General features: G+C 38.9%; 4 protein-coding genes and 1 long non-coding RNA gene across 11 annotated transcripts in view; 3 read left to right on the forward strand and 2 right to left on the reverse strand.

Annotated features, from left to right (window-relative positions):
- PKN2 (protein kinase N2) overlaps positions 1–28,824 on the forward strand; it is a 54,778-nt gene extending 25,954 nt beyond the window's left edge. For both annotated transcript variants that reach the window (XM_032696880.1, XM_032696881.1), the window contains exons 3-22: positions 6,187–6,338; positions 10,616–10,733; positions 12,256–12,401; positions 12,499–12,712; positions 15,488–15,673; positions 15,956–16,065; positions 17,828–17,971; positions 18,109–18,184; positions 18,508–18,682; positions 18,933–19,062; positions 19,483–19,619; positions 19,714–19,789; positions 19,872–19,963; positions 20,995–21,171; positions 21,759–21,821; positions 21,925–22,001; positions 23,407–23,549; positions 24,621–24,728; positions 26,277–26,357; positions 26,438–28,824. In XM_032696880.1, coding sequence (XP_032552771.1) covers positions 6,187–6,338; positions 10,616–10,733; positions 12,256–12,401; positions 12,499–12,712; positions 15,488–15,673; positions 15,956–16,065; positions 17,828–17,971; positions 18,109–18,184; positions 18,508–18,682; positions 18,933–19,062; positions 19,483–19,619; positions 19,714–19,789; positions 19,872–19,963; positions 20,995–21,171; positions 21,759–21,821; positions 21,925–22,001; positions 23,407–23,549; positions 24,621–24,728; positions 26,277–26,357; positions 26,438–26,641 — 2,609 coding nt within the window. In that variant the 3' untranslated portion in view covers positions 26,642–28,824. The remainder of the gene's footprint in view (positions 1–6,186; positions 6,339–10,615; positions 10,734–12,255; positions 12,402–12,498; positions 12,713–15,487; positions 15,674–15,955; positions 16,066–17,827; positions 17,972–18,108; positions 18,185–18,507; positions 18,683–18,932; positions 19,063–19,482; positions 19,620–19,713; positions 19,790–19,871; positions 19,964–20,994; positions 21,172–21,758; positions 21,822–21,924; positions 22,002–23,406; positions 23,550–24,620; positions 24,729–26,276; positions 26,358–26,437) is intronic.
- Positions 28,825–31,633: 2,809 nt separating this feature from the next.
- GTF2B (general transcription factor IIB) lies at positions 31,634–52,189 on the reverse strand. Its single transcript, XM_032696188.1, has 7 exons — positions 52,057–52,189; positions 50,300–50,406; positions 41,016–41,149; positions 34,548–34,694; positions 34,282–34,411; positions 33,437–33,718; positions 31,634–31,860 (listed from the first exon to the last, which is right to left on the reverse strand). Exons 1-7 carry the CDS (start codon positions 52,071–52,073, stop codon positions 31,727–31,729), a joined length of 951 nt encoding a protein of 316 aa, XP_032552079.1. The 5' UTR covers positions 52,074–52,189; the 3' UTR covers positions 31,634–31,726.
- A 16-nt stretch (positions 52,190–52,205) lies between these two features.
- Positions 52,206–60,406, forward strand: LOC116790811. The gene is made up of 3 exons (XR_004358506.1): positions 52,206–52,546; positions 60,041–60,119; positions 60,211–60,406. It is a non-coding gene; the product is annotated as an uncharacterized LOC116790811 (long non-coding RNA).
- Positions 56,293–77,538, reverse strand: KYAT3 (kynurenine aminotransferase 3). Of its 5 annotated transcripts, none has more exons than XM_032696183.1 (14): positions 77,475–77,538; positions 73,135–73,235; positions 71,553–71,611; positions 70,201–70,345; positions 67,681–67,830; positions 66,494–66,580; positions 64,966–65,088; positions 64,755–64,875; positions 60,794–60,870; positions 60,269–60,358; positions 59,555–59,741; positions 58,481–58,554; positions 57,966–58,052; positions 56,293–56,578 (listed from the first exon to the last, which is right to left on the reverse strand). In XM_032696183.1, exons 2-14 carry the CDS (start codon positions 73,231–73,233, stop codon positions 56,516–56,518), a joined length of 1,362 nt encoding a protein of 453 aa, XP_032552074.1. In that variant the 5' UTR covers positions 73,234–73,235; positions 77,475–77,538; the 3' UTR covers positions 56,293–56,515. The 5 variants fall into 5 exon arrangements, with proteins under 5 accessions (XP_032552074.1, XP_032552076.1, XP_032552075.1 ...); XM_032696185.1 differs by lacking the exon at positions 77,475–77,538 and adding an exon at positions 77,173–77,271; XM_032696184.1 differs by lacking the exon at positions 77,475–77,538 and adding an exon at positions 77,046–77,148.
- Positions 77,539–88,263: 10,725 nt separating this feature from the next.
- Positions 88,264–106,193, forward strand: LRRC8B (leucine rich repeat containing 8 VRAC subunit B). 2 transcript variants are annotated; one of them, XM_032695993.1, is made up of 5 exons: positions 88,264–88,399; positions 98,334–98,388; positions 99,222–99,321; positions 99,970–102,145; positions 102,184–103,095. In XM_032695993.1, the coding sequence occupies exons 4-5, from the start codon at positions 99,996–99,998 to the stop codon at positions 102,185–102,187; spliced, it is 2,154 nt and encodes a 717-aa protein (XP_032551884.1). In that variant the 5' UTR covers positions 88,264–88,399; positions 98,334–98,388; positions 99,222–99,321; positions 99,970–99,995; the 3' UTR covers positions 102,188–103,095. The 2 variants fall into 2 exon arrangements, with proteins under 2 accessions (XP_032551884.1, XP_032551883.1); XM_032695992.1 differs by lacking the exon at positions 102,184–103,095 and adding an exon at positions 103,119–106,193 and having other exon boundaries at positions 88,266–88,399; positions 99,970–102,128.
- Positions 106,194–111,321: the final 5,128 nt, after the last annotated feature.

Consider the following 111,321-nt stretch of genomic DNA (forward strand, 5'->3'; position numbering starts at 1 on the left):
ATCTTCTTGAGGAAAAAAAAAGTAGTCTTTAGTTCTATTAATATCTGGTTTTAGATCAAAGATTTACAAGCATCCACCCTCCAAAACTGAAATGCTTGAGTTTTTTATACTGTTTGCCTTGTAACTTGATTGCTTGTCTTCTTCCTCATTCATAATCAGTAGATCATGGAGGAGGAACACTATCAGTAAATGTTCTGTGTGTCCTGAGACCAATGGGTGCGAGTCATCTGGGTGGTAATCTGATTTTTAATACTGAAGTCTTAGGTTTGACTTAAGGTATTAGTGAGCTTGGCCTTTGCAAAATAGGGTTGTTAATATAGAAGCTATGACATGCAAACTGTGCCTGTGCCTGTGTGTGTGTATATGTGTACGTACACACACTCATTATTCAGGAAGTACATAGACACATAACCCTAAAGGTCACTGCCATCTGACATAAGATACCTCTGTGGAGAGGTCACAGGTATCTCAGTTTAAGAATTCTTGCTTTTGCTGGAATCAGCAGTGAATTTAATAACCATTTACTGATGAATATGGGAGCTCCCCGAATAAGTGCATTGTTTCCAGGAGTTATCTTTATTTCATGTTACTGCTTTTCACTTTAGCTCATGTTTGACCTTCTTCTGGTCAGTTAGTAACAAGTTATTTAAAAGAGAGAAGGAAATATATGGGAAATTTTTAGGCTGTGCAGATCACAAATGCTGAAAATAAGTTAAAGAAGGGTTTGAGAACTGTGGGAGTCAAGGTCTGTGTTCTCTTCATGTACTTCAGTATTTTTCAGGGGCGGCCCTGGTTTTCATTCTGTCTTACAGAATATATTGGTTAGGTTTTTGCAGGTTCTAAGTAGCAAAGTCAGGATTGAGTTGCATTGAGGTGATGATCCCTTTGACTCATCAGGCCTGAACTCTGAAATTTTTTCTTCTGTTGACTGGTTGAAAGGTCGTTATGGTAGCTTAAAGCAGTCATTTAATCTTGCCTTGTTCCTATATCTGAAAAGTGGGTGTGAACATACATTTGTAAAGTGCTCCCAAGTTGGAACTGAAAAGTGCCATGAAGCTGTTGTGACTCTTACTGTTGTTTATGGTATCAAGCAATAACTTCTATTGCTTTTTAAACAAACCACTAATTTTTAGTGTAACTGCTTTGTCATCAGCATAGTGTAATCAATACATGTTCAAACCATTAAATATAGTGTTAACGAATCTACTGTAGAAGAAGGTGTTTTTGTAACATTCCATTTCAAGTAAGATGTTTTTATGGTAGTTTACCTAGAGCTGAAAGCTTTCCAAGTCTTAATGCTATAGGAAATTATTTTCACAATTATTTGAAGAATTGGTACTAATCTTTAACCAAAAAGTATGGTTTGCCAAAAAACTGTGTTACTGAGTGTGAGGGTGGATTTGGCATGTGATTCAGAAACAAATTTTTAGCATAACATAGGTGTACTTTACCTTATGGGTTGCTGATGAGTCTAAGTTCATTTTAGAAGTGGGACTTTGTACCCAAGTCTGCCCTTGTCGTGCAGCGTATTAGTCATACAAGGATGTGGAATTTTAAAATTTGTAGGTGAGCACTTAAAAGTAAGCAGAATCCAGCAATAAGAGTAGGACAAGCCTAATGACCATTACTGCTGAAAGTCTGAGAGATGTAATATGTAACATGGAGATGATTACTTCTGTTTTGGAGATGAAGAAATTTTGTGTCTTGAAAACATACGTCACAGTAGGACAGATTAAATTGGTATTTTTCTTATGTGTGTAAAAAGTAGCAGTGCAGATTGTGGTTTTTAATATGATTCAGTGGAGGTGCAAGACTGAAATAGCTTTCCTACAGCAAATCACCAATTTAATTAGGCATAGAGTTAATACATAGAAAATCTATACATTGGGAAATTAATTTGTCTCATAGAGCTGAAGTTAAGGTGTACAGAAAGGTGTGATGGTAAAAAAACGTTGAGGGATCTGAGGAAACTGGATAAAACATGAAGAACATGAACTCAAAAAGACAAGTTCATGCCTGTTCTTCCATTCTCCTAACTAACTTGTAAGCTATCGTCTTCACATCAAATTTGGCTGTAGGCATCACAAAGAAAATAAATTATTTTTTTTAAGAATGTGATTAGCTGACAGGGGAGTGAGGGAGATTTTTTTTGTCCCTACAAATGACTAGGTTAATCTGTCAGACACCAGAGTGTCCGTATAACACCAATTACTGCAAATTGGTAGAGGCAGCAACAAAACTGACATAGGTAGTGACTTCTTAAACAGCAGACTCACCTACAAGACCCATATGCACAGGAATTTCATGGTAACTCTCGGGAACCTTAGTGTAGAATACCAGTATCAAAGCAATTTGAAACAATCTCCTGTCACTTTTTTATTAGTTAAAATTGGCTGTTACCTAATGGAAATTCAGTTGAACTCCAAAAGTTTCCAGGAGATCAATGCTGGATGTTTCCTGAACGCAGAATATCCACTTGGACCTGCTGCCTTGGACCTTCTGATGGCTTAGTTCAAGTGCTGATCCAACCATCTGACTCCCTGAGAAAAGCCTGATGATGCCTCTTTCTTCCTCCCTTCAGCAATGCCTAAACATGCATTGCAAGTATTTCTGTTGGGTATGACACTGAGGCTAACTGCAATTAAATATCCTCAAATAAGATTAACTATTTACCAAAGGGCACTTGGTACTAATTGAGTAGCTTAACAGTATGCTGCACTCCCAGCTGGGAACCCAAATTCAGAAAGTTACTTGGGATCCTGAATTTCACACTGAGCTCACTGAAGAAATAGTGTATGTAAGCATCTGGGGAGGAATCTCCAAAGGAAGGAGCAGTCTCAGTAGAGTTGTGTAACTAATCTTAATAAATATAATTTAGATGGGAGTGATGGTAAAAGGCCATTTAGAAGAAAGAAATTTTTGCTGTTGAGCACTGTACTAAGACTGAAACTGAAAAGGTTTTCAGAAGAGCAAAGATCACAGTTCAGATAAACGTTTCAGACTGAAAACTGCCATTGTCCTCATGTAATCCAAATATTAAAAACCAATCTATTAAACCATCCCTATTAACCTGTTCTAAGTCTGATGAGTAAATTTTTATGAAAACAGGATGTTGCAGGTGCTGGGAAAGCAGCACTGCAGCTCTTCCAGCAACCTGGATGTGTGCTAACAAGCCACACAAAACTCAATAGTGTTGAGCAACAACATTTGTAGTTTTTCAGGAAAATAACATGCCTGTTTTACTTCAAGTTAAGTTCACTTGAAATGCATCTGTTACTTTACTTGATATTCACTGTCAAGAAGAATATTTGGGCCTAGGAGCCCAAACCTGTACCGAGCAAAGCTCTTGCTGTCCTATGCAAAGTTGTATTTGAATGCATCCAAAATGGCAACTCTTGTACTGCCTGTGTTGACCAACAGACAGGGCAAACTGAAGAATCTCATCTGTTCCCCACTCCCTACTTACCTACTTTGAGTGAAATATCAGTTTGGTATGAGTAGTTAACCCTTGTTTAACTTCAAGCATATACATAAATCCCATTGATTGCAATTATCTGGATGAATTTATTACTTATTTGTACTATGAAGATGACTAAATGCCTTCAGAGGAGATTTGAGCCCCTCTGTGTAGTGCTTTACACAAATAGATCTGAGATAACTAGCCATCCAAAGTCATTACAACCTTATGTTACAAAGAGAAAGGGAAACAGCTAATACAGTTGTAGCTTGTGGTGTTGCTGCTAAGATTGCCAACGCTTTCCATAATAGAACCGGTTTATCAGGCTGATTTAAAAATTTAATCTGAATTCTATAAGAAGCTGCCTCGGGCTGCTTACTGGGTTGTATTGGTAGGGGGCTGTCAGCAGGAGTAGAAGGAGTCACTTAGAAACCATCTCTGAAAAGCCATTGATAAACTTTTTTATTTTCTTTAAAAAGATAGTATCTTCGTTAAGAAACCATATTGTTCCATCTTTGGGAGTTTAGTGAGCAGCTACTGTGCCTGAAGGCAAAAATTTACTTCTTCCTACCAATTAGTCAATACTGCAGAAAAGTTTCCTTTGCTGTTGGTTACTAACAGAGCATACAGTGCAACAATTCAAACTAAATAGTAGAGTGTAGGTTAGGCCCACAAGTACAGACCAATTCTTGAGATGACCCAGGTAAGTGATGTGGTTACACCTTCTCAGTGGAGACATGCAAAGGGAGATAATAACAGCTGCCTGGGCAACCTGAACCGAGCTATCTCTAATTAGTCCTTAACTTGCAACTTGAGTGTTGTTTTAATGCAAAGGGAGACTGGTTGTGTGCATCTTTGAAAGCTGTGAAAACAGACTTCAAGAGCCCCACAGTCTTCACAGGGATCATCAGAGGGCTGGGATCTGTAAGTGGTAGAGGCTTGCATCTTAAATCTAAAGTTGGTAAATATTCATTTATATGATGAATCTACTTTACAAGGAGACTTGACACTGTGACTTTCAAGTTTCATGTTTGTTCTCATTTTGAATAGATTATTAGGTGAGAATTAGTTAAAAGTGAAGACTTAAGTGAGAGGAAAGCATGTTGTTAATTTTTGTTTTATTAATAACAGATTTAAGGTAAAACTGTTCAAGTGCAGTTTCACAGAGAAACAAAGGCAAAACATTAAGGAGAGGATCAACGACAAAACAGACAGATGAGGAATAATGCAGATTTTTTTTCTTTTTTAACATGGTATTTTCTGTCCTACCTTTAAGTAGTGAGGATGCAGTAAGAGACTTGAAGTGGCTTTGAAGTGAAGAGTGAATTAGCAGCAGAGGAAATTAAACTTCTCCTTTCATGAAATCTGTATGTAGACTCGGCAAAGATTACAATTTAGGAGGAAATTACCCAGCAAACTTGGAAGTAAAATGTATTAAATCTCCAAAAGTAGTTATCAGAAGCTTTTACAGAAGAAATATGAAATGGCAGATAAGAAATCTCCCTATGACATCTCTTAAATAACAGTTTGTAAGTTACTAGTCCACTGTGTTTTCTGATAACTGAGGATTTCAGGAACTTGATTCTTCACACTAGTTTTAATTCAAGAAAAATTATTACAATTGGAAAAAAGATTGTACTGTTCGTATTGGGTAAATACTGTCTTCCAGGAGACCAACTAATGTCATTTGTCCATAAAGAAGGTATTCTCTCAGTTGTTAGGGTAGAGGGAATAAAAATTTTTTAAAAAATTATTAAAGTGGAAATTAATTTATTGACTTCTACCAAAAGGTTGGAAGAGAAGCCATTGGGACTGTAGGGAAGATACCTAAAAGGACAGTTGTGGTGGAAATAGTTGAGTGCTAGGAAATAGTCCAGTGACCACTTATTTTCAGCTTGCTAACAGTTCCTTTTGCAGAAGCTGACATATGAACCAGTGATTAATAGACTGGTTAAGAAAAGTTAAGGACTTTGACTGTAATTTAATTGATAAAACTAACTTTCATTTCATTAAATGAATCCAACAAGATGGAGATCCAAACACAGTAATATTGTCAAACAAAAAAGCTTTATCCTTCTCATAGGTCACAGCTGTTCGATAACCTATCTGCCTATATATCCAGTTATCCCTAAATTCTGGTAATGTTTCCAGAGCAAAAATCATTCAGCTTTATGACTAAGAAAAAAGCTTATTTTGTCTGTTCTTAATTTTGACATAAATAGTGTCTTTAGTGTTCACACTAGAATAGATGAGAATCTACTCAATAGCTGTATCCAGACAATGCTCATTAGTACTGAATATTATTATCCAAGTTTGTTTTTAAAACACTTAGATTTAAAAGGAGGAACATAAAAAAGCTCAGTGTAAAACTGCATTTTTTTTATTGACTCAAGACATTCCAGAAGAAATAAATCTCCCTTGAAATAAAAATAGACCTGGCTGCAAACCTGCCTGTTTGACCACTCCCGGAAGTGATTCATGTGAATTAGGACATGAGTAGGAGTCACTGGGCTTTCGGGAGGCTTTTCATGTTAAGGCGCATTTGCAGTGCTTGTTGCAAAGTAGCTCTGGACAGGAGGGTCGGTCTTAATTCTTAAGTACGATGTTCCAGTTCTGTTTAGTGTATAACTTAACAGAAGAGAGTGTAAGGTGGGTTGGGGGGGAGTGGTTTGGGTTTTTTCTTCCTGTTTTTTTTTCTGCACACGTTACATCTCACCTTTGATTCGCAGATTGTCCCAGCACTCCTGATACTCCAAATAGCGATCCTCGGTTTTCTACTAACAACAGATTGATGGCCTTAAAGAAGCAATTGGATATAGAACTGAAGGTAAAACAGGGAGCAGAAAATATGATACAGATGTACTCAAATGGCTCTTCAAAGGTAAGAATTTGGAATGCTTGAAGAACATGAAATAACTGGATTTTCGTACTGCTGTAGTGTGACTGTACAATGTATAAACATTATGCAAATTCAGTATTTTTAGATTGGAGTACATTTCTGTTAAATAGTTACATCAGAGCTGCTACAAATTACCATTTTCTGTTGTGGTTTGATACCCACTGAAGTGATTGTTTTATCAGTTTGTGCACATGCAGTTCAACCTAAATAACAAATCCGGCTTACTAAATTTAGTACATCTAGTAATCTTTGGCCATGTGTGATTCCCTTAGCAGCAAAGCTTGGTATAACACTGGCTGGAGTCTGATGCTTTTCCTACCTCCGCTCAAAAAAACCCCTCAGTTAGTTTAAAATTGTAACGTGCACAATAATTACAAAAAAGATAGCATTGCAAAGTATGCTTCTGAAATGGTCATCTAGTTGTAGTTAGCACTAAAAAGATTTTTTTAATGGAAGTGTGGTAATCTAGAGGTAGCATCTGATAGTGAAATTAAAAATAAATCCACACTTATTCCTATATCTGAATTTTAAATCCTTGCGCTCGCTCTCTTGATAGCACCAGAATTTTTCCAAGGAGGTGGAGGGAAAGTGTCTGCTAACCTCTAAATGAGTTTGACATATTACATATTCCTTACTATGTAATAAAATTCATCATACCCTAAGAATCCCCTAACTCTAGTGAAAGACAAGCCAAACCTTTTAAATGAAAGAAAACAAACCAAAACAAAAACATTGACAAAAAAAGCCGCAGAAACCAACAAAAAAGGGGCTGCAACACATGTTTTATTAGGGAGTCACAGTTCTCAAATGAGAAAAAAGGGAGAGGAAGATCCTCTACTTATCTGCCCCTTCACCTTTCATTTGTTACTCATTAGCTGTTCTTTTCATTTACTAAGTCATTAAGGAGATGAATTCCCAAACTAAGGCGAAACACAAGAATAAATCTCACAAGTAGTATGTAGTGGCTTGGTTATATGTTTTTGTGTCCAGACAGTAGTAAGTAAAATAGAAATGTTTTAAGATTTTAACTGAGGCAGCACCTAACTAGATCAGTGAACTTACTAAAAAGAAGTGTTTGGCTTGAAGAGTAGGCATCTGTGAATTATGTTATAACCGATTCTAATCCGAGTGTTGGAAAGGAATTTCACTTTTCTGAGTGAATTTGTGCTAAGGGTTGGTGGAGAGGCAGATCACTTTGTATCTGCCTACTGTATGACTTCCTTATACCTTGAAAAAATGGCAGTGAATGCTGCTTTCTCCCAGAAAATGAGTTTAGATTAGATGGACCATAGGTGCCATCAAGTTCCTTCTGTCCCAGGTAGCCTTATCTGAAAATGACCTGTAACATACTAGCTTGGGGCAAATGGAAGAAATACCTGGAGTGCACATTATGACTAAGGGCCTGGGAATGCTGTCCATGCACCACAGTCCCTCAACTCCTGGAAAACCTTGGAGTCTACATCCTCTCAGGCCATATACTTAACATCAGGTACACTTAAAACTAATGATCCGCTGACCCAAATGGATCAAAAGACATACATGAATTAAGTTTCTAATAAACCCTCGGTAAGTAACCTTATAACAGGCTGGAAAAACTTAACTAAACACTTGGGCTGTAACATTAGACATTGTTAGCAGGCTTGGATCAGACTAGGTAGAGAGGATAAATTCTACCTTGCTTTATGATTGAGGCATGTAATTAAAATTTATGATTGAATCTTGAATTTGCAATTGGTAAATGCTTAAGTCAGCCTACCAAATTGGGGTTATATAGTATTTGGGCTGGAGAGAGCAAGCTGGAAAGCACAAAAGCATTGCCAGCCACTTCAGCAAACAGGATGGAAATGGTGCGTATTCATTCTCTCATTTTTGTAATGCTCAGTAGTGAGTTAGTGTGGCAGGTTTGAACCGTAGACTTGAGCATGCTGATAATGTTTTAAAAAGCAGAGCTTGAAAAGAACCCAGTGTCTGGATGAGGTGGGCAAAGGGGGTAGAAAATTACAAGTTTGAATACAACCCCAGTAATCCAGCAGTTCTTTAAAAAGTAGTTGCAGGACCCTCTTTAAACATATTAAACTCATTTGTGACCTTTTATTCAAGTGTACAATATGATCTAATTTCAAATCTGTTGTATTATTTTCAGACCTAAATTTAATGGAGGGAGGTCATAATTTATTTTCTAAAAATGAAAAAGCAGTCTGTTAATAAACCCGTCATCTCATGGGAAGCTTTTCCCTTTGTACTTACTCTACTTGCTTCAGTAACATTCAGCTCAACCTATTTGTACTTAAACATTTCTGAGATAGGTCATCTTTTCTTGGATATATGTGGGTTCCCTGAGATCCCCTGACAGCTTTGCAGATCAGCTTCACGGGCACTGCCAGTTCTGTACTCAGAAGATGCATTGAAATACTTTGTATTCAGCCTCCAACACTAAAAGAGCTGCTCAGTGTTACACATACATTTTGATTCTGAAGATGAGATCTTCTGTCTCTTGAAAACATAAGGATATCTCTATAATCCTGAATTGCCTCCGTTCTACACGTTGAAGGGTCATTGTGGCCCCTGAGCAAGCAAATCCATTGCAGTAAGAGGCTATGAGGGATAATCAAGAGCAGCAAGATGAAAAATGAGATAAAAGTAAAGATACAGACAAAGAAACACTGAGTATTTATACATCAGAATGATGTGTGGATAAGGTTTAATACAGGATTCCAGACTTGCTTGTAATCTGTTGCTTAAATCCTATGCTCTTCTAAAGAGTGGTTCTTTTAAAAATTCACATTTGTACTTGAGAAGGCACCGATTTAGGAAATTCCGTGTTATCATTAGCTCATTGGATAGCTAACATGGAATCTTAAAATATGAAAACTAGTGGTATCTCTCTGAAATGTTGATCTGTATTAAAATTTAAAAGCAAGAGTTCTGAGCTTATGGTGTGCAGAGGGGGCACAATTTCTTCCCGTACAACCAAAGTCTTTTTATGTGTAGATCTTGGTCTATCTACCCTGCAGAACATAGGGCAGCATTAAAATATCTGAGTGAGTAATATGTTAGGTGCAAGGTCACAGAGGAGCTCTATGAAGGTAAATTTCTCAGCATACAAATTTTTCTCACCGTATGCTTCATGGTGCCAGTATTTCTAGCTCTGGATATGTGCTTCACTGCAGTTCTTTGTCTTGGTTGTGGCAAGGGGAAGAATTTAATTTCTTTAACTTCTTAAATAATTGATAACTTCATTATAAAATTAAAAATACAAGTATATACCATGTCCATGGGAAAGTAACTTATTAATGAGGTTATTGAGTGACTACAAAATGAGTTAACCAAAATACCCTTTGGGCTATAACAAGGGTGATACTCATCTGCACTGACTGCTATTAATTACTGTGATTGATTGGTACTGCACGGACAGGACAAATAGAGTGCCTTAAATTTTCTTACTTTTTTTTTTTCTTTTTCTTACTGCAAGTCAGATCACCTTTAAGTTATCTGGTAATTTCCAGAGTGTACAGGGAGAGCCACATGGCAGCCCATAGGAGTTCATGCAAGTTCATTTTCAGGAATGTTCTCTTCTAAACGGCTTCTTGTGATACTGCTTTTGAAAACAAAAATTGGTTATCTTAGTTTATTTAGATAAAAAAGTACTGTACTCAAGCTACTGATGAAATAGCTAATGAAGTAGCCATGGTTTGTTATGTATTTACTAATGCAAAAAATCTTCAGCTCTGATTTGTTCAGGAAAATGTACTGCAGACTTATTTGTAATGTGCTACGTAAGCAACTTCATCTTTCTAGTTTCAATATGGAAGATCAGCTCAGATTAACTAGTACAATTACTTTTATATGGGCTTAGTCTAGCAAATTTGTCTATTACAAGAGTTCTTAGCATACTTGGAAGATTTGAGTCATTCTACATAATGTTGGGGGTATTTTACACTTAATATCTTGTCCTTTCTTTAGTATCAGCTTACAAAACATTAATTTACACATGTAATGTTTCTAGATCGTGTCTCCTTAATTCAGCTTGAAACACATACAGTTTCCATGGGAGTGGCTTACAGTCTTTAATCAACCAGTGCCTCTGTCCTGACTTGATTTCCATTAATATCCTTATGTGCTTAGGTGAATTGGTCTGCTATACCAAATGAAATACATAGATTTAGTTCTTGTTCCTAAGTATGTATGTTTTGAAATTTTCAATGTGTTTTATTCCATGAAGGAGTTTATGATTTAAACTTGTCTGTTTGTTCTAATAGGATCGAAAACTTCTTGCCACAGCTCAGCAGATGCTTCAGGACAGCAAGACAAAAATAGAAGTTATAAGGATGCAGATTCTTCAGGCAGTCCAGACCAATGAATTGGCTTTTGATAATGGTGATGGTGTAGAAAGGAAATATGAATCAATTATGTCAGAATGTCTTGTAGATATGTACCCATATGCACACAGAGATACCATAAATTTCTAGTAGGAATGTTTGACAAAGCTTGGATGAACCAAAAATAATCAGAGACTAGGCAAAACTTTGTGTTGGGGTGCCAAATACATCTGACTTGAAGGAAAATACCTTCAACTTAATCTCTTTTCATCATCCTTTTTATGCCTTCTGCAGTCCATTTTTGCTTTGTGGTTTCCTTCCCTCCTCATTCATGCTTTATTTTGTCGTAACAGTAATTTTCTTTAAAGCATATTATCTTTTCACAATCCTAAATAAAAAATCTGATGCAGGTACAAAGCCTGCTTGTCATACTTAAATAGGTTGACCTTATTATTACTAATGGGTGCACAGATGGAGGAGAATTTTTCTTGTCTTGATGGGTATTTAGGATAGATCTGAGTGCTAAACAACTACTTTTAAAGCAACAAAAAAGTGTTTTTAAAGCAACCTGATTGAAATACTCATGCTGCATTTCAGAAATAGTTTTAAACTTACATTTCCTTGGAAGTCTTCAAAGAATAAAAAACATTTACCTCTGAGTTCTAATAACTTGATTGTACTAGACACTTGTGGGCATATCGGTACATCTCTAAGTCTTGAAATTTATTCATGTGCATTTCTGAAGCTGTATGACAATGTCAGGGCCTGCATGTATCCTAGATAATGAAAAATGTGTGTGTTTGTGTTTGTTGGTGTGTGAGGTGTTTGATTTTTCTGTGTTTGTTTTTACACACCCAATTTCAACACCTCATTTTAGTACATGGATTATGTATATAATTTGTTTAAAAGAAAAAGGTATTCAAGCTAGAAAGGGCTTTTAAATGCCTTTTTGTGTTTCTACTGCTCTTAGAGCTTTAAACAGAAAGAAATATATCCAGGAAATTTTCTTTTTGGGAAATCTAAAGACTGTAAGATGTGGACATTAGAATGGTTTACCCAAAGCATTTGGGGAAGGCAGTGTGCAGGATCTCTTACATTCTCTGTGCTGACAGAAGCCAGAATCCCAGAGGCAGGGGGATTATCAGAAGCTGAGCAGGGATCTACTTGGCTACAGAGTAGTTTAAAAAATAAGCCCTCACGGTGTAATTCGGAAGTGTTGAAGTCTCAAAACCTCCTTGCCAATTGAATATTTGGGAGATTTGGTTCTTGTCCCTTAACTTCCCTGAAGACATGTTCTTTCTCGTGTGTCCTCTAGCAATTATAGCTCTTCAAGCAGTAGGATCTGTTTATTGAATTGAGGCCCTGATCAGTTATTTCTTCATTCAAATGCAGATGCTTAAAATGTTACTGTTGCTTTTATGACATACTTGGGGCTTCTCTTTGGACTGCCAAATATGCATCTCTCTCTTTTATTTCTTTTTCTTCTCCCCTCTGTTTACGTGGGGGGGGGTGTTAATATTCAGGAAATTAAACCTGAGTGTTGTCTTCACTGAAGTTTGTTTGTTTGTATCTCTTTGCAGCAAAACCTGTGATAAGCCCTCTTGAACTGCGAATGGAAGAATTACGGCACCATTTTAGGATAGAGTATGCTGTAGCAGAAGGTGCAAAAAATGTGATGAAATTGCTTGGATCTGGGAAAGTTACTGACAGAAAGGCACTTTCAGAAGTAATTTATGTCATTACAATTTCTGATAGTTTGCTTTAAAGGTTCTTTCAAGAAAAAAAAATTGAAATATTTCAAATTTTTGTCTTATTTTAAAAAGGCACAAGCAAGGTTTAATGAATCAAGCCAGAAGCTGGACCTCTTGAAGTATTCACTGGAACAGAGATTGAATGAACTTCCTAAAAACCATCCCAAAAGCAGTATTATTATAGAGGAGCTTTCATTAGTCTCTTCACCCACATTAAGTCCTCGTCAGAGTGTGATATCTACTCAAAACCAGTACAGTACACTGTCCAAACCAGCAGCTTTAACAGGTATGATTTATGGAGCTTTTTTCTTTTTTTAATCTTAATTAATGGTTTAAAACAAGTCTTTAATGCCAACTGTATTTCTTTCTGGACATACTTAATTGTTGTTCTTTTCCTAGACAAAGGCATTTAGAATTTCCAAGTGTCTGTGCACTGCAAAAAAATGCAGATAAGTTTCTATGATTTATTTGTTGACCTTTTTATAATCCTGTTGAAAAAGTGAAGTTCTGGCCTTAAATTAGCTCACTGTGGAATGATATTGCTCGCATTTACCTAATGCCTTTTGTCTTTAGATTATCAAGCACTTTAAAAGGTGCATAAGTATCATTATCCCCATTTTACAGATGGGGAAACTAAGTTGCAGAAGGGTTAAGTGAATTGCCCTGGTCATACAACAAGTAGGTGGCAGAGCTGGAAATAGGCATCCAGCTTTTCTAACACAGTTCCTGTTTTACCCCCTGAACTTCACTGGATTTCTGGAAGGTGAGATTTATGCAACCAAAACATGCATTTTATTTGTATTCCAAAGAAAGAGATCCTAACAAACATGCATGGAACCCTTGAACACTCTGTTGGTGTTGTTTGTTCTCCTGTTGAATAAACATGGAGGCAATTTTTTTTTAAGAGACTTAGCCTACCTACTGTAAAGGACCAGTAAATTTATTTATAAGACTTAGGAACTTCTCATAGTTTGGGTTCACCTGGTTGTCCTTCATTGGAAGTAAACTTTCAAGAGATGAACCGTACTTGAACAAAGGTCTTGAGCATTTGCCTCACAGTGTTGTTAAAGAAAAACATGCTTTTGACTACTTGGGATATGTTGCTTTATTAAATTTATTTAGTGAGTGGTCATAGAAGAATTGCTAGAACAGATAGGTTTGATTTCATGGTTTTTGTCCTCACACATTTTACATGTAACTATTAAGCCTACTATTAACAAAGTAAGTTTATTACAAAAAAAATCTGTAATTCAAAGGTTACTCTGGTTAGACTTCTATAACTGAAACCAGAATTTAGTTTTGAAGTACCGTGGGGTTATATTTTAAAACAAAAAGAGGAACTCTTCTGCTGAGCTGCAGTGATAATAATAAAATGGAGCAGGTCTGCTTGTCTTCCACTGTGGTTCATCAGGACTTCAGCCGAGAGTCCTTGTAAAGTTGTGTGGTAGGGGCAGCGTTTTTCATCAAATGAAATCTCAAATGATCAGTGACCATGGGCAGGAAGTATCATGCCTTGGGATTAAAACAGCTTTTTTTTTTCCTTTTCCTGTAATACCATAATCAAGAGTCAGATTCAATAGAGTGACAATTTCTCTTTAAATGTGATTTACTGGTACATATGAACAGGTTTTAATAGAAATTGTCAAAACAGAGCTACATGCTTTTGAAGTTCTTAATAGTTTCACTTTCATATTGACTACACAAAGAGCTTTTGTATTGAGCTGGATTTAAATGAACAGTGTCTTTGTGTTTTGCCTCTAATGCTTTGTGAAAAATAGAGCAGTGCTACTGTCATACTTCTTAACGTGCATCAACATAACTTTCTGATATAAAGCCATTCCTTATACAAGCTTATAGCTTTTCTGCTTATTAATTTCTTTTTTTTTTCTAAACAGAGTTTGGGAATGAAGTATTCTTTTACCTTTTAACCTGTTTCGGAAGCCAATAGCATCTCTTTGTCTTCATAGCCTAATGCTTAGCTGTCACTTACGGCTGTTAGTTTCCTACAGGTTGGGATTTCTTCTTGGACTGGTTTCTTGGTGTCTGTTCTGTGGGCTATGATGTTGCCAGATCATTTTTAGGTCAAGTCTCACTTAAGTTTCTGTTGCAAAGGAGTACTTTTAAGTTTCATGGTTAAGTACATTTGCTATTAAAAGAAGACTGCATTTCAGCAGTGCATTTCTCACTGACACTGTGATTATGAACTGGCTAATTTCACCACTTCTAGTAGTTAATTTTGTCAGTGTCAGTGGTGTCACAGTTTTACAGATGTTATCTTCTACAGGATGGAGTCAACCTACGGTTCTTTTAACCATCTGTGGTATTTAGATGTTTCTGTGCTGCTGGAGGAAACTCTTTTCAATTCGAACCGCAGCTTCTATACCTCATTTGGTTAAAGATGTAGAAGACCTGGAAGAGTACCTTCTTGAAGAGTAGCTTCTTGTCTCAGCTTTTATAAATCTAAATTCAGTAAAGTTGGAACAATTCAATGATTTTCAATTACGTACTAACTCAAATTTGACTTTAGCATGTAGCAGGCAAATGTGATTTCTGAGTGTATCTTAAACAACTTTGTAGTCTCAAAGTCAGTATGTTATTTTTATCCAATATTAATTAGTTATATAAAACTCATGAAAAATTGTTATTGTTCCATCCACAAGATCTATTGTTTTAATAAGAAATTCAAAATTTGTCAATCTTAAAAAGTGACATTGATTACAACTTAAACCCTAGCCAGTTAGGTTCTCAAGTGAAGAAAACAAAGATACCAGTTAGGTTCTCAAGTGAAGAAAACAAAGATACTAGAACAAAAACTTATCTTGTGTTAATTTGGTAAACGGTTGCTCTTTCTAGAAGGTTGAGTCCCACATATTTGACTTTTGATGCATTTATTTTCAGTATATATGTCTGTCTTGGATTTGTCTTTTGATTTCATCTGATATTTCTGTTATACCCTGTGGGGGTCAGAATGTGAGCTATTGCCATCAATCAATCATTAGTCATTCACTTGGTTTACTTAATAGCAGAAATCTTTGATAAATTGTTGTCTGTCATCTTCTAGGTACCCTGGAAGTTAGGCTAATGGGCTGCCAAGATATTTTGGAAAACGTCCCTGGTCGATCAAAAGCCACATCAATTACGTTACCTGGTTGGAGTCCAAATGAAGCCAGATCATCTTTCATAAGCAGACCCAGTAAAAGTAAAAGTGGAAGTAGTAGAAACCTTCTGAAAACTGATGACTTGTCCAGTTCAGTATACTCTTACTTCTCTTATTTTTATGGATACCTTTTATTTACATTTTCATGTGCATGATGTGTTCTGTAATTTAAAATATTAAATTGCTTCAAAGCTTTAAACTTACCTGTTTCTTCACCTGTCAAGCTGTTAATAAAAGCACAACCACACTATTATGCCCATAAGAATCAATTAAATATGAGATTACATTTTTAAGGGAAACTTACTAGAGATTTTTTTGTTTGTGGAAAATCCTCTTAAAGACTTAAGCTGAGTTTGTGTACTTTACTTTCAGATGAAGTCTGTGCTGTACTGAAGCTGGATAACACTGTGGTTGGTCAAACTAGCTGGAAACCAATTTCCAATCAGTCATGGGATCAGAAATTTACACTGGAACTAGACAGGGTAAAAATGTAGCCTGATTTCATTGACGTCTGTAGTTGATTTTTTTGATTAATTTGATGTTGCCTTTTTTTTTTTTTCCCCTGTTGCTGTCATTTTGTTCAAATTTCATACGTGCAAGTATTCCCATCCTTACCAGAATGAGCTACCTGGGGTTAAACCATTGTGCTGGGCCAGCATTCTAGAAATTGTACCTTTTCTGGCTTACAAGTTGATGTAATGTTTTTACCAAGATCAAACAATTAGCAGTTTTTTAGCCCATGGTAGATGGTTCTTACATTTTAATTTGGATTACCAGATTTTAGTTATTTATCAGTTAACTGTAAAAGCAGATAGGTACAGTTTGGTATTTTGGTAAAGCTTTGTCATAGAGTTTTTACAGTGCTTCTACAGAAGTGTTCTCGTGTAAAGCTGATCAGTTCTTCAGGAATAATAAATTCAATCATAGTTCTTTCTTACAACTTTAAATGTTACTTGAAGGACACAAGTATTGAATTGATACCCTTGAAGTAGAATTTATGTTATATAGGTTTAATCAAGCATTTGTTTTTTAGATATCTGATAGTCACAGCATTTTAAGGTACAAGGATTATTTTTTCCATCAGTGTTTAAAATAGACTGAAAATTAAACTATATTTTAGGAGCTTAAATGTTACCTCTAGTATATGTCTAAAACATATGACAAAAAAAAAAGCTACCTTCCTGTTTTTGCTTTTTCCCCGACGAGCCCCACCCCTCCAACCCCAAACCAGACTCCCTCTGTCTAGGAAGGAAGGAAGCAGCTTTAGAGCTGCAGGTAGAGAACTTCAGGTTCTGGTCAGGAGTAGTGCAGAAAAAACCGAGCAGCTGTGGAGCCCTGAAGCCTTGATTGTTCTCAGATTCAAACTAGAACTACTCAAAGCGTAGTAGCTGCTCACACCAGCCTAGTATGTGTCATGGTCTCTGTTTAAGAACTCAGCTTTTTGGTGCCAGAACAGGACCTTGCTCCTGCTGTTCATGACCACATATTTCATGTATTTGAAATGCACAATCCAAACCCCGTCATTTTTTAATCTCTTGCTTCTTCTTATTTCTTTTAAAACCTATCATAGCTATCACAGACAGTAAACTGATGCATCATTATGGAATTAAACTAGTAACATACAATGCTGCTGTTATATTGTATTGCAGGATTCTTCACATTTTGTGACAAGCTTTTGTAACAGGCATATAAGACAGCCTAAGAATATATAAATCCCACCTGCAAGATACAGTAGTAGTTCTTGTTAGTTTAAAGTTTTTGGCCCTGCTTCCAGACCGTGTTACAAAACCTGTATGTACTTTTAGAAATACTGTATAAAGTTTTGCATCATTGTGTGTACGCAGGTACTGAATTGTCTGCAGCCACGAAATGAAGTTGATACTTGTAAATAACATGGAAAACTACTAAAGCTGAGGATAAACTTTGTTGTCAGAGCTTGAGCTAAAATATCTTGAACAAGCAGTATTGTTAGACTGCTGGTGACTGCTTGTGACTCTCTCCTTTTACTCTCAGGGGAAATTTTACACTCGTACTTTTATTTGTACACTGGTGTTCACATCTGAACTGAATTGAAATGCCATGGTCATCCTTGTGAGAGCTTGTTAGTCTGGCTGGTTAAGCCCTGACAGTCCATTAAAGTAACAGCTCTGCATCTTGGTTGTTGGATCTTATGATTGTACAGTGGTAACTCTTGCAGAACAATTACTAATAAGTAATTTCCTGTGTATATGTTTCCTGTCATAGTCACGTGAATTAGAAATCTCAGTTTACTGGCGTGACTGGAGATCTTTGTGTGCAGTGAAGTTTCTGAGGTTGGAAGATTTCCTGGATAACCAAAGGCATGGCATGTGTCTCTATCTTGAACCCCAGGGCACTCTGTTTGCTGAGGTAAGAATGTTTCTTTGAAGCACTTGAATATAATTGCAAGTATTGTGTCGCAGAATAGTTTAAAAAGTTTTCCTTAAACTTTTAAGAATGCATTTGTTCTGAAAATTAAATTATAACGCACATTATTTGAACTGCAGGTTACATTTTTTAATCCAGTTATTGAAAGAAGACCAAAACTCCAGAGGCAGAAGAAAATTTTTTCGAAACAGCAAGGTGATTGTTTTATATAAACACGTAAAGCTTAGAAATTGTATAGATCTGTGATATTTTTTTATACAGTCTTAATGTTTGCCTGCGAATAAAGCTGTTGATAATGAAGGATTTGGCATTGCATTTAGAAATGTTTTGAATTAGAATTCCTTATTGCACATTAGCACTTAATTGTGAATAATTAGGAATTGCTAAATAATATGACAGATTTATTTTGTTCTTGATAAACTATAAATGGATTAATATTGGGGGGGTTTAGTTATTATTTGTGGTAATAAGTAAGGAAATTACTTGCACCCTGTTTTCTTTTTTCACAATATCTATAGGCAAAACATTTCTCAGAGCTCCTCAAATGAATATTAACATTGCCACTTGGGGAAGGCTGGTAAGAAGAGCCATTCCAACAGTGAATCACTCTGGCACCTTCAGCCCCCAAGCACCAGTGCCTGCGAGCGGGCCGGTGGTGGATGCCCAGCTCGCTGAACTGACCCTGCCAGCTGGGTACGTGATCTCTGCAGGGTTTAAGTGCTCTTAAGTGCAAGAGGTAACAGTGAGATGCTTCTGCCCTGAAGCAGAAGAACGTAACGTTTGTTGAATCTTTATTCTGCAAGGCTGCAGATCTTTCCATGTTTTAATTGTGGAGATCCATTTTATAGCTAGATCCACACACATAAGGTTTGGTTTAGAAGAGATCTACATCGATTAAAACGGTCTCTGCTGTACACTGAGGAGTTATTTATTTTCTTGTCAGTGACTCTCCTGTAGCCAAATTGGACTTTGAACTTGAGCCTGAGCCTCCACCTGCTCCACCCCGTGCATCTTCCCTTGGGGAAATATGTGAATCTTCCTCTGAGATAAAGGCTCCTGATGTGCCTTCTCAGGCAAGTAACTTTTAAGAATCTTTATAATGGATTTCTCCCTTATATATCAGCCTATGCTCCCTTAACTTCCACATACAGAACTGTCTCAACAGAATGCTCTGACTGCTCTTGGTGGCAAACTGTTACCATGGTTGGTGTGTTTAACTCTCCAAATCATTGGTTCCACCACAGGAAAAAAACAAAAGTCCAAAATCATTGGAGTATTCAGGATAAAATGGTTGTATTGAGAAAGAGCAGAATGACTGGAGCAGTAGGTTTCATCAGTCTGTTAAAAGCTTGTTTGTCTGTATCATCTGAAAGGTTGCCATTTTAGCCTAGGTAATGAGTGTATTAAGAATTTTACACACTTTATAGTAAACTTTCTATATTCATTTGCCTTCACAATCAGTTTTAAATTTTCTGATCTCTTGTTCTTCACAGGATGAAGTAACAACTTTTGATTTTGAAAATGGCAGAAATAGTATTGTCCCAAAACTCCAGCCTGAAATAATTTGTGAGCCTGATGCTCCCCATACAGACATGAAATACACCAACACCAGAGAACCTGAGGATAGAAGGTGAGACAGCAATGGGTTTGCTGTTGATCTGAATAATATTTCTTAAAGTTAATAAACGAGAAACTTTGTGATTTTTTTTTTTTTATTTACATAGATCACAACAAAGATTTCAGTTCAGTCTGAAGGATTTCAGATGTTGTGCTGTACTGGGCAGAGGACATTTTGGAAAGGTAAATGTCAAAAGGCTGTATCAAGTGTCAAGTCAATATCAAAAACTAGATGCAGCTCTTAAATTTCTCTCTTCTGTTTTAGGTGCTGTTGGCAGAGTACAAAAACACAAACGAGATGTTTGCTATTAAAGCCTTAAAGAAAGGAGATATTGTTGCTCGTGATGAAGTAGACAGGTCAGTTTGTGAAATGTGACATGTGGATTCCATAATTTGTTTTCTTTCTGCATGCAGCTCTTTCTGCTGTCAGCTCTACCAAGCAGCAGTTGAATTGAGTGGATGAGCAAAAGAAGTTGTCATTTCCCTGTGTAGTTGGCTGCTGCAGACATGTAGTCTTGTTCTGGAACAAGGGGAGAGCAGGGTAACCCAGGAATGCTGCTTTGGTTTAGTGCCCTTACCATGTCTGTACTACAGCTCTGACTTAAAGCTGGACCTGGTTTTGATCAGGTGCTCTTGCAATTATTTATTCTAATTACTGGTTCTGTAGATTTCCACCACGTTTCAGGACAACAGTGACTGTTTACTTGCAAAACCCCTGTGTTGCTTTTCTCATCCTGTAACATACTGTCATACTTTATCCATCATATTTTTCTCTGTGTATACTCCACTGTTGGGAGTGGAGTTTCAATCTTTTTGACCCAAAACTGAGAATTTTTTTTTTTTTTTTTAATTTGCTTGGAAGTGAACAGGCCTTTACAAAACTCTTTGTAGTTTTAGTGAAAGGTGTTTTTACAGCTGTTTAAGAGTGAGTATATTCATTTGCAGGAAGAAAGATAACTGTATTAACAATAAGCTAAAAATTAACCAGTTAGCTTAAGGAGAAATAATCAGGAATTACTATAGATAGATATTTATAATGTTGCCACTGGTTTTCTACTTTATGTATTATATACAATTAAAATGGATTGAAGTGAATGTCATATGATATCAATGCATAGTTAATGTGATCTGAGTATTTGGAAGGAAAATTATCAGGGCACAATTTTCATGGACTACTAGGTTTCCTCTTTTCATTTGGGGAAGCTAAATGTAACTTCACAGAAATCAACTTAATATGTGTGCAAGTATTAAAATCTCTCTCTTGGAATAAAAAAATCTTCTTACCTTCCCCTGAGGAACAGAGGAAAAAACATAAGGGGTAAAGTACCAGTAGTTTCTGAGAATCAAAAGCATTCAGCTTTAAATTGTTCCTGATTTTCTGTTTGCAGCTTGATGTGTGAAAAGCGAATATTTGAAACTGTGAATAGTGTAAGACATCCCTTCTTGGTGAACCTTTTTGCTTGTTTCCAAACCAAAGATCACGTTTGCTTTGTAATGGAATATGCTGCTGGCGGGGACCTGATGATGCACATTCATACTGATGTCTTCTCTGAACCAAGAGCAGTGTGAGTATCACCCCCCTTCAGTGGCACCAAGTGAAGGGCACTTTGTTCACTGGATAGGAACTGAGGTCTTTATCACCACATACCTCCATATTATGTCACTTCAGCCAATGCTGCTGAAGTTTTTAAGAGGGTTCGATATTCTAACTGATTTTGTTAGAAAACGACATGCAGATTTAATGTACCTGAATCTACATTGAATTCAAAATGTATATACAAATGTTAAATTTTTATAATTTGGGTTTTTTAAAATTACGTAACAAAGCTGAACAAGAAGTAAAATAGCAGACAAAGCTAAAAAAGGAGAGAATAAGCCTGTTTAGAAAACCTTCAATGCTCTGGCAATGGACACTACAGAAAATTTATCCTCCAGGCCAAGCAAATGTACTACAGTTTGAAGGCTGCAAGTTTAAGCACTTTTGCCATCTGGCTTTAAAACTCTGACCTCGTATAAAAGTAATCTGTACCCAAAAACAACAGTGGGTAATCTTCAAAGGATGGCTCATAAAAAAAATCAGTAGTAATGGACTTCACATTCTGAAAAGAAAGACTAAATTCCATTGAAATTTTAACTTTAATTTTTTTGACAGATTTTATGCTGCATGTGTGGTTCTTGGACTTCAGTATTTACATGAACACAAAATAGTGTATAGGTAAGTAGTCACTGGCCCATTTGCAACAGAGGAATGTCAGCTATTCTCAATAGTACTGAAGAAACATCAAGTGATGCAATTTTGTTCTCAAATGTTCATTTAGAGATTTGAAGTTGGATAACTTATTGCTGGACACAGAAGGCTTTGTGAAAATTGCTGACTTTGGTCTTTGCAAAGAAGGTAATGGCAGTTAAATTTTCTTTCTAGAGGAATTCCATAGTCTATCCTACTCTTGACTGTTCCTTGAAAGTTTTGGGCTGCCAGATGTGTATAGTGTCTATTTACCATGTGTCATTTGAAGGGAAAAAAATACATCTCTGATTGTGTCAATGTGGAGATAGAAGGAAGTTCCTTAGTGGGGAAGTATCGAGAGCACCTGAGCATTGCCCTATTCTTTTTGTATCTTTTTTGTCAGTTTTGAGCATCACCTGTTCTGATTCTTACTTCATAGCATCTCTGCTTTATTAAGAAGGCACACTGCTGCGTTTTACAAGTTAGAAGAAAAAGCATTAGGTTGTTTTTCTAATTCTAAACATGTTGACACTGTACAATGAAATCAAGTGCCATTATAATCCATCCCAAGCTCTTACTTTTTTACAAATTCATTATCTATTTTTCTAGCTCTGAAATAGTTGCAGCTCGAAGCATATGGAAATGATGTACAAAGAGAAATTGAGAAATTGAGAAATTATCCCAAAAGGGAAGCCTAGAAAGTTACTTTCAAGCATCTCACCACTGACCTTTTAAATAGCACATAAAATAGAGGTAGAAATTACAGTGTCTTTCTCAAACCCCATTGCGGGGGAAAAAGATCTGGCAAGGTCCATTTTCTTCTCCAGTTTGTATAGTCTGCCTTCCATATCTTTTCCTTTTGGGTAGCCTAAGAAGGAATTGGGTAAATTCAGTAGGTGTTCAAACATGACTGCTGTCCTCAATCTCCTAGGGCAAGTCCTGTGACTCTAGGTACAAAAGTTCTGTAAATGACAAAAGGAAATGAGAAGGAAAGCTCTGTGCTCCACTGACTGCTACAATAAATGGGTTTTTTGAGTTTTCTGCAGCACCTCCCCTTGTAGTGTCATCTTGTGGTGCTGATGTCCCAGACTGCGCCCCCCTGGCACATACACAGGGCTTATTTTGCTCAGAGTTGTTTCACTACACTTGATGTTTTACTTTACTATATGTAGTTTGCCACTTCAGAAGCACCCAGAGCAGGCATGTTTGACTAAACCATCGTGCTGCATTTGTTTCTACTACCTGGCAGTACCTTCTGCTTCTGCTTACAGAGCCTAAGATTGTTTGTGTCTTTCCACACAAAGGTAACTGGGCAACAGAGCTGTAACTGGAAGCTTAATTTGGCTCATTATATATAGTGAGGGATAGAGAAACTCAGAAAGAACCACATGGGCCAAAGGCATGGGAAGGTAGAATGGGGGAATGTTTTACTTCATTGGCCTGAGCCTTCAGGACACAGCCCCAGGATCTACAGTATCTGCTGAAGTTGCTCTGGAGAGAGGTTCTGCTTGGAGGAATAGGTTGTGGAGTGGCAGAAAATACTGCTCACTTTTCATTATCTGTAACTTTTCAGGAATGGGATTTGGAGACAGAACAAGCACATTCTGTGGCACACCGGAATTTCTGGCTCCTGAGGTGCTGACAGAAACTTCCTATACAAGAGCTGTAGACTGGTGGGGTCTTGGTGTTCTTATCTATGAGATGCTAGTGGGTGAGGTAAGTTCTAGTAAGGTACAGTGGAGTCATAAAACTAAGAACTGTTTAAAAGGTTACAAAACTCAAGATACCAGCCTGTCAACATTGAATATGCCCTGTCACAGACTTAACCTCTAGATTTTTGTTTTATTTTTAATTACATCATTATGTCTTAAATCAAATTACAGTAATGGCACATAACCATCCGTGTCTCTAAGCAAGAACATAGTACATCTATGCATCTAGTTTTGAGGACCTCAGTTTCCAGGACATACCTGTTATCATCAAATTTGGATGTGTACAGCGGTACTGCTTTCAAATGCTTTTGGGAAAAATAAACGTCTTCACTTCCATTCAAGGTACAGGAGTTAACTTTAACACATAAAACTGGATAGCAGTGAAAGACTGTGCCAAACACACTAAAATAGAAAGTCCCAGTTCCACGTAAATAGGCTGGTATAAATAAAATTGAGAAGTTATTTACCACTGCAGATACTGCTTTACCTTCTGGTCCATTGTGTTACAGTATTTCCCAGATGGCACAGTGAGAGCTCATGTGCTAAAAACTGGAGAAAAACTCATCATTTTGTTCTCTTTCAAAAAATATGACCATTCAACTTACTTTCACTTCCTTTCAGGTAAAAAAAGGACAAAAAGCTTGTACAGTGTCACCTACATCTGTCAGGCCACTTCAAAATAGTTTGAAAACCCTTGAGCTGTAACATGTCAAAGATATTACAAAAACAAATTGGTCTTGATAATGCTACTTGTGAATGGCAGCTCTCCCAAAGAAGAGCTGATACTTTCCACGTTCCCCATACACCCTGTGTCAGACTTCAAAGCAGACCACGGTTTTAGGTGTTCCTACTTCTAAAAGCACATTTTTAAAGCACGGTCCTTCAGTAAGAATCAAGGGATAATACCAAGTTGCCTTTTCTCTCTTCCTTATGGAAAGCTATGTCTCTGTTTCTGGGAAGGAAAACTTCATTTCAGGGTGTCTAATTCCAAGCATTCAGCTTAGTATATGTTGTTTTCAATTATAAGTGATTTCTAAGCCTGTTTATAGCATTTTTTTTATTAATTTCATTATAGTCTCCCTTCCCTGGAGATGATGAAGAAGAGGTGTTTGACAGCATTGTAAATGATGAAGTAAGATATCCACGATTTCTGTCTACAGAAGCCATCTCAATAATGAGACGGGTAAGAACATAATCATAATATTATAGTATCCCACTCTTGTCCTGTTTTCTCTCCAACAATTACATTTATGAGGAAGAAAATACTTAAGAAACATTTGCTTGGTATATTTTTTCTGCAATTAAATTTCAGACTTGCTTCATTTATGCTGTGCCATGCTGCCTATCACCTTAAATGAAAATTGTTGATGCCATTCCACTTTATTCAGGAGCATTTTTTTCTTTTTAATATGTAAAACACTTAAGGCTTGATTTTTGTCTCTGAACTATGTTTCCAAGTTGTATAGAAGCAGAAAACTTCAGCTGTCTTTTCCTAGCTGAACACTGCTGCATTGACCTGTTTGGTAGATTAACATTGTCACATGCATATTTTAATTCAAAGACTTCTAAATCTTTTTGGTTTTATTCCAACTGGGGCAGGGAACACCCTACACATGGCATCTGCAGTCAAATTCTTGGCAAGCAACAGCTGATTTTGTCTATGATTGTTATTAGTGCTGTTCTTAGTGCGATGCCTCTGCTTATCAAAAGGAGATGGTGGAACCTGTCTGAGTTAGAACCTCATCACAGCTCATAGAAAAGCAACTACTGGAGGGTAGTTCCAAAGCCTTTGGAATCAATCCTCTCCACCAAAATGTCTGATGCTGAGTATCAGTCTAGCACCCAATTCAGCAATGTGCTGCAGCACAGTAACTACCATGACATAAGTTATTTAAGTAACAGCATAAATATTCTATAACTGAGAGTGTGTTTGCCTAGAGAAAGAAGGCAGAATACAGTTTTAAGGCAGTACCTGGGGAAGGCATTTCTACTGTGAAAATTATGATGCCAATATCCACACAGTCTGCTACACTGCACTCAAAATATGTGTACTGTGATCTTTGTACTTGCACTTTAGTAGTTGTGCTGTTTCCATCAGAGAAATTTGTACATAACACAGTAGACATTATTTTTTGATGGCTACATCATGAATATCCACCTGCCCTGCTGCTGGGCACTGCCTGGAACAGGGGACTGCTCACAGCAGCACAATTCACAAGTGGGAACATCAAACTCCTGGAGTTAACTAGAAAGCCTTTCCTTTGCCCGAGTGTGTGAAGCAGCATTGAACCCTCTCTTGGTAAATCAACTGCTGTGAAATAGCTGAGCGCTAGAGACAGCAGGGTAGTTCTCTTCTGAGCCCTGCAAGAACGACTGGCTTACGTAAATCTGTGCCAGCAGCAGCAAAAAGCACAATTCTGCATAGTCCCTGTGCTGAGCACTTGCCCCACACAGCCTCTGGTACCAAGACCTGGCAGCACAGGTCTGCAGGGAGGCAGAGGAGTCTGCTCTGTAGCTGTTGTGGCTCGGCTGTGGGTGGAACTGTGCTGGCAGGTTGAAAGAGCACTGCTGAAAGATAAAGCTTTGTCCCTTTCTTTGAGGCCAAGCATTTTCCATAGATCGGGTAGTATGAATTTCACTGTCCACCTAATCTTGGTGTTGGCTCTTATTCATCCTCCCTCCTACCTCCTTCCCCTGAATTTCTCTGCTGAAACCTTGCATGTTTTGTCAGCTGCTGCGTAGAAATCCAGAGCGGCGTCTTGGAGCTGGAGAGAAAGATGCTGAGGATGTGAAAAAGCATCACTTTTTCAGAGTGAGTACAAACTAATAGTATTTCTAAGGACATGAAGGAGTAGAGATGGGAAACTAAACATCAATTCCTTTATTTTACAGCAAATAGATTGGAATGCTTTACTGGCCAAGAAAGTGAAGCCTCCTTTTGTACCCACCATTAGAGGACGAGAAGACGTTAGTAATTTTGATGATGAATTTACCTCTGAAGCACCTATCCTCACTCCACCTCGGGAACCAAGGATACTTTCAGAAGAAGAGCAGGAAATGTTCAGAGATTTTGATTACATTGCTGATTGGTGTTAACTTCCAGACACTGTGAACCCCCAGCTGACTGGCTCACAAGAATGCCTCTCTCGGAAGAATACCGACCCTTCAATTGCTCTCTGTGCCACCTGTAGCTTCTGGTTTTTTTTTAAATCACATGAAGATCCTTTTAAGTACTGTTTTAACACTCTTGTGAAGAGTGGCCTCTTTGTATATTGTTTTTTTATCTGAGCACTGGAAAGCAGGTCTATGGCGTTCATAAGCTGAGTTGGTGAACCCAGGCTGTATTGAGCTTCTCGCACACGGGCACACGTGGATCTGTACAGTCTCTCTCGCTCTTCCACAGCAGATAACATCACTTTTTAAAGTATCTGCCTTAAGTGGGAAAAGCAGACTTTGAGCTAGGTAATCTCCACTCAGCCACATTGGAGTAAGTTGGGATACTGGTGACACTCACACAGAACACGGTTCTAGTCTGAGAAGGCAAATGATTTCAGCTAAATATTGTGCAGTCTATAAAACTACACATTTCTATGTACACCTTCATCTTGTGTTCTTAAAATAATGGTATTGAGAACAGATATGCCTTGTTTTGTAAATTTTCTATGGTATTTATTAGGAAAAATGTTAAATGCCTTGCCTTTGAGATAACAACTGTGTAAGTGCTTCCATTACAAAGAAAAATCCAGAAAAATCCGGAAAGTTTACCAAAGTCACTTGCCAAACAGTTTTGCCTTCAAGCTTCTTAAGCACGGCTTAAGCCCCTGGTTGGTATGAGGAATGTAACAAGGACATTGCTCAGTGCAAGCCCAGAGCGAAGCATCCGTGTGGCCCCAGCCCGGCCACTCCTGCATCGGCCTCCTGCCTTCCCCAGCCCCGAGGGGCAGAGGAGTTACCCAGTCCTTATCTAACCACCTCCATCATCCTCTGTCTGTCCTACCATGGCATTTAGAAAACATAAGGATTTTCAGTGTATACATGTGAACATGTATATTTGGAAGTTGTAATGTATTCTTACCTCTAGGCAAGTAACTTAATTGTACCACTTCATCAATATTTCACGGTGGCAAAAAAATGTATCCATGTAGGCCACTGACCTCCAGCCCCTGAATTGGCAGTTACTGAGAGTAAAAAGCAATACCTTGTAACAGAATGTATAAATATTTTTGATAAAAACAAGTGTATATTTTATAAACCCCTTAACACTAAAAGCTGTACCTCAAAAGTTGAAAAATAATTTTGACCAGACACTGTGTGTATTTGTAAACCAAGACCTTCTTTTGGCATCTGCTGTTCTGGGGGCAAACATTAATTCTTGGAAAATAAATTTCCCACATAGTCCTTATCTCTAGCACCATTCAGCACTAACCTCACAGGTTCATCGGGGCCAGGAGTTTGCTGTTCATGGTCTAAGGCAGTGAGAATCAGCACTCAAATTATTAAAGAACTGGTAATTTTATTAATTCAAAGAAGAAACACAAACCACTGGAGTGTGCAATGCCAAGGTGGTGGTTTAAAATCATGATGCTGGACAGACCTGCAGGGGCAGGCAGGGGAGAGGCTTAAGGGAGAAAAAAAATAATGGTTAATAGGTCTAAATCAGGCAAGTCCCCCACAGGAAGGAGGCAGGCACCTTCCCCAGTGCTGCAGACATGTTGGGCAAAACGAGTCAACTCCTCAGCACTCAACTCATTGTTTCCAGGTTCTAATTAATAAGAAACAAATTATGTTCCTGTATCAGGCTGAAACCAATACTTTTGAGGTACAGTCAGCTCGCCCTTTTTTGGTTCCCAAAAATATATATATATATATATAAGCATCGAACAGGGTGCTTAACACTTATGAAAGTATCCTCAAACATACTTTTTTGTAACTACATCTTGTACAGAAATCTTTTTTTTAATCTAAGCAAATCACTAAAAAAAAAAAAAATTAGAAAAAATTAGAGGGCAGGGTATGTTCACCCAGTTAAGATGGAAAAAAGCACTAATTTTATCTCTGTAGTTTTTTAAATATTTTTAGGCAGATTAAGATTTAAACCCTAGATTGTAAATATATTTTGCTATACTTTATCTGTATGTGGCTGCTCAAGCACTTTGTAAGGAAATTAGGATATTTTAGAATGGTACACTATGCATTAAAATGAAATGTGCCTTTAACAAATGTCATTCTAAGTGTTTTGCAGTCATTAATATCACAAATTAAAGTTCTAAATAGAGTAATTTGTAAATTGTGTCGCAAACATGATTTTGCTGTTTCTTGAAGTAGCTGGTCATGTTTTCTCCACAGGTAACTTCAGAAAAAAAACTTACAATCAGGAGGTGACCCAAATCTCTTGGTAATAGTTCAGTGTGCTTCCATTCTTAAAAAAAAAAAATCAAATTTACTAACTCCCTCTGACCATACCTTCTTTCTGAAGGAAGGCAGCCTCCTCTTGCTTGGAGCAGTCCTGAAGGCAGCAGAAGGCCACCTCAGTTGGAGTCTGGCCTGCTTGAATCAGCATTTTCCCCTTCATAGGCTTCTTCTGAGCGCTGTGACCCCCCCTCCTGAGTGCTGCACCATTACAGTCTCTTTCCTCCCCACCCTTACACAGCAAGCTCTGTAAACAAGCCAAAACCTATACCCAGCCCACAAGGAGCTTTTTCTTTAGGCAGAGGATGAAGCTTTCTTTTCTGAGTGCATTTAGAACAGAAATCTTAAGAGCAAAGTGGAATTTCATGAGGCCATTGCCCAGAGACACTTCATACCTACCTAAGCAATCATTCCAGAAAGGGCTGGTTCCAAACCAACAGTTTCAAGTATCTAGTCTGAACTGGACATGAATTAAAGTAGGAAGTGCTTGAAGATATTATGCCCTTGCACTTGTGTGTGGGGAATGCAACCCTTCAGCCCTCCTGCTTTCTCTGGGGCTGGCTGCTGAGCTGCCTCCCACAACTACAGCCAAGTGTTAGCAGAGAACCCAAAACGTGCCACCACCCCAAGTACAGCCAGTGCCTGCGGCACTTCTGGCTCTGCTCCTCAGGCAGCCTTTGCTGCCCCTGCCCCTGGTTGACACAAGCAGGTCATGAGCTAAAACAGCTGCGAGCAGCAGCTACCAAAGGGCGCATAACTGCCTAAAAATTAATTCAGAGCTGTACCCCTTTTTTGTTGAAATGCTTCACGTAACTGCAGTCTACTGGGACCAGTAGTAACTGTTTTTCAGAATATACCTGCCCCTTCAAGCATATTCCTAGTTCTGCCTCTTAGGGCTGCAACAGTTACTGCCATCTCCACACCACAGGAGATACAGCAACTGCTTTCCGAACTGCAGGGTCAAGCCAGGATAGCCTATCCTGCCTCCATCTGCTGCACTTCAGAGCACAGATGTGTTTAAATTCCTGTCCAGACAGCTTTTGCTGTATGCTACAATTTCAACTGCAAACACTCACCCCTCACCTGTCAAGTGCTCATGCACAGTGCCTGAAAGGATTTAAAATATAAGCATTATGGGAAATGAAAATTTCAGTCACTTTTAACCTTCATGTAGCAGATTTAACCCACTGATTATGCTGGAAAGCAACACTCAAAGCAACTTCCACCTTTGCACTTCAAGCTGTAACACTACATTAAAGGTCAGGCCTTGCCCATTCAAAGCATCCCACCATCTCCCACAGAGGAGGCAGATGGAGTAGCTCAGAGCAAGACAGGGAATGCCCAGGTAATAGAAAATGTTGCAACAAAGTCAAGGCAATACATCAGACACTTGAATACATGCCCTCCAAACTACCGAGCACACCACCTCCAACACCTGCACCCAAACCTTTCTGGCTGCAACCAACAGCTTCAGTGGTGTAACAGGACTGTATGACCTTTGTTATTTGTTTACAGAAAAAACGTTGAGCTGCCACATTTCAATTGTCTCTACTGGCAGAGGAGGATTAAAATTAAACCAGCAAGAAAACAGTGAGTGCTATTGACAATTACTGCCATAGTACTGGACACACAGCCTTCCCTCTGGACAGCTTTAGGACCAGGCATGCAGCAAGCTGACCCTCAGCTGTTCATTTGAGTGGTTAAACTGAATTTGCACCTGTGATACAAAAATGAACTCAGGAACCAGAAGTTAAGTGCATTTGTTGCTTTGCACACAAAGGGATACTGTCAGGAGGCATCTGGTGTTCAAAGCTCTTAGTCTGGGGAGGGCTAAACAACTTCAGGCCTTCCCTCAGCACCTGGCACATCATTTCAAACAGTCAAGGGCTCACTTAGAACACAATCACAGGCCAGCCAGACTGCAGGGTGGACTGGCAGGTCAGAACATTCAACAGAAACACACTAGAAATGCTTGGGATTGTACAAAGGAAGGTAAAAGGCATCATGAAGTTACCAGGAATTGAACGGAAGTGAGTCCTCATGCTTCTCTTTAGTTGCTTTGTCATCACATCAAAGAAGAAAAGCAGAGACATCAGTGAAAATCACGGACACTGGGCCAAGGATGCCACTAAACCTTTTGCAACCAGTTTGGAAATCTCCTGCAGCAGTTGTGCAAACCTTTGAACGGCTTGTCAGCTGCTTGCATTCTGGGTGCAGTCATCCATCCCCTACAGCTGCCTACAAATACTGGAACACACTAGAGATTAGAAGTTGTGCAGAAAGCGAGCATTTAAGCAGCCTTGTGACCAAGCCCGTGAGTATGAAGCTCACTCCACCATTCCATGGACTGCATTCCAGTTCTCAGCATGTACAACAGTACGTGCATGTCACATTGCAGTCATACCCACAAGATGGTGTTTTTGGAAAACAGTTTATTTGGGAATTACACAATATTTTAAATTTTCCAAAATACATCTTACTAGATCCCTACAAAAGAAATCTAAATAAGTACAACAATATGAAATTAAATTTGTTGCAACAGTCATTAAATATTTTCTTCCACTAGTATATACATACAAAATGCCACAATGAGCTCGTTTACCCTTGGAATGTGTGCTGCGCTCCAGCAGTTACGCTCCATCTCCATATCCTCCAGTTCCACAACATGAAGACTCAATATTAACACTTTGTACATCCTTTATTATAGGCAAAAATAAAGAGTTTGTTGGGTTTGGGTTTGTTTTTTTTAATAGAAATTAACCCTCTGCAATTTCACAGCTGTGGTAGTTTGTCTACTGGGGTATCAAATTTGAAGTCTGCTGGGAAGAGATCTGGAGCTCGAGGATAGATCAGCCTGTATGACTGTCTAATTGTAACATCAGCCACACCAGCAATATCACCAATTTCTACAATAAAAAGCAGAGAAGTGATTAGTTTTTACTTTTGCCATTTATATTGAAGAAACCAGCAAGCATAATTTATCAAGAAGTGCTAGACACTTGCTTCATTTGTAACTCTCCCAAAAGCCTGGTAGAAATGGTTTTAACTGTGGTGATTAATACTTTGCATACATAAGTCTACCTTCTCACATACCAGAGTTCAACTTACCCATCAATCTTGGAATAACATCAGTTTCAAATTGTAGAGGGTCAAGAGTGTTAGAAACATCTACTGCAAACTCTACATATGATCAGCAATATTTAATAAATTGTCATCAACATCAGGATCTTCACTTTTGTGCTTTGATTAAATATAAGCAAAACAAGCAAAAACAAAGTCACTGACAAAAAGCAATACCTTCAGCTAAACATGAACTACATTTACCTTAAAATGCACCGAGAAATAAGGCAAAGGCACAGAGCACTGTAACGAGCTGAGGGAACACTTGAGATGCACAGAAACTTAAATTTATCCAAGATTTAACCACATTAGGAATTTAAGCCTTGGACTGCATGAAAGCCTTCCTCATTGTCTGAGGACACTGGAGGAGTACAGAGTCCTGGTGTATTTTAACCATCACTCCTAAGAGGTACAATCCAACAGCTCACTCCGAGCACGGATGACGGCACTGCACTGCCTGAGCTCTGCTTCACTCACATGCCCAGGAAGCTGCCAACATGATGAAAGCTCCAGGGACATCAGCAGTTATGAATGCAGAACAAAACACCACAACTGGACAGATAAAGGCTATTCTTTACCTAAAAGCAACTCTCCACTAAGAAATTGCTCCATTTTAAATATTTCTGAACTGAACTGGACAAGACAGTTCAAAGGAGCTTCCCCAGCCAGCTGCCAGTACTTGGATCCATTCCTCACATCAAGTTCTAACCACTGCAGCCTTAGCTCCCTTCCTTCCCTAGGGCATTATCCTCATGTAGGTCTTATTCCCTTGAGCCCTGAGGGATGATCTATGCTGGTCTGAAGCTCAAGAACAGCCCTGAATTCCTTACTGGCTCCCCAAGGGCTCCCATACCAGCGGGGAGTCATGCCCAAGGCAATCTACAGCAAATCCTGCTGTCCCACTGCTTTCAGTCTACCACAGGCTCACAAGAAGTCAAGGAACATGTACTAATGTAGGTGATTCCCTGGCTCCCGGAATGATTGAAGACTCAGTGTAATCCTAAGCCATAGTGCTACCTACAACTGCCTGCAAGTTGGTGTTTGGAGTATTTTAGAGCAGCAGGATGTACACAAGCAAATATTTGCATGGGTGAACTTAAATTATGCTCCTTTGAATGCAGTGGTCCATAGCATTCAAGAATGCAACACTCCTAGTGCCAGATGACAATGAACTCAGTTACACTGAGCACAGCCAGTTACTCCATTTCGGGGACCGGGAGATCCTGGTTTGGTCCTTGCTGTATGCAGTCAGATGGCAGCTTATCACTACTTGCACACACCTCATCCAGGGTTTACAGCAACACTCGATATTCTTTCAAGCAGGAAAACATGGTCAACTAAAAGAAAAAAAGGCTGTTTTACCTTTTTGTGTCCTTTTCTCTGAAGAAGCTTGTGATGCCATGTAAATAGCTGCAGCTGCTACAGAGATAGGGCTTCTCCCAGGAACCAAATCTAATTCCACAGCTTTACGGGCAATGTGCGTTGCTGCCATTTGTACTTGTTTGGGAAGCCCCAGATTGGAACAGAATCGTGACATGAAGTCTCCAGTTGTAATCAAATCAACACTGGTTTCAAGAGCTTTCAAAATAAGTTTAAAACACCGACCTATCTCCTTCTTTGAAATCCTGGACACTGCACATATTTCTAAAGAAAGAATAGAAATTAAACTTTAGACTTGACAGCATTTGCTCCCCCAAAAATAATCAAATTTGATTCCCACTAAGAAGTCCACTGTCACTAAATAAGCTTTGAACATTTGTCAACTTCAGTCAACCACATTTATCGTAAGGAGCGAATTAATACAGCTCACTTAGTATGGGAAATTTGGTACTCAGTGCTAGAGCTGCATCCCTGTCAGGGAAAAGTTGCCTAAATTTACTGCAGAACTGCTGGTTCAAATTCAGTTACAACAGTTCCCACCATTCTCCCAAAGCTATGCCTTTTAAGTTTCCCCAACACTCAAGAGTAACTTTCAAATGCTAAATTCTTTTTAATGCAGTATGACCAAAAATCCCATGCCCAAGAGCCTACTCCACAAATGTAACAAATTTCCAGAGAGTCTTCTACCCTCCCCCTCAAAGGTGAGCTGTAGCTGAGAACAACCAATTTGACAAAGTCCAGGAATGAGAGAAAACCAACCTCCTACAGTGACAGTAACTAGACCTTTACTTCATAGCAAAACTGAATCTGTGTCACTGAAAACTTACCTTTAAATGTTCTTGGAACGCCCTCTTGCCTACAGGCTATGTAGAGACAAGCAGAAGCAATGGCATCATTACTCCTTCCCTTCAGGCTCTTTTGCTCATACACTTGCTTGAATAAATTATTTGTTCGATCCTTCAACGCAAGAAGATGAAATTTAATTAACTCTAGGCCATTTAATTAGCAGCAATATCAAAAATTCATGTGCTCATTATATTATGCTAACTAAGTCAATGCCAGAACAATTTAAGGAAGGGAGACATGAACTTACAACTATATTTCTAGGGAGGTTGATTCTGTCTGCCATGTTCGTAATTTCTTTAAAAGCATTCATCATCGCACGATCAGAGCTGCTCATAGTTCTGCGATTTTGGTACTTTGAATTCCCAAATTCATCAAAACTTGCTGCACCTGTGCCCTGAAAAGAAAGATTTGTATTGTCAATAACACAAGGAACTTCCTCCTCACTTCGAGAGCAAACATTTCCAGCTTTGTCCATTTTATTTCAAGGCATCAGTTCAAGCAGTTGTTCAAACAAACATCACCGAAAGTAAATCATTCACTCGAGCATCGTTCACACCTCAAGTTCTACGCTTTGCACCAGTCTCAAATTGTGAATTGCTTTCCAAAGACCACAGATTACACAGGGGGTTTTCCTTCCTAATGTAACAATAGTTTAATGTGTGTATCTCAATACTCCTGTCACCAATGCTGAGGTCCAAGATTAGATTTGATGCAACCCACGTGTCCTTAGGACTGCATCTGCACTGTGGCACACTGGTGAGTCGGAAAAACAATTTTATGGCCAGTTGGAAACCAGTTGTTACAATGATAACAACTATCACAGCGAAGGCATGGGCAAAGAGAACATCCAAACCAATGAGCTATTCAGACTCAACTTGATACTGTGCCTGCTAGCAGTTGAAAACCTTAGTCACAAAATGGAAATATCCATAGATTTTGACTTTACCAGAAAATGATGGACCTCCTAAAAGAAAAGCTTGAGGTCTTAGAAGAAGTAAGAGCCACAAACTCAACCTGGCCACTTCAAAACAAGCTTCTGACAGGCGTTTCATTTGTATCTTACAAGTTACAGTGCAAACTGCACGCTTCTATTAAATATGCAAATTTGCCCAACTACAAGGGCCTAAAATGTCTAATGTTTTCAATCAGCCAGCAGTCCAAAACATGTCTTTAACAAATAATGCCATATCAGATTAGTGACAGCTGATGACATCCCCACAGCCTGTAAGTTCAGAAGACCAATGTCTGTAATTTATATTGATTACTTATGTGATTGCTGTCACAGTGCACAGGGGACCATGAGTTCTCTCGAGTGGAAAATGCTTCTTCACAACAATTCTGCCATCAGTAGAAACCTGGATTTTCTGAATTCGTATGCATTTATTCCTTCCTGGCACCTTCAAACAATTTATCTGGGCAGGGGCATCCAACTCACTCCAGACAGACTTGGTCATTTAAGCAACCCGCTGCAGACACCAACTACTACACTGTCTGTTCTGCCAAAAACAGTAAGCACAAAGCAGGTCTTGCTCTGTGATTGACTGATAACCTGGCTAGGCACTTGCACACAGTTCTCATGTTGAAGACTGAGCAACGTATCAGGATGTCCAGGCTGTACAAAGCAGGGTGAGGACACAGTGAACAAAGGACAGAACATGCCCTGGCATCACCTTTTTCTACTGAGCTGCCCAGTTTCTTCTGTCCTAACCCATTTCTTGGGAGTTGCCCTTCTATTTTGACACAGCCTCTAATTCTATAATCTCTCTGTGTGCTTCTGGATTTAATACATGTTCTTTGGCTGAGAGTAGTAACACTCACTCTTGACCATTACACTGGCCCACTTCCCCATGCCCATCCCACCCCATTTCCGATGGGCTCAGCAGACACCTCCACTGCTGAGACACGTACCTGTGGTGCACACACACTTTGACACTGCTGTGGCAACTGAGGACTGGCACAGAACCCTCCCTCACGAGTTTCCCTAGCTCCTTGAACAGACCCTCTCTGCAGATGCTAGATTCCAAGAGTGTTCTTGTTTTTCTACTCCTTCAAACATCCTTTCATATGAAACAAGCATCCAGAAGTGATCCTGGCACCAACACAGCAGAAGGATGCTCAGACAATCTTACTTTCTTGACTGGATGAACACTTCCAACTAGCCAAAGGTTTCCAGTAAGATATAAAGATAAACAAAAAGCAAGAATCAAGCAAATCAGACTTCAGGCCACGAAGAGCAACACTAGACCTTCCTTTCAAAAATTATGCCAGAACTTCCTTGACTCAAAATACACAGAAGTCTCAGGTCAAAAGGTTCCTTCCTGGCCATCACTCACATCCCTCTTCCCTACACTGTGTTACAACATCATGTGCATCAAATGGCTCCTAGACCAGCACTATGCACAAATGCTTACAGGAACTGCATGTGCTCAAACTCTTGTAGATGCCAGAAGAGTGACCACAAACAACAGCAAGTCCCCAGTCCTTGTCTATCAGGCTTCATGCTAGATAGTATTTTACCAGGAAATACTGCTCTCTCCTGGGGCCAGCAAGTATTCCCCTTCACCACAGAGATTTTCCCTAGTTCACTGGTTAAGAACAAAAAAAAAAAAAAAAAACAACACACCATCAACATCTTTTAGCTTTTAGGTGCTGTACATTGGAATTAGGCAAGGATTTAACCCTGTTGATGACTGCTCTCCAAGAGCCATACCCAATATACAGTTCACAACTATAAAAGGGGTGGAAAACACTCTTCCATCTCAATTGCTTACACAAACCACAGCTATTCTCCCTGCATTTGCTATTTAAATACACCATCTACTTTCCTTCTGGAGCTTTCAATGGAGGGACAATGCTTTGTTGACTTCAGCCCTTGACAACCATGCTAGTAGTGCCTTTCCCTCCATGGAAAAAAAACAGAAGCCACACAGTTTTAGCTGAAATAAAACAGACTTTAAGAATTGTGTTTTACTGTTGTGGCCTTTGAGACATCTACTTCTGTCTTTCCCACCTCACCAAGAAAAGTATCTGTCAAAGTCAGGAGTTCTACCTGCTTGGCTTTCAAACAGAAGAGAAACCTTGTGGATACAATCCTGGAAACAGCATTCAAGATTGCTAAAGTGAGAAAGCACAGTCAAATAAACAGTGTTAATCTCTGAAGGGGTGGTCAGGCTTACATTGATGGCAGCCAACAGCTTTATACCCCAGTATATACCACATTTAGCAGAAAGTAGAAGTATCACCAGCATCATCCACATCACTGACTTGAGGTTAACCACAGCATCAAGGCATGCCCCCAGATCCAGTAGTCTTCTTGCCCAGCTCATTATACAGTGTGATGGATCCTTTCTTCTTTTTCAGTCATCAGCCCCTGATATCGTGCCATTGCTTCTCAATATAGCACTACCAGATTCAGGCCATGCAGTTTGACAACAGCCAGCTTCCTTTCACAGATATCTGATCAAAGGATAGGAATTCTATGCCAAGAGATTGCATTAGTTCTTTGTTCAAACAATCTAAATTCTCTTGCAGTTGCAGTCATTACAAAAAGGAATCAATTAACTACCAAGGGTGACAAAAAGACATTTTCCACAAGATAGGAAACAAAACTTTCAATTTTCTTTTAGATTCATAGGAAAGAGTTTTTTATATCAAGGTAGATCTAGAAGCTGCTTGTGCAGCTTTAATTTTACAAAAGAATTTTAGAAATAACTACAGCATTCTGACAATCAAGTCACAATTAATGTGAAACTTCGCCATATCTCCAATTGATCTGCATTGTAATCAGATCAACTGCAGCACACAGTATCTAATTTCAGAGAGTTACAGTTCTGTGCCAGTATCCTGAAGACCTGCCTGTGGAATTCAAACCACTTCCACCACAGCTAACTATGCTATTCACCCTCCTCTTCACAGACAAATTAATCTTTCTTCCAACACAGGCTGCTGCTGCCTCAGACAGATGGGTTCCTTAAGTACTAAAACCAGTTAGGAATTAATCCCTTTGCATGGGCAAAGCAGCCTCTCCTTTGCTGTGAGCAGATACAGACCACATATCCCCAGAAGAAAGGAGCCCTAGAGCAGCACCTCCTGGTTTCCAAGAGGAAAGGGTGACAAACCATTCTGAGAAGCAGAACTGGCCCCCTTCCTTTACTGTTTAAAGGCAATAGCCAGTCACCAGAACTTTACTGTTGTAATTGGTTTAGACTCCACTTACACCTACATTCCCATGAGTTTAACAATCATCTCTAATACAACATGCCAAGAGAATTACCTATGTTCTTCTCTTTTGTATTTTCCACAACAATGTTTTAGGGTGGTTTGTTTTTTTTTGGTGGGAGTGTTATTGGGAGGGCAGGGCAGGTCTGCTGTTAAGATTCTATTATCTGCAGTCCTACATGGCAGAAAGGAATACTCCTGTTCCCTGTCCCATGCAAAAGGCTAAAGCAATCTCTGGCACACAGATTTGAGGTCCACTATGGGCCATTCTAAGAACTGGGAAAATAACAATCTTACCTTCTTCATTCTTTGGAATTCATGGAGGTTGTCCTGTACTCTGTCAGATACTACTTACCCTCCTCATGACTACACCAATTTCACCCTTGTTCAACCACTGTGCATATCTAGGTCAATTCTCATCCCAGCCTACTGCTGGCAGGGACTTCAGAAGACTGCTTGAGAAATGTACTACTTCCTTGGTTTAGTTATTTTTGCTGCAAAATTCATGCCCTTTCTGCACTGATAGGAGATTTCTTCAGCATCTTCTGATATAAGCCATTCTCTTCCTTCCAAATGACTGAAAAAAAAAGCAGCCCCTCATACAGAGTTGACATCAATGAGCTGATATCCCAGAGCCTCAGCTCTGGCAAGACAAACACAGGAACTCTTGTACAGAAAACATCCCGGTTTGTGAAAGAGACTCCCAATTTCACACAGACAATAATGCATCTCTTCTACAATTCCTCCCCATGCAAATAAAGTATCCAGAGTTGGACTAATTGCCCCTTCTACATTCCCCAACACAATCCTGGTAGTTCCAGTACTTGGACATTTTTACTCAGTTCTCATAGGTTAAATCATGCCACGCTAACATTCCCACATCTCGTCTTCACTGAATGGCACTCTTTGCTTCAGCAAGTTTGGTCATGCCTATCATGGGATGTTCTGGCTAACAGCAAAACTGTTTCATTAACTGAATGTCCATCTCTGAAAATTTTTTGTTTTCATGGACAAACTTTTCACAGAGGTTTCTTTATGTCTTCTCTCACTGAGGTTGCCATCCCTCTTATTCTAAATTAGAATCTGAACCTCCAGAGAGAAGAGTGTTAACAACACAAGTCCCAATTCACCTGGATAGAGAACCCAAAGGAGCTCAGGTCATCCTACCTACTGAATCAAACTGAGTTCTCAGAAACAAACCCTGTATTTACACAGTCCCAAAATGAGAAACAACATGAACCTCGAGCAAACAGTCCATTTCTCCATCTGTCTATAAAGGTCTGTTTCTGATCTTTACCACAGCTGACCAAATCAGCAACAGAAGTCCATGCCCTCTAACTACAATCTTTTGACAAGTGACAGTCACAAGTGACTTTTAAAATCCCAGTGACTTCTATGGCACTGCTCCACAGAGCCACTTGGCAATGCCAATATTTTTAACGGAGCAGTACAGATTTCTTGCCTGAATGGATTCCAAAAGCCACCTAAAATCTTACAGGCAGCAATGCTTGGAGTTGTCTAAAACACAAGCATCTATTTGGACAATTCCTTGAACACAAGGTTTCTTTTTCACTAACGGTCAAAGACTGGCTGTCCATCAGTATTTGCTAGTCAACCTCATCTCTTTGAAAAATTCTTGGCTGAAAAGTATGTTGCACACTTCCCTATACACAGCCATACATATTCAGGCACGTCTACTTCTTCATCCTAGCAACAGCACTGGAACAAAAACTTTCAAGAAGCAGAAGCAAATAAAAAGCAGCAATACATTTTTAAGTTATTTATGAGCAACTGCACCACCTTTCATGAAACATTCAAGAAATCCACAAAAATTAATTTGGCTCTTGCAGGAAAAACTGTAACAGAAAGTACAATAAAGAAAACTTACCTGGGTCACTACTTCATTAAAAGGGAGTGCATTTATGTGACTAATCTTGCTTGCCCTCTCATGGGAGACAGCAGGATATGATTGTACCACTAAATTTTAACCCAAATATAGATGGAATACTTTCCTCTGGGACACTCACTTTAACATTAATTGGAAGAATATATACAACAAGCATGTAGATAGATCTCCAGGTCTCCAATATGAACCTGATACAGATTTTACTATAAAAAAAATTCAGCTCAAGTTGGCAGCACTAGCTATTGAGATCTCAGAATTAAGCATCTTATTTCAGAATCATCTCAAATACTCTTGCTAAGTCAAAGCGCTTCTTTAAAAATTGCAATATCAGCTTTCCTATTTATAGCATCATACCAAAGGGTGGCAAGTATCCACACAGCACTGCAGACTTTTTTTTTGCTTTTGCGAAGGTTGGCCCTTTCCTGCTACCACAGGAAAAGGCCACATTTTACACACTGCTGAAATGTATGAGTTCAGTTCAGGCAAAATCTTTGTAAATAAATACACTGAAGATTTTCCCTATGGTCATACAATCATGTACTTGACATAAAACCACTCAAACTTAGTAAAATTTAGTATTTTAAGTGTTACCTTGCCAATCATTGTACTCAAGTCGCCATCACTCAACAGAGGATTCTGGGTATCCCCAACTCGAGATGGATCTTTTGTTGCTTTGTCATTGCTGAAAGTTCTCCACTCTGACCCCACATCTATGACCCGGTCACCTGAGATCACAGAAAGCAATAGTCTGCATTAATATAATGTTTCATGAAATATTTCAAAACATTAGGTTAGACCTCTGAGCTCTCCATTGTAAGAAGGAAGTCTGTTGGCATTCCCAAACAGAACAGTAACTTGGAGGACAATATACCAAAATGTTTAGGATTACAAGTTAAGGCAATGGAAAAAAAATGCTACAAGAGCTGCACAGAAGACATAAATAACTAGAGAAACACATCCAGAACACAAAAAGGTACAGTTATCCAAAAAGAGATTTTCAGTATGCAAAAGGAATCAAGACCTCGATTTCAAGCTGAAGTCAGGATGTTCTCAGCACTTGGACAAATGAGTCAGTTGTTATAACTTAACAAGTTCTCTCACATTTGCCATGTGTTCAAGGTGCACATGTGAATTATCTATCACACACAATCCCATTAAGTTGTAGTAAATCACTTCTTTTGCAAGAGTTCCAGGTCCTTTGTACTCTCAACTTTGCACCTTCTAACCCACCATGACATTTTGCAGCTCAGTACTTGTTCTTTAAGTTCTGACCCTGCCCAATTCCCCTTCATTTACAATGCTTGACAGTATGAACATACAATCTATATACAAAACTATTAATGTACTCTGTTATACCTGGAAGAGTTTCAGTACAGATTCAGAGCAAGCAGAAAAAGCACTAAACCCACATTCTCTGAATGAAACAACTTTGCTTGCAGTCCTCTGTTCATCTCACATTCACCTAAACCTTTCCTACAGCAACTTCATAGTTTGAGACATAACTAACCCACACTGATGCAGGCAAAAGCCCCACAGTAATCACAATAATAGAAACTTAGGGGGAAAAAAACCCCAAACACAAAAGTAAACATACAAACCCCAGCCCCCAACCCACTGTTGGCAGTGCAGTTCATTCTATTCACAGATCTCATAAAAGCTGCATCTCAAACGTGTTGCCTCTAGAGCAATACTAGAGAATTTTTAAGAATACATGTACAGAAAAACATGAAAAGAACACTAAGAAAAGTGTTATGCAGTAAAGGAGATTACAGCTCTGTGTAGCATATCAGAAGAAACTTCAGAGTAATTGTCACCCTTTTTTGCTAAACCTGAGGAAAAACTCACCACCTTTATCAGTGTTTAAGTGTGTCATGAAAGAAACGTCTGCACAAAAATAAGTAGCACTGACTGCAACAGAAATTTCCGGTATGGAAGTCTTAGTATGAAACCACAGAGGCTGATTTAACCCAGTGAAAACTAACAGACAGATAAAAGCACTCTGCAAACCACAGTAATACAAGATACAAAGCTGGAGAAAATACAGGAGGTATGGACAGTGGTGCATACCTGGGGGATATAGGAGTGATCTATTCTGACAGAGTAACTATTTTTAACATAACATTACGCAAGGAGAATACTTGAAATTGAAAGCTGAGAATGAACCAAAAGAAATTGCCACAACCAAAAAGAATAACTTTAGGTTAGAGGCATTCTCATCAGTGTCTGTCAGACATGCTCACAGCTATGGCTCCACCTTTATTTGCTGCTCTAATGAAAACCAAGAGGGGAAGGAGAAAAAAACATGAAAAGCTACAGGGTTAAGAAAACAGCAGAGTAAAAGGCAGCACAGATCCATTCTTTCTGCTACAAAGGTCTCCCCCCTGCCCTTGCAAGCTTGAATCTGCAGACAGTGTGCTCCTCTGGCTCCTGGACTCTCTGTAAATATTTGATTCAGTAATGGTCCTTCTATGGTCTAACAGCAACTCTACTTTTAGACAAGCCCCCAATACTGTTTACAGCATCTAAAAAAAGCAAAATGTACTTAAAATTCTGGCATGGTATAAATAGAACACTGAGTACAGGGCAGTGATGTAATATTTTTCCACACAAGTGGGAATGACCTAAATGACTCACCCAGGGATCTGCCTCTTGTGAGTTATGAACCATTCCTGCACTAACAAAAAAGTGTTATATCACTGCCTGCTTTGGCAAACATATTACAAACAGAGGATTGAGACTGCTATTTCAGAGCGAGAAAAGATTAGGTAGAACAAATCACTGAATATAAAGCATTTGTGTAATTAAGACACAGTATGCACATATCTTTACTTTGCCAACAAATCTGCTACTGCAGAAAAGAAGTTTTCTTGTATACTGTCAGTGTCACCGAAAATATACAGAGGTCCTGGGCAGCACATTCCACCTAAAAGGCTCCTATAAAAGTGTGACACAAGCTAGAAAACTATCAACAAAAATGGAATAGGTCCAAAGCTTTCCATAGATGGAAAATGTATTTGGCTACAAGTATAATTAACTGAATTATCCCACTGAACAACAAACAAAAACAAAACACTGAATGTGGCATTTATTTTTAACTCTTCAAAACATAAAAAACCCACTTTGTTACTATGCTATTAGTACGGATGCAATTAAGCCCCACCCTAAGTGTTCAAAGCAAAACCTTAAAATACTAAATTCAGTCTTACAAAAAGCAGTGTAAGAAATCAACCTTGAAAACTGATCCTGAGTTAAGATTTCAAGTCCTAAACGGAATTTGCTGGGTCATACACCACTGACTGGCTTTCCTGAAGCAGCTGAACATGGGCCCAATAGTTAAACATGAGAGTAAGAAAGCTCCCAGTAAGTACATTATAAAATTGTCTCTGCTTTCTCACATTATATTGGTTTTGGCAACTCTATCAAGCTACAGTGAGGATGGGAGTGGCTGCATATTCCCTTTGCTACTTCCTTTTGATGCAGTTCTTTTGAACAAAAATAAGCTTAACTAGATACAGTTACATTACACACACCTTTATTTAATTTTCCTCAAATGGGTGAGTTCATCTTCTCAGCTTCCTCTTCTGATGGACATAGAAAAACAACAGCTTACAGGACCAAATCTTTGTGAAATGCATCTCCAGGCTGATATCCTAAAGCATCTTTCTGAACAGATAAATTTTTCTCCATTGTTCCATTTCTTTGTAAACCATTCTTCCAGTATTCAGTTCCTCTTTAAAATACAGTCCAGACTCCAGTGCAAAAACACACTGCAAAACTTCCCTGACTCAAGTTGCCCACCCTCTGAAAAGCTCATTTAGTAAAATGCAGAACTGCTGCTCAGAACAGACAACCTCAGACCAAGGTTACTTTTCTTCACAACTGACAAACACAAAAAGAATTCACTGCAGAAATGTAAGAGAAAACTCAGGTCAGACTCAAAAATTAAGACATAATTTTGAACAGTTCTTAAAAATTAGCTTAAAACATCTATACATCAAAATTTATGTATGTTTACTCCTCCCCTAAAAACAGAAGGTGATTTCTCAAGGGAAAATATTTTCATTCAAAAAGGCCTGAATTTTCAGTTACATATTTATAGAGAAATAATACCAGCTATTTTAATGTTGCACTCCACTTGCAATAACTCATAAAAACACACTTATTTTCTTATTTTTCTGCATTTTGTATTATCTGTTACATAATAGCTGCAAATCAAAGACATTTAACCAAAACATGTGATGATATTCAAGCCCCAAGTAACATAATCTTCCACATCCAGTCGTGAAACAGTTCTGAGAAGGCATGTTAAGTTTTTTTCAGAGGAGCTCTAAAGTTAGCTCCACATTCCATCAAGTTCTACACATTACTAATATTTTAATCTTAGCATAAATACGGTATTAAAAGTTTATTTGCACTCTGAAGTCCCAAAATACCATTCTCTATTGTTAGTAGAGAATGTTTCATTCTTACAGTTAGTTAAGGAATCTGCTGCCACCTAGTGAGCACGTATATTATACTTTTAATTAAAAGCATGTTACAATGCCAAATTTAAATATATATATATATATAGGGTTATACTTTATTTCAGTCAACTCCTTATTAACCAGAGTGAAGTGCTAAGACAAACTACAATGAAAAGCTACATTTTACAGATTTAGAACTTCTGTTTAAGACCAGATGTATTAAATGTTACCAAACAATAAACTCATGGGAAAAAAAAAAAAAAAAAAAAACCAAACAATTTTACAGTCATAACTTTTGCAAAGAATACTACTGTCTTACAAACGGCTGGAAATTTTGTAGGAAAAGCTATCTCATTTTCAATAAATTACTGTCAACACTATGAATGCATCATCACCACCAGCAACACCAGTCTACTCAAAATAACTAACGCAGGTTTTCAGATGCTAAACAAAACATAAAACGCCTAAGCAAACAAACAAAAAAACCACAGACAATTTCAACTGGTTGCCAGATATCAACAGCATCATACAAGTACCAAAAGGCAACTCTGGACTGAAACAGTACAGCACCACAGGCAAGTGACTGCTACAAGAACAAAGGTTTAGCAGCTCCTGCATATCACAATTATGACAAATCTAAAAGGATTTCCAGGCTTCCTAAGCCATCAGCTCCTACAATGGTTTTGGAGGAAGCAAATGAGAGTAGAAATGTTAAACAATCTGTTGGACAAGTCTGGTCAGCTGGAGTTACACCTCTCTGGGACTTGACGTCCTTAAAAGATTAACAGCCCAAGTGCTCGTGAAGGATGCTCCAAACTACAGAATCTCAATAAACAATGTTGTGCCTGACCTATACTACATCACAAAAATTAGAGGTTATGGATGCTTTTTCCATCAGAGGAGTTCAGATTGTTTCTAGCCCTTATTTGCCCTAAGTCACTTTGTCAATCCAATAAGAAGCAAGTTATTCCCTAAATAACATGATTCAAAATATCAGTGTTATTCCACTAGATAAATCTAGTACTTTACCTAATAGAAGTATTAGCAGCTCTCAAACACCTCTGGCCTCCAGCCAAGAACCCACTAACTAGAAAGTTTCCTAAACCCTCCAAGAATTTCATGCTGTGAGAGGTGCTTATTACAAAGCCAGACAAAAGATGCCAACTTTTGTCATCTAAAATCTGTTTCCACCGTTACAAGCATTATTGCTGAACGGCTAGAACCACCACCCTTGTCTTTAAAGCTGAAAAGAGATAGAATTTAAACAGACTATTTGAAATGCTGGTTGAGAAAGACCAGTAGATTATTTTCTTCATATTATAAATTCCCTGTATAAAATGAAGCATCCATGAATGCTCATGCAAGAGTCAACTATTCAGAATGTTTTTAAGCATCAGTATTCTTTATAACTAGCTTTCCTCTGAATGCAAAGAGTCTTTTTGCAAGGACCAACTGCTGTCAGACACTTTTTAGTGCTCTGGACACCAAGCACAAAAGCAGCAACCAGATAAAAGCTGCTAATACACGTCAGTATCTAAAGACTTTTGCCTATTTTTTCAAGCAATACTTGGAATTAAGAATTCATATTTTAAAGATTGGTAATACTTGCAGAAATAAGTAAATGTGAACATGCACCCAAATATTAAAAGATTTTTCCCTATGGACATAACTGCCCTCTACTGGATCCAAGTCAGAAGTATTTAAGCACCTTCCCCACTTACAGGATACTACCAGCAGCTGAAAAAAACTGGTTTCTTTGGGTTTCAGAAAACAAGCATCTATATAGAAGCAAGCAATCTTATCCCTTATGACAGACATCTTGGGTAAAGAACTGGCCAGTTGAGAGGTAATTGTGAAACCCCTTCCTACTCGTTTATTATATTGCAGACAAAAAAAATATACCTGTGGTATAGTTAAGTCTTACCTAATCTTCACAGATCACACCTGAATTTACAATGCACCATTCAGACCCCAAACTTTTCTGAAGTATTAGTCAAACAAATACTCGGACACAATTTTATAGCAGCCTTACTGCTGACCACAAGCTATTGAATATTTTTCCCCAAAATCCTTCAACTGAACACTCAGGTATACATAGAACACGGAATAAATATTGGTCATAATCCAATTCCAAGCTTTAACAAGTCAATACGTATCCAAGGATCCTCATCAGCTGAAGACAGATTTCTGCTTTTTTCCTGACTCCCTACAAGAGCACTGTTCCTCTCTAAGCCACTCCTGCCTACTGAAGCAGACAGAGCTAACCAATCACAGAAAATCACTCCATGCTGAAAACAAACTCCTCACTGCTCCAACTCCTGCATGCTAAGACAACATTTAATGAAGCTATAACAGAAGTTTAAGGAAAGTCTTAGATCAGAATTCCTAATTAGCTGAGGTGCTACACAGCAGTACATGGCACCGGACTTGTTCTTATCTTCCTCTGAAATTCAGGTCACCACCTTGCTACATTAAGAAAATTCAGTGCTTTGTCTTCCACTTTGATTCTGCTTTCTTCAGTCCCTTCTGGCACATCAGCTGACTTCTAGCCTTTTTTACTGTCTACAAGGTAGTAAGCAAAATATTTACCTGTCGAGAAAGAAGATTTACTAGACTTCTGTTCTTGAACAACACGCTTTTCCCCCACCAAGTCTGTCTGAAGAATGAGATACAGTGAACACTTTAAATAAACAAAGAACTAATTACTTCTCCGAGTCCCAGGAACTCTTTGTGAGCTCTCACATCAGCCCATAAACACTTATTATACCACAGGGCCTAGAATGACTGGAGAAAAGTATGCAGAATGAAACAATACTTGTGACAGCAGAGAAACTTCAGCATGGAGTTGAAAAGTTTCAGACGTGTGTCAATCCAGACCAATATCAAAATTCCATGGATAATTGTAATTTAGGTCTCCACATGCCTTTCATGCAAAAAAAGCAGTTAGCAGAAGGAAAAGTTAACAAGTTGGAAATAATTACCATGAAAAGACAGAACACAAGCTAATCCACAAAAGGTAACAGTGAAAAGGCAGATGAGAGTTTTTAGTAGACTGAAGCGGTATTTTGAAACAATAATAAACCAGACATCAGCTTCAGTCATACTGACATTACAAGATTTAATTATTTTAATACTGCACAGCAAAACAGCACAGTTTATTTAGAATATGTGGAAAATGCTGTGCAAAGAAAAAGCAATACGCTAGATTTAACTTGAGACTAAGAACCTGTAAGTAGAATACAACTCTGATTAAAACTTTCCAAAAATCCCTTTAGAAAGTAGTACTTGCAATATACAGCTCTGCCTAAAATATGAATTCAACTGCTAGAGATCAACTCCTCCTTCTCCTAGGCTCCCACTCCCCCAAACTTTTCCAGTGCTTTACCCTTTCAGATGCAGACCTGACAAATGCAAGATCAGTCATAATACTATTACTACTGATTTGATCTCATATTCTCAGAAAACTGATTACAAAACTTGAAAATTATCTATGCACCAGCCCTTTTATCCTATGAGACAGTTCTACATTTAAATAAACTCACACTTTTTTCATAAATGCAAAGCTTCAGTACTTTGCCACAGCAAGCACGAAAAACATCAAATGCAAATACACTTAGTTTAGGCAAAGTCTCTTAGCTGCAGCTTAACTGCACACACACCAGAAAAAAAATATCAGTGTTACAACAGTAAAATAAAGACAAATTCAGTATTTACCATTCTGTTCCACGTACACCAGCAGTGCTCTGCAAACAGTACAAGCACCCTTTTTTTAAATAAACCCGTAGCACTTCTTTGGCTACACTGTATATTGAGTTTTGGGGGGGGGTTAAATGTTCTAACTGATTCTTTCAGCAATAAAGATCTCACTAACTTTCAGTACACCCAAAATATATTTTCAGTGGGTTCTGTTCATATGTGATCATGACCTATGTAAGCCTTGAAACACGAAACTTTTCCATGTAAGAACAGGAAACGAAATCACTACTCTCTTAAGGGGAACTTGATCATGGTGTCTGCTACAAATAATAGAAGTTGCATTTGGAACATATGAAAACTAAATTTCGTCTTCACTCCTTTAAAACATGCCTACTTCACATGCATCTCCAGAAAACATGCATCAAGAACTGGATCTGGTTTACACCTCCTCTAAATTTCTTACCAGACCAGATGAGAAAAAAAGTCTGGAGTGCTCACACTTCTCTTTAGCCATACATTTAACTGGTTTTCCAAACTACCTGCTAGATACCCTAGCTAATGAATTGGACATATGCAGGTAAACTAAACAGATGAAGGAAGGCAAGACAAAATGAGAACAATCAGCATAACACCATTAAAGCCTTTTGGTGACAAATCCAGTCACCTGGCTAAATTAGCATTACCTTTGCTGCAAATTCTTTAAACTTTTAGTTTTTTACAAAAATTTTTAATTTGACGAGCCAAAATAAAACCACCACAGTCTAAGAGAGAGGGACATAAACCATTTGAAATATTCAGCACCACTGAATGAATCACCCAAATGTGCACTCTTAGAGTTTTCTTTTCACAATGGCAGGCCCAAAACAAATTAACAGAAATCAACGGAGTTTAAAGAATTAATAACACAAGCACGGAAAATTTCCCACACAAAAGGAATAAAGACATTCAGGTGCACATAAGATGCTCATCCTAGAAAAGATACATAAAAACGCATGTGCAGCAGGTTCTACAACAACTCTCATTCAAACAAAGACAGTATCTAAAAGGTCTTTTATTTTAAATATTCCATTATACTTAGAAATACAGTTTAGTCTGTGGAAGTTGCTGCTACACAAACAAAGTAAGAGAGCTCAGCAAAATTTCCAGTGGAAAAACAGGATATTCACTTGGGATAGTCTTAAAAGCTTTAGGAGAAGTAATTAACAAACACAGGTGCTGGCAGTGATGTAAAGTTAAATCCTTCAGGGCAGAAGATAACCTCTAGCTAATGGGAAACTGAGGTTAGTTGGGGTTTGGCTTTGTGTTCTGGTTGTTGGTTTGTTTTTTTTTCTTGTAAGCAAGTTATTTCACAAAGAGCTCTTGTAACAGTTCTTATACTTTCCTAACTGAAACAGTCATGATTAAAGACAGAATACTGGAGTAGACAGCACAATACTTTAATTCATATTATGACATACTTTAAATTTTCAATCTTTAAAGAGAGTTTGATTCTTCTCATAGTGCGAGAAGTTACCAGAAGACAGACTATTCAGAACAGGAAGTTTTTAGCCAACAGACAATCACCAAAAAAAACCCAAAAAAATCCACCATGCACAATCGGACATCAAGGGAGAATCTTTAAATACTCAAACTATCATACACCACTTTTGCAGGAAAGCAAAGCCACACACACCATTTAAGTTACATGGTAACTCAAAAACATGAATAGCTACTTACCTACTACTAGCCCACACTCAGAACAAATCATATCACCAGCTCTGTAATCTTCCACTAAAATGGAATCCGGATGATTTGGGCAAGTCACCCGCGGAAGTACATCCAAACTAAGAAAAAAATGAGAAGTATTAATTGTTTTTAAACAAGCAGGCTGCATATCCAAAAGCATAAGAGTTCCTTACTGACAAGAACACTGAAATAATACAGAATTTACAGCAACTTGACTATTAACCTGAATACCTAAGCTGCACCTTTTACTTAAATGCTGTAACACTGCATTTGACAATCAAGACTTCAGATCTTAAATTCCACATTTTTTTGCAATGTATCTTGCACCAAAACCACCTCAATATAAAACATTAAAAATCTAAATAACAGACTTAATAAAATATATACTACAGCCTAAGCTGTACATTCCATTTTAATTTTAATTTTTTAGATATTTCTGATGAGTCAAAAATACAAAGAAACACTCCAAACATTTTAATCCACTGACTGTTCAGAAAAATATCTGACTTAAAAACAAAATCAATATCACCATTAATATTAAAGCCTCCAGAAAGCAAATGTACACACAAGATTCTCAGATGTAAATTATGCTCAAAATTCTGCACTGGAACTCTTTAAACTACTTTCCTTCTCACTATACCCAGCCAATAGTTTCATATGACAAAACTGTTAACAAAGCATTCACAATCATCTGACATTTGGCATTACACAAAAGGCTAGTGACACACTAAGCGAACTAGGGGGAAAAAAAAAAAAACAGAAGCCTCAGAGAATACCATCAGTGTTTTGTTTCAGACTTTACCTTCACATAACATTGTAAAAATTAGTCTTCCTATGCCAATTTTAACTCGTATATCTAGAGAGATATACCGTACTCCTTGCAACATACAGGCTCGATATACTAAGACGAAGTAAAATGCATGGCACGTGTGTAAAGGCCCATCTCAGCAAAGGAAGCACTTCCTAGATCCTAGGACAGGTTTAGCAAGAGTTACAGAGTCATGCCACAGTCTGCTTCATGAGCCTTCCTTCATTCCTGACTGGAAAGAAAAGCTCGACAGGTCTCCAGGGAAAAGAATTCCGAGCCCGAAACCCGTTTGGTCACTGGCTGGTGCCGGTACGGATTTAGGGTGGGAACCTGCAAGCAGTTTCCAGGCCCGATAGGGTGGAGCCGGGCCAGGGCGCTGCTGAGCGGGGTCCCGCCAGGGCTGCCCGGCCGGGGCACGGCGGGAGGCCCTCGGGGCCCGGCCCGGCCGGAGCCGCGCTGGGGTGCTGCACTGCGGGGCCGGCCCTACAGGGAACCGGCTGGGTTCGCACCGAGCTGCGATAACGAGGGGCCCCGCACTCCAGTCACGAACCGCCACGAAATCCTTCAAAGCGCTGGCGTCCCCTCGGAGCGCTGCCCGGCAATAGCCACACGAAGATGCAAAGGCGGCGAGCTCGGCCCCTCGGAGGCCGCTCCGCCGGGGGCCGCCCGGCCCGGCCCGCACGGACAGACGCGGCCGCCTCGCCGCCCTTCCCGGCCTCCCGCCGCCCCAGGAGCCGGGGCGAACCCGGCACACGGGACACCGGAGAGGGCCCGGCTGCGCCGCACCGAGCCGGAGGCACCGGGGCCGGGCGAGGGCGGCGATGGCCGCCGGTCCGTCCCAGGGCGGTAGCGGGGGCGGCGCGGCCATTTTCTCTCTATGTCGCGGTCGGGAGCGATGGCGGAGCTGTTCCCACTCCTCCCTCAGCCCCCACCCCCGTACCGGCTGGTGGACGCCATCTCGCCGGTGCCGCAGCGGTGCCGGAGACGATGCGGGGGAACGTCCCGGTCATTAAATACCGGCAGCGGCGGGCGGGGCCGCCGGGCGCTCCTACGGGTCCCGCGAGGGGGCGGGCGGGAGGGCGGGGGCCCCGCCCCTCGCCGGGGCCGGCCCAGCGGGTGTTGTGCGGCTGCGGGCCCGGCCGGGCCAGCGGGGAGCCTGACCGCGGGCGGCGCCCCCTGCAACCGCGGGCGGCTTCGGGACAAAATCTCGTTGTAATAAACCAGAGGATGCGGCGTGTCCTGGGGCCGTCATTTAAAGGGTCTGCCCTGCGTTGGAACCTTGCCCTGGGGCCAGGCCCACGAGGAGCAGCCCCGGGCTGCCCGCAGACCCCCTGCACAAAGCCCGCCGTGCTGCCCCCCGGGGCGTGACTCCGGGTCAGCTGTTCCTGTGCAAACTCCAGCAGTTTAGTGAAATGCCGCAGAAAACAAGTGTAAGCAAAACTGCCCCAAGTTTGCCTAGGGCGCACAATACGTTCTTGGCCCTGAAACTAACCAGAGACAATTCCCAGAAAGGGGAAGAAAAGACAAGTTTAGTTCCCCCTTACTTGCATCTCCTGCTACAGCTGTTCTGCTTTGCCACTGCGCAGATTCCCTCACGAGAAGAACCTGGCCCTTCTTGCTGGTGTCGGGCAGCCCGGCTGTGACTCACGGAAGCCCTCGGCAAACAGGCCATGCACAGACTCGGCCTGACTCGAGCAGACACACACACCTGCTGGCTTGTGTGGGCTCCCCGTCTTACCCTGCCCATTCCTGCAGGATGTGATCAGCTCCCCTTCTGTCCCTCCCCCTTGCACCCACCCTGGCAGCAAACATCAGGCCAAAGAGAAGGAGAAACCACAAGAACTGTTGCAAAACCAAAACCCTCCAGCACTGGACTCCAGGTCAGGCTTTAATTCCCGGAGAGATAATCCTTATGCAAAATTAATCTGTATGATAAGCAGCAACAACAGGTTTTCAAACCCAAGCTATAAAACAGTGGGAAAAATTTATTCCTTCGGTATGACCTATTCTCACTGAAAGAGAGAGATGGATAGGACAGGACTGTCTACAGATTTTGGAAAGTGCCATTACTTCAATGCTTTAAAGTGATCAGTATTGAAGTCTCTTAACAGTTATAAATTTGCTATCTATCTATTAATCAGATACAAAGGACTTTTCACATTTAAGACCATGTGTCCACTGTATAACGAGAGTATTTTCAATTTACTAGCTCAAAGAAGGAAATTCACTGAGGTTGAAAAGTTCTGTTTATACTTGCTAATATCGAGTCAAATTCATACAACTTCTAAAAACTTCTCTGCTGACTAAAATACTCTGTGCTCGTTGAAAATTAGCTGGTTTGAACCTGCCAATGAATTCCTTTGATTAAAAAAAATTAGAAACCTTTCAGAATAAAAGGAAGCTGAACTATTAGAAGGTATAGATACTAAAATACAAATTTAAGGCTTTTTTCACAAATGCTCAGTAAACCCAAAATATGAAAGAATAATAAAAGACAAATTACTGTAACTGTCAATTTGAATACAGTATGTGATATTAAGTTTCCACATAACTATGTACGGAACAGTGACTGCAACAGATGTCCCCATCACCACTATCAGTCCCATCAAGCTTTTCAGCTTTGTCCTGGCTTCTCCTATACTCCATTCTACAAAAAAGATCCTCTGCTGGCAATCAATCCTCCTGACCCTATTCTCATTAACTAGAATGAGTTTTATTTTCACCACATAGCATCAATTCTTTATTCCCCCTCTGCAGCAACTTTTCAAACACTTTGTCCAAAAGCAGAAGACAAAAAGTGGTTGACGTGGCAGATGGGAATACCACTATTAACAGTCTCTGTCAACAACAGATCATTTCAGTAGCTTACACAAATTTTACCTTGCTGTCCCCACCTGTATCTGTTCTTTCCCATCACTGTAGTCCCAACAATAATCTTATTTTAAAACTTATTTAATTGGTCATTCTGGAGCTTCTTAAAATTTCACTCCAAGTATCTCATGCTGGCTACTGTCCTTAATAAAAATGTGTAATTAAACTGCAATTCTTACATTGCTAATATTACCATCATCATTTCAACAATAATGCAATGGGATATTCAGATGCTTTTGCAAACACAATGAACATTAATGAAAACAAGTCATTGGTTCTTACTTGTATGTCTAAAAGTCCTTTGTAATGCTTTGTTGATTTATCATGCAGTTCAATTGCAAATCTCTTAGTTCCTGCAACACCACAGCTCCCTACTACAACTTACATAAACTTACTCCCTACTACAACTTACAGATTTTAGACTCCTTGTAAAACAGAGTATGGATTTCACAGAAATTTAGTGCCTAAAAAATTAGTTTCTCCTTGAATTTAATGTAGGAATTTCCAAATGAAATTCATGCTGAAATTTCGGTTGAGTCATTTTAATTGCTGAATTTTTCTACACAAAGACTACACACCACCTTAAAAATACCAGCCAACCATCTTCTGGTGAGATTTGGAAAATGACAGTGCAAGACAGCTATAAAGACTATGGAAGTCCCAGCTACTGGACTCCCAAAAGCCCAGGACCAAGAAGTATTAATGAAAAAACTAGCAGCTGCTCTCACAGTCCAGTTTCTATACCCTTTTTTAGGTCTCGGCCACGGTCACAGTCTGATGGAATTTGGTTAAGATTCCAGCTGTGCAATCACAGAATGAGTAAAATATTTGCAAAACTAGTTACTGAACTTATTCAGGCTTTGCACCATAAGACCTGTGTCATGGTTTAAACCCAGCTGGCAACTGAGCACCACACAGGCACTCGTTCACCCACCCCCCAGCCCCATGGAATGCGGAGGAGAATCAAAAGTAAAACCTGTAGGCTGAGATAACAGTTTAATAATTGAAACAAAGTAGAAAAGAACAATAATAGTAAATAATATTGATGATAATAGAAAGGATAAAAAAAAAGAAGAAAAAGTGATGCCCAGTAGTTTCTCACCATACACTGACTGATACCAGACCCCATCCCCAAACCCTGACCGGCCTCCTCTTCCAGTAACTCCCTAGTCTATATACTGGGCATGACATTCTATGGTATGGAATATTCCTTTGGCCAGTTTGGGTCACCTGTCCCAGCTATGCTCCCTCCCAGCTTTTTTTTCTTTTTTGTGCCTCCTCACTGGCAAAGCAGAAGACACAAAAAACTGCTTCATACAGGATAAACATAATTTAGCAACAACCAAACCATCAGTTGTTATCAACATTATTCTCATACTGAATCCAAAACACAGCACTGTACCAGGTACTGAGAAGAAAATTAATTCTATCCCAGCTGAAACCAGGACAGCCTGTAAGAAGAACATAGAAAGAACATGGAGAACAAAGCACACAGCCTTAAGAGGTTACCTACCTGGATTGCTTCTGCTAGTGGGAAACCCATCCACAGATTAAAAGATTGCAGAGAGAACTGAAAAAGGAGGCAACTAGAAAGGAATTCTCCATAATGATCTCTTTTGAAACAGTCCTTTATCTACTGTGCTTGAAACAAAGCCAGTTGAGCTCCATAGCACAGCATTAGGCCCACATCCATGGTCCTCCTAGATCTAAAGAGTTTGAAGTAACTTTGGTGTGAAATTACCTATGTTGTGACATGGTAAGAAAAAGAATGACAGGATTGATTATGTCACTGTACATCTGATTGTAAAGGGGCCTCTAAAGCAAAATCTTCTACATTTTACTTTGTAGATTTATCCATGTAATAAATACATAGGTAGACATAAGCAAATAGAATTCCTATTCTAGATGCCACTTGTACAATTTTATTGAGGACTGAATACTTTCAGAACACCACACATGACTATTGTGGGAAATAAAATAGTAATTATGCAGCTTAGCACTTTTCATCGTATTTAAACTGATGCAATTTGTGCACAGACAAGGTAGGTAGGTAGGTATGTGGAAAGTCACTGCAATTATCTAACATGAGGCATGTCTTAATCTTCCTCTACTGCAGGTTATTTGGTTTCACAAACCATGATGTTTCTAAGTCTCTCTTTTTAGTTCCTATACTATCTCATAAAAAAACCACCTCCCACTTTTTTCTTGTAAGCTTTAAAATATCTATATCATCTATTTATTTTACACAGAGTCCTACCAATTTTTAGTTTCAATAAAAGAAGTGAACCCCATAGATTTATTTTTTTTTAGGAAAAAAGTACATTATTTTGAAAAGACTGAAAATAACCTCTGAGTTGCATTACACACATTTTAGGTAAATCATTGTTTTAATTCCTCAGCAGATGGCAGCAAAAAGTTATTTCCAATGTCATATTAATTCTGTACTGTATTAAGTAATTTGTTCTTAAATTTCCAGTAAAACTCCCCTACTAGATAATTATACCATATGGAAGAGTTAATAAGAAAAATCAGCCTGTCTGCTTATTCCAGTTCTTCAGAATCACTTCAGCTGCATCTAGTGTGCTGTCTTTCTGCAAAACAAGGAACAGTTGCACTATTACTGCAAGTGTGGAGTTCTTGAATAGAGAGGCAGTCATGATTATATCATCCCAAATCAGTCTTTGGCAGTTTCATTCACATCCCATAAATATCGTGTCAGCCAGTTTTTCTCTAACAGTTATTAGCTACAAATCTGGACTGCACAAAGAATTCAGTGCTGATTCCTTGAAAATATTTATTATATATATTTAAAAGATAACACATTTTCTCAGCATTTATACTATCGCATTTAATGAAAGCAATACATATAAATGCTTGGCATTAATGCAGTGATGTAACTTGGCAGCTCTGTTTTGGAGACATGCTAGCTTGTCTCTCTATACCTTCCTAATCCCTATGTGTACAGTTGGGATTTTTTAATCTCCATGCAACCATGTTATGCTGTGAACCACTTAAAAATAATCCCCCCAAATATGGGTAATCTATTCATCAGCCATTTGTGTGGCTTGGCTACAACCTGGTGAGTCATACAGGCTGTCCAACTTGATTAGTCCAAAATGATTAGTGCTGCTCGTCGCAGACAAGCCACATTTACAAGCAGCAAGTTTTATCCTGGTTGTTAGTGGCTGAGTTTATACCAAAGACTTTACACCTCATCAAAAGAACTAAGCAACACAAGGGGAAACTCCCCTTCATTACTAGTTCAGGCTAAAGCTCTGAACTTTACACAGAACAGTTAAGGATTTGCACGTTCCATTATGCTGACTGCTGCAGAACAACTGGGAAACATCTCAGGGCTTTGGACTTATCAAAGCTTACCTACCTGTCCCCAAAGTCTTTCAGTCTTTTCAAGAACAGACTCAACAGGGCAAAGAAAATATGTAAAGGAAGTGTTCACAAAATGGCAAAAATCAGCTAATTCACAAAAAAACATGTTTTCTTTTGTAATTTGGAGCTTGTGTGAAACCCTGAGTACTTTCAAGCAAGTGAGCTAAACTTGAAGGTGACTTCTTTACTGTTTTTCTGTTGGAAAAACACTGAATGGGCATGAGGCATACCACTCTGCTGTACAGTTAATCTCTGCTCTGGATTATAGAAATCACGTTGATAGGTTACCTGTCTCATTAATTTTCACTGTCACCACTGGTCAAAAATGTTTTTAAAAATCAATACAGTAAGATAAAAAAATGGTTACCCATCCAGTTGCTTTCTGCCAGTTCCCCTTCTTAGCCATGCCACCCACATTCATGGTGTAACATCCCTCAGCAAAAAGACAGCTGAAGCTACTTTGTGCTGAATTTTACATCAAGCTAACTTTCTGTTCCTAAAAACTTTCAGCTCAAGAGGTCCTGGGAAAAATGTTACAGTCAGTCTTTTGCAGATTTCTGCACTGCATTGATTTTCAGGACATAAATTTACCTTAATGAAGCAAAAACGTATATATTTTTCGAACTGTTTCTTTGTTTCAGGACCACAGAATGCTGAAAGAGGAATTGCTGACAGCTTCTGAAACATAAAATAGAAATAGCATTTGCTTATTTATATGTGTAAAAAATCTGTTTTAAGCATGATGATTTTACTATTCCATTTCTAGAACTCCCTCACAACATGTGATGGAAAGATAAGGTTTGGTTTTGTATGCACAAGCTAGGCTTTTCTAAACTCAAATTACTTTTCTTAGGCAAAACATTTCAAAGGTACTTCTATTCAACAAACATTTAAACATGCCGAAAGAAAAGTGCTGAGGTGTAACACAGACCTACAGGGTACATTTTCAGCATATTTAGCAATATTTTAGTCACATAATTAACAGCAACACCAAATAATATTTTGAATGGAACATCTCTACTACACTATTTAATAACTAAGTTGCATTGCTCTTGCTTTCAATAGAAAAGCAATTCTAAAACCAGAGTATGACTCAGATGTCTTACCTTAGATGCTATCATCCATCTGACAAATTTATAATCATAAGGTTGTTTCTCATCTACATCAGAGAGATCCACATCTAAAAAAATAAATTTGAAACAAATATGTTGTAAGATTTCCTAGACTCCACTGGGAAAGCATTCATTAACAGCATTTTATTATAGTTAATATTTAAGAATAAAGATATATGCTTTCATTTTCGTATATAATTTCTAAATTATAACAATTAAAATGGGCCAACAGATTGAACCTTTCCATTCTGACCTGAGCACTTGCTTTCCATCTAAAGCAAATTCAGACATGTAGCTTGGAAGAAAGCCATGCAGTATGCCAAGAAGTCTTGAAGCCTGGGTTATTGAGGAATCAGGGCTGTGAAGGTTACTGAAGGGGGCATTTATTGCAGGGACTGCAATAATCCCTGCAACTGCAGTTTTCTCATCTCTGAAACTGGAGTACCTAAAACTTTCTGTCACATGGTAAAGCTGTGAGGTCCAGCTATGTTTAAACATTTCTCACTGAATAAAAAGTGCCATTAAGACCAGTTAGGGAAAAATGCGGAACTAGAAAATGTTCCCCTGTGGGAATTCTTCCTCCAAAGTTGCCATAACCTGAATTTCCAAAAGGTTTTGTAAATTTTGGTAGCCTTTTACACTTCAGAAATCAGAATGCCTCAAAGAGCCTTCAGGGTATGACTTCGGATTGAGAAAAATAAAGAAACCAACAAAAAAAGACCAGAAAGAAGAAAGTACAAATGGTATGAACTGAAGGTGCAAGGCTCTCAAACATTCTCATCATCATATACCTTTTGAAAACAGAAATGTTTATCCACCTCCTTTATCCTCTCTAAAAACTTGACAAAGTTTTGCAGAACACCAACAGCAGTTAGGATCATAAAGGCTTTGCTGAAGCTCATAAAGTCTACCTTACACACTAAGGTCAAACAGAAAATTTCAGTCCCAGCGAGTACTTCTGACAACGTTATGCCAACATGAAATGAGAATACAGTTTAAAATGAAAGTTGCATTTTCAGATTAACTATAGTTACTTTCCACACCCTTTTTAATAAACTTTATACTAACTTAATGTGGAAACATCAACAATCATAAAGTATCCTCCATCTGGAATGACAGGCTTTAGTCCAGCTTCTTTAAGGAGTCGAGCCATCCGATCACGCTTGCTTTCCAGCTCTCGAGACAGCGAGTAAAAATAGCAGTCTGGGTCATCCATGCGCTTATAGTCTATCCAAAATGCTTGTGCCAAAGCCTCCTGGAAACATAATCAATGTTCAAAGTACTCATGAACAGTCAGTAAACTCACAGACACTCACACACTTCCTACTGAAATCACGTGGATTTTTATTCAATCCCGGCCCTCATTAAGCAAATCAGCACACAAATTACACAAGCTACAGCCAAGTCTGTAATTTGCTTGTTACTTTGTGCTGTGGCAACACCCAAAGCACCCAATCTTTTGCTAGGCATCATAAAATACTAGAAACTAGTAGACAGAGATAATGCTCAGTAAAACAAGACTTTGTTGTAACAACTTTTATTTGTATTTGCTAGGAAATCACTAAGATTGTCAGTTTTATGCAAGTGAAAAAAGAAAGAATCTGCAAGACTGATTTTTTTTTTTTAATGTCTGGTGAGCAGATCAAATTTATTGCCTCTTCTTACATTCCATTTAACATTTCAAAAACTAAAGATTCATTGTTGTGATTACTGTTTTATTATAGTGAGGCCAACAGCTTTCCTACACCAGAAAACAACCTCCTCTGCCCCATCAATACATACCTGTAATGGAGTTGGGCAAGTATACAGTGTATTTTGGTGAACAACTTGCAAATGCCTTATCAGGTTTTCAGGGCCAATGGACCAACCAAGCTAAGGGAGGAAAGCAAGCATAGTAAAATTAAAAAATAATGAAAATTAGCCAGTGTCTCAAGTTTTTCATTTTAAGCAAAATATTTTACAGAAATATGAGCCATTTCAAAACATACCATATAACCACAAAACTGGGAAACTAAAATATCATAATATGCAAGAAGCTTGACTGGTTTTTAACAAATCATAATGTAGTGGGTTTTTAGTATTTGTTTCCTCACAGGCGCACATCGATGGAGAGACAAGAAGATAATTACAACATGGGTGTTAAAGACAGGTAATTGCTCCAGCTGAATGATATTGTCCTGTTTTGGAGACATGGACATTTGCCAGAAGCTTCTAAAACACAAGTCATAAAAACAGAGGCTTTTTTTAGTGTAATAAATGCATTCTGTTATTTATATAACTGAAGTCTTTTATATTGAGCCTTCTTACCTTCCAGCCAGTTACACTGTAAGTTTTCCCAGCACTTCCTATAGTTACTGTTCTTTCCCACATCCCTGGCAAGGTAGCTGTATATAAAACAAAATTAATTTGGTACAGGTGAACTCACCCATTCCATGTAATCTGAAGAATTACTGTAGTACTGCCCTAGCTCAGAGCTGTGTGTTCATACATCATTGCACCATCTTAAGCAAGCAACGAGAATATTCTAAAATTTCAGCAATTGTAACAAATGAGAAAGGATATATGGGCCAATGCTTTTTAGCATGAAAAGGAGGTAAGGATTAATGGAAGATGATAAAAGAGGCAGAAAATAAGAGGCACAGTTTTAAAACTACATGTTAGTTCTCCTCAGCAAAAATGCATAATTATTCATAAGAAAGATATGATCTAAGAAGTGGCTACCCATTCACCTGAGGACAGCATTATTTCTGATGCCTGACAACAGCACTATACACAACATTAACTCGGGCACTGCAAACCACTCTAATAGAATTGTCCAGGTCAATGTCACTGGCTGTCTTAGACATCAGAAAAAGAAAATAATTACTAAGACTTCTAACCCAGAACCAAACAGCACAACATCAGAAAACTAGCAGAGTGAGTAAATAAACTGTGTTGTGTTATATAATTTGAACAGGCTTGGAACTGACTGACAGTAGCAGTTAGCTAAAGATGTCTGCAAGGATTAAGGGAGGCATGGAGGCCTGTCTCTGTTTCTGCAGTTGTATCTGATAGGAGACCCAAATCCTTTGTTTCCTTTCCAAGGAGATGAGAGAGTAAAGGTCTCTTCCTGTAGTTTGAAATTTTTTTTCTGTATATTGCTTCTGGAAGTGATATTTGGATCAAGACACACTTAAGTCTGAGACACAAAGTTAGACTTTGTGTTAGACAAGGTTGCAATTGCAGTGGTCACCAACATCCATCTTCACCTCATTTGTAGACTAGAACCACTACCAGTGAACCTGTCAGTTGTTAAAGCCCCTCTCTAGGGAGACCAATGAACAAAGATTTTCCAAATTAAACCACGGTATTTCACGCTGAAGTTTTTGCAGCAGTTATCTGCATTAGACACGGTACAAGTCTTTACAGTTATTTGAAAACATGTATTGTAATTTTTTGAGCAAACTTGCCTAGGAGAGAAACCAAACAGCATGAAAAAAACTGATATTCCTATTAGTCCACGCATATTGACTTAACTGCTCTGTGACCCTGAGAACAAAAAGGCAATATGAACAGATGCATCTTCTACCTAGCTCAACCAAGAGTACAGATCACTTCCTAAAGGCACCCAAACTAGCTCTCACAGGCTGCAAAAATAATTGGCTTTCAAAACTAATGGCCTCTAGCGACACTGTTTTGCCACACAGTCATAGGTATAAAGCCTTGGAGACAGAATGTAACAGCATTTCAAACAACAGCAGCAGCGCAAGGACACAGGGAAAGAAGCTTTTACAAGTTTTAAACAGAGAGGGAAATTCTCTATGCCATATGGTAACTATATAGGACATCATATACACTACAACCAAGTCTGACTACAATTTAAAAACTAATGAAGTGCAAACTAACACATATAAGAAGCCTGTTACCTGGGATGGCACTCAGCTTGTTCAGAGGCTTGTTCAGAATCCTCACTTATGAGATGCAATCTCTAAATCTGCCAGTGCAACCCTAATCATTATTCAGAGTCAGATGATGAGAAACATGATGAAGTGCTCTATGCTACAGAAAACTGCTTCAGTGACAGCATAAAGACTGTATTAATTTTATGATCTGTGGCTAGCAACCCCTGTTAAATTGTATTAAGGAACCACCATTAGAACATGTAAATTGATGCAATATCCATTTTGTATCTCCCACAAAAAAAGTGCCACTGCATTGAATGGAATATGTAAAGGTTAATATGGAAACACAGGAGTTTATAAATAGTGAAATAACACACTTATTTTTATTGTATTATTTTTTGTAGACTTAAATAAGAAATCTAATCAACTTAGGTTAAAAAAGAGCAGATCTTATTTCTTTTACTGAAATAATGTTATTGTTTACAGTGTTACCCTGAAAGTTTTATACTACTTTTAACACTAAAGTTGAAGATGATATCATGGGATCTGTTAGAAAATATGCACCTAAACCTAGTTGGCCAACTTCCCAGGCTTTAACTTGCATTTTCATTAGACAGTATTTTTATATTTTATGCTGATCCACAGAATATCCTTTGTTCAACTGGAACATGTTTTGGTTTGAAGCATTAGATGACAATACTGATGCCAACAACAGTGGAGTTACTGCCTCTTAAGAATCCGTCACCTGTCCACTAAGACAAAGTGTGACTGACAACATGAGTGTTTGGACCTGCTGCTTTTGCAAAGCAGAATGGATTACCTTACACCACCCACAGAGATTTTGGTTCTGAGGACAGCTATTTGCACTAAATACCTGCTAAGCCCATGAAGAAAGCTTTAATTTAACCGATTTTACTTTGCAATTGGGACATATGATCAGTTACTGTGCTAAGTTGCTAGGATGCAGTAATTAAAATTACTATCACATGTACCCAAAATGTTCCCCTTTTTCCATATCTTAAGGTTTTTGAGAAGGTATCACTATTAAGGCAACCACAGCAGCCATGGAATTAGGTCATTCTCAAAACAGACTCATAGCCTATGCGTGGCCAGGACAATCAATGTACTGTCAGCAACTGTGAGGCTGAGCTAATAAGTATTGCAAGGTCATTTAGATACAATTTCCTTTTTATTATTTACAAGATTCCGGTTTTACAATGATTTAGCCCCCATTAATTGAAAGTTTTTTATTGCCACTCTACAAATATGGAATTGAAGCATAGAAGCAAAGTTATTCAGCATTCAATCAGTGGCAAAGCCAGGAAAAAAAGTTAAGCTTTTTCTTGTCTAATTTATATTTATATGTCTTGATTTCATTGTTTATTCTCAACTAGATGCCTCTACTGCACACGACTGAAATGTGCCTTCATAACAACAGTAACTACATCTTAACAGACAGTTCATGCAAGATGCTACCATCAGAAACAAATTTTGGACTTTAGCCAGCTCAAATACATCAGGAGAGCCAAACCAAGACCACCACACTAGAAACTCTTACATAAATACTTAGCTGTAGCATTATGAAACTGGGGAAGGAGTTCAGTACCCTGCACTAAATTAAATTTTCTGAGACAGTGGGAGTGATTCCACCACCTTCAGTAAAACTGGGATCAAGAAATAAAACAAGAGGGACAGGGACATTACATCATGTCTGTTTTTCTGCCTTATTCTTGCAATAGTGCTTCACCCCTGTAGCAGTAGCAACTCTGCCTGAAAACTTTAACATGCTTTCACACTGCACTTGCAGTGACTTAGTTCACTGAATCCAATGTCCATTATTTGGACTGAATACAATGTCCAATGTCTCTGCACTTTGAAGGGACACTGCTCATGCACTATCTCCACGCTGACCTTTATACTGCTTTTTAATTTTTATAACTAGTGGAGTAAAAATTACTGTGTTCCTCATTATCCATTTCCCTCATTGATTATCTTTACAATACTCTGAGAAGGAAGTTCTAATCCCTGTTCCTTCTATTAGTCCTTTAGCAAAGCACAGTCCAATACACATACTGTAACAGAAGCTATACTTGTCATGGCCCACAAAGTAACCAAATAAGGATGGGATATTCATATGATCATAACGGACTTATGAGCATCAATCCCACTGGTTTCTATGCATGTCTGCTCCAAAGTCAGTTGAAAATTCTATTTGGAAATTATTCTTTAAAACACTTTTCAGAAAAGGGAGGGGCTCTCCTCCTTAGACTCTAAACATTGCTAAATAGTCAAAGCTTGGGAGTTCCTTCCAGCAAGCAGTATCTCTGAGAGGCAAGCTTACAGCATCATTCCACAACCAATTCTAAGATACCACAGAAAATCAGTACCTATTTTAATGTGTTTATTCCCTTTATACACCAGCCATTCATACACCTCATCGCTGATGCACAGGGTATCATGTTTAATACACAGATCAGCTATTACTTGAAGCTCTTCCTGGGTAAACACCTGGGATACAAAAAATTATGGGACAATGCATTAATTATAGTATTTAAGGCATTCTTTGAAATTATAGTAGTGTCAAAGCAGGACTCTTACCTTGCCTATAGGGTTGTGTGGGGTATTCAGAATAATTGCTTTTGTTTTGGAATTAAATTTATTTGCAAGTTCAGCAGGATCCAAGATCCAATCAGCACTAGATGCAGAGTTTCCATTATTTTTCTAAAAAAACAAAACAAACAATAAATGTATGCATTACTTGAATACCACAGCCTAAAGAGAGATGCCTAACTTATCACTCTCAGACACTTTCATAACAATACTTGACAACCTATCCACGCTGTTCTGCTCTCCTGGGAGAAGGCAGTTCTAGGAACAGGCAGGGAGGCCTAATAGCAAGGTAAATTATTATGACAGTGGCTGTCTTCTCCTGGCCAATGTCTGTCTTAAAGCCTCTGCAGGAATTGTTTTCCAGGATGTTGTTGTACACCTGAGGATCATTACAGTGTGTACTGCAGAAAGCCCTGTCACATGGCAGGAGTGTTTACAGCCTTGCCAAATACTAGAGCAAGTGTGTGCATGCTTGACTGGGAACATCACCACTGAAGGGATTCAAGATCTCTTCCTCCTCCTTGAACATATGAAAATAGACAAAGAATTAAAAATCTGCACCACTGAGGCTCTGGATTTATACACTACACAATACAGGTGTCCCTGTGGTATTACACATGGATAACAGAAGTTTGGGCCAGTTGCTATGGAGAACATAGAGCATGGCCACACTAACTTTCTGACACCTACACATGACTGGAACAGAGTCAGACCAAACACAAGGGTGTGAAACAGAAAATACTTGGAGGAACCCTGTCATTCAAAACATCCCTAGAAGGAGGGCATCCAGAGGAACAGTCTCGCCTACTCCCACTGCAGCTGTGGAGGTTCTGTCCCTTTGTGTTGTTCTGATTTCAGTGAGTTCATTCAGCAGTCTTACCTAAAAAGCCCCTCAGCCCTTCCCATGCAAAGCTACCAGTTGCACAAGGCAATGGTCACAGGATCAACACCTTGCATCCAGAACAATCCTTGCAAGCTGCCAGCAGAATGCCAGCAGTACCAAACTTACAATTAATCCACAGCAAAATTAGTCCTTTTTAACAATAAACAAAACAATAATCCTTGTATATATAGCAAATATGTGTACTGCACGATCAGTCCTTATTTAGCAAGCAGATTTTGAAAAGTAATTGTATTCTGTTATTGTAGGAGTTGCTGAAGGGATCAGAAATAAAATCATCTGAAAACCAACAGATACAGAAATGGCAATGATATGTGATCCCCTTCCATTATTTGCAATGAAAACTGAAAAAAGCAATTTTAATCAGCTTTCAAAATGCACAAATTAAAGCAAATGAGAAACATTGTTGCACCTTCTCCAACACTAATAAAATATTCTATCTGCTTTGGACTATCATTGTCTCAGACTTACACTACAGCAGTCCATCTCATTTTTATGTAATTGGATGTTACAAAAAACTATACAGAAAAGCATCTCATAGAAGGTGTTCATCAAACTGTATTGAGTGCAGATGAGAAACTTCATATGATAAATAATTTTTAAAAAGCTACTCACACATCTCAGTGGGATAAAAACAGGCTTTGCACCTGCCATCCTTACCATTGGCTCATAACAGTCATAAAATGGCTCTATTATTATTACCTGAAATTACAACAATCAGTATTAGAAACAGAGAATTTACCATGCATGATGTCATCATATTTGCAGATTTACTTTGGTAGTATAACTTGTTAATGTTTCTGGTGCTCCAGATATAATGATATAACACTGCAGAATATTCCTCCTTTTAGAGCATCACACGACAATGCCACAAGGCTGAGTATGATAAGCACTACTCATTTTTGACAACACACACAGGCTGTTCATCTATAGTTACACATTACAACTATTAAGTTACAATACTACAATTTATGTCCTATACATAGATTTGAAGGTGCAAGGCAAAGATGCAAAAATGGTAGATAATGACAGCAAACTGTTGAATCACAGCACAGCTGCCCTAATTCTGTCCATAAAATGCCAAGATTTCCAAGTATCTAGAAATCTCAGAAGAACAGCTTAAGTCCTCAGATTTTATCCTCAGCAACAGAAGAGGAAGATACAGATGAGAATGCAATATATAGAAGCAAAACAAACAAAACACTGAAAGCAAAATGCATGACAACACAAAAAGGTTTTGTCCGCTATGTATAGAAATATTTCAGTAAAATGACTTCTAGTATCGTTGTCAAAAAGGCAGACATCAGTAATGATGAAGGGATGACTCATCACAGCTAGTACACTAAATTAACAATCCTTTCTTTGAACGACTTTTCTGCTACCTATGCTGCCACCATAGAATGGTCCAAAACAGAATATGGTACCTAAAGGTCATTCAAACATCAACACTTCTTTGCACCACCCTTAGTCCTCTGTTGCAGACAACAGCCCAGTTGCTTTCTGAAGTTAGAAATCAGTGTGTACTGTGTCACTTAACAGTAACAGTGATAAAGAAACTGCTACAGGTATCATAAGTATGAAAAAGATATTTTTACGTTGGTGAATGATAGGTAGACATCCAAAAGACAGGCTCCTAATCACAGCTTCTGAAACCATAAGTCAGGTGCACAACTGCAACAAATCAAACTAATGGAGATAGAAAGAAGCCTCAACATTAACTTATGTTTAAAAGTGGACAAATAAGAAAACAGGAAAATTCTCATTTCTGCAAGTATATGTGAATATTTCCAATAAAAACTTACTTCATCTCCCTCTTCTATTAATGCCTGTATTGTACTAAAGAGAGATCCATAAGCTCCCACGGTCACCAGGATATCTGTGAGAGGATCAATCTTCCTTCCACAAACTCTCTCATACACTTGAGACAAGGCTTTCACCAGCGATGGATGTCCCTGTTCAAAGCAAACAAATGTAACTGATTGGAGTGTTCCAACAATGTACAAAGCCTGTCTCTGGGGGTTTTCCACATATATCAAAATAGTACATTTTGAAATAGAAAAATATGACATAAGCCCTCAGTGTTAACGGCTGTTAACAGGTAACACGTTTTAAGCTTTTTGCACATTAGGAAAGAGTGCTTTCAATTTATTTGTATCTACTAGGATATTCTTTTTCTATCTGGTCGTTTTTAATTTCTGCCATATTATCACACCTCAGAGTAGCACCAGGTAGCCTATACCAGAGCTAGGAGGAGAGAAGGGAATACTGTGACACCAATTCATCCTCACCCTCCTTTTGAGTCTCTTTCAGCTCCCTCTGTTTTCTTCCTTATCTTTCAACTAAAAAGTATTTGATGCAAGGGAAATATTTTTATTCTGTTTATATACTGCTAATAAACAGCACTTGTAATCAGAATAATGATTCATATAGTCACATCCCAAATCTCAGAGCACTATTCACCATTTGTGTCCCCTCCAGGGACACAGTAGTTAACACATCCTTCTCAAAATGTGCAAAGAACAAGAAAATAAACATGCAATAAAGATCATATACAACATGGAAATAAGAAGACACAATGTTGTTTACTCAGAAAAACTGCAGAATTCCTGCCGCAAAAATCTTTTTTCTTTTGGGATACTTGGTATCCTTGGGAAAACACAACTACGTAACAAAAATCCTCTAAAATACTGAACATTATACTTCTATAGACAAGGCATTAAATCATGAACCTTTCTGTAAACAAAAACATTACCATAAATTAAGCTTACAAGTCATTGCTGATTCAAGTGACAGCCATTTCTTGCCGTGTCATGGCAAGACAGGAATGCTACAGCACCCAAGTCACATTAGGCCACAGCCCTACAATCAATGAGAGCTTAATTATCAGATGGATAGAGATCATTCATTCTCATCCCTCCCACCTCTGCTGCCACAAACACTTGTGCTCAAAAACCTTAGAAGTGCAGAAGTTTGCAGACAAAGTACAAAGGCTGAAGATGGGAATATTGGTAAAAATTCCTCTTTAAGTACTATTACAGTATAATATATTTTCAAACATTCATAATTATCATGGGAATTATCAAATCATTTGGATATAAAGAACAAAGTGATAAAAGTAAATACTGAATAATTGCATGCATTAGGAAATTATATTTATGCTTGATTCACATATAGTTTTAGAGAATCAGTCTGTGAATCTTCCTCAGAAGGTAGACTTGGCCTGGTTTCAGCTGGGATAGAGTTAATTCTCTTCTTATGAGCTGGTAAGGTGATCACTGGGTTATGTCTATCCATGGTTAGCATTGCTGGGCCTGAACTGTGGATTGAATTCCTGGCTTGCTCTCAGGTCCACCTCACCACCACAAGCTTGTCTGGTGACCTCAGCCACCATCTCTGGGCCTGTCTTGCTCAGGTACTGTGGGACTGCGCCCTGGCAGGTGAGACCTCTGCCCTGCTCACTGTGATAGCTTGTCCTTCAGGGAACTGCTGGCCACTGCTGCTCCCCATCAACTTCTTAGAGAATAGTCAAAAAGTTATCTTGGAATATGTACACAGTGATGCCATGACTACCAACACCATTTCTGGCTTACCAGTCTATAAGATGCTCTTATATCACTGTTGTATAACATGGTCATCCAGAAAAATATTAAATAGATGCCTTAGGGTCTTGTAGCAATCCTGACACACAATTCTCAATTGGGCAATATAGTCTATCTTTACCACAAAATAAAAGATAGGCAAACCAAACAAGGAAGTGGTCACAGTAAAACAGTAATAGTCACTGGAATATCCTGCCTTGGACAATCATAAATGCCATACACTCACACCCAGCTCAGGACATAAACTCTACAAGCCAACTTCCAGAATGGGTAGTGACTATCTTCCAGGGGGCAAAAACTTACTCTCTTTTCATCCCTTCCTAGTCTCCAGTGAAATCTACTAAATGCTATGGGTCAATCTTTTCTTCATTGTAGAGGCTCTGTCTCAAGTGCTACTCTCTCATTCTACCATTATACTGTCTGATTTATGTTTACACAGAGGTAAATGTAAAATGTATCATCTACGCTCTTTAAACTGTGAATTCACTCTTCAGAGACAGTCTACCCCAGATGTGCTCCACCATTTTGCTCTAGCTGAGGGATTTGCCTTGAAGAAGCCTACACAGAGGAAGTTCATTAGTAACAGGTAAGGCTACTGGATCAACTTACTTTGGAACATAACAGTACAATCTACAGATAAAAACCAATTTAAAGCAAAGTCAATTTTTTCCCCTGTGGCACATTCTCCACTGAACTTGGGTCCTTCAGTTCCACAATACTTACAAAGCCTCGTGTGTACTGGTTCAATCTGTCAACTGCTGCTGCCTTTGCCAGCTCCTCTTTCACATAGCTGGGAGGGGATATATCAGGAAGGCCTTGACCGAGATTAACAACAGAGGGATCTGCTGCCACTTTTGTAAATTCAACCCTAAAGCGAAAAACATCTTAATGTTAACATAACAAATAAAATTATCTTTTCATTTTTTAAGATTAAAAGGCAAAAAAAAGTGTTTCACTTGGACAAACTCACAGCAGTGGAAATGGGTTTAAGTAGAGTGTTCACATGGAGAACTGAGGACTGGGACAGTGGTAAGTAACCACAGGGGTCACAGGGCACCCAAGAAAACATTTGACTTTCTCCATCCACTTCTTCAACTTTTCTGCCAGCAGAACTGTGCTCAGATGTGCAAATGTACAAACACACAGTTACTCTGGATATAGGCAGAAATGGAACACCAGGCACATTAAATGATTTCAAGGCTAAATTCTGTCAAGTGAAGGTGCCATTTAAACTACTCAGACACCTCTGATTGCTATATTTTTTTTGTTTGTTTTTTTTAATTTTAGGCAACAAACTGCTTTAGACTGCTCATTAACTGTTCCTAGTAGCCTGCCAGATATGAATGTTAGGATTCTCGAACAGTTTTTCCTTCTTGCCTTCACAAGTCAGCTTTACATTTTACTCTTTCCTCCCTACCAAAATATTAACAAGACTTTAAAAAAAACAAAACTAAGCTAAAACCCCTCCACGTAGCATAACAGTTCTGTCAAAAATGAAAACACATTGCTAAAAAAATTAGCTTGAAGCTGAATGATCAAAATACCTTGTGTATATGTGCACACATACATATATACATAGAACTAATCTAAGTCCATAATAGTGTTTTCATCACCTAAAAAAATTCCATATTTATTAGTGATGGCAATATTGCTTTAAGACCAATTTAATACCTAGAAACACAAGTATTAAAAATAATGAACTAAGTTATAAAGACGAGTATAATGGCTTTAAAAAGAAATCTGACTTATTTGGTAAACACGAATCAAGTGTAATGGAAATACATTACCCAACAGAATTAACAGTTAAATTTAAAAGTCAGCTAAACTACCATGCCCAAGAATTATATTTGTCTTATGTGGTTTACTGGATGAAGAGAAGTCTAAGCCTAATATTTAAAGCTCAAAAATAACAATTAATCACACCTTTAACTGAATTTCATTCACTGCTTCTAAACAGGTACCACATTTATTCCAGCAGAGATGGCAGCTGCCATGTACCTTATTATCAATTTGGAAAGGAAATACATTCGCCAAAGACATTTTCTGAAATTTGCAGATATTTTCCTTTTACTCACCACACATTGCTGTCAAGGCCTTCAATTCGTCTTGTGTTTTTGTGTCTGAAGGTCATTGTCTGCAAGATCAAAATATACAGACAGAAGGGGTTTGTTAAGGAAGACAAAGTACGATATTGTTGGATTCTGCATGACAAACCCTCCTTCATGCTTTCTCAGATACACCACTGCCAGCTGAACTCAGCAGTTACACAAAATTATAGACATGTTCTTTCATTAAAGCTTCCATAATAGCTTGAATTCAGATTAACACGAAAATACACAAAAATATCCTAAATTCTCATTCGTCATTATCTAAAGCCACTAAACTTTTAGCAAGGATGGAGGAGGAGCATAATTTAGCTCAAGAGCTTTAACAGATGTCCTAAAAAGAAAAAAATACTGTACATACTTTCTTTTTCTTTTCTATGATATGCTAAAAACTTACAGACTGTGCTATTTCTAGCCCAATTCCTGCTCAATCCAGTTTGGAAAGCAAGCACTTGCAATGTAATTTTATTTGTTAAATTGATGGGTAAGAGGAAAGTAGCAAAGACATTTCCTATTTTCATTCAGATTTTTAAAACTTGAAAGTATCTACTCAAAGCACTAAAAACCCACAACAGAACATGTTTTTGCTGTATATTCAGACCTTAAATTAAGGTATTGGAAGACTCCTGTAGAATAGACTTTCAATGACTACTTTATATAGAGGCAGAGAAAAACCTAGTGATAGTTGTGATATTTTTAAGATAAAAAGAGAAAGGAAAAAGAAAACCAGATTTATTTCTATGGGCAAACAAAAAAGTGCAAGCTCATATCTATTTTTGTAAGCCAGCTTGATATCGGAAAAAAATTACATAGGAGTTACATAGTCCCTCAGACACTCCTGTTTCTTTGAGTCAAACAACTGAATTTTAGCACCTTTTACCACTACCAGCTATTGTTATTGTCTGAAAGATTCAAAAACCATATTCTAGCCACCACACTCTGAGCAGAAAATGTCAGCACTACCATTACATTCCAAGTTTCAACTTTGAATCAATGGAAATGACTCACAGTAGAAACATTATGCAGCAGGTACACTTTGGTACTCAAGCTGTTTATAGTAATGAGTACACCATATACATTGTGATTTGAAGAATGGGAAGCTATAAAATAAAACAGATACTTTTCTGCTCATGTCTTCTCTACAGATCTGATTCTGACCTGATCAATATGACAAGAACACCAGAGGAATCCAACACAGGCACCTTTTATTTGTCCTCATGAAGAAAACTGTAAAGATAACTAGACAGGTGAAGTCACACTTCTTAACACAGAACAAAAGGGAGTTAAGAGAGAATTCTGACTAGGTAATCTGTACTGTATATATTTAAAGATGCACATATGGTTTAGAAGAGTAATCCAGTTTTACAGTGTATGTTTTGTTAAATATGACTAATGTTTGGCTGTATTTCAAAAAGACAAATAACACTGGTACTACTTAGACTCAGCCACATACACGTCTTTTTTTACATGCTGATTTACGTGACACAAAAGTAGTGCATCTCTAAAATATTGCATGAAATAGTTTTCTCTACAAAGCTGAAGGAATACTTACTGCAGAGGCTGAATGTTTGATGGATCTGGAAAGCAAATCTGTTCGTAGCTGGCATGTTCTAGTGCCACGGCAACAGAAGCTTCGTGAAGCAAAAAACATCTCTGCATAATAAATAAGTGACCTGAAAAACCTTACAGATTCTAGGAATGAGCTTCTTCTACACATCACTAAGCAATTTTAAAAGATAAGAGCCTCTCCTCTTCCCTCCAGTGATTTTGTTTCAATTAAGTAAACTCTAGTAAATTATTACCTTGCCACAGTTCTAACCATAGACAATGAAAGTTTCTAACTGACAGGGCTGCAAAATGTTTCTGAATGTCATCTCAAAAGGTTTCCTTTTTTTGTCAGCACTGATCTTCTTTTCTTTGAATAATAATTAAGACTAAATGAAATTCAAGCTTCAAAGTCTCCGTTAGAATTGTTGTGAAAATGTGTCTGTGTAATAAAAATTGATATTACAGTTGCCAATACAGACAGAACAGAAAAAGAGCCTAATTTCTAAAAAGTTACACATCTTTAAAATTGGTCTCCATTTCCAATCAGGTATGCTGAAACCAGGATCATTAAGATCACCAGTCACACAAGAGAGGCAGGCCTAAACACTTTATGTAGCTATACCGAGTTCTGCCACAGTGACTTGGCAAACATCAAATATCTTCTACAGCAGAACACAGAGAGCTAGCAAAGGAGTTCTGTGTGGAGTAATAGATCATTCACTGACTGGAGAAAATATGTCCTGTTAATCAACAACTATAAAGAAATAAGTAAGAGCTGGTACTTCAAGCAACTACTTCCACAATGTATTTTTAACATTATCATTTTTGATATTATCAAAATGACTCGAATATGTTAGAGAGAACCATGTAACCCACAGATCTATGTGAGAAACACAGTAGCCACAGCAGTATAATTATTAACTATGTTTTCCAAAGTTTACTCATTAAAGGATAACTCCTGCTCCACCCAGATTTCCCTACCTGAAAAGGGGAAGAGAACAAAAAAAAAGGTTCTTTACACTTACAAACTAATAGAAAAGGCCAATCAACACTCCCTTTTAAGGATGTCTCATTGAATGACTTAAGTTTTAAAAGTATGCTGGTTTTGTCTTTGTCTTGTTCCAGGTGCTTCTAACTCAGTCTCAATTCTGAAATGAGGGTCTTTCTCACACAGTACTGAGTTGTAGCTAACTCAATCAGACCTTCAAAAATACCTATGTAATCCCACTGCATTTAGCAATCTGCAAGTAATCAACTGTAGCTCCTTTACAAGAAGAAACTCTGCTGGCCTGAGGACTGGCAAAAGTAAACAGCAACTAAATCTGTGACACTAGTTTGCAGATACTCTGAAAGACACAAAAAAATATATCTGTTTAAAAAAGACCTGTAAATCCATTTTAAGTTACTTCTAATATAACCACTTAGCATATTCACCATAATATTTGATAATAACTATGTGAAATCAAAAAGATTCTGAAGGTCTCTATTCCTCTCCTTGTGCAACCTTACAAAAACTACTTATGTAACATACTGATACTAACTTAAAATGTGACCATGATAGTGGTGCTATTCCCCAGGGTGAGACCAAAGGCAGCATTGCTCTTTCAGCTGCAGGTGCTTGCAGTAGTTAGTTAGCACTGAGGGGCAAACATGTATATCTCTGCCTGTTTCATTTCATATTGAGACATAGAAAAATTAAATAAAAAACTTGCAAGCCTTACATGCAAAACTAACTTGCAAGTGTTGTTAGAAAAATTATTAACAGCTGTAAATATTTCCAGCATTAGTGCCAGGTTGCACTGAAAGGCAGTGTGGTATTTGTGAACCATTATTCAACACAAGGCAGTCATGCAAAACCACAAGATTGCATGAGCCACAGCAGACCTGTATCACTGTGGTGTGGCCAATCTCTGCAAGTACCTAAAATACCTGAAGTGAAAAAATATATCCACCTTTAACACCACAAAAATGTAGGAACTGTGAAAACTTTATGGGGAGCATAATGGAAACAATACTTTGCTGAGCAGCCTCAGCAAGAAAAGGCACTAGAAGGTAACATTTCTCCCACTGTGTTTCAATCTTTGTGACACTTTTCCAGTGAATGGTGAACAGCATTTGTTCAGACTCAAGAGCACTCAGAGACAACTACTGGCCATCAAATAAAAAAGCCTCATCTAAAATACTTTTATGACTTTTTATTGCTAAAAATACCTCTTCCTTCATGTGCAATTGAATATTTCCACTTAAACTACTCTAGGGAGTAAAGGGAAAGGCCTCTTTAATATAACCAGATACTCTCCTACACTGTTTAAAAAAAAAGAAAAAAGAAAAGAATAAAAGAAAGGCCTACTCTTTTTTTGCCCAAACTCATACATTCCCACTGTAATTGTCTATGACATATTAAAACCGATCACAGGCTCAAAAGAATTATTTACTGGTACTTTTAGGATGAGTGCACTCTTAAATATTACTGCTGTATGTGTTTCAGCAACAACCAAGTATGTGTAAGACACATTAATGAGATGGCTTATAATGTCCTAAGCTAAGTTTTTCTCATCGAGATGCAACATTTATTCCAGCTCAGGAAAGCTACAGAAGTAATGCAAACCCTGTTTCAACTCTCTTCAAAATTGGTGAAGTTCTTCCAACACAGAAAATGCACTGATCTTTGTAGGGGAATGAAAAGGTATTTTCCTTTCTTGATCCTATTAATGTTTCTTTTTTTAATCTTGGAGTCAGACACCAGCATTAAACTCAGAAATTAACAGCAAGGAATACTTTTCCTCCCATTCTAATTTTCAGTGCTCTGAAGTATTCATGCTCTAACTCAGCATACCTGGAATTCAGGCTTACATACCCATAGAAAATTAACACATTAGGGTAGAAACGATAACAAGTTACTACTCCTGCTACAAGTTACTACTACTACTACTTCTATATTTTTAGGAGAGTGAGAAGCAAGGAAGGCTATCAGAAAGGTCAATGCAGTAAATGTTTTTAATGGGAATGGGAAGAAGACATATTCTGGTTGCTAATCTGGTTTAAACTCAGGTTTGGTGATTTGAACTAGACTGGAAGATACAGTTAGACTTTGTCATGGGAACTATATGAATGCATCTGTGTACTAACAATCATTTAGCTCATGCTGTGCTTTATAACTGCTCCAGCACAGATACAACCTCTGAGTTGTAGGCTGTTATGCTCCCTTCACAGCTGCCCAATCTCCTGGTCATACAGTACCCTGACCTCAGATGCTGCTGAACCACCAGGACATTTTATGGAAAGTTATAATTTTGTAATTATTTAATTTTGCTCCTTTGAAACTGAAGACCAAATGCTGCTGGTATTGAGCTTCAATTATACCACACCTATAAAAACCATGTCATAGAGCTTGAATGACTTTTGGTCAAGCCCCTTAAACTGGTGCATTTGTCCAGGTAACAGTCTCATTTTACTGTGCAGTCTCAGCAACAAACACTGCTAGAAATACTGAAAGCCTGTCAGCCACCACAATAATGTCATAATGTAAATATAATCCCCATGATATTTGTGTTGTGCTAAATCTTTGTTGGAAATGCAAACCTGGAAAATGTTACATCTCAGCCAAAGGCTGTCAAGCCTCTGAAGGACTGTCTCTTCGTACGGTCTAGAGGAAACTTTTAGAAACAAAAAAGGTGCCACCTTGCCAGGGGAGGCCTCTCCAGTACTTTTTTTCCCTTACCATCTACAGGTGATAAAATGAGTTATCAAGCCAAGAGAACAGTTGCCAAAATCACTGTTCTCGGGAACTTCAAATCACTGAACGTAAAACCTGCTCTGCGTGAAAGATTTATCATAGTAGCCAACATTTTGTCCTTTCTTCTCTCATAATCTACAAGCAAAGGAGAAAACTGCGTGCGGAGAAATAAATTTTACCGTATGGACTGAGGAGAGCGATGAGGTTTTGGGGAGGAGGTTTACTTTTTTTCCCCCCTCGCAGAGCAGCTTTACCATTTAGCCATTCTATACTGCACTCAGGCTCCCACCCGCGCGTATTTCCAACCTGCAGCACAGAGCTGGAGAGGCCAGAACCTGCCGGGCACCAGGACCCCCGGCCCTCACCGACAGGCCCGCGGTCACCGGGGTGTTCCCCGGGCCCGGCATCGGCCGCTCTGCGGGGCCACAACCGCGGCCCCGGCTGGGAGCGGGCCAGGCCCACCCGCCCCGGGGCGCCTCCCCCGCAGGCCCGAGGCAGGGACAGGCCCCGAGGCAGGGACAGGCCCCGAGGCAGGGACAGGCCCCGAGGCAGGGACAGGCCCCGAGGCAGCGCCTCCGCCCCGGCCGGCGCCGCCACAGCTCACTCACCGCCCCGACGCCGCCTCGCCGCCCGCCGACACCGCTCCCGCCGGGGCGGAGCCGGGGCCGCCCGTCCCGCCCGTCCGAGGGGCGGAGAGCGCCCGTCCCGCCAGGGGCGCCCTGCGGGCCCTGAGGGGCGTCAGCCGGTGGAAGGAGGTGATTGTCCCGCTCTGGTCTGCACTGGGGCGGCCTCGCCTTGGATATTGTGTGTAATTTGGGGCACCACAATGTAAGAAAGACATTAAGCCATTAGAGAGCGCCCAAAGGAGGGCCGTGGGGATGGTGAAGGTTCTGGAGGGGAAGCCTCATGGACAGCAGCTGAGGACACTTGTTCTGTTTTGCCTGGAGAAGAGGAGACTGAGGGGAGACCTCATCGAACTGTACAACTTCCTCATGAGGGGAAGTGGAGGGGCAAGTACTGATTCCTCACTCTGGTGACCAGGAAATGGCAGGAATATGAGTCAGGGGAGGTTTAGGTTGGGTATCAGGAAAACGTTTTTCACCCAAAGGGTGGTTGAGAACTGGAACAGGCTCCCCAGGGAAGTGGTCACAGCATCAAGCCTGACAGAGTTCAAGAAGAATTTGGACAATGCTCTCAGGCCCATGGTGTGATTTTTGGGGTGTCCTGCAGAGGGCCGGGAGTTGGACTCGATGATCCTGATGGGTCCCTTCCAACTCAGCATATTCTATGATTCTATGAAACCGGGTTCACTGGTTACCTTCTTTGGGCTGTCTTTCTGGATGGAATAAAGTGTCAAAATCATTAACAATCATCTCATAACTAAGCTGACCCCTTATCAGGAAAGAGTTCAGTTTTCCAGATTTCTTCAGGTATTCCACTAACTCACAGGATTTGCATTTTTAAGGTTTCCCTTCACAACCAGGACAGAGACTTACTCTCTTTGTAAATGGAAAAGTTCCCTTTAATCAGGACCCCAACATCACTAAATTATTCAGTTAGAAATACATATATATATTTAAAATATTTCTGCAGCCTACAGTGTCAGGCTGCAGACAGATTTATTTATAAATCTTTACAAAACTGATTTGCCTTAATATCAACATCACTGTACAGAAGTTTAAGAGAAAGATTGTACAACTCCAATTGACTTTGTATGCTAAGTCACACTGTGACTCTGCAGAGCTGAAGAACCCACCAATCAGATTTTACAAGGGTCTGGCATGACATTGTGTGTCAAATGCATTTCTTGTTCAAAAACATTCAGTAATACAGATAAAGATTTTTGAAAGAACTGTACAAGCCAATGAGAAAATGTTTTCCGTAGCAAGCCTTCACTGTTTTTTTTTAATGTGGATACTAGAAAGAGGTCTGATGTGTCAGTAATAATCACAAAGAGGATTAGCAGGCAGAATGCAGATATCAAACATGATAGATACACTACTTGCATATCACTGTATGTATTGTGTTGTGCATATGATCACTGTGTATATTCATAGAAAATGAAAGTGAGAGCTGACCGAAGAGAAACAGTTTCATAGACCAGACTAGAACACCTCTACTTGGATGTATAAATACTCTGATAAAGCCAAAACAAACCAGCAAAATTAAGAAACGAGTCCCAGAAATTATTTTAGATCCTAAATAAGACACACAAAGAACCTAACACTTTATTCTTTTTTTCTGTCATGCTTTTTGAGAATTCTCATGATGTCAAACACAGTTCTCGTGCTGACAGAGAAGACCTTTGCATGCATGCACCGGAGAGCAGCAGATCCCAACCTGGGCTGTATCATGAGGTGCTTCAAAAAGAGGAAAAAAAAGAAACTTTAGTTTAACGTTGGCCATTTGTCCCGTTGATGGCCATATTTTTCACAGACTGTTGTTTACAAAGCAGATATCATGGGGAAATCCATGCAGTGCTATATGTTCCAGACTGCTGCACCACCCTTACTCTAGGTCCGTGATACAGATAGCTGAAGGGATGTTGTTAAGATAGTGTTGATTCATCCTCAGATGATGAAACAAACGCTCTTACCCTGTTAAGTGGTGCTCGGTGTTTACCAGATCAGCAGAGATAGTAAAGAATAGAGGGGGTTCTAAATCTTGTCTGCCCCAACTGGCCCTGATATTTCATCTCTTGCAAGACACCTGATATGTGTGACTCCTGTTGGTAAAACAGAATCTTATAAGCATGTGAGTTAACAGGATCCACTGCAGTTTAACTAACACAGCAAAGGCAGTAGTGTTTGTTCTATTAGTTACAATTCTGTAGCATCTGGTGCATCAGTTTTGGTCTAAATTTCAACTGAAGTAATATGAAAAACATACAAGAGGTCCAACTTTTGCAACAATCAAAGTCTGCTGTAAAATGGAGCACTATGAAAATTCAAGTTGCTACCTATGCTCAGTAGCAATTTTTCAAGTTCTTCCCTCCAAAATGACAATTTAGCTTTTCTTAATGTGATGACATTTTGTGTTTTGAGCAGGAAAGCCTCAGTTTGCATATCAGTCAGAAGGTCTCGAAGGAGGTTTGTCTCATCAGCGTTAGAGAAACCAGGTGAGCAGTGCAACCTTCCCACACTTTGAGCAGTGTGAAGGGCCAAAACTTTGTTTCAAAAATACTTAGCTTAAAAGAATTTTACAAGTTCTGGCACAGCAGGGAAAACAGGAACACTGAGCCTAATGGTTAAATACGTTGCCTTGTGAATGCAGCATTCAACAGTTATCATAAAATTAAACTGGTCCTGAACCCCAGGATTCAGCTAAAGCAATAAATTTAGGTGTAGTGAGGTATTTGCTTTTTCAGGTTTATCTTTCATATTTAGAAGTAATATTTATTTCTATATTTTAAAAGTAATTTTGCTAGCACCTGGATTAAATTTTCTGAACTATTTTAAGTACTCCAAGTATCTCATGCTGACTTTTAGTTTAGAAGCATCTCACTCATTTTGTAAGTGCACAGTAATGCCTCCTCAATTTTTGATAAAAGTCTTACATTTATCTTAACACATTCTCATTCATTAGAATTAAGAATTAGTGCATTTTTAGGCTAATTTCTTTTCATATAATCTGGCCCCATCTTTTTTGTGAAGTAGGAATGGTGGTCAGGAGATTCTACACTTCAAAATAGTTTGTTGAGGCAGTTCAATTGAAGAGGAGAAAATCACTTGGCAGAACTTGGATGCCCAAGCACACTATTAACAGTCCATGGAAAATCAGCTGACCTTATCTCTGTTTTGTCCATCAGAGTTTTCTACCCTAAACTGCAGTAGACAAGACTCTAATAAACCTGTATCTTGATCAAATCAAAATTTAAGTCAGATTTCCCTTGGGATATAGCCAGTGCTTTCCAAAGTGGTATTATACAAGTCATAAAAATAAAACCTTACACGTGGCAGTTCCAAAAGACACATATATGTTGTAATTTCCTTTTTATATAGATTTAGGGCCCCAAAGATTTTTTTTGTCAAAAGGAGAAGACAATTACTGATGGGACATATAAGTCTTTGTCACAGGCTTGTTTACCAACAAGAAATAGACAAAAGCCTATTTTTCTGATCACAAAAGCAACTGGACAGCAGATGAGAGAGTCTCTTTGCTCACAATTCCTCTTCTTAGTCTCTTTCTCAATTCCTTTTCTCCCCCAGAACTGCTATGCCTTTCAAGTCCTGCTTTTCAAGCAAAAGCACAGAAAGACATGCTGATGTCTGCAGCAGTTCAGTGTCCAGTCGTGCACTCATGCTTGCAGTAGATGAGAGAGGACACCCACACACCTCTTAGTCATGGATAACTTGGAGTCTCTCAGTGGGAGGGACCATCCTTACCCCCAGCCCATATTGCCACGCTGCCACTTCACAGTCTGCTGTATTGTGGCTGCAAGCCCTGTTCAAGAAATAGAGTCATAATTTTGTCTTTTACAAATCTTTATTATAGAGATGTTCTAAGAAATTAGTGAGCCGTCTTCAACAGAATCTGTTGTAACACGGATGAAGAAATACAGCACAAATATCTTGCAGGCCTAACTTTGTTCCTAAAGGCTGAGTCCAGCCAGTATCTGGATCGGGGAAGAGGATGTGGCTATCTGACTGCTCCCTCACCGTGTGATTAACACTGGATTGCACAAGAGAGTCTGAGAAGCTGGAAATACTTCAGTGAGAACTTCCTATATTACTCACAGTATGGAGCATTAAACAAATGCATAAGACTTTTCAGTCATTTGGGGTGAGCCGTATGACTCATGTCTAACTACATTTTTTTATGATTAAACATTCCAAATATGTGCCAAGGAACTCCCCATAACAGGCTGTGCTGTAAGCATTTATTTTGAATCTCATTCAAAAATAATGAGTTTTTCTTTTTTTGCCTGCTAGGCTGCACTGTAACAATTTGCTTATCAGATAATAGCTACTGTATATGCTTGGCACTATTTTAAAAAAGACATCATAGCAAATTAATGTGATACTGGAGTTCAGATTATACTAGTTTTATTGCCTCTAAAGATCTAATCTTAGCGGGTGCTGAGAGCACTCCAATTTTAAATGACCTCATACATTTTGTATATCTCAAAGAAAATGGAATATAACTGCAGAGTGAAGCAGGTATTGATAACTCTAGCATTTTTTAGCAATACTCATAAACATATTAATATTCATTTATTTGGATATTGTTCAAACTGCCAGTGCTGATTTTAAGTTGCATCTATGTATCTTTGACTTTATAAAATTATACATTTTTATGTTGTGAAGGTTTGTGGACAAAATTAGCTTTTTTTCCCCTGTGGAATCAAGCCATTAATAACAAAAGAGGGTATGACAATGGAAGTATTTTCTGGCAGATTCCAGAGATGCCTTCCTTGTATTTGAATTTGGGTAGGGATATTTTGGTATAACAGAGCTTTGTCTTATTTTTCCATATTCTCTAGAAAACAGAAGGCAAGGTTCTGCTTGAGATGTATCAGAGATATTTCTTATTATGGGTTATTGAAGTTACCAGAAAGTGATTCTGTGACATTTTTTTCTGGCAGGGGCTACAAATAATACAGAAATGATGTTTACACTTTCTGGAGGGATACTGGGAATAAATTTTTCAGATAAACCACTGGCCAACCTCAAAATACACATTAGGAAAGAAAACCAAAGAGAATAAGGTCCAGAACGAATGTGTGCTGAAAGACAAATAACTTGCCTTTGATCTTTTGATCTAACAGCTTCCACAAGGATCTGGGTCTGCAAGGTGCAGAGCAGATACTGCTTTTTTGTAACAGCATGTTAAATGGGAAAGAGCTGATACTAGTTGATCCCAAATTGGGTGTTTCAAAGTGATGCAGAAATAAACCCCATAACGAAAAGGGTTTAAACTGATCCAGTTAGTTTAGGTAGCACCAAAATGGGGAGAACATCACACATAAATCAGATTGCAGTTCTGAGGCAGCAGCATCTTCTGGTAAAACATTAGCTGGGGACTATGATCAGCAATAAGGGGTAACTGGAAGGGGATGACCCTCTTGGGCTGCCAGCTGAAACCAGGGCTGCACGTCTGTGGCCTGGCAAGTAAAGCACAGTGATTACATAAAACAACACAGCACATAGTTCCCTACTGGAGGAATTCTGATTGCCAGCAAGCATAAAGTTGTCTCCAGACAAGTGCTGAGTTGACCAGAAATCCAAGACTTCGCAAGACTGCTGATGTAAAATTCTTTCACCTCCGTGCAAGGTGAGTAAAACGTAAAAAATAGGATACCCTAAGTGAAAGAAAGGCCTAGGACAGTTGAGGGAAAACAGGATCTACATAAGAATACACTGAAGTGTATTGCATATGTTTTCTGCAGAAAATTATGTGATGTAGAATTTCAACTGCTGGATTCTTAATTGCTTTTTTATGACTTGTAATTGCAATACTAGAACTGTACAGTGGAGTCAAAGCATTTGTGAACAATAGGAGTGAATGCGTTGGAATCCCAAAGCACTAATTTATTTTTTTTATTATTTGTTAGTAGCATTCTAGCAGACACACATCAATTTTTAGTGATGCAGTGTTAAGTGTCAAATGTGAGCTGATAATGCCTGTAGGGCTTCTAGAGCCAGCAAGTATTTAATTTGTGTTGAAAGCTCTTGGAAGACAAATACTCATCTCCAGTTGCTCTGTCTACTTGGATTCCACCTTATAAGTTCTCTTGAAAACTCTCAATTAGCCAACAAGATGTAAGGATCACCAGGAGGTGATAAGCAGAGAGGAATCCTTATTCTTCAGCATTTAAAAACCAGGCAATGACTGGAAACATCTTCCTTAAAAAAGCATTGCCTATTCCACATTATGCTGCTGGTTTTTGTTTCCCTCTTGTTGTTACTCAGGATTTCTCCTTGATCCTGACATTCTGGTTTCTTTATTCAAGCCTTTTATTTCCTCTCTAAAATTTTTGAAAACATTTTTTTTCATGTGAAATATTTCTCATATACTATTTTATAACTAGACCTTCTGTGTGCTTACCAGAGACTTTGTTTTGAACACAGATCAAGAACCACCTACTGCATAAGCACTTGTTTCCTGTCTTCTAATGAAGGTTTATTCCAGTTTACCTCAGTATGGCTTTCAGCACTCTTGCCTGTTCTACCTTTCAACATAGAGTACCTCCTTGATCCGATCTTTTGACAGTTTTTCTGTGGAACAGAAAAACTCTGTCCCTCTGTCTGCCTTTTCAAAGCAAATTTTGCTGATGGGAAAAATACTGGTTTAGGATTATATCTGTATTTTCAACTCCCCTTCTTCTATCTTCAGCTTATTCATCATCTTACTGTGTTTTGAAGTCCACCAAAAGTCTTTATTCAGCAGAGTATATGAACATAATCTTTGTTCAGCAAAATGCTTAATTATGTTTTTCAGTCGTGTTTGTGCAAGTGAATTAGGAGCATGTGTAGAACTGCACTGGGACCAGTTCCCATCCTTGTGAAGGGCAAGAATTAAGCACAACCATTATTACTAGCAGTTTGGAATAGATGGCCAGGTAGGAAGTGTAGCACTCAATTAAAATCCACTGTAGCACTATTCTTGGCTTCCATTAGAGTCACAAAAAGTGCAGCCAATGTTTCTTTAAAAATATTGATTTTTTTTTTCTGTGGTGTCCTATATGCACACTCTACAAAGAAATACCTGCTGATCTGGGTAAAATGTGTTTCTAAATATTGTTCTAATTTCATCTGTCATAAAGCTGTCAGGATTTTGGAGTGAACATGAAATGTCAGACCATAAGAATCTCAATTTTAGCATTACCTATGACTTTGAGATACTCCTGTCTTGATCAGAAATGAAATTGATATTTCTGTCCAGTTGATACTGGATTAAACTTTTACCCTACCATATTCATCTGATAAATTAGTAAGACCTTAGTTTCGTACAGTCCAACGCACTCTGGGAGGAGCAGAGGTCTTGTCAGAGCTTGGGGCAGAGGATGTGTGCAGGTCCCTCCAGCGCAGAGCTGTGACGGCCCACAGAGCCGGCAGAGGGAAGTGTTGTTCTAAAATACTTATCCCTGAAGGGAGTGCCTTTGTTGGTAACTGCGAGCCACATTATTGCACCGGGAAATCAGTGATCTGGAGCGTATGTAACATGTGATTTATAAACTCCCAGCAGAAGACAAAGAAGCTTAAGCACGTGCTAAAAAGAGCGAGTGAGATAATGATGTGGATGTGCCAGGGATTGAAATTAAATTATACAGAGAACTATGAAGCTTACATGTTTTTTATTCTCTTTAGGAGAATAAATGGTAGTATGGAATTCTAGAGGTTAAAGAGCTGTGATCTGCTGGTTCATGCTTCAGCTAACTATGAAGCTGTAGCCTTTCATATCAAAAGACGGACTCTTGAGAAACAGACGGTCAGAAAAGCACTTGGTGATCACAAGGCAAGTTGTCATAGGGTGCTTTATGGACAGAACTGGCTCAGCTTCACACACTGCTGCCAGTGCAATTGCCAGTCAAGATGCTGTTGCTCCTGCAACTCCAAGTACTGCTAGAGGGTTAAAAGACAAGTCTAATATCATATCTCTGATATTAAAAAGAATTTTCAATAGAAAATGTTTTAAAGTGAAATTTTTACTATATTGCCCTCTTTAACATACAGCTCTCTATTATACAGCTTTCCCTTCCTTACTACATGAGATTTCCCCAAACTGTGCAAGTGAAGGGGTTGAAGCACATGCCCTGGACACCCATTAGTCACACTGAGCATAACATTTGAAACTGGGGGGGTTATATATATGTATATATATGTATATGTATATATTCAATATATATAATTATATATATATATTAAAAAAAAAAAAGCTGGGTTTGTAACATCTAAATATTAAGTTAATAAAGATCAGAGGGTGGCAAGATGTGTGAAATCACACATCACACAATCCCTGGATTGTCAAGCTGTTGCTTTTCAGTATCTTATAAATGGCTGTCAAAAACAAATAGAAAGGTTGTTAGAGCTTGCAGAACATTTTCCCCATAATACGGCTTGAGAAAGAGTGGAAGAAATTCATCCTAAAGTAATTGGCACTAAGCCAACCCTAAAGAAGAACAAGATCTGTTAGGTATACAGTCAGGAGCTGCACTGCTAAAACAGTGTTGTTTTTGAGTAGGTGGTTAACAAAATATTTCCTTTGCTGAGACGCCATCGCTCAGGGGTTGGTGGGGTGTGACTGATGAGTTGAGTCCTCTCCTTGTGCTTCCCCAGGAGCTACTCAGTGTCACAGTAGAGAAAATGCAAACATATGTAATTGTGTTGCAATCTTTTGTTCAAGCAATTATGAACCTTATGATCATTAACTTCAGTGTTCTGGCTTAATTCAGTATTTTTATTTTTAGCACAAATAGTTCTTGGTTTTATAATTTAGTTAAACATTATTTTGTCTTCCTAGCATAGTACTGACAAATAGAAAACATGGCAGGTTCCGGAGACAGACTTTTCATTTTTTGTTAATAGAAAGCAAGATTATAGAATGAAATGTACTTTTATTTATTTTGATCACAAATAGAGGAAATAGTCTCAGCAAAATGCATTAAATAATTCCTCAGGGAACCCCTAATAGAGCAGAAAATTTGTCTCCATGATGGAAATTGAGATACAGACAGCTAAAGAGGAGGCAAGTCATGAGACAAAGGGGAATTGGTCTCCTGGGAAGAGGCTGGCCTGCTCTCTGCTGTTTACCAAACCTCACCAAAGACTCTTGAAAAGGTAATTGCAGACAATGCCACGATGCTGACATCTTTGTGGTGACAATAGTGGCTTCTCTGAGGTTACATTACTATCAAAGTACATTACCTTAAGTAGAAACTATCAGCCTAAAATAAATACATTCTCTGCTAGGCTACCACTGTGACTGCAAGCCAGGAAAAGAAATGGCTTCTTTTTTTTTTTTCCAACACGTTTGCATTAATATTTTTACATGTTTGGACTAACAAGTGAGCTTCACTTTTGTTTTAATTAGTTTCATTTTTGGCTCAACTGTAATACTTGTGCTTCCACAGAAGTATGCTATGTTTTAATGGATCTTTTAAGTTGAAAGTAATACTAGTAGCTAAACATGTACTGAATACAATTTGAAAATTGTTAACTTTAGCAAAATTTAGTGTCCGTGCTGTTTAGAATGAAGGCGGGTTTTGTACAGCTGTGAAGAAAAGGATTTTGGTGTTTTTTGGAGAAAAAGCAATATTTTGAAAATAGTCCCTTTTTCCGTGAAATTGATGACTGGGCAAAAAATAAACATTACTATAACAGGGCAAGTGTAAGGAGTATAATTAGAATGTATAACTGTAGAATTTTGACTAGGTCCTTGCAGTGGAGTTAATAATAGTGAAAATATGTCAGGACAATTACTTGAGTAGATTGATCTGTTTGCACGACTAAGAGGAGGTAGACAGAGCCCATTTGTCCCAGTTCTTTGCAAAAATCTAGATAGGTATCAAAATTTTCTTTCAGGCTTTCATGCCTTTACCCAGCAGAATCAGCCTCTTCGGACATCTGGAGGAGGGAGCTGCTCTGCGGGCTGGAGAAAGGGGAGGTGAAGTAGGAAAATCAAATGAATCTGTGATGGAGTTGGTTTGTTTTGGTTTGGTTTTTTTTAACATTGTGTTTATTTGTGGAATTTATTATATTTCTATCAGGTTTTCAGTGGAGCTGAAGAACCATAGAAAGGGTGGCGGACACCAGGTGTCCCCGGCCCCAGTGGCGGGACTCCCACTGCTGCAGGGCAGGTGCAGCGGTGCTGTCCCGGCGGGCTGTAGCTTGTACCGAGTGTACTCGCGCCGTTACCCTCCCCGGCACCGCCAGCCCCTCTTCCCACGGCCGGACCAGCCTCGCTCCTTCCGCCCGCACCCAGCTGAGGCCTCCGGGAGGATTAAATCGCCTCTCTGCAAGTGTAGCATTCTCTATTTTTATTCTCCAACGGCTGGCGGTAATTACTTTCTCACTTCCTCCACCTCCCGCTCTCCCGCGGCTTGAGCTGTTTAAATGCCGGCACCGAGGGGGCGGCTGCTGCCTAGGGGTCGGCACGGCCGGCGCCCCGCAGCGGGGGGCTGTCAGCCGGGCAGGCACACCGCGGTGCCGGGAGCTGCCGGCAGGGGCGGTCAGGTGAGGTGTCTCTGCGGTGCTCGCGGGGCCGGGTCGGGGCCGGGCGCGGCGCTTTGTCCGCCGCGGCTCCCCCGCCCCGCGGCCCGGCCGCGGCTCCGCCGGGCGCGGCCCATTGGCTGCGGGGCCGGTAACGTGACACGGGCGGCGGGCGGGGCCGCGCCCGAGACGCGCCGGTTGGAGCCGGTGCCTCGCGCTGCGCCGGCGGCTGCCGCGCGGACCGAGCGAGCGAGCGCGCGGAGCGGGCGGTGCGGGAGGGCCGCTCCCACCGGTCCCACCGGCACGGGCGGGCCGGCCGGCACGGGCAGGGGTGGCGGCGGCGGCGGCAGCAGCAGCAGCAACGGCGGCGGCGACGACGGCAGGTAAGGGAGGGGCGGAGCGGGGCTTTCCGAGGGCGGCTGGCGGCTGGCTCTCGCCGCCCCCCGGTTTTCCCGGGGCTGCCTCTCCGCCGGCGGAGCAGGATGGCGCTGCCGTCCCGCGGGGCGCCCGGCGCTGCCCGCCCGCTGTCCCGGTGAGCCTGCGCGGCGGCCGCCCCTTCCCCCGGCCGCGGGGCCGCTCACCTGCCGCGGCCGCGGGGCTGCCGAGTCGGGGGGCGCAGAGCGGGGCTGTGCCCGCCCCGGACCCGCGGGCGGGGCTCGGCACAAAACCGCTCTCTGGTTTGCGTAACCGGTATCTGCGTGTCCTCGGGTGACCCGGGCGCTACAGGTCGCCTGGGGCCGCCTCCCTCAGCCCCGGGCTCGCCCCGCAGCTGCCACCTTCGGCCCCGGGTGTGGCGGCGGCACCTGCCCTGGGGAAAGGGGCAGGCGGGTGCCAAGTCCCAGCCTCCCCGGAAGGGAGAGAAGAGTTAAACTCAGTGTTGAGGCCTGGCAATTCTGCGTGTCGAACAAGAAACAGTCCTCTTTTTTGTTCTCTTCCTTTCCTCTGTCTGGCCAATGCATTTCTCATGCTCAGGAAGTCAGCGATCTTGTAGCAGCTCTTGCTTCTGCTTGCACCCTGGCTGAGTTGCCCTGGCGACACCAGGCTTGCTTTGGGCCCATCTGTTCAGTGGTGAAACTGAGGCACCTTCCTGGCTCCAGTTCAGAATTTGTCCATACTGAATGCTGCAATGGACCGGTTCTGTAGGATTGATTAAAGGGGACTTCCCTAAAGCTAATTTTATGTTAAGAATGTAATTAATTATGTGATGAGGTAAACTGTTTGAATTGGCCTATAATGTGGTCATTTAAAAGCATACCTTTGAGGTAGTCCCAGAATAAGCTAGGAACTGTGTGGCCACTTGTGGTTTCAAGTATTTAAGCTGCTGACTCCCAGCTTTCCTTATCTGTTTGTTGAAGGGATAAATAAGGTGAGGTATAGTTATTTCTAGTGTCTCAGAATTTTTCCTTACGTACCTTCCTAGCAGGAAGGGCAACAGATCAGGGCTTATTGATCTGTCTTATTTAATTTAAACTATCAAGACGGGGGTGAGAGCAAAGCCCATGAGGTTTAAGTAGTGACATTTTAAAGTACTTGTAGAACGTAAGTATTGTCTAACTGTGTGTTTTCTTTACTCTGTGTAGCTCAGCTGACTGTGTGGGGAATAGAAGAGTTATCCTGAGTGACTTTTCGTCAGTATCTGTGGTGCTGAGCAGGGCAAAGGACATGAAATGAAATGAGAGTGGAAAGGAGAATGACTGTAGTAGAGAACCAGTAGTTAGTATATGGGGGGTTTTTTAAGGGTTTTCCCCAGTGTTTAGAGCATTCTGTTGTAGCTAGATAACAAAATGTTTATCACAGAGTTTTACATTAGCATATGTTATTACATTCTACTGAATTTTACATTAGCATAATGTAACTGACTTTCGGCTTCAGTAGGATTCATGTAACTTCCAGAAATTTGCAGTATTAACATGCTTGTTCCCTTACACTTTTGAGAGGAGCGAGTTGCTGGTCTGACTTGTATTTTTCTTCCTTTTTCAGGAAAACAGGATTTTCATGGGGAGAAAAAGAAAACTGCCTTTTGTTTATAGCAAGTTACCAATTCAGCTACTGTTTGAAGTTAATGAAAGCATGTTGAATAATTTTTAGGCAGGGACCAACAATGCTAAAGAAACATCCATCAGCATTTCAGCCTTGTAAAATGAACTTGATAGAGTAGTATGTCACTGTCAAATAATTGTTTTTCTAAGGGGTGTCTGAAGGGTGGTGGAGGGGGAAATCCTAAGTTCCTTTAGCTGCTGCTGTGCCTGATCTACCTGACGTGCTACAGGTAGCAAAAGAGACTGTGGTACTAGTAGTACTATTTCAGCTTACAATACCTACTGCTAAAGCCTTAAAGCTAGGATTAGAAATGGATGTTTCATGTGACTAAGGGGGTAAGGTGTGGTTTATATGGATCTCTGTGCTGCCTATCTGTTTCACACTGCTGTCTGTATTCTGTGCACTAACCTGTGGGCGGTATTTATCCTTTCTGTTTCAAAACAATGTGTTTACACACCTTGAAATAAATAATGTGAGTGCATTTCCATCATAAGGAAATGTTCCAATATTGTAAACTGGAATGCAATTTATTCTACTGGAATTGAGAATTTGGTTGACTGTGAGAAACCAAAGGATTGACAATGCCAGGGGGCCAGTGATGCCAATAAGAATATGGTAGTAACACAATCTGGTTGCTGCTAATTGTTACAAACACTTTGTTTCTTTGGGTGATAATAGTTTGAGTTGTGATTTTAGTTTAATGGAAGCAATGTTTCAGTTTTGTGGCACAGCAGCTATAAATCTATGGTCATTTAGTTTACTCAGGCTTAATTAAAGTGACATTGATTTTAGAGCTCTTACTTCAAACCCCAGAAAATGTAACCCCTTATTTCCCAAACATTATTGCCTTAGTTTTGGGGGAAAATATCAGTAATCTGTGAATGTTCAGGTTGTTTCACTATTTTTTTCACTATTTTTCACATTTATTTCACTATTTTTTGATAACTAAAGTTCATTTGCATCCAAATGTAAAGGTCTACTGATCTGAAATTGAAGAATTGCACATTTAGATTTTAATGCTAAAGTATTTGTCCTTTAAACTAATTTTCCATCTGAATCAAAACAGTCTTGATGTGCATTTGTTGTGTAATTCAAAATATTTGAAGAAGTGAGGGAATTTGGACATTTTTAACTAAAACCTCTCTGTTTCTAGACTCTGTTTAAATTATTTACAAGACAAACTATCATTTCAAACCCATGCCAGTGCAAGTGTGAAAATGATTATTACTTTACCCGTGCCTTTGCAGTACAGGAAAACTGTTTTCCAAGTGAATACTTTTTATTAAACAGTAACGTTTAAATACTAACTGTGGTGACACTGACTCAAAGTTAGGAAAGCACCAAAATATTGTTTAACTGAAGTGAGATGGGATATGTCAATACTCAAGTGTTTTACTGAAGAGGAGTTAAAAGTAGTGTCCGCTTTGCTTCAAAGTATTATTCGGTTTCTTACAAGTATGGGGTTAGAGGTTTTTTACTTCAAAGTTCTTAATTGATTCAGTTGATGATAAAACCTTGACTCTTGTTTTTGAAGTTATTAAACTTGGCTTCATACCAAAAAGTGTTTTTCTTGTAGTAGTGCTGTTTGAAAAACCTTACCCGCTGTTCGGTCTGCTCAGACAGCCTACTCAGAAAAGGAAATTCTGCGCAGTAAAGGGCTGTTGCACAGCATACTTGGTCTTGATGGAAGTACACAGGGTGAACATAGGTCCTAAACTAACTTGGTGTTTGTTCAGGAGACAAAGAAGGATTACTTGTGGATTTACTGTAGAATTCAAGTCTGATCACTTGTTTGCGGTTCTGAAACTTAGCATTGTCCCGGGAGATGCTTCTGATAAGCACAGCACTGCTTTTGGCTCTCCTGATCCCATGGGGATGTGCAGCTCTCGAACCGTAGAGTTGTGTTTAGGTGTTGGTATGTAATTTGTGTGTAGCTATCACACAGTATGTGCAATGGGAAATTTGTCTTTCAGTCCTTTCGTTTTATCAAATGTCAAATCCAAACTCCCCTGAAATGAAAATGGAATAGGGTTTTACCAGTCCTCCAGCAGAGTGCAAGCTGGCTGCATAATCACCTCAACCTCTTAAGTATCTTCCTATTCGTATTACTCTGCATTATGTATTTATTAATTGGATAAAGCAACCAGATACCTCTTCTTTTCTTTCCTTTGTTTAGTATGGCCTGTGACCTGTCTCCTTTTCTGTGAACTGCTTGTAACTTTTGTGAAATTACCAGCTTTGTTTTTGCTGACATGGTATGGAGTCACTCTGGAAGTTGTTTGGGTTTTGGTTTGGTTTTTTTTTCTGTAACCTAGATTTAATCTCTTACACTCCACTTGTTTAGAAAACCATTTCATTTATCAATGAAATGCACCTACTTGGTCTGGCTAGCTCTGTTTAATTTTTACAGGTTGAGCACCAGATTTTTTGAAAGGAAGAAAAAAAAGCCATGAATTTGTAACTGGATTTCTTTGTTTCTTTAAATATGTATGAAGTTCTTGTTTATATTTTTGTTGGATCTGTCATACCATGAACCTGTCTGGGAAGATGTTGATGAATTAAGTACATTGCTGTGAATTAAGTACATTACATCACAAATCCATTAGCATTTCATTAAAACAAAAGGTAGGCTTGCATACAAGGAAATAACTGATAAGTGCTTTGAATGTGCTTGGCTTCAACATTATTTGTACAAAAATTCTCTTGTACTGCTTGGGTGCTGGTTCTGCTTGTATCCCTTTTTTTGAGACTTAACATACACTGACTTTCTGTTGCATTAATGTGTGTACTTCCTTATGGACTGTCTAATGCCAAGCTTAAAAATACAATTCTTTAGTCTCTTAGAATCACAGAATGGTTGAGGTTGAAGGGACCTCTGAACATCACCTGCTCTGAGCCCTGCTAAAGGAGCTTCACCTAGAGCAGGTTGCACAGTGTATAGATACTTTAGAGTAGTAGGAATACATGCCCCTCTCCTACATCTTATTTAATACTGAAGGTTTTGTTAACTTGTAAGTGTTAGGGGACCAAAAAAAGGGGAAGGGGGGCTGACAGAGAAGATAGTGCTTTACTTTACATACTAACTTCTTTGTGTTGAAAATGAGTGAGATGTGATCAGATTGTGTGGTGTCACATAATGGATATTTGGGACTTGTTCTTTGTTATTACTTCATGAGAAGTTCAGAACTGATGTTCTGGAAAAAAATCTATATGGTTTGTTTTGCACCGAAAGGTGCTGGTCCATGATAATCTCAGTGAGAAAGATACTCAGGCACTGTACAGTATAATTAGAAATGTTTTTTATTGGGTTTGACACTATAAAGAAGGAGAATAGTATAAATAATCTTACATCTGTTTATACTGGGAACACAGACTGTGTATCATTGACTGAGCCTTTAATCCTTGTGGAGCACATTGTGCAGACTCTGCCTGTGGACAGGGTTACCTCAGTTTGATCAGTCAACCTATTATAGAATTTTCTTACAAGAAAACAACTCTGTGCATCATTTCTGCTGTTAACAAGGAAAGACATTCATAAGAGAACTTCTTGCAGTAATCCCAGGTACCAAGTGGGAGTTTACCTGCAGACTTCTTATGATCTGGCCAAATTAATCCCGTGGACAAAAGATCTGCATGGCATAGGTTTGAACCTGTTAACTGCCCAGAGTGGATCACTAACACCTCAGTGTACCATGGTCTTCCACTCAGAACCACTACAATTTGTTATACTTTTTTATTTTTAAAACCTTATGGAATTCTTTCCAATAACTAAAATTGTTAATGAGGTTTGCTATGTTTCTTTAGGAATTGCCAAGGAGACTCATGATAGAACTCTTTTTTAGCGGGCAATACCAATGTGGAGTTTTGGCAGTCTTCCTATAATTTCCTTTTTAAAGTGGAATATGTGAAATGTACAACTGCTTGAAGAAATGTAAATTAATGGAGCAAATAAAAAGAGTGCTAGAGTTTCCAGTGAGAACACAAATAAGTTAAATTACTTGTCAAATATTAGGATGAAACAAGATACGTCGCTATTGTATGACCAGTACAAATACAAAGCACTCTCTTCTAAACAGATGCTTGTGTTGATGTTTATTGTAGTCAGTATTTTAGATGCTAAGAGGTCTCTTAAGTTAAAACCTTTTTTTTTTTTTAATGTGTGTTTGAGTTAGAAAACTGTACAGCTTTAGTGTCTCAGTATTAACTGTCGCTTACTGGAAATGTTCAGATTTGATTCAAAGTCTGGGTTCTGCTTGTTTGGGGATCTGAGAAAGCACCTTGGCTATAAATACATTCTGGGCAAGTAGACAGCTTGCTGTAAAAGCAGTCAGTCACATCGATACAATTACATGCAAAACAAAGCTGGTCTACCTTTCATTTTACTGTAGTTATTTTACCATTGCATGGCTTACCTGTTTAATTGGGAAACATACTTGTTCAGAAACTTAGGTTTGTACCTGCTTGTCAGTTCTTCTGCATTTTGGTTTTCAGAGTTTTTTGTGTAAACTGTTTTTCTCACCTACCATCTATTTGGTTATAAACTTCAGTTTAAGCAATCTCTTTCTCGCTAGTACAGGTCTTTCTAGGAGCATAGGTTGTGACCTATTTCGGCTACAACACAGTCCTTAGCACTTTGGACTTAACTTGAGGAGAGGCCTGGAGAAAGTGCTTTTACCAGTCAAAGTATTTATATATGAATTTGTATTTAAAATTGCTCTACAGGATAGATTAATTAAATTAATTAATTTAGTATTAAATAAAAAGCACATTTAACTTTTGAATACGTATCTTATAAAGCAACTTCATTACAGAGTTAAATCTTCAAAGTAGTTGACTTGGTTTTTTCCCTCCCATCTGCTATTCAGAGTTAAACTCAAGTAACTTTATGCACTTGGACTGACCTAACTGATACGATTCATTATTATGTGGCCTACAGGTGTGTAATTTTAACTACCTAGGCAGCTGGAATGTTTGAAGATGATGCATCTCCCCAGTGAGTGTTTGACCAGTGACATATTTTACAACCAAATTTGACCTCTTTACTGGGTTTCCTTGAATAGAGAAAAGGCTCAATACTTGGCTATCAATGATATTTAGTGAGAACTTAATATGGCTCAAGGAAGACAATGGTCTTTTCTGGAGTGCTGCAGGCATAGGATGGAAATGCATAATGTAATGTATCTAATCTTGCGCAGTGAGATATGAAGAGTAAATCTTATGCTTTTAAAGCAAGTCAAATTGGAGTAAAGCATATTTTCAATTTAGATTATACTGCAGAATAAAGTATTTTTTCTTGCATTAAGTGTACCAGAGAGAGAAAGAAAGTAATAAAATAAAGATGTGTACTCTGAGTTCAGGTGAAGCTGCCTTTAGGCTGTGGGGTTTTTGCCTGAGGCCTTTTGTATTGAACCTGGAAATGTTCAGACTTTTAGGTAGTTGAGGAAAATGAAACATACTTGCCATGTTGGACTCCTATTCTTCTCAGCTTGATGAAGGCGTGGTAGTGGTAGAGATGAGTAGTAGTTGCTTGATTTTTGCCAGATTTTTTATCAGCGTATGTGCTGTGCAGTTAGCTCTGAAGCAGTAGCAGAGAAGAGTAAGCCTGGTAAAGTAAAAATGTAAGTGTAGCCTAACTTAATAAATTTTAAAGTATGTTTACAATTTTTTCCCCAGGAATTATTTGGCTATATAGTTTTACGTAAGCCTTCTCCAGAGAGCAAGGACTGCTTCTTAAACAGTATAAAGCTTTGCTATTACTGTTCTACATCTTATGTTCCTGTCTTGAGAGTGGGAGTGTTTAAGAAAGGCAAGACCTCTAGTTAGTCCAGGTACAGATGGTTGAGATCGTCTGTAGTTGTAATTACAGTCTCTGAGTGTTTGGAAGGAGTTTAGGTCTTGATTATTTGAGAGGCAAACTTGTAATAGTGTTAGTGCCATTGTGAACATCCGGTGCTTGAGGAATATGCTGGTTAATATAGAATGTTGGAATGTCTTTGGGCTTATTTTAAATACAAAGGGATAATCACTTATACATGTTTAATTATCACCTGTGACCTTCTTCAGAAGGAACTGGAAAGAAGCTTTCTCTAATCTTGTTTGTATGTTCCGCATTCAGTGGAATACGGATTCAAAAACACAATCCCCATCAAAAAGGTCCTACAACTGAATCTGCCTGTGCTCACAGGTGACCAAAGTACAGATTCTGAAAAACCATGTATCAAATGCAGTGTTTGAATTCAGTAGTCTACTGCTTAAAAAAGGGAGAGGCAGTTACCTGACTGCTTCTGCTAAAAGCAAGTATGACAGTATCATTCTTTATGAAGTTCAGACTCGCACCAGAACTCTTGCAGTACCTGGCTGTTTGTTTTCAGAGAATGCCTGAGAAAGGAAACAGTAGCACAGCAATAGAAGGGGAAGGTTTTGCCAGGAAAGATCTGTGTTGGGTAATGAGTGTGTGTATGGGTAGAGTTTGTTTTTTTTTCCTTTGGGAATTTTCATGAGGGCTTATTTGCAAGTGGAGGCTCAGGCTGTGCATGTGAAACCGTAGGCAGGAACTAGGCATCCCATAGGGGAGTCTCAAAGCTGCCTGTGAAGCAAAACTGATTGTGTGTTTAGTTTATTATTGAACTTAATGTTCCATCCAAAACTTTGGAAACTAGCTAGAAGCTAAGTTGGTGCTGTAGTTCAGGAATCACTTTTGATAGTAAATTGATAGAACAAACATGTTTGCTAAAAATGTCAGCATCTCCTTATCGAAGTTGAGAAGCAACTACTTGAGTCTTAAGAGATTGGCTGAAAATTTGGTGACTGTGTTTCTTTGAGGGAGAGGGGGAAAAAGCAAGATAGAGAAGCCACAGGAATACCTCTCAGGATATGTTTTAGTTGTATAAATCTATTTTGATTAAATTAGTGTGTCAGAAACACCAGTTGAATACCCTTTGAGGAGGACAAGCAAGGCAGATACCTTGCTGCAGAGCTACCCTGAACTAAATGTGCCTAAAATTACGTAAGCAATGACAGAAATGCAATGTTAAGTAACCTTTTGGCAGCTGGGGGTGGTGGTGGGTGTTTGATGCTTGTAGATAGTGTTTTTCAAAATAACAACCTTTTATTCACATTCTAGGTATGTTTCTATTGATCGGATTTAATAAGTCTTGAAGTAACTAAAAATTGCCTAGATGTTAGTGATCTTTATTACTTTATTTTTCTGGCCTGTATCTCTGCACTGGTCTGGAGTAACTCTCCTAAAGTCATTATTTTGCCTGGGGCTAAACTTCACTCTCTCATCTTCTAAGAAAGATTGCCAATTGAGTTAGGCCATTTTGAAAAGCTCTTATGGCTTTGATATGAGTTGAAAGCTGCTGGAGATGAGGTTTATCAAACCCATTACAGTTCAGCATTATTCCATTTGATTAGTCACTCTTGGCATACAGACAGGATTTGAAAGAAAAACATCTTTAGCAAAATTATCATTAATAATTTACATGTTTACATTACACTTGTATGTACTGTGTATGCCTCTGATGGGAAGCTTTATTTCATATATATAGAATTGTAATGGATACACCTGCTTCATTGGAAGGCTTCAAAAAGTAGCCATTCACTAGTCCAGAGTTCAAGTATTTAAATACTTAGTGTTGTGACACTTGATTTTGCTAGAAAGTCTTGTAATACCACAGCAAGAATGTAGTCTTTTTGTCTGAGATCTGTGATAGGCACTAGCATCTTTCCAGTGCAAGGTATAGAAGTGACAAAGAAAGCATTTCATAAAAACAGACCTCACAAAGTTACACAGGTCAGTCTCACTTTGAGTTCTCAATCTCTACAAAAAGTAAACTTTTTTTTTTTTTTTTTAGTATTATGGCATTGCTTGAAGGGGTACTGGGTGATGCGTATTTTCAGGTACATGGTTTTCACAGAATTGGCTTAAGTTTCGTTTTCTGTTTTCTTTTCTGTAACTTTTAGGGAAAATACTTTATCCAAGAGTTTTATTGTACTCTGAATTCTATCCTTTATACTGAATAGGTATGCCCTACTCCCCAAGAATGCTCCAATAAGCATTTAGTTATATCAAATACCTTCTTGAAACATTAGTATCTGCCCAAGTCCCTGATGAGGTTTACATGATTGTCAGGAAAAGAAGGTTCCCATCTTCATGCTAATTAGGTCTCTCACACTTTTTTAAGCCAGTTCAGTGATAATTTTGACTTTTCAAATGTTTCTCATTGTTGGAGTCCAAATATTTCATGATTTGATGACAGTTTATTTTCTCTCCAGGAGTGTATTGGAACCATCCAGTCCTCCTTCAGCTGCTTTCCCTTGAGTGGGCCTGGTAAGTTTTTACATTCTATTACAAGCAGCTTTGTCAATGCAACAAGAGTTATTTTCAGTCATCCTTCGCTTTTCAAATGTGAATGTGGAGTAAGAATAAGGTTCTACCTTAGTTCAGCTATTGTTTGACTTTTTACAACAATTCATCACCTCTGTTTGGACTTGAAATGTACAGTACTAATATATTATGAACATGAGCTGTCAGTGTGCCCAGGTAGCCAGGATGGCCAATGGCATCCTGGGCTGTATCAGGAGGACCAAGCAGTGATTGTCCCCCTGTGCTTGGCACTCATGAGGCTGCAAATCCTGTGTCCAGTTCTGGGTCCCTCACAACAAGGAAGACATTGAGGTGCTGGAGCGTGTCCAGAGAAGGGCAGCGGAGCTGGGGAAGGGTCTGGAGCACAAGTCTTAGGAGGAGCAGCTGAGGGAGCTGGGGGGCTCAGCCTGGAGAAGAGGGGGCTAAGGGGGGGGACCTTATCACTCTCTACAACTCTCTGAAAGGAGGTTGTAGTGAGGTGGGGGTCGGTCTCCCAGGTAACAAGTTCATAGTTATTTGGAAAAAAAAACCACATTACTTCCCAGTTGAAATAGGGCCTAACTGTAGGCAGTTTCCTTGAGGGGGGGAGTGGTTTGTGTTGATGTGACTGCAAAACTTTGACTTCACATTCTGCATGATCACATATGAGTATGTACTGTTCCATTTTATGTAGCTGTAGCAATGCAGAGCTTAATGGATCCACAATGAGGCAGCAGTTCTAATGAAAGCTGAAATGTTTGCTCTTTATTTAGTTTAAACCACTAAAAATAAGTATATTAAATGTTTTCTCCATCCAGAATGAAGACAAATGTAAAGATGGCATGTCCAAGGAATTTTAAAAGGTGTAGACCTCCTGACTGAGCAGTGCTGTGTAATTTATTCTCTTTAATTAGTAAAGTAAGTATGACTCAAACCTTAAATGTGACATTTTTATATATAAATTACAGTATTGAACAATAATAAATTGTGCTAGCTTAATTTTCGTTCTGTCAATGTGCTTAATTGTCTTGATGGGAGAAGATGGGGAATTATATATAAGAATATGTAATGCAAAATATTTTTTGGAGAGTTTGTTATGTATTTTTTAAATTGGTTAGAATTGTTTAATCTGGTAGAAAATTCTAGATTACAAGAGACATCATGTTAATGTATCACACTGAATAAGAAATCACTTCTGTTATTTAAGTTTAGGATGGTGGTGAAGGACTGCAAGTAATATATCAACCACTTCTTTAACTTATACCTGCTTGTTGCTTCTACTTGAACAGTGCCCAAATATATTTTCTCCTAATCTCTGATGCTAGTTTCACTGTTTTAAGTTTTTGTATTCCAAGTACCTTTCCTTAAAATAAATCCAGAAGATGATGGTTAGGGTCAGGTGCCAGGAGTTCTTGGATCCTTTTGCTATGCTCTGGAGGCTAGGCCAAATGTTACACATATTTAAAACTCTGAAAACAGTAATAAGCTTAAAGTGTTTAATGGTGAGATAAATTGTTTTTTACAATTCTCTGACAGCGTCCTTTCTTTTTTTTTTCCCTCTACCAGCTGCTGTTCTCTCACAGGCGAAAGTCATGATCACGCTAACAGACCTCAAATGTTTAGCAGATGCCCAGTCATCCTACCAAATACTAAAACCATGGTGGGATGTCTTCTGGTATTACCTCACCATGATAATGCTGCTACTTGCTGTGCTCGCTGGGGCCCTCCAGCTTACTCAAACCAGAGTATTATGTTGTCTTCCTTGCAAGCTAGAATTTGACAATCATTGTGCTGTGCCTTGGGATTCAGTTAAAGCCAACCTTAACGTGTCGGCTGGCTCTCCAGCACCGATAATCATCCCGCTTAAAATCCAGAACTATCTCCATCGGCAGCAGTATTCCTATATCGATGCAGTATGTTATGAGAGAGAGCTTCACTGGTTTGCCAAATTTTTCCCATACCTAGTGCTTTTGCATACCTTTATTTTTGCAGCTTGCAGTAATTTCTGGCTTTACTATCCTAGTACAAGTTCCAGGCTTGAGCACTTTGTAGCCGTTCTTCAGAAGTGTTTTGATTCTCCATGGACAACACGTGCCCTCTCAGAAACAGTTGCTGAGCAGTCTGCGAGGAAGTTGCCAACAGCCAAATCAAAAACAGTGATTTCATCACCTGCGTGTTCAGGAGACATAGGGGCCAGCAGACAGTCCCTGCCATATTCACAACCTGGTTTGGAAACAACAGGAAGAGAAAATTCAAGTGTTCTTGACAAAAAAGAAGGGGAACAAGCTAAAGCTATATTTGAAAAAGTGAAGAAATTCAGACTCCATGCCGAAGAAAAGGATGTCGTATATACAGTGTATATGAAACAGATTATAGTGAAAGTCTTTGTAGTTGTCATAATAATAATTTATGTCCCCTACTATTTATCATTTATTACACTTGAAATTGATTGTGTAGTTAATGTTCAAGCCTTTACAGGCTACAAAAGGTACCAGTGTGTTTATTCGCTAGCAGAAATTTTTAAAGTTTTGGCTTCATTTTATGTTGTTTTAGTGATCTTCTATGGATTAACTTGTACTTACAGTTTGTGGTGGATGTTAAGAAGTTCACTTAAGCAATATTCTTTTGAGAAGCTGAGAGAGAAAAGTAATTACACTGATATACCTGATGTAAAGAATGACTTCGCATTTATTCTCCACTTGGCAGATCAGTATGATCCTCTTTATTCCCAACGGTTCTCAATATTCCTGTCTGATTTGAGTGAAAATGAACTCAAACAGATAAATCTTAACAATGAATGGTCAGTGGAAAAACTGAAAAATAAACTAGTAAGAAATTCCCAAGACAAGACTGAACTTCACCTTTTCATGTTAAATGGTCTTCCAGACAGTGTCTTTGAACTGACAGAAATAGAAGTCCTAAGCCTGGAACTTATTCCTGAAGCCAAACTTCCTTCAGCTGTGACTCAGCTTGTCAATCTCAAAGAACTCAATGTTTATCATTCATCACTAACAATGGATTATCCAGCAGTCAGCTTTTTAGAGGAAAATCTGAAAACACTGCGCTTGAAATCTAGCGAGATGGGAAGAATTCCATTTTGGGTCTTTCATCTAAAAAACCTACAAGAATTGTGCTTAACAGGATATTTCATGCTAGATCATCACAACTCCATATACAACGAAGGCTTTCAGGGGCTAAAAAATCTGAGATCAATTCACTTGAAAAACAACCTTTCCCGTATACCTCAAGTGGTTACAGATCTTCTGCCTTCTTTACAACACTTGTGTATCAACAACGAGGGAAATAAACTGATAGTGCTAAATAATCTGAAGAAGCTGGTAAACCTGAGAACCTTGGAATTAATCTGCTGTGATTTAGAGCGCATTCCCCATTCCATTTTTACACTAAACAATTTGCATGAAATTGACTTAAAAGAAAATAATCTCAGAACGGTGGAAGAAATAATTAGTTTTCAACATCTTAAGAACCTTTCTTGCTTAAAATTGTGGCACAACAGTATTTCATATGTCCCAGTGCAGATTGGTGCATTATCGAACCTGGAACAATTGTATCTAAATTATAATAATATTAAAAGTGTTCCATTGCAGCTATTTCTTTGTAAAAAATTACACTATTTGGATCTTAGCTATAATAAGCTAACCTCCATCCCCGAGGAAATCGGTTTTCTGACCAATCTGCAGTACTTGGCTTTGACAAAGAACCATGTAAGTAGAACTTTGAATTACTACTCAAAAAAACCCCAAAAAACCCCACCAAAACTTAACCTAGTATTTTTTCTGGAACAGCCTCTGGCTCAAAATGATTAAAGTAAACCCAGAAAGCTGAAAAAAAGGCGTGGTGCTTGTTTAATTACTAAAACTTTGGTATCAGCAAAGCTCACATAATACTGCATAAGTACTGGTCTGTAAGGGCTTTGATCCAGAGATAGTACAGGTTAGCATGGCTGCAGAAACATGTCTTCCCTTTCCCTGCAGCTGTCTATCCTATGTAGTATTTTAATGGAAGTGAACAATGGTAAATGTGAAACGAAAAGATGTAGTAAATCAACAGCTAATTGATGAACAACTCAACTGTCCCATTGGGAAGAGGGAAATAATTATGGTTGGTAACCTTATCAGCAGTGCTAAACTGTCTGGCTCATTAGTGTGGTGCTCAGGCTTGTGACTTCAGACTTCTTTTGAGGTTTATAATTGTTTTGCTGGTGAGGTTGGGTTTGGAAGTTATATGTCAGTAGTGTGGAGCAAGACTCCTGAACTGCACAGATAACTGCTTGTAAAGGTTTCACAACACAGGAGCTGGTACTGTCTCTCTACAGTCTGTTTGTCCTTCATTAAATGACCCTTAGGAGACAGTAGCCTTTTTATCTCCTCTGCCACCTCCACTCCTTTGCATGCACTCCTTTGCATGTAGTTGTGTGCATGCACACAGGTATATGCTTCCCCTTCCATGCTTGTCTTGACTTCTGCCAGTAGCTTTGTTACCAGAACAGGTACAATAAAACCATTGTAGTGCTCTCAAGCGGTTGATCACATAGTGATAGAAGCATTACAGTCTTCCTTTTTTCTTATCCTTTCATAAACTAAGAGGATTTTTTACCCTAAAAATACAAATGGTAAATGTCAAAACATGCAGCTGCACATAGGCTAACAACTTCTAATGTACTTTATTTTTGTTCTTCTCTTTCCTTTTTCTAGATTGAAATGCTGCCTGATGGATTATTTCAATGCAAAAAGCTGCAATTTCTTCTTCTGGGAAATAACAGTTTGATGAATTTGTCCCCTTTTGTGGGCCAGCTGCCGAATCTTGTTCAGTTAGAGCTCATTGGAAACTATCTTGAATCACTTCCTGCTGAACTGGAAGAATGTCAGTTCTTAAAGCGAAATAGTCTAATCGTAGAAGAAAGGTTGTTAAAAACACTTCCACCTCGTGTAAGAGAGCGTTTGCAGACATGCTCAGATAAGTCCTAAGTTTAAAATGAAACTGCATCATTGCATTCTACAAGTTTTTTGCTTAATATCTCTCTAAAGACCTGTATTGGTAGAGAGAAACAAAGGAGAGAGAACAATTTATAAATCAGTCTTAAATGCATTGAACTGAATTGATTGTATTGGAAAAGAAAAAATTATTTAGATTCAAACAAAAAATACAGGCTTTTACAGGTAAACATGTTTGAAAAATTTGAAACATAAATTGTTGGTTAGGTTCTACTGATTGGAAGAATTCAGTTAAATGCTTAAGGTACTATTGAAATAGAAGAGCTGATTGCCTGGCTATTGTGAGAGTGTACATACTTTTTTCCTATGAGAATTTTTTCTGTTGGTAGTGATGATTTTAAACAGTTTCATCTCCTGCCATATGAAGTCTAAGGACTGTCTGGAATTAGTTTCTAAATATGAACTCTTCTCTAACTAAGAATGTATTAAATTAAGAGTTTAAACTATTTGAGCAGTTTAATTGCATGAGGTATACTGAAAGTAATTTTGCAACATAATTTTTAAAGCTTTTGACAAGTACTACGTATTAATCTGATAATTGTGGAAGATGCTATTTGAATCTTGCTATTAAATACCTAGAACCAGTTTCAGCATTTTGTCTTAAAAATAGTAAATATAAAATAAATTGTTGCCTAGAAATTGGGAGGAATCAGAAGAATCTGAAATAACTGTTGTACTGATGTACCAGATAACCAGTTTCACATTACTGATCTTCAGAGACAATGGTGGTGAACAGAATGCAATATAGTTGCAAAGTTATCTTCTGTATGTTGTGAGCATCCCAGGTGTTAGTGTAGTGTATGTTGCTGATTAATATTTTTATAACTTTTCATTACTGACTGCCTCAGTGCCGCTTCTCCACACCCAGTTAGTGGGGAGAGGATGAAGGAGGTTTGTTTTAGATAGGGACAGAAAGACACAGTTAAAACAAACTAAATAAGCACACAGCTTATAAGCACTTGGGAGGAAAAGACAGGAAGCATTATAAGCTGTGCCTCTCCTAGGGATGTAATAATTTCATAAATTACAGTGGTGGGATAAACTCTTATGCCATCCTTAATACATGCAAAACTGGATGGAAATAAAATGGTTCCTGACTTCATTCTTCTGCTGTGCGCTGTTTTATTGTATTTGAAGTCTTAATTCTCATGATGTTTATCATGTTCACTAGAAACATAAGTTATGCCCCTGGGGAAAAAAATAGCATGCTTTCCAAAAATATATTTGAAAACTTTGTTTTTTAAAAACTTTAAAATAATACAAAATCTCAGTTATGGGTTAAACAGATGATGCAATTTATGCTCTTAATGACTTTGTGTTCATGAGTTTGCTAACTATGCATTCCAGTTTGTAATAACAAATCATCACAGATAAAACTAGTTTTAGTACTAGACTATTTTTAGTCATCTCTTGCTCCCATTCCACTGCCAGTTTTGTGGAGTGTAAGGTTTATTTCAAATGAAAATCCCCAAACAAGTCTGATCAACGTGGAAGTAGGCGATATCTCTGCAATAGCAGTGCAAGAGGTGCATGTTTAATCACTATACTGATGGCATTCCAAAGACCTTTGTAGTTGGAGCACTTTTCTTCTCAGGGAACCAAAATGTGGTAAAACTATTGTTTTCTTTGTAGTTTTAGAAATGTTTGGTGTAAACTGGTTTGTTGTGTTTGTGTGGAGACCAGTGCTGCTGGAACAATCTTTCATAGTGTCTGTTTATAACTCCTTTCATAGTGTCTGTTTATAACTCTGTCAACTAATTTTGAGTTGTATAATAGTCCCATAGGAATTTACATGGTTCACCAACAGAGCTAGTTGTGGTACATGTGATTAAGCCAGAGTGCATTGATGTGGCAAGATTTGTGTTAATAATTGCAATAGGCCTGTCTGGACTTCATAACTTAACATTAAAGAACACTTTATGCCAGAATTTGACACGCAAGACTTGCAGTCTAATAATTTTTAAAAGATTAAGCAAGCATTTTCTTTAAAGCTTTTTTTCTAGATAGGAAATCTGTGTTGAAAATGTAAAACAAATAAGTACCTGACTTGGCCAATAGCTTCAACTTTTTAGCAGTGCATCTGTCCTTTTCCATAATCAACCAAACTGATGAAGGCGAATAATAATCTTAAACATGCATTTTACACTCGTTCTATCAGGAGTTAAATAACAGAAATAACTTGGAGAAAGGTACTTCGTTTCTAAAATGTGTAACCTCAAAGGATTTGAGGAAACACTCAGAAATGCATAAGAATAGTGACACTGCTTTATAGGTTAAATGGGTTACATTTTTTGCAGACTTAAATATTGGTTCACTCTGTAGCCCCTCAAGAGGGTTACATTATTTTTGCTGCATGTTTGAGTGTTTATAAAACACCCAGACAAAACCCAGGAAGTGTAAAGGCTATAATCTCTAGCCTTGCTTTCAAACCACAGTGTGCCTTTACTATCCATTTTGTACCGTGAAACCCAATCCAAGTGCTTAGAATTGAGGGTGGAGACAAATGTAACTGAATTTCTTGAATCCACTTCAGGCATTACCTTAATATTCAAAATTTCTTCAAAATGAGGGGATTTTCAGGGAATCAATATATAAATCCACTGTCAAACTTTGTACAATAAGTATTGTTGGCATCTAGTCTTTGTATTAAACATCACTTCTAATCAAAAAAGGCTTTTCAACTTGTTTGTGTTGTATTGTGTTTATGAACTTTGTATTGTGACCTTCCGTATCATGAACATTTTGTTAAAAATTAAATTTTTTTTTGCATTACAATTCTATGAACTGTTCTTTATTTTACATATGAGACATTGCATTTAATGCAAAGCTCAGAAGTCTGCTGCCAGTTATCTGTACCTATGTGCAACCAGGTTTGTCTTCCACAGGAAAGTGTGAAGATAGTGAACAGCAGTGGGAAATAATATTATGCTCCATGTCAAAACAGTTTTCGTATTCTGAACTAGGAGAGAAGTTCCTGTGTTGACTTAGAACTAAGCTTCCATCTTAATTGTTGTTACAGAACCTTTTCCAAGTCTCTCTCTAATTTTTGTGAGCTGGGTAAGTATCAAATGCAGCCTGGAATTGTACTGGGAGAAGTGGGTTAGCAATGATTCTCTTCCCAGCTTGGCACATACAGCTGTCGTGTGGCTAAACTGCCATAAATATTGCTACTTGTAGTAAATCATGAATGTATATAGGAGCCAATCCTGAAAGCAGGAGGCAGTGCACATCTTCTAGGAAGGATTTTGCAGGACTTTAGGTATTTCTGGAGATCAGGAATTGATCAAGTTCTCATGCTTCATTTGGCCTTATTGAGCGGGCAAGTCCCTCAAATGTGCAAGCATGGTAATGCATTTCCCAGAGGGAATGTGGAGACTGTGCAGTTCACTTGCTGCCATGATAGAGCTGACAGGTGATGTAGGAAGAAGCAAGCAGCAATACTGCAGTCCTGTATAGTTGCAGGATACATCAATGTCTTAGGAATTCCTGTATTTGGAGAAGTCTCCATCCTGGTGGTGCATGAAGAGTCTATGCCAGTGCTCCATTGCTAGGACACGTAGGAGGGGAGAGTAGCAACCCACTCTGGGGCTGGAATGGCAGGGTTCAGATGCCAAACTCCATCTAGTGTGTTTAGTAAATGAACCATTACATCTGTTCTTGTTGCTTCTTTATGTTACCCATTTATGTGAATGTCCATCCTCTTCTTGTCCAGCTTCTAATAACTTAGAATTTGCTATTATTTTGTACAAGCGTGCTCTCTGCTTGGCAGGAGCCAGCTAAAAGGCTTTCAGGTAGTACAGATATGCAAGCCATATGCATTTAACACCTGGAGGGGTGAAAAATAGAGGATGAAAATGGGTCTACCTGCAGAGTAAGGGAAAGGAATAATTGCTCAAAGGGACAGGAGAGATCTAAAAGATCATTATTACTACTTAGCCCAGCAAGGCTATTGGGAAGTATTACTTGCTAGTAGGCAGCTATGACAGCATGGTGCTTAACACAGTCAGGTATTAGTCTGTAGTGCTTGTGGGCTTGCTGTTAAATGGGTACATTTATTACTTGCTGTTGCTTTTTCCTGTTATAGAAATGCTAATTCTAAATTTACCACTACTGTTTATAAATCTTCATTATAATACACTGAATAAAAGTTTCTTTTCCCCTCCCTCTTACTTGCATACCTATGTATTGTAGAACCAATACTCTTGTCAAAAGACATTGCAAAACAACTAATGTGATTAGTATTTGAAAAGTGTGAAAGGATGAAAACCGTAGCAGGAGGTACGTGGAAAAGCCAGGCACTGCAATCTCATTGGCAGTGCAACGTGAAAATCTCTCGAGCCAGGGTTCAGGCTTGATATAAGGGAAAAAGGAGGAACATAGCTCACTATTCTTCATTGAAAACATAGCTAACCTGCAAGTAAATAGTGAATTGATGGATCACTTTAAATTGGCCTTGCTCAGCAGCAAAACTGCATAAAATTGTGCATGAAACACTTCTGCTGGGGTTTTTTTGAATTAAGTTGTTCATTGTAGCTAAAGGTGTTCATCATTATAGGGGAGGTCCCGATCCTCTGACCCCTGTTGCCTTGGCCCTGTGGTCTAACCATTGTTTTGGCTTTCGCTGGAGCTTATGCTGAGCTGATTCAATGCAAAAGCCTGGCAAAGCACTATTTAGTGTACTAGTTTTCTGCTGGTTTAACAAGCTGAATTAGTTTGATACAGTCTGACAAGTACCTGAGTCAGTAGGAGAACGGGACAAAGATCAGTCTCCCTTATGACTGCTTAGGGTGTAACTTTGTATTTGCTTGCAAAGTAATTATCCTTGGTTTTGGTTTGTCTTTTTTTTTTTTTTTATTGTAGTACATTATTAAACCAAATGGCCATGACTTCTTTACAAGAGTTGTAATATATATGTATATAGCTACATATATGCACGTACGTGGGTATTGAATCTAGATCTGGTATTAAACAGGCTTAGGATCCATACTAAATATATTTATCTAAAATAAGAATAAGTAGGAAGTGTAAGGATAGAAAGATCTAAAAAAAATCTCTTCAAGAGCACATAAATAGCATGTCTTGAATTGTTGTTATCAGAAAACAGATATGCTCAGTTGCTGCGGCTGTGATGGTTGCCTGGAAATTTAGGAATAGAAGGGAAGCTAATCAGAGTCCCATGATGCATAACCCATGATAACTGGTGACTGTGGGCTCATTAATCCCTAACACTGTCAGCTTTCCTCAGGTTGCCTATGTTTTGTCTAGATTAGTGCTCTATTATGGAGCAGTGATAGCGGTTTCTGTGCTCCATAGAGAGTTTTCTGCTACTTAGGGATGACTCAGGTTCTCCAGCAGCAGTTGCTGAACTGTTGTATTTCAGCAAGTGTTATTAAGGCAACCCAAAGCTGGCGTTGCTTTTTATGAGGGAGGCAAAGTTAAGTGGCTATGTCAAAGCAATAGAGACACTCCTGTAGTGGAGATGAAAAACTGCAGAGGGGAGAAGAGCTAGAGCAGGAGCTAGTCCGACTGTTGTAGAGCAAGCCATTTTCACTCCTGAATCAGTTCCTTAATCTGGCTGATGAGAGATACTGCTAATTTTTCCTTCAAAGCAGCCTGTCTCATTAAAGAAACCTGGTGAAGTAACTTGAGGGCTGTGCAGGGACTGATTCTGTAAGGTGCTGAGTTTCTGAGTAACTGTTTAGTGAATGTGCTTGGCTCCCACCCAAAACCAGTGGGAGTTAAGGGTGTTCATACTATTCCAAATAACCCTTTTTATTCTTAAAGATGTCTTGATAAAAGGATCTTGTAAAACAAAGATTTGTTTTCTTCTGTAGATATAAATTATAATATATGTGTGAAAAGGTAAGTATTCTGGCTTCAAAAATGGCTAGACACAAGCAACAATGTCAAAGGCAAGTACATCTGAATCTTATTTGATTTAAATCTGTTTTTATGCCAAGTATGTGTGGTTTTGCTAGCTTGAGAAATAAATCCACTAAATAGTCTGAACTGATAACATTTTCTTACCTGCATTGCTTCAGAGGAAACTGATAAACTTTAGTTACAAAGTTTTAAATTTACTGAGTCTTCTTTTTCACTATAGCTGCCTGTTTTTCTGCATTTAATAATGCTAGCAGCTTATAAAGACAGATTGATTTTCATTGCCATAGATTTATACAGATCCATCAAGAGTATAAACAGAGCCTAATATTCCATAGCAAAAGAGACTGAAATTCTACATTGCAGTAGGTTACTATGCATAGTTACAGTATTTATGATGTTAAATTTGAGTCTTTTAATAAGTTAAGCTCACAGATAAAGATTAATAGTCGATAGAGTAGTACTTCTGATACCTTGATGAAAAGCACTGCATGTTTTGTGCTGCCCAGCACTTAGTTCTTAATATATCAGAGATGTTTGTGCTGTAAATGTTCAACTGTCAGAGAGAAGCTGAAGCAGTGGGCAGATGGGGAAGTGGAATATGCATGTGAGCTAAATGTTCTGGAGTCAGCAGTGAAGTAGCAAATAGTGCATGACAACTTGTCTTTTAAGACTTCAGGCTTAATCAGTTCAGATCTCAGTCATTTGCTTCCCTGGGAATATTGCTCCATGACCCTGCAGACTCAAAACAAAACTGGAGGAGAATACAAGTCGAGTTTTGGGAACTTTTTTTTCCCCTGAAAAAAGCTGCTGTTTTGTTGCAGGGTTTTTTAAAGGAAAATAACAAAGCTGTGCTGCAGAAGTGTACTATGGTTAATAAGGCTTTGAGCTCCATTAAGTTGCAAAATCCCACATTTTTCAGAATTTTCTCTCTTTAACTGTATGCCAGTTGATTTCAGCTCTGCCTTTTCTCATTAACAGCCCACCCTTAAGTGAGTTTTAATGGTAGGAATAATTCCATAGGGCAAAGGAGTCCCCTAAAGCTTCTAGATACATTGAAAATTATTTCCTGTGTGTCTAGGTAAACATTCCTTCTGTTCCTGTATTTAGGTCAGGGAGATGCTAAATCACTGTGGTTGCTGCCTCTCCCTTAGGGTCCAGCTGATGATAAAATTACAGCCTGGTATGTAGGAGAATTAAGGCTTGTGCTGGCATGACAGTAAGAGCTGGGAGGGACACAATGGGGCTGTTTATTTCAGTGGCTGTGCCACTTTTGATCATTCATAGATAGAAATGTGACCTAAATAGTAGCCACAGCCAACTGCAGAACACGGAGTAAAAAAAACATATTGATTTGGAGGCAAACTCAGTAATTCTAGAGGCTGTCCTTGCTGTATGTTGAAAGAATTGAGCTGGCAAAGAGTACTGGAAAAAATACTATTTGGTAGGGAAAGTTTTGGTTGTAGGTCTGTGTTTCTCCCCTTATGAACATTTGTTTGCATCCTTAGTGTTCATTTAGCTAGCAGCTGTATTTTTGCCATCTTCATGGAGTTAAGTCCGTGGCTTTTTTTGATAGTTACATCCATAAGTCAGTGGGGAGGGAGTAGCATTTACCTGATTTTTTTTCTCAGGCAAAGTAATATGCTAAAAAATCAGAGAGGTTTTTCAGTATAAGCTGAATATACTGATATTGAATCAGATTGCCACTGAAGCATGGAAAATGCAGCCTGTGCAGCTGGGTACCTGACACATTTGGATATGCCTAATCATGTCTTTGCCTTTCCTTCCCAAAATGATAATGTGTCCTGAGACCATCTCCAAGTAAGAGAGAGAGAATATATGCTGAAGAATTACTGCAGTCATTTACAAACAGTCACACAAATATAAAAGGTATGTGTGCATGATAATTAAAGATTCAAAAATTAATTGCTACTAGCTAAGTCTTCAGAAATATTACCCAGGAAGTTTAAGTGAGCATTTGTGAAGCTGCACAGTATTTTGTTTTTCATTTGTTTTATTTTTT

This window comes from Chiroxiphia lanceolata, chromosome 9, assembly GCF_009829145.1.
Source record: "Chiroxiphia lanceolata isolate bChiLan1 chromosome 9, bChiLan1.pri, whole genome shotgun sequence".
In the NCBI taxonomy this organism is placed as follows: domain Eukaryota; kingdom Metazoa; phylum Chordata; class Aves; order Passeriformes; family Pipridae; genus Chiroxiphia; species Chiroxiphia lanceolata.

Excerpts from the sequence above, each read along its gene's own strand:
- KYAT3 (XM_032696183.1), bottom strand. The coding sequence starts at position 73,233 with ATGTTTTTTGCTTCACGAAGCTTCTGTTGCCGTGGCACTAGAACATGC. Across the intron at positions 66,581-67,680 it reads TAATAGAAGAGGGAGATGAA|GTAATAATAATAGAGCCATT; the intron begins GTAAGTTTTTAT and ends TTGTAATTTCAG. Across the intron at positions 60,359-60,793 it reads ACAGTGTAACTGGCTGGAAG|CTTGGTTGGTCCATTGGCCC; the intron begins GTAAGAAGGCTC and ends TTCCTCCCTTAG.
- LRRC8B (XM_032695992.1), top strand. The coding sequence starts at position 99,996 with ATGATCACGCTAACAGACCTCAAATGTTTAGCAGATGCCCAGTCATCC. Across the intron at positions 102,129-103,118 it reads TGGCTTTGACAAAGAACCAT|ATTGAAATGCTGCCTGATGG; the intron begins GTAAGTAGAACT and ends TCCTTTTTCTAG.
- GTF2B (XM_032696188.1), bottom strand. Across the intron at positions 41,150-50,299 it reads TGAGTGTGGGCTAGTAGTAG|GTGACCGGGTCATAGATGTG; the intron begins GTAAGTAGCTAT and ends CTGTGATCTCAG. Across the intron at positions 34,695-41,015 it reads TGAGTACAATGATTGGCAAG|GGCACAGGTGCAGCAAGTTT; the intron begins GTAACACTTAAA and ends CTTTCTTTTCAG.